At 41.2% G+C, this 121,896-nt stretch overlaps 2 protein-coding genes and 1 long non-coding RNA gene across 5 annotated transcripts; 1 reads left to right on the forward strand and 2 right to left on the reverse strand.

Moving 5' to 3' along the window:
- Window positions 1-7,069: 7,069 nt before the first annotated feature.
- LOC143172971 (uncharacterized) lies at window positions 7,070-15,469 on the reverse strand. Its single transcript, XR_012997442.1, has 4 exons — window positions 15,378-15,469; window positions 13,836-13,917; window positions 7,661-7,775; window positions 7,070-7,082 (listed from the first exon to the last, which is right to left on the reverse strand). It is a non-coding gene; the product is annotated as an uncharacterized LOC143172971 (long non-coding RNA).
- Window positions 15,470-43,009: 27,540 nt separating this feature from the next.
- Window positions 43,010-50,322, forward strand: S1PR3 (sphingosine-1-phosphate receptor 3). The gene is made up of 2 exons (XM_076363325.1): window positions 43,010-43,053; window positions 48,426-50,322. The coding sequence occupies exon 2, from the start codon at window positions 48,604-48,606 to the stop codon at window positions 49,747-49,749; it is 1,146 nt and encodes a 381-aa protein (XP_076219440.1). The 5' UTR covers window positions 43,010-43,053; window positions 48,426-48,603; the 3' UTR covers window positions 49,750-50,322.
- Window positions 50,323-53,014: 2,692 nt separating this feature from the next.
- On the reverse strand, window positions 53,015-119,752 carry SHC3 (SHC adaptor protein 3). 3 transcript variants are annotated; one of them, XM_076363321.1, is made up of 13 exons: window positions 119,710-119,752; window positions 118,257-119,125; window positions 97,243-97,313; window positions 84,680-84,743; window positions 81,892-82,011; window positions 78,708-78,761; window positions 74,364-74,415; window positions 70,091-70,217; window positions 68,792-68,945; window positions 67,729-67,825; window positions 66,346-66,540; window positions 63,828-64,123; window positions 53,015-60,704 (listed from the first exon to the last, which is right to left on the reverse strand). In XM_076363321.1, exons 2-13 carry the CDS (start codon window positions 118,794-118,796, stop codon window positions 60,576-60,578), a joined length of 1,899 nt encoding a protein of 632 aa, XP_076219436.1. In that variant the 5' UTR covers window positions 118,797-119,125; window positions 119,710-119,752; the 3' UTR covers window positions 53,015-60,575. The 3 variants fall into 3 exon arrangements, with proteins under 3 accessions (XP_076219436.1, XP_076219438.1, XP_076219437.1); XM_076363323.1 differs by lacking the exon at window positions 119,710-119,752 and having other exon boundaries at window positions 118,257-118,421; window positions 118,556-118,593; XM_076363322.1 differs by lacking the exon at window positions 78,708-78,761.
- Window positions 119,753-121,896: the final 2,144 nt, after the last annotated feature.

Here is a 121,896-nt window from a genome sequence, read left to right on the forward strand (position 1 = left end):
TATAGTGTAAGACTAACGGGAGATAACTGAAGTAGAGGCTGAGGTGTGAACAATAAGAGATATTGTTTAGCCTGAGTTATTAAAACAGTATAGAATATATTAAATGTTGAAGGCAAGCTGGAGAACGTCTGGAGAAAACAGTGGGAGTAATAAGAAATTAAGAAACATGTCCTGTGAGGAAAGATTGGGGGGAAAAAAATGTTTATTTCGTCTAGAAGACACAGGGACATGATAAGAGTTGTCTGATACTTAAAGGTTTGCTGTTGAGAGTCTGGTGACCTAATGTTCTCTTGTGACCATGGGGGAAGGCAAGAAGTAAATTTGAATTGTTACAGTAGAGATTTATAATAGATGTTATAATTTTTTTCTGGTGTCAAGATGGTAGAACATGGGAATGAGCTAAGTAGTTCAGCAGAGAAACCTGGGCATATTTGGGGCACAATTAATGTAATCTGGTTTTAGACAGCTACTTTAGAATAAGATTAATCATGCCCTGGAAATACCCTTTTCTCCCCGTGGGCTCTGAAGAAAGCCTGGAGTGACTAACTCCGATGTAGTCACCCTCATTCCGTCAGATGAATCCCCATCCCAGATGTCCAGCTTGGCTTGATAGTCCCAGAGCACAGGGGCCGCCTTGGCACTCTGACAAAATATAAGGATGTTATTTTTTTCCTGAAGTTTTGTCAGGACACTAGATTTTCCCTGTCTCTTCCTGTCAAGCTGCAGCCCTGAGAACAAAATCATTCCCAGCACCATAGCAAGGGGGATGTCAGGACCTCTCATGTCCCAGTTCTTGACCCAGCCACACAGCCTGCTGCAGGATGGGGGCGTTTCCACCTACCTTACACCCCTTTAAAAAAACACCATTAAGTATTTTTAAGAGGTGATCAGAGAAGCATTACTTGTGGTCCATCTAGGTATGATTCATCCTGCTTCTGTGCTGGGACTCCAACTTAGCTCATCAACCGAGATCCCATTTTTTCTGCAGTCATAGGGTTACTAAGAGGAATTTGATGGAAAAGACAGCAGAATACTGAGTTGCTAAAAACCAGAAAGGTTACTAATAGTGAGATCTGTTAGACTGGGGTAGAAAATTATCTCAAGGGTAGGGGAAGAACGTCAATGAAACACTTAAAAATGGATTGGGAGCATGTTGGAATATAGGCTGTGGGTAATGCTCCCAAGAGGACCTTGTAATCTAACAGGTCTTTTTGATCATTGGCATCTACAAGTTTCAGACTACACTGACACAAAGTATATTTCTCTCACAGATCAGAAAAAGAAAAAAGACCCCCTTTAAAACAATGATATTCTGCTGAGTAAAATTCCTGGAGGTAGCTATCCATTTCTGTTCACAAGAGAGTGTTACCATCTATTCAGTAATTAATATGACAAAGTCTCATTGTCTGGGTTACTGTGATATTACAGGTTGAATACTCTGAGGCACCTGCAGAAAAAGTCCTCCCCTCTACAAGCTTTTCATTTAAAGCAGCTTCTCTCTACATATCAAAAGCTGTTTTCCAAACCTAGTTTCAAGACACACTTTTGTTTTTTTCAGTTTTTCTGAGCTCCTGGTGGAGACTGAATTGTTATTGTCCTACAGCCTTCCAGAATATGGCCAAGTACTTGAAGACCTGCCTTCTAAATCAGTGCAAGTCATGGCAGGCTCTGACCTGAGTGCAGGAAACCCAGGTTAAAAAGTCACCTCCTCTCCTTCTTCCCCCTCATTCACTGCCCATTCTCCAGAGACTACTCATTACATGGCTAAGAGTAGGTGCAGTTTCTTCCCAAACTGATTTTGACAAATGATCCTCGTCAATATAGGTCCTCTAAGAGGAAGATAGAGCCATGAGTGTTTACGGGGGGGGGGGGGGAGGGAAAGGGGATGGTAGCCTTTTAATGCTGCTCAGTCAAAGGCAGAAAAACACAGTTAATCCAGTATAACCAAGTGCACATGTATAGACTGAGCACGGAGGAAATGGGACTGAGCAGAAACATGAGAAGTATTTCAGCGTCCTTTTTCTCCTTACAGGAATGCACGTGCTACACCTGCATGCTGCCAGGAGCTGCCTCCTGAGCCTCCCAGTCACTCTGGGGAAAGCTGTCTCCAGATGTAGGGAAGCTTTGCTTGAACAAGGGTGTTGGGATCAGGTCTGCCAGAGATGGTGCTGCCAGTTAGTGCAGCCTTTTCTCAGAGACAGTGCCCAACACAGCTGGCCCAAAGAGTGATGGTGAGCCTTTCTGGAAGCTGTGGATTTGCGTGTAGGGGGTATTTCTGACCATTCACACTGACACCAACAACTTTCACTCAGTAATGAACATTTAATTCCTCTCAATTCCTAACTCTTTGATGTGCTGGGCAGCTCTGGAGCAGCTGCCCAAACTCCTTCCAGCTTCAGGAGATACTGAGATACGTTCTTTGGTACGGAACAGTTGGAGTAACAAGATGTAATATTACTTCTAATTGTTTTTCCAGAAATGCTCCCGTGTTCTCCTCATGAGAGTTTCTGGACTGGTGGCTCAAAAGAGCAGTGCTCCTTTGTTATTCAGAGATCTCAGTGGAGAGATTCACGTGTCCCGAGATGAGTATGAGCTTAAGTGGTTTGGTGGATGAAAGCCAGTTTGCTCAGCAGCGTCCCTGTTGGATAAGGCACCTACAAAGTAGACTGAGAAGGTACATGAAAAATCCATCAATCATACATAGCACATTTCACCTATCCAGGATCCTGCTCAGAAGCATTAAGGATATATTTTAATTTCTCAGATGCAAAGTCATTCTGCTTTTAGCCATTTCAAAATTACGAAGGACCATATGCTTTCAGAGAAACTCTTAGTGAGCGTATGATGCTATCGGTGCACATAAAGGTATACAATCAGGCAGAGTTATGGAAATATTAAGCATATTGGGTCTGAATCAGAACCCACAAAAGGGTTTTACAAAGGCATAAAGCTTCGGTCCTGACTCATACAAATGAATGCCAGATGAGAACTGCAATGTTTGTATTTGGAGTACAAACACTTCAGTAAAGTGGCAGCTAATGCAGTCATGACAACAACTAGAAAAGGTCACAAAGGAAACAGTAGCAGCACTTTGCACTAAGATGCACTCCTACTCGTCACTGAAGTCCTGGGTTAAACTTTGCATTTGCTTTCCTTTCTGTTGACCTTGGATTTTTAACCACTTTCCTGTGGCCTTTCTCAGATGTCCTGATTAATGTTACATTCACATATGGGGTTTTTTTGCAAAGTAGCACTCATTATCAGGATTTTCATAGCAATTCTGTGCAACAGGAAAAGCGTAGGTCTTATTAAAAAATTATTCCATCAGAGTTCTGTTTCCATCGTCTCACTCTTATTTCAATTGCCCTAAATAGTCACTTGAGCAACTTTATTAAGAAGTTAAACTTTCAAAATGGGATGCTTCTACCTTTGACATCCAAAGAGTTTTGGAGATATTTCACAAATGTTCATGAATTCATGTGAGTTACAATTAGATAAACATTACTATAATGCTTTTGCAACAGGACAAATGGAAGTAGAAATAGGTACAGCAACACAGAAACAGAGCAATTTTTGAGTAAATTGAATTTTACTCAATTTTTGAGTAAATTGAATAATGCACTAGTATTGCACCAAGGTGAATTTCTTTCATTCCAAGCACAACTGAACTGAAAACCTGAGAAACTCCATCCCTTTCTTTACCCACTAAATAAAACTCTCCACATCACCTTTAAATGGGATATATTTATAGAAGCTATAGAAGACTTTGCATGGAAATGGGAGATGCTAATCCCAAAAAATTTGTCACACTCAGACTGGAGGCACAGGCCTGAAAATGTAGTAGTAAACATTTAAAACCTAGAAAACAAGCAGAAATTAATTAGATTTCTAATTGCAGCTGAATGTTGGGCAATGAGGAAGATAAAGTGGACAGGGAGCTAGTTGAGATCTACCATTCCCCATGCACATAACGGTGGAACCTGATAAAAAGGCAGAGCAGGGAGCGAAGTGACTTCATTCGGTATGTGGGTAACTTTGATGTTAATTTTGTAAGGCTAAAGCCAGGTGATGTCCCCAGTTCAGAACAGACTTCTGTGGTGCTCCTTCCTAACCTACAGATCTAACAGGAGTAATTTGTTGAGACATTGGGTGTCAGAGTGTGCAGCAATGGCAGTATATTATTCCCTTACCCTATTTCCTATTTCTCACACATTGCCTTGAGCTGGAGGAGGTGCTGGGATGGGTAAGTGACTGAGAAAAAAGGCATAAAATAGAGTGCTTCCACAGAGGGGTAGGAATCTTCAGGTTTTTCACTCCTTTTCATCAGAGGGATATTAAACTCCTAGTCATACTTTCTTTTCCTTTATAAATGAGGCAACATATCCTGAATCCATGAAAACTGTGTCCCAGACTCTCCCAGCAGCTGTGTGTAACAAGCCAACTGCACAGTCAGAAACTAGGCAAAAAAAGCAGCCCTAGGATGAGGACTGCATAGCTATAACAGTTTACAGCTCCTTACACTCAGTGATCATCCCTGATGTCAGTTAAGGAATGGATTTTCTTTAAGCAATCTGAACTGTAGCAGTTCTAGATTCCTACAAATCTTTTCTGAAATCTCCTAGGACTGCCAAATATGAACTATAAACTGGCATCAGGTAAAACCCCTCAAGCTGGACCCAGATCATGTGGGGTTGTTTTTCTACTATGCATATCAAATTTGAGGGAAAGGATGGGCTTGGGACATATGTTCGCATAGGGAGTTTTGTCCCAGCTTTCCAAAGAAAAAGAATTGAAACCCATTCTCCTTACTGCTTCTGGAGCAATATGAACAGTGCTGGGGGCTGTTATAAATCAAAGATCAAGCTTCACTACATGCATATTTTACAGCCCACTAAGTACAGCCTTATTAAGAAATTAATGCTGCTATACATCTCTTCTCCCTTTTCTGCTTTGCAGCAACAAAGTGACGCAAATGGGAAACATAAATTGACAGCAACTACAAACAGCGATGTGTCTGCACGCTGAAATGCTAACTTTTATAGGCTGTAAAAACAGTTACTACACTTTTATGGAATGATAAGATTTGGGACCCCTTGAGTCCAAGAAAGAATAGCCTCATAAAGCTAAATAATGAAAATAGCACAGAGAAAGCATAAGTCTTCTCATTAATGGTCAGAGATTTTTTATAAGGTATAAGAAGACAAAAGCCCTTGCAAAAGCAGCTGCCACCAATTACAGATAAACCACTCAGGACGTGGGGTGACTCTGGCCACGCAATACCCAGGGCAGGGAATTATTGTATTGTGGGCAGGAAATACCCCTTTCCAGCTGCACCTGCATCTGATGGGATGCAAACCTCAGCCCCATGGTTAGTCTTTGCAAAGTGGGAAGCCACAAAGCAAAGCACATTTGGACCAGCCACTTATTTTGCATCATGTTATGGTTTCAAAGCAAGTAGAGTGCTAGTATTTGGTGTGGGACAGAAAATAAAGAGATGCTGGTGGTGCTGGGGAAAGAAACTCAGACTGCGCCAGGTGATAAGGACGTGGGGTCAATTTTATTTGGAAGGCAATGGTAGAACACAAGTATACAAAATGAAGAATACTATCAACATCCACCCAAAAAGGGGCCGCAAGAATACCTTTGTGGATAAGACCAGTGCAAAGCAAATCTTGCCAACAGCCAAAGTTGTGTTGTATTTATTGACTGAGACAAAGGCAGGGTATATTCAGCTACTATAGATCTGTGTCAAGACATTGTGTGCACAGCTCCAGCTGTTTCCAAAGGTACCAGATCAGGAGAAGCAGAGAACCGCATCCCCACTACTTAGAATAAGAGGAGTAACACAGAGGAAACAAAGCAGAAGTGGAATTAGCTGTCTTTCTTCATGCTTTAAGCAAGAATGATAGAAATGCTTTTAGCTGCTTAGAAAAGGTGCCAGTTACAAGTATGCCAGTCCCACAGAAGGAGTTAGATGCCTTTGAGTAAATAATATCTTTGAAAAAAAGGATAGTAGGTAAACAGGATAGTAGGGAAATGGGAATCGGCCAAAACTGCATTTGGAGGAAAATCCTCTAATAAGGCTAAATTTCATGAGATATTGAGAGAGTCATCATCACTCATTAGCCACAAAGAGAGCTACAAATATTAAACTGACTATACAGCACATTTCACACATCTCAAAATAATGTTCCCACTCCATATGTTTTCCAGCCTGTGGATGTTTGCATTGCCAGTGCTAGCTAATTATTTGACAAAATATTGAAGAATGCCCTTCCACTTTTAATTTTGATGAGTTTGTTTAGGTTTACCACTTGAGCAGTTAATTTTGCACAGAATTTACTTATGGGTTTTATAGAAATTTTCCAAGGAATAGCTGGTAATAAAAGTTGCAATCAGTTTAGATCAAGTACTTCTCAACAGTGTTTGCTTCTTTAAATGGTAAATTGAAGATTTATTATTGTGGACTAGCTGCAATTTCCTCCTTTAAATGTTTGATATTTCCAAAAGATTACATCACTGTTGTTTGTGTCTGAACCTTTGAGTCTTGGGTAAAATTGACTTGTCCCATTTTGTATTATAAGTTCATTCCATATATCCTTGCCAGTGTTAAAAACATGGGTGTTACTCATGTTCAGTGAGTAAATGTAAGTCAAAGCACAGCTTCTCCACTGAGCACCTTTTCTGCTTCAGATCATTGTGTCTATAAAGCAAAGGAAAAGGCTGAAGCTCAGAGAACTTCCTTGTGAAGACTGTCTCTGCCTCTTTGACTGAGGAAAGATGTTTATTTATCCTTCAGGAGATTTCACAATCGGGTGATACTTTTGGATGCAAAAATTCTCTTAGATATTCATGTAGCAACAAAGATCAGGATGAGTGTTTTTTAATCTATGTCAGACTGGGAGACCGTGACCGTTTCACACGACCCATGTCTCAGTTTGAGATTGGATTACTGCTCTGCACCCAGAATTAGCCTAGCCATTAAATCAGCTAGGAAACTGTAGTTTGTATACAATGGAAAGACTCTTTTTTTCATGGAATGCATTGATCTGTTGCGGGTTGGCTCTCTGGACTCTTTCACCCTATAAGAGCAAAAAAAACACTTACAGATTTGGCTTGATGTTTATTTGAAGAGCAGCAAATCCATTCTGGACACTTTGGAAATCCCCAAATGTGTATCACAGTTTGGATCTGAAATTTGTTGCAGATTCAATGCAATTGAGGCCCTTTAGCTGTGACGTTAAAACATTGATTTACATTATGGACTGCAGTTGCTTCAGAAACTACACTCCCTGAGGCCGATTAGAGCAACTGATCAAAACATTAGCAATAAAACAGACCTTTATTTTTTGGAAAAATTTCACCCAGTTTTCTCTTTTTCTTGTTCCTCTACCTGCTTCTAAAAAGTACTCTTATATTGAGCATCACAGTTCTCTGCATTTTCCACAGAGCAGTCTGCTTATAGGTTGAAGTTTCCTGCAAGGAGACGCTCTCAGTCCTTGGTTTAAGAACAATCATGTTCCCAAACCCTGGAAAAGTTTCTTGGGCCACCAGTAATTTGTCAGAGATGAGATATAGCTAGCTGAAGTTTTTGCTAAAATCCCACCAAACACTCCTGATCAAACAGCTGCAATGTGGCAGGAACACAAAGAGACAAAACCTGTGATGTGGCAGCTACAGCTCTTCATCCTGGAGCATGTCCAAGGCACCAGCGTCGGGGCAGTTCTGGGACAGCCACACTCTTCTCTTCTTCATGCAACATTCATTAACAAGGTCTGAAAAAGAGGGAGAGAGAAAAAAAATCATTCTGTAGCCTAGTGTATAGGATGTTTTCCCTGAGTAAAGAGGTCCTGGCTATTCGTGAATGACCACGATTACTTTACTAAAATAGTTTGGTTTTAAACACATTCGGGTCTTCTGCCTTCATGACAGAAATGTTACTTGCTAGGGCTGACAATATCCAGGTGTTAAAGCAGCTCCTGAAAGCATAAACTCCTGGCTTAGGGGAGAGAAATGCAAAGACAGGTTTCAGTGTCAAGGAAAAACCCCGGTTTCTAAGCCTCTTGGCCACCCCTTTCCACCACTATGATGCCATACAGCTGTATGTCACACAGCTGACAGGCTTTGTGACTAAGGCTGGTTTAATCTTGCAACTACCTGGTAAGGTTGGCAGCAACTATATTACAAGTAGATGCTATTAGAAGTATGTGAGCCACTAGCAGCAACACCCGTGGGGGTGCGTAGACACATATACAGGCATCCGAAAGCAAACTGGGGAAAAAAAAAACAACCCAACCAACAACAACAAGGTTCTTTTTCACATTCTTCCTCTCTCTTTGCATGAACAGTAGACAACAGCATTTTCCACAATGTTTAGCAGTGGCTTTCCACTCCGAGAATCACACATAGGGCTGTTCTCAGATAGCAGAGAAGCTGCAATAGCAATAATAGAGAGTCCTGTTTAATTGCACTGACACAGAGCATATTGCAACTGATTCCCACCTCCCTTCCGCCCTGAGACAAGGCAGGGGTGCAGTTAGCACCTACATGGTGGCACAATGGCATGATGAAGACTGCCTTCTACCAGGTCAAGCCCAGTAAAGACAGATTGCAAGTACCTAACAGAGGCATGAATTTATGCCTTGGAGTACGTTTTGTGAAGCTCCGACCTACTGAACTGGGTCTTAACTAGAAGTGGCATTTTATTTACATGCCAGGAACCCAGCTCAAGGCTTCTTTTGACATTACATTGTTTACCATTAATCCATCACTTTTATTTGCCAGGCTGGCTTCTGAGCAGGAGAATAAACACCTCAAAAACTCTAAACCAGAACATCAGAGCAAAGCAGGCACTCAACATATGGGAATCCAAGGCAGGGCTCTATTTTATGGAGTATCGATGTTGAAATAAAACTCTTTGATCCCTTACTTCCACAGCACGTGAGCTGCCATGGACTCAGCAGACAGCAGATGCACTTACTAATTACTACTAATTGCTGCTGTCTAGACACCATGTGAAGACTAAACTACCAGCCTTGTTTACAAACCAGCAAATACCTGCATACTCTTTTGGTATTATTCTGGATCACTGTGTGCTAAGTCACCAGTGCTGAGTTTGCACACAATAATGCCAGCAAGAATAACAGTTTGCATCATTTTTGCAGTAATCTGGACAACTGCATAAAGTGAAAAGGACTGGAGAGTCAAGCCCTCTGTTGCTAACAACATTAAATTTCCTTCATCAAATCCTTACTGTGTTTTTATTAGTTTGTTTATTATTAGGAACAAGTAGTTTCTGCATTAAACTCTCAGTCAAATGTCTACGAATGAGAAATGCTCACAAAGAAGGCTACCAGCATGTGAAAACCTCACAAAGACTTTGTAGCACAGAACATTTTATTCAACCTCTTTAAAAAGTGGATCATTCAGTTTTGTTTGGTTTCTTTTAAACGGATACCAGTTTAAGTAGAAAATGTTAGTACCTGTCACCGTGTTGTAAAAAATCTTGTGATTGCTTTCAAGAAGAAAAAAAATACAACATGGACTTTCACAAAGCTGAAATTTTTTGCCATGCCTTTCTGGAAATAGTTCATGATTATTTCAAAGTTGTGAGATTGTAGCCATTCAGCTTCTACTCATCTTTCCTACAAAGACTAATATATGGATGCAAGCATTAAGAAGCAGCAATATCAAACAGTTTAGATATGGTGTACATATAGTTTCTACCATCTTACCTCCACTGTGAGTTAGTGCATCTGCCATTGTTCTGCCTCATGGTGTTTTCTCCCTTTTTAGCTGTCATGAAAACTAAATGCAATATTTCATGCATCAGATGGGCAACATTTAAAAACGTCTATTAATGGCACCTGCACAGGAATTTCCTACCTGCATCACACTGGTCTTACAAAACAAAACCTTCCAAATGAGGCTGCACAACAGAGAAAGGTTAAACTGAGTAATGGGAGTAGCAAATGAAAACAGAATAACGTGGTAGTATGTGGAAACGAAAGAAGTAGAGAATAGTTTATGTAACAGTAAAAAAGTTTGTCAGGAGGGGCCAAGTTAATGTACTGTTCTTTACATGGAAGTAGAGATTTTTTACATCATTTTTCTAAATGGGAGAAAAGCTGTCATCAAGAAGTGGTACCAGAAGCCAAAATGAGCCTGAATTTAAATTGGAGTTATTGAAACCAAGGTCTTAAAGTGCTAGACTGTTGATATTTCCATTTCTGTAGACTACGCACAAGCCTTAGATAAGGGCTAACAGGGAGATACTAAGGTCTGGAGAACAGTACATAATATCACTGTTTTAACACAGTTGTGAACTGAATTGGCTGACCCAAGGCTGAAATGATCTGAGTCAACATGGATTGAGGCAAACCATATCCAGGAACCAGCCAGGCAAGCACAGATAAACCCTGCTTTGGGAAATGGTGCAAGCTGAGCTCTAAGGTTTCAGTAGCTTCTTTTCAAATCACCCAAGAGAACCAGGAGAAGTAGCAAACTGGTATAACCAGTGGCAGCCTCCTCTGTCAGTACCCCTCAGCCAAAATATCCTCACTGCATGGCATGTCTAAGTTAGTCTTGCCTTGTCACAGCACAGCTGGCAGCCCTTGGCTCGGGCCATGGCTGGAGGCAGGATCTGTGCCCCAGGCTGGCACATGGCACCTGCATACACTATGTGGAGAGGGGGAGAGAAGGTGTCCAAGGCATCAGTTCCCTATACATGCTTTCCCTCCCTGCTGTCATCCATCCAATACTTTTTTTCCCCCTCTTAGCTGCAGTCCAATTATTGTGAAACATTAATGTTACTTCTTTTGACTTCCCTGACTATCTCAGCATTTGGAGGTTTGGAACTTATTTTAGTTAGAAAGAAAAATTGGTGAAAGGACATGGCATTTTTGGACACAAAAAAACCCCTCTATTTACAAGAATAAACAAATTCATACTTTCCAGGGCACACAGGGGACCCAACATCCAGGAACAGCTTTCCAACTGATGGCTTCCTGCCTCCTTAAGAGAAATCTGACCCAAATGTCCTTTGCCAAGCCTTTATTTAGTGCCAAACATGTTTTTCCAGAAGTTTTGAAAATTTTTTCTCTACCTTTGAAACTTTGCGCCTTTCTCACTTCCATCCTTCTCCCTTCTTCATAATGCCTTGTTAAATCTCTTCTGCCCAGACCATCTGAATTTGTGAACATCTTCCTATTCACCATTTCTTTTGGCTGGAATTACATATTTTATTCTCCCCTACATCTCTCTGAAATGCAGTACATAAAAAGAAACCTAGCATTCCCAAATAAATTCAACCTACTCTGTCATTCTCAAAACCCTTCTACTTCAGACCAAAGTGCATTTTCTCTTGTATTTCCAAACCTTAGCCCACATTCCCTTAAAAACAACAACAACAAAAAAAAAAAGAGCATGGTTTGATGTTCAAGTTCACACAGTCCCTCTGTCCACAGCTGGCCTCTCTCCAGCTCTCACAAGTCCCAAGACACATCTTAGTTACTCTTGTTCTTAACGCTTTCACTGATGGTAGGTGGCTGTTCTCTTCTCCTATGTGTCTCCTTGAGAGAACTGGGCTTTCCAATACACAATTGTGTCCCTCCAAAGCAAAAACATTCCTCAGAAGGAATAATAAGGAACAATAAATCAGAGAAAAAAACAGGTCACAAGCTGTACTCAGGGTCTGAAAGGGTGGAGAATAACTCTTTATGAAGGACAGAAAAATGGCATTGGACCAACTGTGTTTGGTCAGTTATATAATACTTGGTCATTTTCTTATGAATAAAGGTTTTACTGTGTTTCAGTAAAACTCAATATTTCATCATGTATTTCGTCAAGGCCATTAATTGCTCTATAAATCTTGAGGTATCCTGATATCCTGGAGGCTGAAGAACCCCTGAGTGTTTGCTAACATAAACATAGGAGGCAGATGAGGTTACAGGGTGTTTGAGAGCATGAAATAAAATATACTGGAAGACTATGAAGACACTTCCTAAAGTATGCAAGGCTAGTAGACCAGAAGTTATATGGATTTTCTGCCTCTGTGTTAGCACTATGAAAAAACTTCCCTTGACCGCAGGTATTGTCCCTTGCTTGCTGTAGAAGTGAGGGTGCATTGAGCTTTCAGAAGGGCTTTATATGGGAGAATTATTAGCAGACCCAAATTAGCTCTGCAGGAGAAGAGAGCAGAGAGCAGTGCTGATGGGAAGTCCTAAAGACTGGCAAGTGAGCACTTGTCTTGAACTTGGAGTCAACCACAGGAAGACTTGCTGAAGCTGAATTTCCAGCCAAGCTTGCGTAGATGTTTTCTTGTGACCTTCTTGGCTGAAACTGTTCCCAGTCACAACTCAGTGCTGAAGGATCCACAAACCTGAGGACAGAGGGTGGTTGTGTCTGCCACTGCACCCCCTTGCTGCACCCCGCTATGCCCAAACTACTGCCATAATTCACAAGTGTATCAGGGCAGAGATGATTTCCATTACAAATGTAATGTTTGGAGTTCAGTTTTGTAAGCAGTTCAAGTAGCACCAGCGGTGACACAGGATAATCGGCTCAGATCAGATTCTTTCAGTGAGAAGTTCCCCAACACATTTTCTCAAATCCCATGGAGAATAAGATCCATTATGCTAGCCCTTTGATTTCTAATTTTCTGCAAAAAAGAATGCCAATATCCTTGTAGGAGGTAACTGAAACATATCTTGTTTCAGACTGATTCAGCCAATAACCTGCTCAAAGCAGAAAATACTGGGTGCTGAAGAGGTTGGGGCTCTGCCACCAACTTTTTTGTTGGACATACCCAGGGCCTGCTGCTGCAGGTACCAGAGGACCCACTCCTCACCCAGACTACATCCCGAGGGGATATCAGCTCTTCATATCTCCTTTTGGTCTCAACACTTAGTAGGGGTCTGCAGAGGTCTCTGCCTCTCCCCACTGCCTGTCTTGTGAAATTACACTCTTACCTTAGGAAACCCCCCCAAGGACACCCCCCCCCCCAAGCATACGACTATCTGTTAAGGTACTTAATCATCAAGAGAAACTTTTTGGTCTAACTAATTAGCGAGAGCTGAACCTAGCCTTTCAATACTTTATTGACACATCTATATTATAGCTTGGTTCCTGCTGGAAAAATGCATTTTGCAGTCCTACAGCATTTTATTCTACAGTCCCAAAAACGAACAGACATTCTGCCCTGCTGCAGCTTCTAAGCATGATTCTGGTGTCACCCAAAGGACACAAGGTCAACTAGCTGTCCTGATTATTACATTGATATACAGCCCCAGGCCATACCCACAGCACGTGCTCACAGCTGGTACGAGCAGCAGCAAGGGAGGCTGCTGTGTGAAGCGTGGGACACAGCATGAAGCTTTATTTTTGGCTCACTTAATCTCGGGTGATCAAACATCAAGCATTTCAATGCAAGACCCCGTCCCCGGGGCAGCGGGGGGCAGCGGGGCATGCTCCTCGCACCCAGGTGCTGCGGGATGCTCGCCCCTCTCCTCTGGGGACTGCTGGCAGTATCTGCTCTAAGGATGGACCTGACTCCTGGGACCAGCAGATGTTAGTGTTTATGGAGGAAATTTTTTTTGGCAGAAGCATCTTCCAAGGGACTGTAGCTAATGTTTAAGCAGCGACTTTTTACCCAGGGAAAACTGAAGTGCTTTACACTCTAAATAAGAGAAAAGCAGGCTAGCACCACAACAATGTGTAGGCAGGATGCAATTAGTGCCTGATTCCTGTCTCCAGCCACCGTCCTGGTGCAGCTCTCCCGGGAGGAGGGACTGCATTTTTACAGAAACGTGGGCTGCCCAGAGGTGGACCAAGCTTACCTGCCACTGGAGCTAGTGTGGAGGGGAGGAGGGAGCCACCAAACAGACAGGCACAGCTCTTGCCCCGGGGAAGCCGTTGACCCTGGGTCGGCACAGACCAGGAAGGAATACTGTCAGGTGAGGAAATGAGGGTCTCCCTGCCACCACGGAGGTTTTGAACAAATGGCTCCCGAGTTGTACAGATACAACCAGAGATGTACAAATCCACTCTATCCCAGATGCTCACTGCAAGAGGGTGCATTAGTGGGAAATATCCTTCTTTCTTATTTTTATTTTGGCCCCTGTGAGCTGCTCTGGACACCCACGCAAAATGCAGAGCTTATACAGTCCAGGGAGCACAGTGAGGACCACAGCACATGCCCACAAAATGATATAGTCATGGGTGCTGTTCCCAGCTGGCCTAGATGTAGCCTAGTGTAGGTACACAGATTCAGAGACAGCAGTAAATCAGGATGTGCTATAGCTAACCCCAGACATACAGAAATCATGAGTCATGCCCAGAATAACCCAGAGATTAGCTTTAAAATTTGTGGGTTTTGAAAAGCATAATGAATGTTGTGCTGCTTTAATTTTCCTGCCATTCTTTAATATTTCACATGCACTTTGATTGAATACCGAGTAACTATATGGGTTAAAACTATGATTTTTTAAAAGCTAGATCTGGAAAGACCCTATAGTAAGCTGACTGATCTGGAAAGACCCTATAGTAAGCTGACTGACAGAGCTAAGACTTTCACCAAAAAATCACCATTAATAGTGGGAACTTCAGTACAATTGCAAAGGTTGGTAACATCGAAATGCCCCCAAACTCACCCTTAATGGAGACTATGACAGGAACAGCCTCCCTGACTTGGTGTCAGGGGAAATATCCATGGAGAAGTCACTACATTACAGTTATCTCCCTGCAGCACAGCAACTTCTAATACGTCAACAACTTGAAAACAACCTTTCTCCTCCAGACAGCCTTTACCCCTTTATCTTAAAATAGGGCTGGGTGTTCCTGTGTTCCTGGCTTTTTAGGAAACACCAGCCTGGACTTTTTAACCTCCCTGTCCCAAGTCTCCTGATAGTTTAAGTGACATAAATAAACCACATGCTTTTAAGTCATGGCTCCAACTGCTTGGTTTTTGTCAAGCTAAGCCATGGCTGAGAAAGCTGAGACTTAAATAAATATCCATATATTTACTAAGCTGCTGCTCCACAGATGAAATCTGAATACGAGGAAAACTTGGACAACCTTTGAACTGTTGTGGCACCACTACAGTGAAATGAGATACAGCAGCTGATTTGCCTGGGGCAGCCATAAAATAACTGGCATCCCGGCCATTTGTGGTTCAGCATAATGGGGCTTCAGGTTTAGCCACTCCAGCCAAACCAGTCCCTTTCTAAATTTCCCATGTTTTTGTATTTAAACAAAGTCCAACTCTCCCAGGCCCTGTGAGGAGCAGCAAACCCGGTGGTCCTCATTTTCTGTTTTCTTTTAAAAGCTGGGACACATTGCTGTATTTCCCCCCCTACCACCTATGCTTTCCCTGTACTTACTTTGCAGTCCCAGCTACCTCAGCTGTTGATCCCAGGGAAACTTCCTCTGCTAATACTCTCAGGAACAGAAGACGTTTGTAGCCAAACTGGTAGTAATGCTGTGGTTGCACGCATGCTTGTAAAGTTTGTTTTGTATAGATTTAATCTGAGGCAAAGCAACTGGATGGAAGTTTCTGCTACTTCGGGCCACGCACAGATGCTTTGCCTGAGGTCTCCTTATCTTTGCCTGCGAATCCTGGCTCACGTGACTTTCCGGTCTGAATCAACGTGATATTTACAAGTTGAATATTCAAAAGAAGAAGAAATGTTTAATTATTTTTCAAACTTTTTAACATTTCAGACTCTGTAAAACTTCAGCAAAAAAAAAAAAAGCTTATGTAGGTCTAAAAGAGAGAAGAGCTCGTTCTCTCACTCTCTCCTCCTCTGCCCACCAGCTTGCCTCGGAGGAGTTGACCTCTCCGTCCACATCTGGCAGAGAGAGACAGACATGGCTGAAAGGAACCAACAGCCAGACCCAAAGCATGTTTATTTTACAGAAGCTGCTGACCTGAGGTTGGGAGGCACTTCTAGCAAAGAAAAAGCAGGGAGGTGCATCACAGAGTGGTGGGAAGTTTACAGCAGACACGGTCAGAAACCTGGGCCACCAGCAAATGTGCGGGTGTGCCCCATGTTAGCGGTTCCCCTCTCCAGGGAAGAGCTCCTTGCCTTGAGGCTCACAGGCTAAAACCTAAAAGAAAAAACAAACAAACAAAAAGAAAATCCATTTAGGAGTCTTCAGAGGGCTGAAAAGAGAAAAAGACTCACTGCTATGGGGAGTTTTCTGGAAGAGCTGAAATAGTTGGACAAAGAAAGATTCTGCTAAGGCACCTGAGCGGGACAGCTGAGCAGGGAGACCGGTGGCATGTGGGTCACTGTGTGGGGCAGCGTGTGAAGCAGGGCCTCCTGTCCTGGCCACTGGCATTGTGTGGGGTTCAGGGGCTGCTTCTCTGGACGCAGCCAGGCCGATGCCTCGGCAAGAACCAGAGGGGAGAGCAGGACTAGGAACAGCTACAGCTGTACTTTGGGTGAGGAATAATCCAGTGTTGCTGTATTCATTCCTTTACCTTCCTGCTGCTTTGGCCTCAAAATTTTTAGTAAAATACTGTTTGGCAAGGCAATTGAATCTTCTTTGTAAATGGGGAAAATTAATTAGCTAGGCAGCAAGTAGTTTAATTTTCCTAAACGTCTGGGTGAGAGCTTGAACTAGTCTTTTATTAGTGACCCCTCAAATTTGATCCTGGCCCTTGGAAACCCGGCAGTCAAGTCGGGGCACGGGGTTATTATATCTGTGAAGATGCAGCTAGCATCCGTGTGTGAGGGACGAGGCCCAAGTGACTGTGCTGTGAGCCCGGACAATGCCCCAAGAGAAGGCTCCAGAAGCCAGCCACGGGGAGGGGCCTGGTGTCACTTCCCTTGACTGGCTGGTGTCTCAACCACTCCGGGAACTGGGGTGAGAGCAGGTTCCGGAAGTCTTGGACTGGGGCCAATAAATAGGGGCACGTACGAACCTCCTGGGGTGCTCTCCACACCAACACCCGGCGTTGGCAGGTCTGACGCTGGATCCAGGACTGGTGATCTCCCTATCTCTCTCTGCCCCCTCTCTATCTCTCTCTCCCCCCTTCTCTAGCACTCTCTCTCTCTCTCTCCCCTTTTAAAGCTGCTACGTAACACAAGGCCTACCTCAACTTCTCATAAAGCCTAAGCGCCTAGCTTAGGTGGATATAATTGTGAGAGAGTCAATGTTTACAGAACGTTTGCTCCATTAAAGTTGATGTTTATGTATGGACCTTAAGTGTTATCTCACCTTAATCCACACCGAGGGGATTTGCAAATCTTAGTCACCCTCCCCTTCTCAGAGGTGGGACGTGACATGGTGAAGGGCGAACAAACAGAGTTTCCAGCTGAGCACTGCTTGGTTAGTATGTTGTCCTCCATTTGTATACTTTGTGATACATGGTGATGCAGCACTCTGTTACTTCAAGAAATTTTCTCCACAGCAGATAACACATTAGCTTTCCCCCCACCCCACCCCATATCTTTTTCTTGCTGATTTAAGTAAAGCTTCCAGTTCTGTAAGTCTTCCACTGCCAGCATATAATATCTATTTAAGGGAGTTCTGCTGCTTTCCGATGTGCTGTGACCAAAAGGAAGCTAGCAACTTCTCGTTTTGGTCAGGGTCCACTCATAGGACAATTTCCTCTCATCTTTAATTTGATGCATTACGATGGTGCTTTCCATTGCTGCAGTTGCAAGGCTGTTTTAACCTCTCATGCAGCAGCACTGCTTTTGTGTAAATGTCCATCTGTATGTTCCCCCAAGAAATGAGAAAATTTAGATGGCATGGCATGTCACCCATTAAAAAGAGAGTAAGATCATGGTAAATTTCAGACGTGTAACCCATCCAACTTTGTTCCTCTTTCTTATGTAATATTCCCTGTATTTCCATAGATTTCTCCTTTTGCCTGTGAACCACATCCTGCTCTTTTGCAACAGCGTAATTCCTTTGACCTCAGCCTTATTGTAAAATGGAGTCCAATTTCGTGTTGTATAGTTTTCACTGGAAAAAAAAGCCAACAGCATGCATTTAAATACCTCTCGGTTTATCTCTCCTCCTAGGTATGTGCTCGTTACATACTCATTACAATATCTGGGCATTTGTATTAGCTGTAGATCTATAGGAAATTCTAGTTATACGTGTATTTTAGGTCTTTCTGGACTATGCCACAGCTGAGGAGCAATGCATACTGTAGTTCATTGTAACTGACAGGCCTCTGCTTACAAGCTGTCCAGACTGCTTGCATTTATCAGCAACACTGAAGCTGAGCTCTCAAAGACCTATTTTTCTGTGAGATGGAAGAAAGCAAACAAAAACTGGTTCACCAGCCTTTCAGGCCAAAGGCTGGGCCCCTTTTTTTCCTAGCGCAATGGCATCCTCAGTTTGCTTGGAGTCTTTGGGCATTACTGCAACATAAAGTAATGATAAGAATACAATAGGAGAATAAAAAACCAACCACATATAACAAGTTCTTCCCTCCGCAACAAAGGCAGTTAATATCCTTGAAATGCTGTGAGAAAGACATTTTCCCACTGAAAGATTCCACAGGAAATAAGAAAAATCATCAACATTTTGACATGATTGTCTAATTGAACTGTTCCTCTTTGTATGGGAATTTAATGAGTATTAAAAGCATTTCATTTTGTTAGTGTGCAACAGATGAAACCAAAGACCTTGGTGACCAGCCCTCAGAGCAAATATTTGCAAATGTTAAGGCAGCAAATGAGGTGTTACTTAAATGAAAGCACTCTAAAAAGTCTCCCTAAACCACCCAACTTTCCAAACCCACGGACTGAGGATAAGCTTGAATTACTTATAAACTTCCTCCCTTATTTTTCTTTTCTTCCTTGTGATGGATTTCTGGGAAGACTAAGGGGTCTCACATCCATTCCCACTAACTCCAGACCTTGCTTGCCCCTATGTACATTGGCAATCAGACACAATATTGCAAATTTGCTCTCGGTCCATGAGAGCTCAGGAGAGTAGACGGGGAGAGCAGGGTCTAATTTGCAGACCTGTGGGAGCCCTTGGGCTTTGGCCACTCTTCCCAGTGTCCTGCTGTAGGTCAGGGTGCTCCTGGCTAGCATTAGTCACCCAAAGACACTTGTAGCACCTCTGCATTCTGAGATCTCGGCATTGCCAACTCCCATGCAGCTCAGTGGAGGAATGCTGTGTTTTCTTTTATGCTTAAAAACCATATACGAGCACTGGGAAGCAGGCAGATGGCTCCAGACTCCAGTTTTAAAACATGGGGATGGATCAATAATGGTATTTATCGCTTAGAAACCAGCATTAACAGAAACCTCAGACACCGTAAAAAGTAATAAATATACTTACACAATCAAAATACAGACAACACTTACAAAAGCTTTAAAGGTCAGTAAAAAGATATAAAAACATAATTCTATCTATCTATACTTCAGATCAGCTCCAGGAGACTTCAACCCTCTGCTTCTCAAGGCATTTACCTGAACCTAGCGCTTTTTTTATGCACGCTCTTGTTCTCTGTGCCTGTAAAGAGATGAATCAGATACAGGGAATATTTAACTGTTATGCAAACTTCCCTGACATTGCATTCCTCTTTAAATCTGTCCTTCCTGCCCCTAAATGATCTGTACAAACATAATTCAGTCAAGGTGTTAATTTTAACCTTTTGCTTCTGGCTAAACACCCCTCACCCCTCTCTATCCATGAGGCTTATTCAATTACTTCAGGCACAGCTGGCCAAAGCCATCTCCTGCCCAAACGATGGCCTTCTGATTCACGGGGAAACTGATCCAAAGCACAATTCAGCTCTCAAGGCACTGTCTCAGGAAAATGATTGTATTAAAAATAACTCCTTTTTTTGCCACTTTCTTTTTTATCTAAATGATTTCCACAGTGGGGTTAACCCCCCCCACCCAGCCAAACAGGTGCACTGGTGTGGCTGGTGGGCCATGCTGTAGAGGGAGGGAGCAGGCAAGGACTAGCAAGGAGGGGGCAGCAAGCAGGAGCTGCTCGATCCAGACCCACAGCCTGGAGAAAAGTCCACGGACGTGTGGCCTCTGGATGCAAGTGCTTGAAATGTCATTGCTCCCACAGGCCCCCACATGCTCCACGAGCATAGCAAAAGGAGCAAGATTTGCAAATCACTGTTAGCTCTCTGCTGAGAGCCCACAGCAGTGCTCTGACACTCAGAGCTAGTCCCTGTGTGTCCTCTGCTCTGCACTACGAGGGCACTGGGACCACACTGGGCACTTTTCCACAGCGGATACACCAACACTGTGCATGTTGGTGTCCTCAGTCCTGCAGTGAAACCTCTCTGTGGCCTCTCCACTGACATAGTATGATGTGTTAGCATTTATTCATCAAAAATATTGACACTCAAGGCAAGACGTTGCTGGAAATAGTCTTGGTTAAAGGTAGGGGCTATCTTTAGCCAAGTCATTTATCAATTTAGAGTCCCACAGTTTCAGCAAAAGTTTTTATTAACAGAACAAACCTGCAGCCATTACCGAAGACAAAAAACAGCTCCCATCCAAGCACCAGAGCCAAATATGTCAACAGCAGTACAGTTACAAGCTCCTATGTATGTATCATAATGTATATTGATGGCTATTTGCAAAATACATAGCAGAAAAACTGTGACAATGAAAGCAAAGAGACGGATGGATGCAAGGATGGATGCAAGCCTGGGGCCCACAGAGTTAGGTGGGCTGTTCCCTTTCCCTTCTCGTGCAGCAGGGTGCTCACACTTACACAAATGTTATGAGAAGTATTGCCTTGGCTTGGATGTATGTGGATTTTCATGGCTGACTTACTTCACTGTCACCCAGTTAAAATTTCAGTAAAGTAATGAAGCCAAAGAACTGCATTTTGAAAATAAGCATAAGCAGTGTCACAAACTAAAACCTCAGAAAACATATCCAGAAAGGATGTGGTAAACATCTGTCCGTCTGCATCCTTTTAAAAAAATACCCAGGGGAAGTACATTTCATTACTGACTATGCATATTTACCGCAGGCTTAACCTTTTCATTGAATAATTGAGTATCCTTCATATTCTGAAACAGATGAATGGTTTGGGAGAGTTGTTAGGGAGATTAGACTGCTTGTAAATAATCCTGGCATCCATCCATTCTGTTCTCCTCTCTAGAAATTTTTTTTCAATGAAGGAAGATCATTCCAGAGGGACCAGTTTCAGAGTAGTGGTTTATGTAGTCACAGTTGTTCAGGAGCTGTTGAATCACTCAAGGAAAAAACTAGTTGCTAATGACTGAGAGATATGCCCTATATTTATTTCAGAAGATTTTGGAGCAACCTAGCAGTCTTTTCTCACTTCCAATGTGACTCACACTGCATGTAAAAAAGGAAAAGCCATTAAAATCAGTAATTAAGCATTCTTGCATGAACGTTATTAAGCATACCTACAAAAAAGGATTAAGGTTGTTTGGATTTCTATTAAACTTAATATTTAGTTTAATATAGCTGAAAACTTCCTGTCTATACAAAGCATTATTGTTGGACAACTACAACATTTCCATAATATACTTCACCCGAAATTACGTGTGTATATACTCTCCAGCTTGACACCATTTTAACATCATTTATCTTTGAAAACCGAATGAGGCCATATGCCAAGAGGACAGAGGTATAGACCACTGGATGTTTGTAAATCTCAAGAGTGTAGTTGTGTCCCTCCAACCCTATTTGGTCTGCAACCAGCTTATTTTTAAAAATCTTCTGCTCTACTGCCAGATGAAGTGGGCATTAGTGAGGGGCAGGAGAGGAAGCCATTGCCCAGCACCTAAATTACACTTTGCATTTTGTATAATTTAGGTTAGGGTTTTCAATACCTTGGAGAAACACATTTTGCATTTTTTAGACCAAAGGAACAAAGAAGTGGCATTACAACTCAGCTAACTGTAATTACTGGACAGCTAACTGAGGTACCTAGGATAGATGCATCATCACCTGAGATTGTCCCACTATGGTTGATAGAGAGAGAAGCCCTACAGGGAACCTTGTTGACCAGCTTTTGGGAGACGTGTGTGTGCATGCACGTGCATGTGTGTCTGTGTCCCTCTAACTAAATGGCTGCCTTCTCAAACCAACTACCTCAGCTAAGCACTTACAGTGGTGGGGGACAAATTTGGCAGTGAGGTACCAGTGGCTTTCCAGCCACAACAGGGCTAAGAATTACATGTATAGAAGTATTGGCTTTATATTTATATACTTGGTAGCTGCTAAGAGTCTGCAGAAGGACGCAGACATGGTTTACGGCTCTGTGTTTATTCCTCTACAAGACTAAAAAGTTAGGACTTCTTTTTATACCAAATGAACCTTCACATCCCTGGTGTATGTTTGCAAATGGCATGAGGTCAATGAGTCTTGAGAGGACAATTTGCCCAAATGACTGTAGGTGTATTGTAAGTAACCAAAGCCTTTACTTCAGTTTTGGTCTTAGCAGACTGGAGCGTGGTGAAAGATGAGCCTTGTTTCTCCAGTCAGGCATTCTGGCTCAACCTGTTGGGTATTTCTGTGCAACCATGGCCAGAAGTACAGGATTTGATTCTTTCCAAACTCAGCAGTCAAAATCTGACCATTAGGATGCATCCATCCGTGTAATTTCCCATAAGCATGTAAAGAAGCTAACACAAGATTGCTCAAGGAGAATTGTAAGTGGCTGGATGCTGTGCCCAACCAGTTAGCCAAAATACTGCAGGTAGAAGTAGGAGCTAGACTAGATATGGTAGAAAGCTTCTAAAACTTTTTGCTTTTGCCCAATACTGCTAGCATGATCTAGATAACTCTGCTCCATCAAGGGATGTATTGCTTCCATGTCAAGTGATAGTGGGCAGTTGTTATGCAACAAGACAACTGCTATTTTATTACCTATCCATTATAGTTTCATAAAATACTTGTACTTTCTACGAAATAAGTGGGAGGATAGCAGATATCCCATGCAACGAATTTCATTCTTGTGTCTTCTTTTTTTTTTTTTTTTTCCCCAAGAGTAATATGTCTTAAACCTTTCAAAGCCTCAAAAGCAGCACCACCATGCAGGAGCAAGCTGTTTATTTATATTGCATAACAGAAATGTTTAAGCTCAGGCAGACCTGAAACTGGAAGCAATGTAACCACATCAGTGCTGCTGCTCAATGAGCCTGATTAGCTTAGCAAAACAGATGCAGTTTTTCAGAACAAGGTAGTATCCATCCAATGCAGATATTCCGACTTAGACTGATGTTAGAGCCAGTATTTGCATCACTCTCGTACGTAAGTATGTCCTAAAGCCCAGAGTCATCCCACCTAGCTTCAGGCACCTAACTGGGACATAGTTGTTAGGAGCATATTTGCCCTACCGTCACTGTATACCGGATGAAGAGAGACAGACACTTTCCATTACCATTCAGATATTTGGTGAATTCTAAGACACAAGCTCCTGTTTTACTTAAGTGCTTTGAAAATACTGTCCTTTCTTTCCAACTTCCCCAGTTTTGAACATAGACGCAAAATTAAAAGGTGGTTATAATTTCTTCCATCTACCATATTGCTCAATTTATAATATATTATGTTGTCGTGCTTTAACCCCAGCCGGCAACTAAGCACCACACAGCCACTTGCTCACTCCCCCCCAGTGGGATGGGGGAGAGAATCGGAAGAGTAAAAATGAGAAAACTCGTGGGTTGAGATAAAGACAGTTTAATAGGTAAAGCAAAAGCTGCGCACGTAAGCAAAGCAAAACAAGGAATTAATTCCCTACTTCCCATCGGCAGGCAGGTGTTCAGCCATCTCTAGGACAGCAGGGCTCCATCACATGTAATGGTTACTTGGGAAGACAAAGCACCATAACTGCAAATGTCCCCCCTTCCTTCTTCTTCCCCCAGCTTTATATGCTGAGCATGACATCACATGGTATGGAATATCCCTTTGGCCAGTTGGGGTCAGCTGTCCTGGCTGTGCCCCCTCCCAGCTTCTTGTGCACCCCCAGCCTTTTCGCTGGTGGGGTGGGGTAAGAAGCAGAAAAGGCCTTGACTCTGTGTAAGCACTGCTCAGCAGTAACCAAAACATCCCTGTATTATCAACAGTGTTTTCAGCAGAAATCTAAAACATAGCCCCATACAAGCTACTATGAAGAAAATTAACTCTACCCCAGCCAAAACCAGCACTTATGTACATTAATACAAAACACTTATGTACATTAATACAAAATAGCATGTGAAAGCTTTGGAGCATCTATGTATTCCACATGGTTTGGCACAGAAATTCAAGGGCAGTGCATTAAAAACAGAAAGTGTATTACATATGCATTTACTCCGTGGTGCTGCCCAGGACCCAGCTTCTATTTGAAACATTTTGTTTGACCATTTTCATTTCAGGAGCAACAAACAAAATGCCAGCTGCGGACAGTTTCAAATTTCTGAATCCCAAAGGCTGGTGGAAAAAACACATACTCAAGAGAGAGGAACAGCGTGTTGGACACGGATTGTACTGAATATTTTATGCTGAAGTAATTGATGTAGCTCATTTAGAGAGTGACTCCAGTGCTGCCCAGTGTTTGCATTCTGTTTTAGAGATGATAGAAGAGGCAGCAGCAGGGTTAATTTCAGAGGGCGTTGCTGCCGTGGGCTGCCTTGACTCTGAGCCCAACCCCAGCGTCCTTGTGCTCACAGGCATCTCCTCATGCTGCCACGAATTCAAAAGTCCACACAGCACTTCATCAAAACACAGATCTTAATCTGAAAAGAGAAAATAAAGGAAAAAATAAATTTTGAAAAAAAAGCTGCCGATGGGGACGTCTGCACAGGACTGGTTAGTTGAAGCCCAGTGCCACGCTAACAGATTTGTGTGGCCCTTGGCTGGCGTAGCACAAATATATGATGCAGGCATCCTGGCAGCGGGGTCTGGACACGTTAGATGAGATAGGATTGATTTGGGAACTGCATGGCCTCGCGCTACTGCCAACGTGTCCCAGAGCTAAGAGTGCCCAGACACCACATCTCCACTGCGCTCCCAGGGGTGGGAGGCTGCAGTCGCATGTGTAGCTGCTTTAGATCACATTAATTGCAATTTTTCCTAGTGGAAATCCCAAAAGAGAAGGCAGGAAGTCTCCTGGGGGCTTCACTTATGTGTGAGCCAGGTCAGCTTAAAAAAATAGGAAAGGAAATTCTTCTTGCCAGGACGCCATGGAAGGAGCCACTGGGGTTTCCTGTTAAATATTTGCTTGCTAGCAGTGAAGCACACTCCATCCAGTATTTATGTAACAACAGGGATATGTATGCCTTTTCCCTACTTCTTCCACAATCCTCTGTCACTTGAAGACATTTTGAGAGTTACTCCAACCTGCCTGTGTCCAGAGCTGGCTCTAGCACAAAGGGTGAGGCTGTAACATCTGTGGTTCATTCTGAAATCAAATTCCTTAAATATTTATTTCAGGCTCATTCCCAGGAAGCAAGAGACTCAGATGGAATTGCATTCTGCCTGGAATTTATTATCAGTTGGCACTTCACATTACCTTTTTAATGCCTGAGTCCAGAGCTCATTCAAATCATACTCCACACGCTCATTGCAAGACCAAAATTTATTTCTCAGAAAAATAACAAAGGTATTTCACAACATGAAAACTTGTATGTCAGAGAAACTTTAGCAAACCCATTGTACCTTCCCCTCACAGTCTCATGGCTGCTGATTGTTACCTCTTTTTATGCTTTAAGCTGTTTAAAAATTACAATCAAACAACTCCTGATAACAAAAAATTAATATTTATTCTTCTTCAGACAAGTCTTCTTCCTGTGCCAAGGATCACAGCAATGAGCAAAGCGGTATCATTGCATGCCCACACAAGCCTCCCCACTGCCTTTGGTGTGTGCTAGCTGTACGCAGAAGTAAAGAGAGGTTAGTCCAAAGAAGAGACCTTGAAAGCAAGCCTTAACACAGATTTGCTTGGCTGATTGCTTTTTGCCTATCACACCCTTTACACAGGGTTATACTGTCAGATTTGATACTTGTTGGACTGTGTCTGAAGACGCCTCTGGCTCTCCCTGCGTAAGGAGGCGTGGAGGGCTGGGCTGGCAGCCCCTTCGGAGCCAGCCCTGGGTATCTCCTCCCAGGGTGGCCAGGGAAGGTGCCCCGGCTATGCTGCCACTATGTTATTCCACCCCAGAAACCTCGGGGTTAGCCTTTAGCACTTCCCCTCCACAATCCCAGTGGGATACAACAGACCCAAGAAGTGAAAATCTTCCCTCTCCCGCGGCAGTGTGCAGCACTCCCTGCACGGGCACTGTGCCAAGCCAGCAATTGTGCTACGCTTAATCCTAGTTATTTTTACAGCACTTCTTGTAATTGTCAAAGACACGTTAGATGTTTACCCTTGATTGTGGTGGTTTGATGTTGTTTGTTCAAAAGCTGCGCTATGAGAGCTAAGGTAAATCAATTTTTTGCATCACATTGTAATGAAAACTTCTGTCATACCACCTCAGCCAACTTGCATGCAAATACATTGGTCATTTTTTAAAATAAAACTAAAAAGGCTCGGTGGAACTGCCTGTGCTTTTATTTCAGACACAATAGGGACCACAGGGTCATATAGGAAATCACAAAGAGAAAATAAAATATTCCACAGGTAGAAACACCTTGGCACCTTTCAACTGTTCAACACAATTTACAAAATACTTCGAGTGACTAAAATATCAGTTAGTAAAATATCCTCAGCCAGTTTTGCCCTCAGATTAACAATTAAACAGGAACCACCCCTGATTCACTGTAGACAAGCAGTAATTTAAAAAAACTTTAGAGTTAAGGCTTATTTACATTTTGTTGCCTGGTCAGTCTGAGGTGTTCTGCATAAAAATGTGTTGATATACAACTTTTTTTTTTTTTTTCCCGAATCAGCTGGTGTTTTAATGCATGTTATTAAACCACTTCAGAGCCAGATTTATGTGGAGGCACGTGGTAAAATGGTGTGGACACCTGCCTGGTCCTACCATGGGGATGTCTGCTTCATCCCTTTCCTGGCTCACTGGTTTATCCCGCCTGCCTTCCTCCCACCACCCCTCTCACTCTCCTCTCCAAACACCCACTCACTGCTTGAGCGCCAGCAGGCACTGAGACCCTTGCACACCAAAATGTCAGGGAGTTTGGGTACCCAAAGTGATGCCACAGTGGCAGCCCCGGTTTGGCCACCCTTTGCCTTTCTGAGCCTGGGGGACCCAGGCACTATGCACCTCTGAGGGGGGTCTGCAAGGCTGTCATGTTGGCCCTCCTTCTCAAACTACTCTTTTTAAGCCATTCCCCTCCCCATTCCTCAAAATGTCAGAGGTGTCAGAAACTGTAGGAAGTTGGTCTCCTCTTTCCACCTCCAAATACAACCACATGTAACTCACAGTGAAGGGTGCTACCGCACCCATCTCACCTTCTCCTCTCTTGATTAACCTGCCACAAGCTAAGATGGAAAGTCCTAACACGGAAAAGATTTGAAGGAAAGTGAAATCCAGAAAAGAGAAAGTGTCAAGATTGTATTCCTGGCTGACAGTTGCTGAGACTTTGGCTTTGATCCAGTGCTGGATACCATACACAGACATGAAAAAAGAGAACTTGCACCCAAAGTGTCCCAGAAACCATACAGCAGATTCATCTGCTCAACCTGTCTATGCAGCACAGGATTTGCTTTCACTTCTGCAGCTCTCTGCTGTACAAAACTATGGTGCATTTGCCTGCTATGCCACTTTTCCAACAAAATTTTCCCTGTCATTGGGCTATATTCTTCATGCCGCTATTATCCAAGCAAAGCATTTTTTCTCCTTTATTATTACTAATATTTAGTTTGATCTAGCCTTCATTGTTTCTTTCAAAAGCTTTGAAGCTATCTTTACATCTGTAGTTTTGCATCTTGAGCAATTCATTGTCTCCCACTTTGAACAGCATAAACTGTGAACATGCTTTACATAAAAAACCCACATTCAGTATACTGAAATCCCCACCAAAAAAAAGTTATGCTCTTACACAGGACATGATATTTGCAGTAATCACCACCAAAGCCTGTCGAGAAGCATATACGTTGTTCCCCTGTGTCCTCTTTATAGGTGGAAGGGCATAGAGCATCGAGGACTCAGTTTGCAGGAGCTGTTTTAGCATTTTCCAGGGCAGTTCAATGTGATTGATAGAATTGCTCAGCAGCCACCCCACTTATTCCTGCCACACAGTTTCCCCTGCTTTTGAAAAAGTTTTGCGAACTATAGCAAGCAGCACTCATAGTAGGCAGATATTTCTGAACAGCACAGAATCCTAGCAGGAATATCTGTCCATCCTCCAAAAGCGCACTTCTTTCTGCAGCTATTTAGGCGGCAATTACCAGCTCCTTTCTCCCACCCAAGTGCCCAGCAAAAAGATTTATAAGCTGCAGAAATAAAATATAAGTCCGCTGCCCCAGAATGAATGGAAGAATCTCAATGCCATAGGTGTTTCTGAGCACAAGTCTTCCACTTGCAATCACAAAAAGCAGTTCAGATCTTTTAAAGTTCCTGGTGTCATAGACTTTTTAGGATGTCCTAGATAAACATTAGGACATCTTCCATGGCAATCAAACTGACTTTAAAATAGGGAGGGGTAATAACCTTTTCTGTACATAAACAGATGTTTCTCAACAAAGAATAGTCATATGCTTTTTATCAATAGTCCCAGTATTACTCAGTAATTCCCACTGTGAAAATCTGTTAAGGCCCCGTGGTGAAAGGCTAGTCTTATTATATGGGACAACAGCAATGCATACACCCAGTCCCACAGAACCACAGTATTGACTACTCACACCAAACTAGTTAGCAACTAATTAATTATAACCAGAGATGCTAAATTTCCATATGATGATTGCACTTTCCTTCACACCAAGTAGGGCTCCTGTGAAGGTGTCCATTGGGGCAGTGCTGGGAGCAGCTCTGCACATCACTAATAAATGAAGTGGCCTTTGACATCCAGAAATCAACCTGCTCCTGCTCACTGTGCCAGGTCTTCGGTTTCATCCTGCCCCAAATGCCATTTCTTTTCAGCCAAGCACAGAAGCATTTCTTCAGAAAGTGCAGCCACTCCAGGAAAGACCTGGGAGAATTTTTCCTTTGGTTTCAAGCTCCTCTTCCATGTCACTTATATCACACTGGTCCTGAAGGATCCTGAAAGCATCCATTTGTCTTTGCACTGCTTTCTTAATGAAAGACATGAAAGACTAATGAATGACTGTGATGAAGAAGATACTCACTCCACAGACGGTGGAAAAGGTGAGCAAAACTTAAGGAAGAGCAGAACACAAGACTTAACAGTGTATGCTATAGAAAAAGGGAAAAATACCCAACACCCTTCAAGAGACCTTTCCTACCAACAAATCCTTCTAGCTTTGTCTCTAAGAGAGAGACAGTATGGTCATGAAAACTCCTGGTGCTTTGCCACACACACACTCACACACACATCTCCCTCCTGCAATTCTGCCACAGTTCATCCATTAAAGCAGCCACTCTCACCCGAGTCATCCACCCCCTGTATATTTATAGCACTTCTGTTATTATTTCACTCTTTTTGTGGGTGATCTCTTGAGATATTTTTCCCCCTGCATCCTGTGATTATTCATGAGAGCTATAAATACACAGCTGAGTGGGTTAGCACATCCCTTTGCCCTCTCTGAAACAGACCTAATCTACCCAGATACTCTGGTCCTTGTTTTCTGAGCCAGGACCTCTTCACTGCTACAAGAAGACACTTGCAGAGGATATTGCTGAGACTACAGTATCTGATGAAATAAAATTAGTGAGATGCATTTCTCCAGCTCTCCTGGGGAACAGGGAGAGAAGGAACAGAGGCTCGTACAAGAAGTACAGGCAGATGCTTTATCTTTGCAGCCTCACATGACCCATAGCACAGCATCCGTGGGGAAAGCTTCTCAACTCTGTTATCTCTAACCAGCAGCCACATGGTTATACCTGGAATCATGCCACGTTCAACAGCAACTTTTAAGACATTGTGTCATTTCTTCTCCTTCTGTGCTAGGGAATCATGCCTGATTCTCCACTCTTGTAACAAGAAGAATTCCTATCAAACAAACTATTTTAAGCCACACTATTTTAAGCTGGCCATACATTAGAGGATGTTAACTGATAGGACAAGAACCAAGGTTCAACCAAAAACTCACCAAACAAGCCTGTAAAAACATTGAGAATAAGAACACTTCATTTTCTGTTTCTAGAAAGTGAGTGAGGAAATTAAGTGAAAATTGCACATTGATTTAAATGTGCAAAACTGACAGGACTCATTTCTTAAACAAATCTCCAAAGCCTGCAAATAAAAAGGAATGTTGTAAATTATTTTCCACCATAGCCACTGTCATGTGTTATTCCTTTGTCTTCCAGAACAAGGACAACTATGTCTGCATGAGACAATGAACTATAAGAAAAGGAATGGATATAAACCAGCATTTACAGAGAAAGGGTGACTGCTATAGACACAGCTATATCTGTATACAAGGGTTAGCCACATGGCCACTGTCCCCTATACTCAGTGTGAGAGTACATGTGCACATACAGTTTCCATCAGAATTAATAGTGGCGAGGTGCTTTAACTGAGAACAGAATAGAATTACTGATTTTATTGCTCTTCCTCTTTATGTCTGGTACAGGTAGTCTGTGCCTTTGTAGCCCAAAAGACTGTGCCGTCGTCTGACAAAATATCACAACGCAGATCTCCTGATAGGCTATTAGCAGCACAACATTTTTGATATGTGCACAACCTCAATGCCATCTTCATGTGTTGACATCCACTCCTAGACACACTGGTCTTTGACTACTACCTTGTGCTGGTCCAGGTCCCACAGCTCTTGGGAGTACTATAACAACAAACCCCTCCATATTTTTGTAATGGCAGCTTATCTATTCCCCACTGAAAATAAATACTAAAATATAAAGATACACAGAAAAATGATATAGTAGTAAAAAAATTAATGCAGTAACTGATTCTTGCCAATGAAATAGAACAATAACAGATGCTTGTAAAAGTATGTCTGGACTTCCCAAAAAATACATACCACAAACATCAACCAGCTCTCAGACTGAGATGTAAACAGCTTACTACATCTTTATCATATCATATAAAATGTTGTCCTATATATAACTTAGGTGATTTTCTTTAGGAGGCTTTCCTTTGGAGGAAATGCCAGCATCAGCAGGATTCATCAGCCTTTACACAACTCCAGGAAAAGTTGAAAGAGTGTCAAAGAAAATACAAAGAAAGATGACAGATTTTAAACTGAATCTCATGCAGAGCTATGGATTCTGCTTTCTGGACTTCCCTGACAGCTAACCTGAGTTCCTGAGGCTTTCAGCTGCTTGGGGCTGAGGTGTAAATGTGAGAGACACCCTCAGCAAAGGGGTCCTTTGTCTTGGGGTTCATTGCCTTTCCTATGCTAGCAGGGTGGGTGGAGGGGATGTCTAAACTCAGTGCAGATCTGAAATTGTGTGGAGCAGGAATTCATGGACACTGAGACATATACTTGTATCTTTTACACTAATGTATTACAGCGACTTACAGTGCAATAGCAATGATGGTCCTGGTGCCCATGAGGATGTTTACCTCCCCTTTTCACAAGCCTCCCCAGTATATGCACAGTTATCCAGTAAAGACTGGAAGGATGCCACTGGTAACGATTCTGTGCCCACATGCTCTACATGACCATCAGCAGAGATGTAAATGAAGGATTTGCTGTTCCAGAACCACAGAGCTCTGTATTTAAGCTAAATAAGGCTTTGATTATGCCTTTTATTCCCAGACTTGCCAACGGGTGGGGCATAAATAACCCTATTCCAAAAGCATCCCAGAAAATAACGTGCCCTGGAGACATACATTCCTACTTTCCTCTGGAGGTGGGAGAAATTATGAGTAATGATTCTCCTCAGGTGACATGTATCCACCACCTCACACATGAGCTGACCCATGAGCTACATCTAGTTCTGCATCCATTTACCTTCAGTGCTACCAGATACCCAGGATATAAGGTCTGATAGACACCATCACAATCAGGCAAGTTGCTCCCGCTCCAGCAGACACCTGGGAGCTTATGAGCTGTAGCACTAATACTAAAAAATGCTAGCTTTTGGTAACACTAATGCTTTAAATATTGCTGTCCCAGTGATTCTTAGAAGACTTTTAAATGAGTAACAATGAACAGCTAAGAGAAATGAAAGGAGTAGGCAGAAGGTGTGGAGAGTTTGAATATGGACAAAAGAAGATCCGTGTCAGAGGTTTCAAGTCTAAGAGAAGAAAGTAGAGTTATAGGAATATGTAGGAATATGAGAATAATTAATATAGAACATTGAATAGGAAAAGAAGATTCAGTAGCTGTTTCTGAGAAAGGTAAGGCATATGAAAAGCTGAAGTGTAAGAGAGAACAGAAAGGCGAAGCTGTGGATAAAGAGGAGCCTTAAGAAATAGGAATGATCCAAGGACCATTAATATCAATAGTGATCTTTCTGTTGGCTAAAAAAAAGGTCAGTATTTCACCCTATTTGCATTAATTGGTAGGCGGTATATGAAAGAAAATGAGGTGGCCAACAGACCTAACCACAGGTTAGTGACAAAGATCTCTAACTAACAGAGCCCAGCCAGTGAATTTACTAACGTCCTCCTGGCAAAAAGGATGGAAAACTCTTACGGCATGTGGCGACTGCTAGTGTGGGTCAACTGATACAGCAGCCCCAGAAAATGGCTTCATGTAAAAAAAAAAACCCACAAAACTTAAGTGTATAGCATGCAGTAAGGACATGACCCTGAGTTATGACCCTGAGAATGTGACAGACAGGACAATAGGAAAAGGTGGTAGGATGTCACTAAGAATACGCGTTGCTTAACAGAGCTAGTCACCTAGGAGTGTCCCACACCAGAGCAGCAATAAGGCTGCCGGTATCTGACCAAGCCAGTGTGGGTGTTGCCACACAGCACTGCCTCACACTGCACAGACAGACCCAAGAGGAACAGTGAAAAACACATTCAAAACTTTAAAACAACTTACCACTGCCTTATATGCAGGTATGAAATCATGTGGATATGTGTGAAGGCATTGGGCAGCCTCACTCATCATCAGGTCTTCTTCCACCAGCAGTCCCACTCCATCCAGTGACACTATCTGGGACAAGCGATCTTCAGTCTGGCCTGCAGGCCATACTGTAAGCTGGGTACTATTTACACAGACCCTTACTGTGACACTTCAACAGTCATGTTCCATGAAACAGCAACAAACATGCCATCCATTAGCTCCTAAGAAGCTCTTAAAGTCTGATTCACAGAAGGGGCACATAGTGCTTCTGGGCAACTTCTTGTCTCAGCGAGTAATAACAGTTCTTAAGAATGCTATGTGGTATGGGAGGAATTTTTCTCCTGTATAAAGGGAAACAGATGTCGAAGGGAGCAGGACATGAGATCATTAAGGGGCTGCTGTGAGGGGTCAAGGGTTCTTTTCTGAACAGTGCTTGTTTTATACTTTTCTAAATCATAATGTTGAATCATTATTATAAAGTCAATACATATGCCTGATTTTTAACATTTCTGAGCACTCTCAACCCGTTAGCTCTGGTAAGAGTCAGAATTTCTCAATGGCTTTGAAAACCAGGTTAATTATCTCTTTTAAAAGATGTTATTTCTTCTCCTCCCCTCTTCCACTTCTCTTTTCCTTCCTTATAATCATTCTCAGCATATAAATTACTCATGGCAGAGACAGCTAGCATTTCAGTGCCCAGACTGACCTTATACCCAGCCTATTTAGACGTAAGCCCAGGCACAGATTTTAGCCTAGCATGCTACTAATACAAGTAGTGGCATCTGTTTGAAGTGCTTTCCCCCTGCGGCCATATCCTATGGCCACTGTGGAATAGGCAAACTGGCTTATGAGGGAACGTGTGTTTCCTAGGAGGTTCTGATCTTCCCAAGAAGATCTTAGGGGGGTGTCCTGGTTTTGGCTGGGATAGAGTTAATTTTCTTCCTGGTACCTGGTACAGTGCTGTGTTTTGGATTTAGGAGGAGAACAATGTTGATAACACACCGATGTTTTAGTTGTTGCTAGGTAGTGCTTACACTAGTCAAGGACTTTTCAGCTTCCCGTGCTCTACCGACTGAGAAGGCTGGGGGTGCACAAGAAGCTGGGAGGGGGCACAGCCAGGACAGCTGACCCAAACTGGCCAGAGGGATATTCCATACCATGTGACGTCATGCTCAGTATGTAAACTGGAGAAAGCTGGCCGGGGGGGGCGCTGCTTGGGGACTGGCTGGGCATCAGTTGGCAGGTGGTGAGCAATTGCATTGTGCATCACTTGCTTTGTATATTCTTTTATTATTATTACTTGTCAATTATTAAAGTGTTCTTATCTCAACCCATGAGTTTTCTCACTTTTACTCTTCCGATTCTCTCCCCCATCCCACCAGCTGCGGGGGGGAGAGTGAGCAAGCAGCTGCGTGGTGCTCAGTTGCTGGCTGAGGTTAAACCACAACACAGGCGTGTAGGTAGCCTTAATCCAGGCTGCCCACACTTGCAGGTATGCTACAATGCTCTGCACACATGGAGAACCTTAACAGCCTCTTTCTTTCCAACCCACTGTTACCTGGACAGCTTAGGTCTAGCCAAGGTGTCTATTTATTTGTGCTGTTAAGGGAATAGGTGTTAGGTTTCCACAGCTGAGTTCCAGATGTCCTGCTACGAATTTCCTTCTTAGCTACTGACATGCCTCGTCAGCAGTGACTTGTCCCAGCTGGTGGTAGCCGAGATGTAACTGGCCATACAGTCCCTGCACACTGCTGGCGAGCCTCAAAACACAACTTGGATTGCATTTTCCAGAATAAGCTTTGAGAGAATTTGGAGACAATTAGAGGGAACTGAATTAGCAAGAAGGTCACTTGTTAACTGAATAAACTTGACATAGGACACAACCACGTTGTTTTAAAGCATGGCATACCACAGAGCTCTGACTCACGACCCCTCATGGGCTCAGCAGAGGTGATTCAATGTCAAGGACCTGGGGGCACTAATCGTTGCAGAGGCTCATCTCCAGCCCCATCACCTGTTGTCCCCTGGCCATGCCCAGGGTGGCCGTGGCCCCGTGACCAGCCCCTGCTCTATCCCCTGCTCAGACCCGTGGGTGAGGGCCCGACTGCATGGGGTAGCACCCGCCAAGGCAGCCCCTCTCCAGGCTCCCAGACATTAAAGATGATAACATTAAAGATGTTATCATCACACCTTGACCATACCTGCTTGATCAGCTCTTGCAGCCCCTTGCAAAGGAGACAGCAAGGTTGATGCTAAGCCCACCCTAACCCATGGTGCTCCGCAGCCCAGGGTACAACATGGTCACTGATGGTTTAAAGCAACAGACCAAGCTGTAGACTGTCTTTACGGAGGAGGTAACCACTTCCAGGAAAATGATTGATAAGGCAACTGTGGGCAGCAATAGCTTCAGCTTAATTCAGCAGGGCTAGAAAGTCAGTGCCCCCAATATTATGACAGTTAAATACTGCACATCAAGCATCACAGTGAAACAAAGTCCATTCTTCCAGCATTGCAAAAATATTATTAACATCATATCAGTACGAAGTCAGGGGAAAACTAGCTTCTTGCTTTGTCCTTCTTTCCTGTCCCAAAAGAGGTCCATTTTCAGCAAGACATCCCAAGAACCCAACCGTTGCCGAATTCAATTTTTTCTGGTTTTTTTGCTTTCCGCCAGGCCTTCAAGACTCCTAACCTAAACAGCTGCATCCTTCCCTGATGCAAAGTAGCGATGCTTCAGTGAATAAAGCCTGCCATAGTACATGATGGCAGATGGCAGCCAGGGAACTAGCTCTGTGTTTTGCTTCAGTGGAAGGAAACTTTCTTGAACTGTGCTTCAAATGCACTTAATCACGGGGGGGTCCAATTGTCTCTGAAATTAAAACAGCCCCACTTACTTTGAAGACTTTTTACCACCGGTATCAGGGTCTTGGCAGACACTCTGTTAGCATTTTTTGAAAGCTTTCAATCTGAAATCCAGAGATTCAAGTTTGCTGCTTTGGCTCAGTTCTTGACCAGATCTCAGATGGAAAGAACTTCTTTTCCACTGGCTAAAATTCTTGCAAAAATAATAAGCAAAATGCATCTCCTGCTGCTTCAAAATGGCACTTTGTTACTCTGCTGTTCTGAATACTGAAGTTATTCAAAAAGTTTGAATGTGTTAATGCTGTATTTTGTGGACATGCCATTTTCATTTGCAAATGTGACTGCTACTTGAACCAAGACCCTTGCCCAGCAATGAAACTGGATATCCATCTTCATTGGATAACATCTGCTTAGCCTCTGCTTGCTTACATTCCCTATTAATTAAAATCTGTTTTTTACTGCACAATCCATTCAAAAAACTCAAATTTATTTTAATTTTTAATCATACAATAGTCCTTGGCTAGTTTAGAAGGAGTTCAATCAGATCACCTACAGTTTTAGTTATTTTTCTCTTCAAACAAAATAATCCCTACTTTTTGCCACCTTTGCTGAGAGTTGAGTTTTTCCATTCTTTTAGCCGTTTCTCTTGGTTTCCACAGAAAAAATATGTCCCTCTGTAACCATACACACATACTAAAAGACAGACAAAATGAGGCAGTCTGCTCCCATCACGTAATGCAGCGCAGGGGAGGAGGCATAGCACTCCTCCAGGGATGGTGTGCATGGTGCTATGCCCACGGATTTGGCGGCGGGCACCATGCCTCAGCCATGCTCTGCCCACTTTTTGGGGGGGGGCAGAGATGTCTGTGGCTGGGACGGTGTCCCATGGAGGCGGTCTGGGGAGCAGGCACTCTGCAGGAGCAGTGGGTGATGGGTGACGCTGCAGTGGTGGCATTCATGCGAGCTGCCCAGGTCACCCCGGGGGTCACCCCCAGGGGCCCTGAGGCTCAGTGCACAGGAGGGCACCACAGCTACCAGGCAAGGGTGGGAGCAATATGCAGAAAAGAAAGGAGGGACAAGCCTTCAGACAGCGATGTAGGCATACGGTCTTCATGTGTAGAGTGTTGAGCTGCAGGATGCAGATGGGGAAACCCAAGGAGCTGTTTCACTGAACTCATTTCCCCTTCTCCTTTCTCTGCATTTCACTTTTTACATCATGTCTGGCTGGAAGTGCTGTGATAACAACTATCTTTCTTTTAACATGTGCGATCTGCACAGCGCTGTACATTAAGCTGAGTCTGTCTTAACATAATGCTAGCAATAAATATCTGGCCATGCTCTGAGCATCTGCCCCGTTATCCCTGTCCTGTCAGTTGCAGAAGCAGACAGTGTTCAGCTTAGCTAAGCACGTGATCCCAGTAGTTAATATACAAAATGCAGCTGAAATATGTCCTATGGGCATATAGTGTATTTATACATAATATGTACAAGACTGTAACTCTCAAAAATGCCATTACAGTTATAGAAAAGAAGATGAAGAAAAAAGGACGTCCAAAGCTACAGCCTTCATACGAGCTTGTATTCAGCTTGTAAAAAGTCAAATTCTTTCCATTTTTATCATCCCAAATAATGATCTGAGGGAGCAGAAAGTAGATGTGAATGTAAGAGGTGTATGTGTTTGGTTACTGTGGTTACTGATAATTTCTAAGACAAACTCCAAAATGGTGTATTAAAGCAATGTCAATATTTTAAGGTGCTTTGAATCAGAATATTATTTTCCAGAGATACCAAATTTAAATATATTAATTCAATTACATTATGAGATGCTGTGATTCAAACAACATTGATAAAATGCTAGAAATGTTGAGGTAACAGGATTTGCAAGAGCTTGGCCTCAGTCATTCCTGTGGTGGATTTATAGAGTTAGTGTGACAGCTTTACTGCTGCTAAAGAAAGGAGAACACATATCTTTAAAACAAATAGAGAAAGTCAAAAGAATTCAGCAAATACATAGCCATGACATACAAGTGCATGAAGATGTGAAAAAAGTCATAATTTTTGACATTTCCAAAATCTTCTCTGCTTATACTTAACAGTGATTGACAGATGACTTCTTTGATGTAGTAATCAAATTTATTTTGATCACTGCAGATTATGGTTCAGCATTCCAAAGAAATGTCCTCTTTCTTTTTGTTTTTATTTTATTTTATATTAAATCAAAATATTAATTAAATTTATTTTTTTCTTTTTCAATAATTTCTAAATGAAACAATATTGCACTCAATATTGGCTTAAAACTGAGTTGGAGGCACAGAAATAAGCACAGAAATGGTGTTACAAACAAAAATATGTTGCAGCACTTCATCACCTAGATATAACAACGCATAATACATCTTGTTAATATAAAAAAGATAGCTCAGCAGCAGTAGAAAAGTAGAGAGCTAAAATATGTTATCACATAATCAGATAAACATCATACTGTTTTGAATTGTAATTTTAAAATTGCCCTGCTGCCGTTTTGTTTACATAACAAGACAGTCAAAAATAAATGACCAATTTTCCAAATGATGGAGCATTCCTTCAGGAACTCCAGGAAAGTAAATCAGTGACAGACCTGTAAAGCATTGAATGTCATTATGAGGAAATTATAACTAAGGCATTAATAAAACATTGCATGGATGATTTTTTAATCTTGATAGACAGAAATCACCAAAATGTTATCATGCCCTAAACAGTTAACAGAAAGAGGAGATTCTTCAGGGACTTAATTGTAACTACTACATGAGAAGGATAATATTAATCTTGAAACACGATCTGTTTTGTCTGTACAGAAACCACAACATTTTTCATCTGAGGGTAACTTCAGCTTTTATTGCATATTTATATATTTTATCTATCTGTAAATAGAAATAACTTTAACCACTTTTTTGACCCATTTATATCAATGGCATCCATCTTTCACTGCATTCATTGGATCAAATGCCACATATGGAAGTAAAAAAACTTTTTTTAATCAGTTATTCTCCGTGTAATATATACCACAGAAAATCAAAGCCATGGGCTGTCGCAGTGTGCTGTGAGGCCAGGACCATTCCAACAACTTCACTAGGTCATTTCCTGACTCCATTGCTTTAGCTGAGCCACTTCTCTCTGAGTCACTCTGCTGACTCTTCCTCTGCCATATCCAGCATAAACCCCCTACAGAAACCTCTCCTTTCTTCAATACCTGCAGAAGTGGGCAATAGTCATATTGTTACCTGTGCCACGGCTTGTCCTCTTAGCCAAGACCGTGCTTTCCTGCGATGCAGGAGAAAAGACCTTGGACAGGATTCAGCCCGTGCTAACTTTGGACCTGGAAGTGTGCAGGGCACCTACCGCCCCTGCTTGGGTCCCCCAGCCTTTGCAATGTGCCCTGCCTTACTGTATTTAACAGCCGTTGATGGGCCTTTACCCCATGTGGTTTGTTTAACCACTTTTTCCCTTTCTCTCCTGCAGCAACGTGTTCCACAATTCAACGGTACACTGATGGAAATTTGTTTCCTTTTGTTTTAAATTATTCTGTCATGGTACATTGTGGGGTTTGCCTTTCCTCAGACCATTGATTAGACGTAAACAACTTGCGTTTTCCCTTGCAGGGACAACTTTTATAACCATTCTGTTGCCTTTTGTGCCTTTTTGTGTTTTATTGCATTCATGAGCAGATGAAGCAACTAGAGGCACCCGTGGTACTCAAGGTGCAGTGCCTACAGAAGAGCTTAACCATGTTTTCCATTTTGTTCTTCATTCCTTTTGTAATCATTCCTAGCGTTCAGTTTCCCTTTGACAGTTAAAGAATGTGCGATGTTTTTGAAGAACTATCCACAAAGACATCTCTTCTGAGTGATAACACTCTGCGTACATTTGTGCATGTATCATTAGAATTGTTTTTTCTGTTTCACTTAGCAGCATGGAAATGAACACACCATTTTATCAGCAGGTCACTCAGGACCTTCAGGTCTCAGCAACTTCTTATCCCCAGTTTTAGTTTCACTGTCAATTACCCCCAATAACATCAGCAAATGCTGTCCTCCTGTTACTCATCCTGTTTGCCCACTCACTCATGAATTTCCAGGGCAGAACAGACTCCTCATCCCCAGGAAGTTCATCTGTTAACCTCCTGTTGCTATGAAAATTGATCATTGTTCCTGTGCTTTACTTTCTATCTCTTACTTTGTTATTAATCTGCTTACCCCACAAAGATATCATTTCTTTTAAGAGTAATACAAGGTCGAGAGCTTCATGGAAAGCTGAGTGCACTATATGTGTCTCACAGGCTGTTGCGTGATGTTCAGAAATGAACCGGTGGGTTGTATCAGCTACTGCCGAACAGGCTGAGCTCCCCGAAGGTTATTGCCAACAGTTGCTTTGGCCTGAGATGCCACCCCAGGAAAATCCCTGGCAGCCTCTGTGGAGGAACTCTCTACCACACTTTGCTCCTGGGTGGCTTCTCCAGCTTGCACTGCAGTGTCCTGCCCCCTGCCTTCTCTGATGGCAGCAGCAGCCACTGGAAACACAGGGGCCAAGAGGCAGCTGCAAGAAACCACTACTTGCTGATGAGCCTGACACCCCTCTGGCACAGCCGTGGCTGAGGTCTGTTTCCCGTGATGGAGAGGAGAGCTGGGGCGTGATATCCCCGCACTCACTGGTGGGACTGCATTGCTCAAGGTGCTTTGCAGCAGAAGAAGGGCTTTCAGACACCACCATGTCAGACACCACCATCAAAGGTCTCAGTCAGAGATAACATCTGGTCTGCACCATCAACACACCACTTCTCATGCATACTCCTCTGCAGAGGAATTTCCTTGTACTATAGTGGGGCCTTGCTGTGGGCTGATCCTACTGAGTGGTGGCAAGCCCAACTGAGGAAGGCAAATCAAATCCATCACAGGCAGCAGGGCACAGTTTGCCACCTCCTGGCACCACTGCCAAAAAACTCTTTCTGGTGGTAGTATCTTGTCCCCTCACCTACTATAGTCTGATCAGAATGACTATTTCTTCTGGCTTCCCTCTCCAAGTAACCAAAAGGTAGTAAAGAAAAAACAAGTATATAGGGAAAAGAACAAGGAGTAATAGCAAGCCACAGAGCAAGGCCAGAGGCTGCTTACTGAAACATCTGCTCTGCAAGAATTGGGCCTTGACGACAAGTGGCAAGCAGCTGCCAGGAGGACTACAGAGCTTCCTGGGGTGGTTTGCAGGGAAACTGTTGGACAAGGCTTTCCTGTGCAATGGGAGAGCACCGATTCACAGACCCGGGCTCCCCTTTGCCGAAAAGCGGTGTGTGCTTTTATGTGGCATGGAAGTTTTCCACTCCTCTTCTGTTCCACTGAAGCTTTCACACAGCACACATGATGGGAGGACAAGGAGATAAGGCCAGGACCACATGTTGCAGTATAGCCCTGTCCATAGCTAAGTGGGGCTGCATCCATTGGGTCCATCAGCTTCAAAGTGATTTTACCAGCATTTTGCCCTGTGTAGTCCTTATTTCCTATCAAGGTCCTAAACCAGAAGACTTTTATTACTCATCTTCAGCGGGTAAAAAGCAATCACAGAAACACACTGTTTGTTCTGCTACATCAGCTTAAACTTCTGGCTATAAAAAGCCTAGTTCTGCTTTCTTTCAGGACTTTTCTTCCCTACCAAGTAGCAGTGCAGGCAACCCAACAGCCGAGCCCGTGGCATGAGTCCCAGTGTGACGATGCTCAGCTCCAGACAGGAGGCTCCCAAGAAAAACACTGATTGCAGCGAGACGACTAGGCAACCCTACACGCCTGCCTGCACTTAGCAAGGCTGTTGTAGTGTTCCTGTTTGCCAGCTCATTATATGCGTTTCTGACAGAAAGCTTTGCTGTACCCACAGACATCTTAACAAGTACGTTTAAATTAGATGGTTGTAGGATCCAGGTTTCAACTTCTTTTCCAAAGTGCTGCTCCCATCACTGAGGCAATCTGCGTGCCTATCGCTATCCTTGAGTTGCTATTATTCAGTCAATAACTCTATCAAGTGGTATCTTACTAAGAACATGTTGTAATTGGCAGCTTAGGGTCAAACCAGCCATATTTTTGCTGAGTTTCTGAATGCTTCACCCTGTGTCACCCCTCTCAGGCTCTCTGAAGATGACATTATTAGACACAGTAAACCAGAGGGGCAGATGCAGGAGAGGTAAACCTCACTCAAGCATGCTAATAGCTCGAGCTGAGTAAGGACTACCCAGAATTTCCTCCCTCCCCCTCGCATTTTTATGGACGTTACAAATACTCGGCGGCGGGCTCTGCCGTCTCACATTTCACCCCTGGCTGCCTATAATCCTGGTGCTTTACCCGCGGCCGTGCCCTGACGGCAGCAGCCGGCCCCGCAGGGGGACCCCCGCGGGCAAGGCGCACGAGTGGGTGGCGAGGGGCGAAGGGGCGGGGGTGAAGCGGGGCGGGCCGGGGGCAGGCAAGGACCGCCGGAGTGGGGAGCGAAGCCTGACCGGGGACGACGGCGGCGCGGGAGCAGCGTGCCGGAGGCAGGAGCCGGGGGGACGGACGCGGGGCGGGGGTGGGGGCAGAGAAAAGGCCGGAGGGGAGGTCGGGCAGGGGTACCCGTGCGGGGCGGCTCCGGGCAGCGGCGGCGGGGAGCGCGGAGCCGCGGGGAGCGGCGGCGGGGCAGGGCCGGGGCGGTCGTAACCCCGCCCGGCCCGGCCCGACCCGGCCCGGCCCGGCCCAGCGCAGCGCAGCCCCGGGGGCCGAGCGGCGCCGTGCAGCCGGGGAGGTCGGATGCGGCGGCGGCAGAGCGCCCGGGGGACGCGGCGGGGACGCAGCAGGTACTTGGCCTCTCCTCCGGGACAGCCCGGCCCGCACCCTGCCTGCCCCCTTGCCCTCTCTCCCCGCTGACTGGGCGGCGGGCTGCGCCCTACCGGTGCCTGCCCGCCCCGCAGCCCGCCCGTCGGGGCCGTCGGCGCGGCCGCGCTATCCCCCTTCGGCGAGCGATGGGCCGGGTGTCCCCGGCCCGCTGGGCTGGGAGAGCGGCGCCGCTCCGCCTGCCTTGCCGGTTGTCGTGGGAGCGAGAAAGCCACCGTGCAGGCGGGTCCTTCAGGATGTCACGTACAGGCGTAGTGGCAGGCACGGAGCGGCGGCGGGTTGAGTAGAGCCCGAGACTGTGAGTAATGTGTCCCGTGCGGGACGGTCACGCCGCGGACACGTCGGGGATATTTTTGGGTAGCTTAGACAAGATGTTTGTCACCCCAAAAAGTTCAGGTCTCTGCAGTAATGCAAATTTGCGAACGGAGTGGAGTTGGGGGGGGGGGGGGGGGGGGAGTAGGTCGGGAGCGCTGGGAGCCGGTGAAGGGGAAGAAGTAAATGTGCCTTCCTTTAACGTGCAAGAATTAAACCAGCCGGGAGCTCCTGTGTGAGATATGCATGTGTGCTACTCGGAATTACAAAATACAAACTGATGTCTAAAATCCAGAGGCCAAGAAAAATAACCATTTATTAAAGGCTTTTCTGAGGCTGTAAACTGCCAGCACATTCACTTCAAAAAAAAAAAAATCTTTTTAAAGTTTATTTGAGTTGTCCAAGACATTGTTCTGCAGCAGATGTTTGTTGTCTAAACTTCGTTTGCAACTAGCACAGCTTAATTTGAGAGTGGAAATGTGTATTGAAATGTGCTGCTGTTCTCAAAAGCCTTTTCTGTTCTTAAATTTAACACTAGCCAGGGTGTGCCTGATAAATTACACGTTTACTTTTCATCTGGAAAGGCTTTAAAAATAAATAAAATATACAAAAGTTTGGCTTCAGATACACATTCTTGACTTCCCTTTGCCTTTCTTAAAATTGTCATTAGTGGCAAAAGCATATGGCTGTGTGTGGAAGAGAAGGAAGAGCTGCAATGTGTGTGGTGGTGGTGGTGAAGTGGGGTCCGGTCTCTTTGGTCAAGTCTGTTCGTGGATATTTGGAAGGCAAGAAAATACAATTCCAGCTGAATTACAATGAGCGTACTGAACGCATAGCATCGTATATTCTTCTGTAGGCAAAAGTAGGTAGCGGAAAGTTAAGTCCTGTTCTCACTTGTGCTTTGTCCTCACTTGTTGCTTTGACTTCAGGATATCATGAAAATTGAGAGCAGTTTGGCTCACTATTTTGAAAACAGAAGTTTCTTATTCTTCCAGCTGTAAAGTACACAGTGACTCATGAGATGGTAAGAGCCCTCAGCTCCCCATGGGACTCTTACCAGAGCGCCCGCTGGGAGCAGAGAATGGAGATGTACTGGGCATGGTTGCTGAAGGGCTTTGGCATCCCCATTATCACCAGTTCCCTGTTGCATCCTGGTACTGGGAATTACACATTCCCAGAGGAAAATTGCAGGTTGACTCCAACTGCCTTACCCAGGGCGTTATCTGTGGGGAGCTAGTGAGAGGGACAACCCTGAGTCTCTGCCTGTACCACTGTGTGGTGGGGCTGGAGAGGGCAGTGGAGGTGTGTCTGGCTTTAGGGCAGATTGAGGGGTCGTGGCCTACCATACAGCACTGCCCTTTTCATGGCACATGTGTCACAGGGACCATACAGACCCTGGTAGACCCTAGCAACATGAGCCATGGTGGAGAGCCCCTGCTCCAACCTGGAAGGGTGCTCGACCCTACTAGGATCCTTGACCTCTGCAGGAGAGCACACTAACTGCTGTGGAAACCCCAAAGCACGGTGGTGGGCAGGGAGATTTCCCAGGAGGGGCAAATGATGGTGCTCGCTGCTGACCCCAGCTGCTCCCTCTGTCCTTGGAGCAGGGAGGACAAAGGTCAGCCAAATAGCTGAAGGAGACGGCTGAATTGTCCTCCACATGACTGTGGTTCTTGACATTGTACCACTGCCATTATTTTAGTAATTTAGCAAACACTGTTTTGGCCATCACATCCGTGAGAAAGTATAGCCAGATTGCCCCTGCACTGCCAATAGGTTTATCTTTCTAGTGGTACCTGGTGGTGCAGCGATAGGGATCCTCTGGTTTGCTTTAGAGGGAATAAAACTGATTTCCAGGGGTATCAAGAGCTCAGGGTATTGAGGTACCTAACCAAGGCAATGCTCAACATGCAACATGCCACAGACAGGCTCTTCAGGTCCTTTTTATTATTAATATTAATTTCAAGCTGAGGTCCGTACTTTGCAGCTAGTGGCTAGTCCTCTTTATGTGACTGGGACAAAGATGTTTTGAGGAGTAAGTTGTAGAGCTGTCAGGAAGCAGTGTCACAGATATCCTAGACCTGGCTGCTGCTGTCTTGTTATTATAATATACAACCAACTTTAATTTTTCTAACAGTTAAAAAATGAATGTGCTTTCTGAGTTACTGGCTACAAAGCAGGAGGAAAACAAAAAAGTAGTATGGCTGAACGATATTACCTGGAAATGTTGCTGCCAGAAGAGAATAAATTTTAATTTATTACATTATTATTTATATTAACTTTCAAGTGGCTTGTGAGTGATATTCATTCCCTGAGAGTCCTGGCAAATAATAATGTTACAGCCTCCATTGCCTTGCCACTAGCCTGTGAGAGGCAAAGATTTATTTTTGTGGTACTAAGTTTGCTGTAATAATTTTAAAAGAAGTAATTACAAACAATGGAAGAGACCCTGTATGATTTCTGCTGATTGAGTGCATCGTCCATGCCTTCAGCCAGGGGAACTGGTATAGCACCATTGCCTTTAGTAGAGTCATGACAGTTTACAGCTGCTGAGTTGTGGCTGATAAAGTCCTAAGTCTGGCATATAATTTTCTTCACAGAAAGAAATATATTTGTCCTTTGTTAGACCAGTATGATAACTCTGTTTGGAAAAGACTTCCAGAAAGATTTATTTTGTTGGATGTGGTGCTGATAAATGATATGAATATGATTCTCTCAGGCAGCCATCAGCCAGTCTGGTGAGTATTGCTAGTTGAGCTATCATTAACAAATACTTTTCTAGTCAAATGTAATTGTTTATTTTACAGTGGAAAGCACTTGCAATTCATATGGACACAGTGGCATTTTGTTATAAGCCAATACAATGAAAGATTGTGATAGTTTATGTGATTACAGTGTGCATATTGTAACTGAATTACAATTAGATTGAACCTTAGCTGAGGTGAAGTTGTTCTGTTCACTGTTACCACGCTTCAGAAAAGAGGTCAACAACTCAAAGGCCCAATTCTGCTCTTGGGAAATGAATGAGGTGGTTGCTGTCATCTTCAAAGTAAAAAAGACCAAGGACACCAAGCAATAACTGTGTTTCTTGGATAATATGTCTCTCCCAGAGGGTCTCTTCACCAAAGTAGTTTGGACCTAAGAACTAGAATGGGGAAATAATAATAATAACAACGGGGTAAATAGTAAATTATTTTCTCAGAAAATAATTTAAAAACATCCTGAATGTACTAAGAATTCAAGTCAATTCACTGTACGCTTTTGTCAGATTACTTCTTTTCTGAAGGAGGGAACCAGGGAAAAGGGAGGGTGGGAAAATAGGGTGTGGGTCATCCTTTAAATCCCTTTACATTAATCTGGGATGTGGTTTGCTTCTCTCCTCTTCCAGAAGGCACTTAAAAACACATCTCCCATTTTTCAAGTGCCCAAAACAGAGTGCTGGAACAGCAGTGGCTTACATGTTTTTGTGATCTTAAGTAACTTGTGTATAGAATCATAGAATGGTTTGGGTTGGAAGGGACCTTAAAGATCATCTAGTTCCAAGCCCCCTGCCATGGTCAGGGACACCTTGCACTAGACCAGGTTGCTCAAAGCCCCATCCAGCCTGGCCTTGAACTCTTCCAGGGAGGGGGCATCCACAACTTCTCTGGGCAACCTGTTCCAGTGCCTCACCGCCCTCACAGTAAAGAGTTTCTTCCTAATATCTAATCTAAATCTACCCTCTTTCAGTTTAAAACCGTTACCCCTCATCCTATTACTACACTCCCTGATAAAGAGCCCCTCCCCATCTTTCCTGTAGGCCCCCTTTAAGTACTGGAAGATGCTATTTTCCAATGAAAGTACAGAAACTTCTATATAAAACCTAAGCCTATTGACGGTAAACCTACTCTATTACCCAGAGTAAATCAGATATTCCTTGGGATGTACAGGCTGCAGGTTGAAAACTGTTAGTGTGCTGGTCTCTAGCAGAGGTTGAGATCTCAATGTCTTCCCTTGATACCCATTCTTTGAAAGTGTATTTCATGTGTTTGGGAAATGCTCGTGACCCTTGTGTAAATAAATGGTAAGGTCAGGAGCTCTAGCTCTTAAAGAGTTCCCTAAACTAAGCTATTTCATTTTGGGCCAATGGAAAGTGTCCTCCCATCCAGCACAGCTTTTTATTTTCTTACCTTTCCCAGAAAAAAAGTAAATCTTTGCAAATTTGGTTCAGATGGAACCAGTTCTCTCCTCATCCCCATCCTGGTTTGGTTACCAAGCTGAAAAATTGGCTATCTGTTCACCCTCAATACCTACGTTCGGGGCATGAGCACTGATTCTCATTGGAGTATGCAGCAACTAAACTAACATTTCTGGTAAAACAGTAAGTGTTTCTGACATCTTCCGATATTTTTACAAAGCTGTGCAGATGTCTTTCAATATTTATATATGGCAATGGAAAAAAAGACAGCTAGGAGGAACTGCTGCAAAAATGCAACCTATCAAAGTCCATGGAAAAATGTTGCAGATAATCCAAGTCATAACTTAAAGAAAAACAGAAGTAAATTGAGAAGGACAACTGAAGTTGGTATAACTATTTTTTGTTTTAAAAAAACCCGACAACATTAAATGTATGTCTTGTATACACATGCAAAGGAAAAAAAAATAAAGTAAACTATAAAGAAAAGCAATATTTACAAAGATGTGACTTGCTACGTTTATTTTAAAAAGGGTAGCAGAAATCCAACTAATTTGAATGGGAAGTAGGATTGGTTTTATGATGACTGGCTTTCAGAGCATGTCCTTAATGGTAAATAGCATAATTGTGTACCCTTAAGGGTGGGAAGTTATTTTAGGCATTGGCAACACACATGCTGGCATCAAGACTTGACACCAGCTTTCTCAGGCTCTTTGCTATCTTAGGTCTGCATGGGGAACAGGGGCAAGCTTAGAAAGCAGCAATTTTGCCCTGCTGCTGCTCAGGCAGCGACGGTTGGGTGGTGTTTTGGTAGCGCCACATACACTTTTTGAGAAGGAGTGAGCCAGCTGCTGTGCACACTGGGGCTTGCTGGGACCGTTTGCTAATCCTTCTCACTGCTCCTCTGCATTTTTTTCAGCATGAAAATTTTGTAGGGGGAAACACCTATGAGCAGTTCCCCACATCGCCCTCGTATTTCCGCAACACAGCTGCATCTGTGCAGAGCATGACTGACGGCTTGCCCACAGCTACCTTGATAAGCATGCAGCAATGCTAGACCCTGGTGCCCCCTCATAGTCAGCGTCCCTCTCAGGGTGTATGGTGCAGCTTGAGCACCTGCATGGGCCGTGGGTGACATGGGAAGACAGTGAGATTTATGTTGCATTTGTTGTTTTTATTTTCAGAGCCTGGTTTGTGAGCCATTCTCCCGAATTAATATGCGAGGCTTGCTGGAGCTGGGGATACCCACCACCTGCCCAGAGGAGTGCTTGGAGGAACATAGCTTGATCTCCCTCTTGTGGAAAATTATCGGAACTAAATTCTCGTGATACTAAAGAAGAAAAGTCCAGCATCGGCGAACAAATGATGGCAGCAGTTACCGTGCCACCTGATGCTCCTGTCGGCCCTCAAGGAAATGAAGAGATGGACTCTCTGATCGTACTGCATTATAATTACACAGGAAAGCTTATTTTAAGGGAAAAGGCAACTGATAACATAGACCTGCCCGCTATTGCATTTCTGATCCTATGTAGTTTCATAGTCCTGGAAAACTTGATGGTGTTGATTGCCATATGGAAAAACAATAAATTTCACAACCGCATGTACTTTTTTATTGGCAATCTAGCTCTCTGTGATCTTTTAGCTGGGATTGTTTACAAAGTAAACATTCTTATGTCTGGGAAGAAAACTCTAAGCTTGTCCTCCACAATCTGGTTCATTAGGGAAGGCAGTATGTTTGTTGCCCTGGGAGCCTCCACTTTCAGCTTACTAGCAATAGCTATTGAGCGGCATTTGACCATGATTAAAATGAGGCCTTACGATGCAAATAAAAAATACAGAGTGTTCCTTCTCATTGGTACGTGCTGGCTTATTTCGATTTCCTTGGGTGCCTTACCCATCCTCGGCTGGAACTGTATAAACAACTTACCAGATTGCTCAACAATTTTGCCTCTATACTCCAAGAAGTATGTTGTGTTCTGCATTAGTATCTTCATAGCCATTTTGGTTGCCATTGTCATCCTTTATGCCCGTATCTACATCCTGGTAAAGTCCAGCAGTCGTAATGTCACTAACCACAATAACTCGGAGCGGTCCATGGCACTTCTTAGGACTGTTGTGATCGTTGTTAGTGTCTTCATTGCCTGTTGGTCTCCGCTGTTCATCTTGTTCCTCATTGACGTGGCCTGCAGAGTCAAGGAGTGCTCTATCTTGTACAAAGCCAACTGGTTTATTGCTCTGGCGGTCATCAATTCTGCAATGAACCCCATCATCTACACTCTGGCCAGTAAGGAAATGCGTCGGGCTTTCTTTCGCCTTGTTTGTGGCTGCCTGGTGAAATCCAAGGTGGCCAGATCTTTGCCTATTCAGCCCACACCAGATCACAGTCGAAGTAAATCCAGCAGCAGCAATACCCAGAAGCCAAAGGAAGATTTCCCCCCGATGAATGTTCCCTCGTGTATCGCTGAGAAAAATGAATCTTCCTTTCACAACGGAAACTTCTGTAAGTAAAGGACTTCTCAAGACAAGTACCTTTCTGTGGCTTTTAGATTTAAACTACAAGTGTGGTTTAAGCATTCATGCACTTAAGTCACAGGGGAAAACACTAACCACTTATTTAACTTTGAGGACTTACTTATCAACAATCATTTGCTTTGGGCGTTCATTCAGTAGCACACCTGATTCAGAAAAAAACCTTTCATGCTACCCAACAGCCAGGACAGAGTCCATGCACATCTAATGACACTGTGCACCATGATGGCATTGCATGATGAGGCTGCATTTGGCACTGCCTGATTTTGCAAGACATCAAGAAAACCTGTTAGAAACTTCAGCGTTCACTAAACACTGCTGACGATTGGAAAACGAGCCCGATTATTGCCGACTGGGAGAAAAGCTCGTTACGTATGTTGGTGATTATAGTTCTCTATATGTATCTTGCTGTTATGTTAATGGCCTTATATGTATGTGGTATAAATAGCTGTATATTTGTACAATTCCTTATTAAAAAGTTGTTGTTTGGTAAAAGTTTACAATATGCTAAACATTGTATTGCAGTATACAGTGTAAGGTGACAAATTATACAAGTAGATAGATGTCTTTCAATGGGGATATTTGAAAATATATGAAGTAGTAGCTTTTAACTGACAGAAACTTTAACATGTCATATCAATGCAGTATTTTTATTTTTTCCACTGTTATTCAAACTTTTCATGTTTAGTGAAAGACAACATGACAGTTGTCACTGTGACATTTCACAACTTATTTTAAACAAGCAGTAGTAAACAAACATTGAGAAGGGTCTATATATGTTTAATTACTATTTAAAGTAGTTAAAATATGACCCAACAATACACGTGTATCAAGTGTATGTACTGTTTCAATGCATATATTTTTACTTACTATTTCCAATGTATTTAAAAATGTATGTCAAACCTATGTAAACCTGTGTACATTGTGAATGCACTACCTAAGCTGAGATTCTTCAGTTCTGAAAGAGACATACAATTTCAGAAAGCAATGAACCACAAATGGGTCCCTATGGAGTTCCTTCTTTTCTCTCCAGGCACTTAACCACAGCATAGGATTGTGTTAGAAATTCTCCCTGGGAAGAAGTCCAGCCAGTGGGACAAGATCCCATTTTCTGGCAATGGGACCCTACACTCCTACTGTCTCCAGGCACTTTTGCAGATACAAGAAGGAAGATGCGGTACAACAGGATCATGCTGAAGGGCATATCTCCATTTATACCTGACCCTGCCTTGGATTTGGAATGAAGGCCTGTTTAGTTTGGAAGACCTTCCAACTTTCCTGGAGCCCCAGACTTACTCCTTTGAGAGGCTGTTCCAGAGAAACCTGTATGAAAACAACTTTATGGTTCATCGCTGCCTTACCAGCCTCAGTACAGGATGGTGTTCAGCATCAGAGGGATCCCCTGAGACCTAGAGCAGTTAAGACTTCATAAACATCTGGTTTCAAGTCCCCATGGAAGTGGCCCATGGTACTTCCATCAATAGTACTTTATGGCTGGAGGCTTCAGTGGAGGTTGATGGGAAATTCTGAGATTAGTTCCCGTTGTCTTTCAGTAGGAATGTAAACATCTAACTTTATTGGGCTCTTTCAAAGATTTGTGTTTAATGTCTCAAACCATGCCTTGCCTTATGCACAATCAGAACTATTTGAGGCTTTTTTAATACACAGCCGGAAAGAGCTCATCCTTAACCTTACTCTGGTCTTGAACATTTAAAGCAGCAGCATTAGACTCTTCCCAAGTATGTACAGTGTATAAGTTGTGTAATGTGTGTAGCAAAAGCCTTTAAAATGTAGAGGTTTGCATTGTGATTATCTTTTACAAGTTAACAGTCTGCCTGTAAATGTTCTACGCTGTTAGAAAAGTGTAAGAACAAAGAAAAACTGTATTTGAATAACTGTGAAAGAGAGTAGTAAATAAGAAATAATTTCTACCAAAAATGTTGAAAAGCAGTGCACTTAGAGAAGAAGAGAAAGCTAAACTAAGCTCAGCATGATATAACTGTATGAACTGCAAATACAGGCTGGGTCAGCAGCTCTGTAGCTTTGTGAGAAATAGAGCTGGTGACATCGCATTGCCATGGCTCACTTAGGTTTTTAGACCTTATAGTGCTATTTGGCTGTATTTCCAGTGTGGAAGTTCTCCCCTGAAGTTGTGTCTTTGAAAACTGCCAGCTAAAATATTTGTATTCTTCTAAATGTTAGTTTATGAGGTGGTGGCATGTGGCAGCATTCCTTGCTATTGTAGAGCAGAAAGGCCTTAGCAACACAACGGTTTGCAAAAACATTGTGGCTGACCCCACGTGAAGTCTCTTGTCAAGGATGTTACATGATTCTCACTATTTAGGTGAAAAAAAATGGATATTTTTAATAGCCGAAGTCCAAGAACATGCACATAAAAGTGAGTTTTAACATCTGGATTCTAGCCTTAGCTATTGTCAGAGTTGTTGCAAGGTACAAGTAATGCAAGCAACTCCACTGTTGGAGGCCATGTGATTGTGTGTCAGTACAAAAACCTTTCACTCTGCTTTGATTTCCTTCTCTTATTTTGGAGCTGTGGGGATATTTTGTTAGTTCGCTACCCTGCTGTACTTGAAGCAGGCTCCTGAGATTCATAGGTTCACGTGTAACACTGATAATATAATTTACAAAGTACTTAGGGCTGAAGCGGACAGGTTGGACGGGGCTCTGAGCAACCTGATCTAGTTGAAGATGTCCCCGCCCATGGCAGGGTGGTTGGACTAGATGACCTTTAAAGGTCCGTTCCAACCCAAACTATTCTATGATTCTATGATTCTATGAAGAGCAAAAAACTATTGTGGATACAGTCTTCAGTGGGTACATCTCACTGGGACGTATTAGGTAAAGCACAGATTCTGGAAGATTTCAGAGCAAAATTTTAAAGTAGGACAAGTCAAGGGCTTAGCAGTGGACCATAAACAACCAAGAAGATGTCCTATTCTTGAAGCTGGAAAAAGATGGAGAATAGCTTCTTTCACCCTAAAATATTAGAAAATCCCTTAAAATACATCCCAGAATCCAAGCTTTTTATCATCTAGGCTGATTTGAGCATACCAGAAACTGAATCAGGTCTCCCTTTCCCGGTTGGTTTTACATGGAGCAAAAGCTACAAAGGAGACTAACATTTCATTCATATTATTTAACGAATTGGAATATTTATTTTGGTTCTGGATTACAAAAGAAATGCAAATCAAACCACCTAAGGAGAAAAAAAGCTTTCACAAGATGCTTTCCAAGAGTCTTTTATTGCCAACTGTCTTACAGAGTGTTGTCAACTCATTAGGTACCACAAACGTATTGAAAACTTTTAATTAAATCTCAAACCTTTGAACTGAAGCTGTGTAGCAGTCATTTTTCAAAGAATTGTAAAAAAGGTTCTGGCCTTCTGTGGAAAACATGCATTTAAATTCTGGGTGTCGTGCCTGAAAGCAGTACCTGTGGGAACGCTGTGCAGCCAAAGGTGGTAGGATCTGCCTCCACCACTCCCGGAGGTGGAGGAAGGCTTTCCTCCTGCTTTCCAAGACTCGGTCCAAGACCCAAGACTCAGTCCCTTGGCTCTCCTGCTCAGAGGGCTGGCTGCTCCGGCAGCACTGCACATGGCTGCTGACTTGGAAAGGCACATTTTACAAGGAGCAACTGTAATAGGGGTGTCGCGCTGCCTACAAAGTTTGCCATTTCCAACTGCTCTAGTAAGGAAATGGAAAACACACCCGTGTGGAAAGTGCCAGGTGCCAAACAGCTGGGATCCTGAGAGCAGCCGGTCCACCCCTGCTGAGCAGAGCTGTGCTGGCGTCCACCCTGGGTACTGCCATTTAATCCACTAACACAACCAAGGGCACAGCTCGGCCCCTTGCCTTTTCTGGGAGCTGTGGACCCCACGGCAGCCCCAGGCCTGGGGACGCTCCCTTCTCATGGCAAAAATCATGGGAGGCAGGCACGGCAGCAGTGATCAGGGGTTTCTGCATGGCCACCATTGAGCCATGAGGCTTGCTGCAGCCCTGAGGCCTCATGGCACCTGAAGTGGTCTGGAGGCACCGTGCAGAGACATGCAGAGGCGTGCTGGTGCCCATGCTGCCTTCAGAGCTGCATTTCTTCTCCCCAAGAACAACATAACTTCCCAGGGCATCTCTGGGCTCAGCTTTTCTCCATAGTGGGTAAGAGGGAAGGGCCTTTGCAAGGAGACACGGGCAGTGGAGGAAGAGAATTTGGGAAACATCAGCCCAGCTAAGCTTCCTTCTGACATGGAGCCTTTCTCCTCTCCACAGTACACTAAATAGCTGCTCTTGCATGGACCTTGTCCTTGCAGTCACTCTCCATGGAACGACCATGAAGTTGGCTACCCTTGGCTACCCTCACCTATTCAGTGTGCCAAGCAGGAAAGTTACCTTTTCAGGAGAGGGCATCATCTGGCCCAGAAAGAGGGCCTGTATGAGCAATTACTTGCATTGTAAAAACGGTATTTGTCAAAAATGAACTCGTGGAAATCAATGTTGCCTCTGTCAAAGTACACGGAGCTCCTCTGGTATAAAGTCAGTGTGTCTGAGGTCAAACTCCTCACGTGCCATTTGGTCCTCTGACATTTTTCATCCCTGTTTCTACTGAGATGAGTAGTTCCTTGACTTATTCAATATCCAAGTAAACCCTGTAAAATTTCATTTATTCTGCTACAAGGAATGCCCATTTTATTCCTTCAGGTAAATTAAAAAAAAAAAACAAACAACAAATTAGGCCATTAGGAAACCTGGGCATAGGAGAACAGACTCAAGCCCACTTTACATGCATTTCGATTTGATAGTAGTGCTCATTATTTTATTACTTTGGTTAATCATATACAAACTGAATAATCAGAAAACAGTTGCATGACACTTATATTCCAAATTCTGTTGCTCAAGGACTTCCTCAGAGACAAAATTTGCCTCTATAACCAGAATACCACAATCAGCGGACAGGCAAAAACTTGAGATTCACAAAAGTCGTTGGGAATATAAATGATCACAATATTTCCACATACATTATTTTTCCTGCAATTCTCAGATAAAAATGTTTCTAAAAGTAATAAATATTAATAAATAACAAATGTACAGTCAAACTCCCTTTTACAGCAAAATATTCACTTTTTTGTTTTGTTGTTGCTGCCCACATAATGCAAAGAAAAACATTTACCTCAGAAGAAGAAACCTGGCTTCTTTTGAAGTTTAACTCTGCAGGACTTTACTGAGAAGCAGTTATCACACCAATCCAGCCACAAAGGACACAAATATATACCGATCATAATCTTTACATTCTTCATTTAACAAAAAATTTCACTTATTTTGAATGAATATTTGCCTGGGTGTGTTTGGTGGTTTTTGCCTCACAGAACAAAAAGGAGGACTGCTGGAAAAAGCTGTCATTTGACCTGTATGTTATTTGTCCTTCATGATAGCTACATAAAGTGTAGATCTGCGTCTTAATCTCAAAATCTGAGGCTACCTTGCTTTTCTGAGTAATCCGTGCTGTCTCTTACAAAGTGGGGTAGCAGAATGAGTCACCCAGCTTTAACTTCTTTCTTCCTTTGGTTTCCACAGCCTGTTCTGTTGTCAAACAAGGTTTAAACACTCTTTATTTAGCTTTTCCCCTATATGATGCTTTTGCTAGAAATGTGTAGCTCTGAAATCTTCTCCCCCTTACTGAGACAAAAAAAAAAAAAAAAAAAGCCCTGCTTTTTCTCAGTGGAAGCCATACAAGGTGCTTATGATGAAGGATGCAGAGGAACAGATCAGAGCTTATGAACATAAATGTCTCAAAAAGAGATGAGATGTAGGCATTGCCTAAGTATTTTGCAGTTCCCCTCCCCAGAGGTTCTGCTTTAACCCTATCAACCAGTTAGCATGTTTATAATTTGGTGACTCTCTGTTCTCATTCGTGGCTTATATGCCTTTTGGCTTGTGTTACCAGGCTTCACATTTCTTATCCCTGGGGTTTTCTCTCCCAAGACAGCTTTTCACTCCCTATCCACGCCTCTGGTTAACTGCAGGCAAATTGTATTGCCATGTTATCTTTTCCACAGGCCTGCCCTCATTCCAGCTGCATCGAATGCAGATGTGAGCAAGGTCCACAGACACTGTGTGCGAGTGAGTAGAGTAAGTACAGCTGAGCACAGAGCTTTTAGTGGGAATTTGCCCATGTCCTGACAGCTTTGAGCAAGCATAGGTTTGTGGAGAGTGCAACCCTAGGTTTGGGCAAAAAGACCATGCAAATCAACCTATTTTTGACACTACGGTAAATGTGAATTTGGATTTTATGCAGACATATTTTGAAAATGTCTGGAAGATAAAAAGGGAAGTGTGTCTGTTACTTCGGTTTAGACTTTGTTTATGCAAATATGGTTTACTTAATATAAATTCTTGCTTCCGCCACTTACTTCAGATAGACGTTGGATGCTAAGAACAAAGGCTTGAAAGCAGGATTTGTAACCTGTTGTCAGAACATTCACAAGTTCCAAATTTCCCCTTTAGAGCTGTAAATTTCCTGGAAGCTGCAAAACTCTGCTAGTTTTCAAATGAAGCATTTGCTACTTGCAAATATCTAAATATGCATCAATTCTATTATGAATACATTGTAGCTGGCATCTGGCACTTGATGTGCCAGCAGCAATTGCACTGTGGTATAAATTTTATAAATTCTCCTCATCTAACTGCACAGCTTTATGCCTGGGAACCATGATGATAAGAAATGTGAGCATATTATTCCACAGAGGAGAAAAAGAATGGACCCAAGATACAGAAAATTTAGTGCTGGCAGGTGACATTTACCAGATTGTTAGTAAACGTTTTCTTCCGGTGACAGTGCACATTTTGCACTGAAATCCTTGTCCCAGGACTATGTCCCTTGTTCAAGCTTGTATTGAACATGTGTGGCAGAGGGGTTTCTGGCAGAACCAGTGTTACCTCCCATTGTGAACCCTGTAGGATGTGAAGTGGAGGGAAGCTGCTGTATAACCTTGTATCCTCACCGTGTGTGCAAAGCCGTGGGCAGGGAGGCAGGCAGTAAGCCATGGAAATTGCACCTTCTCCTATGGTCTCCACGCAGGCATGGCCAATTTGAACATCCTCTTCTTGCATTAGGGAAGGGAACGTGGGAATCCTCACACTGAGTAAACTCCCATTGAAGTCAGAAGGTAATTCAGTTTTCAAATCACTTTTTCTATCTTTGAGGTTTCATTGCATCTGAAGCATCTGAAATAACTGAAAGTTTGGGAACATGACTATACCTCAATGTCCAATCTGTCACTGCCAGCCTCACTGGAAAATTTTATTATCCTAATAATGACTCTAGATCTGCAATAAAATGAATCAGAACCATTTGGTTCACTTTTGAAAGTTGTTTAAAGGAATCAAATGCATTTTCATTGCACATAATTCACATAGTAACAACACAACTGGAATCAAAACTGGTAAGAAGATAGAACTCAAAATCAATGTAGACAGTCTTGCAGGATATTTAGAGTTTCAGTTCTGACTTCTTAGCTATCCCCTAGGAAAATATCAAAGGATACCATAATATTGTCTAATCTCAGTGATTTCTATTGAGTCTAGTAAATTTGTTCTTTCAGTAAAACCCCAGTTCTTGAAGTTATGGTCCTGAATTACCACCAGCAAGTGTCTAGCCCTTGCGATTGCATCAAGGAGAATAAAAACAAATGGTGGGGGGACTCAAAACCGAAGGCAAACATTAAAAGGCTCAAATTATTGTGCTGTCAGCTGCCTGGTTTTCAGCCAATCACACAGCATTTGAGCCCATCTCATAACTTCTACATCTCTTAAATTGCTGGCAGTGTTGGCTCCTCACAGAAATGAGCCCTGCCTCTCTAAGCAGGTTCAATTCGCTCTTGTTGAGCTCAGTGTAAAATGGTCTTTGACTCTAACAACAACAAGAGGTTTGGAACTGCTATCCAAATGGCTATACGGTTTTTACATAATTTTCATATAGAGGAAAGCCAAATCTACCGGAGTGACAGTGACAAAAAGCAATGGCAGGATCCACAATAGAAGCATTGATTGGCCCAAGTGCCCTTCCTTCTGGACAGCTTTGAGATCATTTGGTTCCCAGTGACTTAGAAAAGCCTCTGGATCATCACACCTGGCCAGACAGGATCTCCTGGCCCATTGCGGCAGCAGGACACTGTCGCAGCCCAAAGGCGCTACCACTACCTAGGGCCAAACTGCATCTGATCAACCTTTGCATCACCAATGGGCATGCTGAGCTGGGCAAATTGGCTGTGCTGACAGAGCAGCTTAAAATAGCCACATTTTCCTGGAGGCAGAGTTTGTGAAATGTAGTCTGGGGAATTTAATATTTCTGTCAAGATGTTTCATTTTGTGTCTCCTTGCCACCTGCTTTAATTTCCAAAACATGCAGCTAAGCGGCTGCTAAGTTATTAAAGCTACAGCTAGGACAATGGTAAAAAATTTTAGATGCTTATTTCAGGGTATGTTTAGTGCCTTCATTCATACACCCATATCTTGCCACATTTTTCCAGGCATACACCGACAGATTATTGAGGAATCTAAAACAAACATAGGCAGCAGGTGGGATTTTTGAAGGCACCTAAGGGAGTTAGGCACCTGGCTCTTACTGAAGTGATATACAACATTTGAAGGACAAAAGAGGCCTTCCTTTGTAATTAGTGATATCACACTAAAAACTTTCCAGGACATGGCTGTAGGGAGGTGGGAGCACGGAATGACAAGTGTTATATATGACAAAAAAGGTGGCAACTGAGATACTTCAAACTGGAACATGGTGAGACATGGATGCTCTTAAATAAAGTCATTTTGATGGATACTGCTTTGGGGTATAAAAAGTCCTCACCTTCCCTTGCAATTTCCAACCTGGTAAAAGGACAACCCAAATTTTAAGAATTCCACTAACCTCAGTGCCATACTAATTTGGGTTGCAATGCAGCATTTAATTTCTTTTCTTTGCTCTGAGCTCCCACCCAGACCTAAAAATATCAATTAACAACTATCTGCAATAAAATTAACCAGAAGCATTTGGTTCACTAATATCTTAGTTTGGCTTCTGAATGTCTTGATTACAGAATCAAGTGTATTTTTATTGCACAGATCACATGATTAGTCTTAGGTGCCTCAATCATTTCCATTCTTGAGATCAACCAAAACCAAACTTCCCAAGTAGCAACTTCACCATATTTCAAAGCAGAAGGTACAAGAAAATTATTTCAGAATTTTAATATAATAATCCTACCTGAATGGATTCTAAGTGAATCCTTCAGTCAGTTTGGTTGTAATTTGACAACTTTTTAAACTTAGCAAATTCTTAAAACCAAGTCTAATTTTAAGTAGATTTAAGTATTGACTACTTCAGGGTAGGCAGGTGCTTAACCTAGACTTACCCTGCTGAGTCGTGGCCTGTATGAATCAAGTCTAAAGATTTGCTTTGAGATACTGGTGCTAGAGAAGACCTTGGAACGCTGAAGGCTAAATCCTGACTCTGGCACAAACTTTGTCTTTACAGGAACTGTGTCTATTGAATTTGGCTCTTGATAAGCTTCATAAAACAGGAAAATAAGTTCATATAGTGCTTGCATTTGAATAGTACAAACCTTCCTTAAAACATTTCCCAGTATCAAAAGCCAAGGACATTTCTGCCAGAAATGCATCTTCAGTGTATGTGTATTTTTCAACTTGATATTGAGAAAAAAGCAGTATATTTGCAATACCTATCACTGGCTGAAGGCCAAAGTCAAGTTCCTTTGGTAGGTAAATGCAAATTATATCATTTGCAAAACTGACCACTGAGTCATGATAGTTTTCACTGTTTATAAGAAGAAAAGATTTTCCAGAGATGTCTTTGACCAGCCGTGTACATTTTGCATTAAACCTATTAAACACAAGTTATTTGAACTTGCCTAATTGGTATGTATCATCTCATTGAAGGCTGGTAATCAAGGACACCTAGATCTTCACTATAAGCAGAGAACTACTTATAAATAACCTTAGCACTCAAATTAATAAATTAAAGTTACAGAATATTGTTATATTATTGTTAGAAAAATCAAATACACACACCTTGTACACAGAGAGATCACACCAAATCATTGTTAAAGCAAGATACAAATGTTTTGAGTAGCTTCATATAAGAATTCAAACTTGACATCAGAAAGATAAAATGCTTTTGATATCAGTGACACTAAATAACACTTTTAAAAATCATTTTATGCTAAATTTCCGAGTTGGAATACTAGTTGCTGAATTCAGACACCTTCCATGGTTAACCAGCATAATCCACCTGTAATCCCCATAGTTGTGCTTCTTAGGTAAAATCAGAAATAAGATTCCCAATATTCATTTTCTCAAGAAATTGAGACTGCTGAATTCTATTTTTATCTGAACAATCACAATTGGCATTTTTCTTCTGGTAAAAACACATGGCACAGAAGATGGTTCTATACCATCAACAGACTGACTTGAAAAATATAAATATATACTGTATTTATATATATAATGTGTATATATACACTATCAATATTCACATTAGAGAATCTGAACAATTTTATTGAAATTACTTTTTAAGAAAGCCTTCTGCTGTGACTTCATGTCTACCTAAAGCATTGAGAATTTTCAAGTGTACTGTGTGAAATAGGGCTTCTTAAACCTAAAGAAAACATACTGGTGAAATATATGTGATTATGCATTTTTTTTTTAATCTACATGGTTTTTCAGATCTGCAATTTCCACCAGTTATAGCTTGCAAATTACAAAAACTAAAATAGTTATCTGGAGTCAGTGTTTCCTCTCAGCAGGCTGCTGCAGGCAGAGTTCACTCCCAGAAGAAACTATTGGCAGATTATTCTCGAGATGATGATTGATGAGATGACTTATGCTGTCAAAGACACGATCTTTTGTACGAACCTTCAGAAAAATGATGCAAAAAGATAGATTAAAGAGCAAAATACTTTTCCCCTTAACTTCGCACTAAAATTCTCTAAGAATAAAATGACACAATTAATCATGTTTTAAAGACTCATCCATCTCCCATCAAAATCAGTGGAAATCTGGCATTTCTGGAGTTTTGCTTCTGTTTTGTCTCTTACTCCCTCTATTCTCTCCAAACAGATATTTTGCATGCTACCTATGGGCCAGTCTACTACTATTACTCTTTCTGAATAGGTCTGCTTGAAAACTTTCTATACAACATTTTGTTTCACTGTAAGTCAGATTTTTAGATCAAATTTTCTTCTTCTAGAGACCACCTGCTTCTTTTAAGTGCTTTCACCTTTTTCATTAGAAAGATCTGTCCCTCCAGAGATGCCAGAACACAACTCTTCTCCATGCGCCTCAGCATCTTTGTGCTTCCCTTAGCAAAGACCTTCTTCAGGGCCTGGAAAATTCCCTTCCCCGAAAGCGATCCAGCCACCACGTGTGCTTGGCTTGGGTTTGCCCCACGCTGCACGGTACACACCTGTGCCTTTGAAACCGAAACACTTCAGGGCAGGGAACGTAATTTTTCTAACCCATTTACCAGCCCCCTGCACCGGCATCCTGCTAAGTAAATTATTACACCCATGGCAGGAGGAAACTGATATTGCAAGGTGAAACAGTCAAAAATCAGGACAGGCCAAAAACTAATCTATATTACAAAACAATCTCCAATTAACCACATCTTCACAAAACATTTCCTTCCTATGTTTAAAATGAGTTAGGCATACAGCTTCCATAGGCAGAGCTGAGGTCCTCTCATGGTGCAGTAAAGCTTTGTATTGGGATGGCTCTGCACTGCCTCAAACAAAAGCCTGTGAACACTGCTCTGAAGTGAGGCATGTCATCTATTTTCCGTGAACTTTTCTCAGAAACAGAGCACAACTTTTGTTAAAACTTTCCAAAGCCAGCTTATGCTGTGGTGGGCACCTCCCTTGAAATATTTCAGTCTTCATCATTAAGTTCTGGCAAAACTGCTAGAAACTTAGCACAGAATGTCACGGAGTAAAAAACCAAACAAACAATGTTGATGGCAAATGGTGCTGTCTGCTCGGTCCACATGTAGCTGCGTCACTGAAGAAAACCAACAGGCTCTCCCGATTTCTGAAACATACTGCTTTGAAACATCACTTTCTGTAATTATTCAAAGCTATATTTTCAAAATGGAAAGATACATTTAAAACAGCAGTAACTTTCCTTATCTGTATTCAGATTAACACATTTTCAGTCCATTCAACCTAGCTGAGAGTTTTCTCACCATAAGCAATACGCTCTGCCATCACAAGAGTTCAAGCCCTAATTCTACATCCAGCAAAAATCCTGGAGTCCTCCATTTTAAACATCCCTTACCTGAACTAGAGATTTTTTTTTTTTTTCTTGTCAGCTGGATGAGAGCAGAAGCAACTGGACAGTTAACTCTGCTCTGAAAACACACCCTTAAGAGCTATAATATGTCACTGAGTAATTTGTGTGTGAAATGAATTTTCAAGCAGCCTTCGTGTGAATCGATTTTTACAAATAATGACGCTGAGGCCACGCGGAAGAAATGCAAGCTGCTGGCATGCTGCTGCGGCTGGCCACACACTGGCATTTTACTGACGATTCGCCACCCTGACAAGTTGCAAATACACCTGCTGAGGAGCTGTGTCAGGATCCCACAAATCATATAGACAGCACAGCTAACATAAATACAGCTGCAGAAAAGCTGTTGTTATCAAGCGGTCCCTCCTGAGCAAGGAGCTTCAGAGCCATTTGGGCCATGATGGCACATCACAAGTAGGCTGAGGGAGGGGATAGGTGTAGAGAACAAGCAGGTGCCTATGCAAGGAGGTCAGCAAATTAGTGCTGCTCTTAAAGGCAGTGCAGAAAAGATGGGGGGCCTCTGTCCTTTGCCTACAGGAGGAAAATTACCTGGGAGTCAGGTCTAAACACTCCATGCCAGTCAGCAGAGCAGCAGAGCTCCCGGTGGGACATAGCATCCTTGCGCTTGCCACATCACACAGCAGCGTTTTCCTTGCAGTAGCCTGTAAGAGCTATTTGTGGGTTTATGTTGAAGGGAGAACTAGGGGGCCTTGCTGCAGGAGTCACAAAACTGCTGGCAAAAGTTTAGCCAAGGAGGCCGCCCCCCAAGAGGCGTAGGGCCAGTTCCCCAGGCTGGTGTCCTGGTCAAGCCCAGGACTAGGCGGTTGGCACCTAAAAAGTGCAAAACCATTCTTCGACTGCCCTCATGTGGCCAATGTAATTACAACAAGTACCATGGGCATTCCTCATTGCAACATTACAGACTGGATGTAATCCAGGCATAATTCGGCTGGCCTGCTGCAGGTTTCTCAGCTGAAAGAGATGCCAACAGGCCAACTCCTTGACAGGAGTTTCTCATTTACTTTGGGGCTTGTCATCTAACGTTGTACTTTACAGAGGAAGAGGAGTTGCCCACTTTCAGCTGTCAGGAGTCAAGAATAAAATGCATGGCAATGCTTTCATTCTCTCAGACGAGACTAAGCCTCCCCAGAAGCAGGACAGGATAGCTGCAGAAAACTGGAGCTCCCTTGCCCTCTCCATCCTGCTGCTAGGAGGGTCCCTTCGTCCGCTAAGGGATGCATCCTGTGCAGCAAAGAGATGGAGCAGGTTTACCCCAATTGTCTCCTGGGCTTACGTGCAGGAAAACATGGAGGGCCTAGTCCATATCCTGGCTGACAGAGAGGTCATGTGGAAATTGCCAGCACACAGGCTGGCTGAACTTGCATAGCCACCAGCAGCTTCTCAGCAGGAAGGCTAAAGAAGTGGCTTAGCTGCACTTTTGACTAAGACAGTACTGCAGTGGCCAAAGCTTGACCTTGCTGGGGAATCAGGTCCCTAAGGTTCCCTGCAACGTGCAGAAGTCATGCAGTGGGTCTTCTGCTAGGCATCAGGAAGAGAATTAGAGATATGATGGCATATTAGAGATATGAGGCTGCACTTATGATCAGTTGTGAATAAGCTGTAAACAAGATTAAACACAGTTAGAGAAAATGTGGAGTCAGAAACCTCCTGTACTACTGAGGAGTCAGCACTTACAGTTCCTTCTGGGTCCACCAAAAGAAGATGCTTGGCTTGTCCATTGTGCATGCCTGTTAGCACATAGGAGCCAGGATTCGTGGTACTCTTCCTCACAAGGAAGTCTCCACATTTCTTTAACAGCTGTTCTGCTTCTTTCCTGCTCATCTCTCCTTGATACCACGGCTCTATACTCAACTCTTCGGCTACAGTCCAGTCAGCTGCTCTGGATAAAAGAGGACTGGTGCATCCAGTGGAGGTGGATTTACTCAACGCAGCCTCAGCTGTTTGGTTCTTGAGGGCATCTTCAAATGGTTCTAGAAATAGAAACAAGGGCAAGTTCATTCAGAGGTAAATCATGTTACAAAATGGTGATATTCCAGTCATTTTTAATTGGATTTATTTTGTGTTATAGCCACTTCCGTTTATCTTTATGAAAAAACTGAGGGAAGATGTACTGCTAGGCCTACTGATTTATGGATTATATTAAGACCAAGGAGTGTAATATGTTAAAAATGTATGTTATACGCAGAAAGATGCTGATAAAAATCAGAGCGAACCTTGGCAGGAGCTTTCGAAAGGTAGTGATTTTATTTCAGTAATGGCTATTGTCAACAGTTGCATTTATATGCCCTGGTACCGAGCAAAGCTCTCCTTTTCTCTTGCCAGCTACATCAGACAGTTTCATTTCAAATAAAGTGCATAATATGGGTACCCAATGTCATTATACTCATATCTGGTCTCTCTTCAAGCAACATATTCATTTAAAAATTATCCATTACTGAGTCTCCATGCCAAGGGTATGTCTAGAAGGGATCAGTCACCATTATCACTCAGCCTACCCCTAGCCTCCAGCTAGGAAGAGGACTTTGCAACATAGACACAGGCTAACACCTTTACCATGATTTACCTAGCTGAAATCAGCCTCAGGGAAGCATCTTTTAAACCTCAGCTAAATCCTGAACTCTGTTACTTTCTGTAGAGTGGAATGGAAAGTTGTGTCATTACAGATCCCAACAGCCTTACAGAAATAGTAAATAGGTCAGTGCGTGCTTCATTATATGCTGTACTGACCTATTGGAAGCTCTCTTCCCTTGCAAGACCTTCATCGGGCCAACTAGTGCATATTAAAAAGAGATACTGTTCTGTGCCCACTAGACTTACTAAAGGACATCTGCAGAGCAGTACCGTGAAGCAATACACCAGCTCTAAACAGACTGCTCAGATGCGAGGAGTACATAGCTATGTTTGCATGGGGCCACAGAGGGGTTAGTTTAGCTCAGAGAAATAGGGTAAATACTGTGCTGTCACAGCTTGTTGATACCTCAGCTAATTCTTAAAACCAGCTTATATATGTCTTCGCTACATTGCAGTCTGCACAAAGCCCAACACGTTTAGCTTGACAAACCACTAACTTAGGGCTAGTTGACTTTTCCCCAATGATCCAATGGTTAATAAAGATTAATGAAGGCTGGAAGATGAGCAATCAGTTTTCCCTATTTTTAGGAAAAGAATGTGTATAAAATAGAGGTAAGCATGTGCATGTTTTAAGGTCACAGCATATTAGAAATCAAGGTTAACATCCCTGATTTCAGACAGCAGAATTTTCTCATTTCAGATATATATTCACAGATACATACTCCCTCAACTTTCTGCCCTCCCCCTTTCTTTCAGTCCCAAATCTCCCTAAGCTGTGGAAATAGAGCCATATCTCAGCAAAAACATGCCAGGAAGACAGTTTTATGTACACTGAGAAAACAGAAATGTAGATACGTTCTTTTACAAATAACATATAGGCACCAACTGCTTTGTCTCACTGCCTCTTAATTATGTGAATGGAATTAAGTAAATCATGGGTCAGCAATTGATTGGAGGTAGGAAGAGTAGAAAAACAAAGAAAATTTTCTGTTTACCAAACTGCTTTCCCCATATTTCCTGTTAAGTATCTCTTCAAGGCTGAAAACAGTGTGTATTGGTAGCACCATCATCAAATTATGACTGATGCTTAAGCCACTGTTTTACGGCTATGGCTATGATTGTGATTTTGGAAAAGCTGACTTCAAAGTTGGAACAGATAGCTAGATAGGATAGTAGGCCTATGCAGAGCAAGGGATATCTCAGCCTTTCAATTTCCCTCCCAGCTTCCTTGTTGCACAGGGTTTTTGTAGTATGCGTTGACTTCCTAGTAACATATTCGCAGGACAGGCTGGAGCTAATGCTCCGGCCATTCACTCATTCACTTTCCTGTATGACAAGCCTCCTGACTTACTTTACGCCTGACGTAGTTGCCTGTGATGCTAAGGATAACACAGGCTGCAAAACTCAGCTTAACTCAGATATACTACAAACTAGCTTCAATTCTTTGTCCACCCTTATTTTAACTTGGTCAGATATGAAACCACCGCCAACTCCAAAATTCACCATAACTCCACCAGGAATACTAAAATTTGGAGAATTTAAAAATTATTTTTATACAGACCTAATGCATAAACATATTGGGTCATTTGTTAGAAAGGGAGTGAATAGGAAGGGAACTCACTCATGTCAAACAGATCTTTTCCTGGGCTGCTCTCTTTGGTATCATCTGTTGTTCCACTGAAGGTACTTTCAGCATCTGCCTGAAGTGCCAATAGAGCTTCTGTATTTATATGCTGGGTGTTTACGTATGTTGGTATCTCTGCTGTTGGGGTTACTTGTGATTTCCCTTCCGGCATACTACAAATATCCAGAGATCCTAGAAAATGCAAGACTTTTTTTCTTCTTTTTTGTATTTGACAGAACAGTGTTGTTATAATGACCAAATAACATCACACCCCATCACCACAGGTTTAAAATTCCCTGGAATGGGATGTAAAGTCAATAACTGCAGGATCTAGTAGAAAAAAAATGTTGATGAATGGATTCAGAACTGTGTTTCGGTGAGGGTTTGGGGAGGGGAGTATTATTCAGGAGGAAAGGAAAATTTTATAAATAAAGACTGTCTGTTTCAAAACTGATATTCAGTTGCAGAGTCACAAGAGGAGGAAATGGAATAAAATCCTCAAATCTGTGCAGATTAACAACAGATAACATAGTCTGGCATTTGAAAAGAAAGTGTCCCCAGAAACGCAGTAAAGCTGTCACATAAAGGTGGAAGGGGTGAAATTTCACACATATGTTTTGATGTGATTTGCTTAAAATTCATGGACAACAACAACAAGAACAATATGCATTATTTGTTATTTGTGGAGCAGAGGTCATGTGCAAACACATGCATTGCTCCACATTTGAAAAAAAACTTCTGACTTTAGGCTCTTCCTTTGGAAACTCCATCTTGCATACCCTAGCGGGTCAGAGTTTCAGAACAGACCAGGCAGCCTGCCTTTAAATACCATGGCAAGCTAGATAGCTGAAGGTTTGGGGCAACTCTGTTTATGAACTGCTCTGCAAAAGATAAGATTTTATGAAGGTGTGCATTTGATAATTTATCCAGAGGTAGTTACCAAATGCTTTTCACTGATACCAACACTAAAATTCAGACAAATATATCAACAAAGTGCAGTTCATCAGGTCTTGCTTCCCAGAAATCAATCAATACCAAAAGCTCTGTATGAAGACTGCATAAAAAAGCCAATTGCAAGTGCCTTTTATTGCTACTATTTTTTTCACACAGCATCCTAGGAAGAAACTAGCTTTTCCCACTAGATTTGCTACAGCTTCATTACCTTTAAAGATGAAACTTCTTACCTCTGCTACTCCAATACAGCCTCACAGCCCAGCAAAATCATACTGCAGGTAGGAAAACTTCACCATACAAAGATGGGCACGCTACAGGAATATGTTATTCTCAAAGAAGCCTTAAGACTTTGAGGCATCAGACTTTCACATGCTTTGCCCACCCAAGACCTCCTGCAGTATTACAGCTAAAACTAGCAAAACTCACCTTGCTTAACAGGCCCATGATGCCAGTCTTCACTGAATTTGTCTCCTAAGTGACGACTCTGGTAATAGGTTTGCTCTCCTCCCACTCCTGCTGCAGACTGGAATGGACACATGTGCAAAGAAATTTTCAATTACCTTTAAAATGCTCAGATATATTATGAGTGGCTCTGACAATTTCCTTGGCGGTATTCTGTGTACTCCCACTCTTCATTTCCGATTCATCATGGTGTCAGAATATATATCTCACAAATGCATTTGTGTAGGAGTAAGATATTACTGGTGACCTTCATGTAAACTTCCCTGCTTCCTGCTTTTATTAACCCCTGCAATCCCAAATGATACATCATATCCACATAGCAAGCCCTGACAAACTATGTCAGAAAAGCATTCCGCAGAAACACACCAGGGACCAGAAGACACCCCCAGCACCCTCCAAAGCATGAGCTGAAAAACTCACATTGGTACCAGGGGACGCACTCAGGTACTGAAGGGAGGATGTTGTCTACAGATAAGGCCTCTCTGGATTTAAGCAGAGCTGTGCTAGATCTGAAAACTCCTCTTAGGTGGCTACGTTGATACTGCAGTCAAACTTCTAACAGCAATGCTGGTAGAAATATCCGAGCTGACCTCAGTTCAACGTGAGGTGAAAAACCTACCTAGGAACCTGGCTGAATACTGATCGCTGCTGAGCTATTAACATAATGAACTGTTAGTAATGACTGCACTAGATTGTTATAACAGCTCTGCACCAAATCCTTCCCAGTAGTGTGCACTATTTGATGCTCTCCGAAGCAGACATGGTTTCTACAAATGCAGTAACCCTCAGTGGATTTCTCTTCCTTGAACCTGTGTAATCTTTTAACACCATGAGGAGCTCAACTGCTGTTTGTTCTGAACCTGCCTAATTTGTTGCCCCCTAGATCTTCAATGCCCATTCAAAAGGAAACTGGCCACACATGAAGGGCTGTAAGCTATAATTGGTCCCAATGCATCCACCTTAAAATACACATTTTCTAAAAATTTTTGATCCATCAGCAGGAGGGCAGAGATGCAATTGCACTGACCTGAGCTGTATCTGCAGCAGTGGGAAGTCTTGCTTTGAGCCTGGCATCAATGAAGCCGCCAGGGGGGGGCATTTTATTTGGGATGTTGTTGTAATAGGGATGTTCTGTTGCCTCGTTATCTTCTTCCATCCATGGCTCATCAAAACTCTGCATCCTGTAAGAAAGTGTGTACTTTATTTTGCCCCTCGCTTGCAAAGCACTTACAGATACTTGCAGCATGTTAAGACTGCCTGTCAGGGGATCACCATTGCATATTATTTTGACAATTCAGCTACTATTATAAGTCAGAAAGCAATGATGGATCATGCAGCAGACCCACTCTGTTTAGATAAACTTGATCTAAACCTCCTTTGCAATGGACTAAATTCTTCATGCTGAGTAAAGGATGTTTTTACTTAGCTTTAAAAAACACTATAAACTGCATTAACAAACAATTTTATTTAACCTTACAGTAGCATTTATAATATTATTACTTGATTGATTGACTAAGCCTTAAAACTTTGTCTTTAATTATGGCTGCTCTATCACCAATATAGATCTGGAAGAACTTCACAAAATCAAGAGATCGTATCTGTGGTTTCAGTCTACATTTAACAGTTGTTTACACAAGTCTAAAGTGAGTACAGAATGCTTCCAGATTAGGATAGTAGCATTTTATAGTCACCATACACTCATTTTACTCTGATATAAGAGATTAGACAGGGTACCAGCTCACTGGGATTTATACTAATGTTAGCAAGCATATAGCAACCCATGACACAGCTCACTAAAGAAAACAGAATGCTATATCCCAGCCTTTTAAACCTACACAAGCAGACAGATTTTGTATTCTCCAGAGAACAATGCAGTCAAAGCCTCTGTATAATACATCACATTCCTAAAAATTTCACCCTGGCTAATATCAGAAATAGTGAACCATCACTAGTCATTTTGGAAGCCCAGCAACTCTAGCTCACTTCATCTAAATTGACAGATTTACCGCTATAACAGTAAAAACTATGAGGAAATGCCACAAATAACATCCATTCTTGGCCATCCAACACTGCCTACTAACTACAACAGAAAAAGCATGATCATTTCAGGAAGTCCACTGTGAAATCCATATTTATCCCATTCTTTTAAAATGACTGTGCTCCTTTCATATTCATTAGACAAACCCTGCTTTGCTAATTCAGCAGAAATCTCTTTTCAAAGTATTTAAATCCTGTTCGTCTCCAGCAACTTTGTCCACAGCACATTTTATTAAGTAAATACAAAGCTAAAGAATATCCTTTAGCAGTCTTCTGCAACTGTACTTACCTATCATGGAAGGTAGGTATCTTAGAGGGGCACTGCAAGTATTGCTTAAATCGAAGCTCAAACGCTTGCCCTATGGTGCTGATGACATCCTGGGCCAGGCCATCACAGCATTCCAGTATATGACAAGCTAAATGAAAAAGATTTGACACATGCACATGCAAATCATTGTTTATGTTATGGTGGGATGCACTGACCTATGACAAAACACCTACATGTCAGGCATAGTTGCCCTATTCATGGTGTGCACATTTCAATAAAACCCAATTCTGGCACAGTGAATTTCAGCCAATGGGGTCTTTTTAAAGGTTAAATAAAATTGCTGTGGTGTGTAACTGCAAGAGGCAAGACCACAAATCAGTTCCACAATTTTAACAAGTCCATACAGACAGGAAATCTCATAAAATTTCACTTGTTATTACCTGAATGCAAGAGATTATTGAGAATTCTGAGCTTTAAGTTGAGATTATAAAAATACTAACAGATGGTAACAACAAAAAAAGCTTTCTTTGCTTTCCTCAATTTTATCTCCGCTAATCACCCCAAGTTTGCAAGCTGTTCACTTCCTTTGAATTTCCAGAATTTCCCAAATTACAGGCTGAGGGAGGAGCAGTGACTAGGATACTTCCTAGATCCTGGGCCCTGATCCAATTCCAGTAATACAGAGGGCTGGTACCTTTTCCCACTTGTCTGTATGAAGACACTCCCAGCAAACTGGGGGATCACTGGGGAGCACAGAGCCAGGACCCCAGTTAACTCCAGCACTCCCCCATGCGCCACCTCTCTGAACCCACTGTGACAGAGGCAGTAAGGAGGGAGGCTGGCAACACAAGCTCTCTTCCTATGGGAGACCGAGAAACCTTTATCAGCTGTCTGAGCAGCCAAATCCGTCCCAGTTTTAAATCAGAGAGTGGCTTGGAGGTATCATCTTATGCGACAACATAAACAGGCGAACTCGTGAAGATTTCACCTAACACTGCAGGAACGTAGATGGGTGTTAAGAGCTGGAAGCTAAAGGTCTGAACGAACAACACCTCGATGATATTCAGAAAAGCCCAGGCAAGTTCATTTTCCGTATTAAGTGCTGGACAAACACATGGTCTACTGGCTAGAGCCTGGATTGGATGTGAAACTCTGGTTCTTTTCCAAGCCCTGCCACACTACAGTGGGACCTTGTTCAAGGTTACTGACTGCTTTAATAACCTCAATGTAAATTCTTCAGCTGAAAAACTGCATTTTAGTATATACCCAGGTAGTGTCCAGCTCAGTGGAATCAAGTGCTTTGGATGCCAATGTCCTACAAATAAGGGTTGGTCGTGACATTTGTGTGACATAATTTTAGTTAAAGCAATATAGGAAGACTAAGGAGGTTTAGCAATGACTTCTCAGAGGCTGATCTGCCGGACAGACTTCTGAAGAGGCCAGAATAAAGGGCCAAGAAACCTGCAGTTATGCAGGTACAGAATGACCAGGGCACCAAGCTGTCTCTCCCTCAGCAGCAGCAGCACCTCACGCAGCATGAGATGGCACCAGTCACAGTGCTCCCCTGCTAAACAGATCCAGTGATGCTCTCTTCTCGCCTTATAGCATCTGCTGTGCCAACAAGCATGCTGAGGCAATGCCTGATTCAGGGGAAATGTCCTTAGCTGCATGTTGAAAGTGGATTCAGCAGCCAAAAACAGGACCTCCATGTGTTCAAAGACAGAGGTAGACATCCCTGGCTAGCAGCAGGATATTTGCTGTTTACCCCTTCTGCGCCACTGCTGGCGGCAGTGAACAATCAGCCCCCAGATAAGGTGCAGACTTATCTCCGTGAACGTGGACCAAAAGTAGTTAGGCCAAACAAAGCTATAATTTTCGCACTCTATAACTAGAGCGGGGATTTAAAGAGGCTACATTGCTCACTGCTAAACCTGTCTGGAGCTGAAATGAAGCATGAGTCATTAAGTAGTTTCGGTAGGTGACATAATGAGTAACCTGTTTCCTTGGATACGTGAATGGACTTTCAGCAGGTAGGAGATGTGCTTCTTGTAAAAGGTTGGGAAGGTTTGGCTCACACAGAGATGATTTCTTGTGAATGTTACAGCAGAAGACAGACAGCCTTTAGCTTGCTAGATCCAGAATATAAAGCATGAAGAGAGCTTTTCCATCCTTGGGAAGAAATTAGTCTAATATGCAAGTGAAAGCTATACTACAGCATCAGTGCTAGTGTCAGTAACAGCAGCAGTAACATTTTCACTAGATACAGAAGTAAATTCAGACTCACTTCTAAAGTAATTTGCAGATAACACAAAGACTGACAGAGTAGCCAGAGATGGTGAAAGAAGGCAATCCAGATCCCTTGGTAAACTAGACCTTTTTCAAAAATGTGTTTTAATACTGGTCACATACAGTCTCTGATCTGCAAACCACTGATATACACACACAACTGGGGAAAGCTCCCATGGAAAGCTGTAACGCAGAAGGCTTAAAGATCACAGCATGAAAGAATTTCACATGAGATAACAGTGCTTCACTGCAGCAAAAAGGGCCTATGAGAAACCAGCTAATGACAAGGACAAAAGCAAGTAAGAATAGGAAGGTGCGTCCTCTGTAGGACTGACTGCTGACATTAATACTGGATTACTCCAAACAATAACAGGCATCATCTACCTTTTAAAAAAATGCAGAAAAATGAAAGGAGGAGGAACAGAAATTATCTGAAGGATGGAGGATGTGCACTGCAGCTGGAGACCTACAGGGTTCACTCTGTCAAACCTTTCCTAAAGAAAACTGAGAAATTACTTGGACTAAATACACCACAGGAAGACAATACCAGGTGCTTAGATGACTCCTCAATCTAGGATAGATTAGCTCAACAAAGAACGGTGACAGGAAGCTGCGGCTAAACACATTCAACTTAGATATAAGGAGCATAGTCCATGAAACAGTTTTTATATAGAATCCACTCACACAGGAACAGAAGACAGAGCACAGGGCTCCTCCAAATCCTACAGTGCAAACGTCTGGTCTGCGATGCTGGTTCACTACATTGCCACTGAGATCTCTCAATACAACTAAATCAGTCTCTGGTTTAGCAGAAGAGTACTGCTAAAGCAGGAGGGGTGGAGAGCAGCTCTGCACCACACAGCCTACAGTCTGATGCCAGAGCCTTTCTAATGGGGGACACATGATGTTGGAACATAGCAAGCATGGCAAAGAACTGGACTATCTCCTTACCTCCCACTCCCCATAAATTTTCTAGGTGTTTCACTAAGATTCAGCATATTACTATGTTTAGTGCAGGTATTATTTACGAGCTAATGCTCTCAAGTCTGGACATCTCTGCACATGGACACAACAGATTCTTGAGGTACCTAAGATCATTAAAGGTGACAAAATACGGAAGCTATTGAATTAGTTGTGCCCACGGTAAGGTGGCAGCTCAGGGTTTGTAGGGTCGGCATTTTGGAGTTAAAGTGTCTGAATTCTGCAGAAATCCTGTTGGAAGTACTTGAGTCTTTTTTTGGAGCTAGTCTTTTTTTTTTCTGTGAATCTATGAATAATAAATAGATTCTCAGGTACATCATACAATACTTTGTATCTAGCATTAAGACCTAATGATGCTTTCTGCATTACAAACAGGAATGTTTTCTACACCTATTATTTCAGACTGTAATTTACACTTTTTATAATTCACTTTTATTTTTGAGAATCTGAACTGGTTCTTAGTCTTTGAAGACAATCAGCAAGAGGTTCCCTGTTCCTGACTGATCGCTCATAAAGCAATACAACCTTGAATAAAACTTCACTGAGAAAGAGGATTACAGCCTCCAGCAAGCTGGCTCGATAGCTCAGTATTTGATAAAGGATCTGCTTATGCCAGGAAGAATTAGGCATGTACTGAGAAGACCTAACAGATTCAGCCACCTCATCGGAGGACTTAATCAGAGGACTGCTTAGTTCTTGCATAGTGATTGGGTGTAGGTAAGAGTTAGCTGTTGCCTAGAAGCTCACGCAGCCAAGTAAGGCAAGTGTTTGATTTAAGAGATGAAGAAAATCCAAGTGATATTTGGAGATGAACTACAGGCAAGACCTGTTCCAAGTTTGAGAACCAATTTGCACATGGCTGTTCCTTATTGCTACACAATCTTTCCATGACTCTGTCAAAAGCAATCTTTTTATTGGGCTGCATTTTTTTTTTTGGGGGGGGGGGATCAGGATCGACTGAATTATACCATGAATAATTCATGTTTCTCAAAGAAAAAAAGGTGCCAAATAGATATTTCTAACTTACCTCTCCGATTAACAGGATCCTTAGCTACATATGCAACATAGTCAGTTGTATCCTGTCAAAAAATTAAGATATCTACAATGAATGCAAAAAATCTTTGCACTTATCATAGCAAAAGATCACAGTCCAGAGTGTGCGTATTGCTGTGGGTAGAGCCTCAAATGACATGTTTTGCTCTACAGTTATACACTACTTAAACCCCATAAAAACATTTATGGTTTTTGGTACTGATCCCACCACTTTGCTTTCTCCAGAGTGATCTATCCCAGCAGAACTTAAAAGTGTCTTCCAAGGCCTTTGAAAATCAATTAAACAAATTTAGTAGGATTTGGATCAGGCCTCATTTAGAAGGGAGTAGAATTACAAGTCCTTATCATCAAACTACCCAGAGATTTTGGTTCAGAACATGAATAATCAACTGGTTCTGTGGCAGAAAGAGTAGGAGTAACAGCCCTGCTCCCCAGAAATACTGAGCAGTGGCATTTATTCATGTGTGACAAGCAGGTGTGTTTACTTTACTGACTACAATGCCATATGGCACAGAGGTGCTCAGCTACTGCTTGGCTGTGACAAGCAGTCTCCCAGGATGCTCTCCCCCAGCCCATGGGCTGCTCCCAGCCATCCCCATTGCCACATGCCAGGTGGGTTTTCTGGCAAGAGCAGGCTGACTTCTTTGGAGATCTTTTGCTTGCTTTCCTGCCACCCTCACGTTCCTGTGCACAAGCGGCACAGACTTTTATCATTGTACAGACGAAACAGAAAGGCCAGTGCTTCCAGGAAACGTGAGGCCTGCTGGCACATCTGGAAAATGCCATATATCCTTGACGCGATCACGAAGTCCTGGTTAGATCCGATGTTTCCTGATGTGCCTGGCTAGTCAGGTATAGCTAAACCTAACTGAGGTATATATAGGATATGCTACAGCTGGCTACAGCATAAATCTACCCAAAGCCTTTTCGGGGGACTGATCCAAGACCATTGACAATTATGTCAAGATCTAATGTCATAACAAACACCAATCTTCAGTTAAAAGACAGACTTCTTTAGCTTAGCTTTCTCTAGTGCAAGTGCACACCACCACCACCCACCCAAAACAAATCACTGTGCTGCATGTATACACAATCTCCTTCCTAAGGAGAGGGCAATGGAAATGATGAAGCACATTCATGGTTCTGGTGACAGATGTGTAGCCACATCACTTAATGCACTATTGGGAGGCACTCAGACACAGGAGTAATGAGGTTGGTCTGTAAAAAAAGCAGAGCAGAGAAGAATAGCCCTAGCATTTTGTCCAGTAATTTCTTAAGCACCCAGTGACATAGTGTCTGGGCAATGACTTGCGTGGAAGTAATGATGCATATCAACAAGTAAGCAGACGAGAAAAGTGGTGATGTCTATAGTAGCAAATAAAACAGAGGCAAAGGTAAAGGCCTGAGAGTTGTCCCACAGTTGTCCATCCTGTTTAATTGTTGCTACTCTCCCTTGCCTGGCTGTGCTTGTTTCCCACGCCATGCTCTGAAACTCTCCGAGGGACCAGCACATGCTGGGCATTGATCCCAAAAGACCACTGGGAGGGAAGAGAATGAATGTGTGGATGTAAATTGCACTGTGCTGTTTAGTTTTGGGGCCAGAAAACAGGCCACAGATCATTTTATTTACTAGTACAGACATAGCTAATGAATACATTTATGCCTGAGTAAATCATAGATCTACCTTATAGCTAGCGTGGGTGTGAGAGACTGGAACCACCTACTCTTTATTTCATCTAAAGCTCCCAGATTCAAGTTGACTATGATAAACAATGAAGGACCTAAGGTGGGCACATTTCACAGTGGCTAAATTAGAAGACTCCCATCAAAAGGTGATACAGGGCTGGGCTGTTGCAGCAAAGTGGTCCCTGACATTCAAGGACTGAAGACAGGTATGAATGAGCTATAATTTTCTCCTCAAAGAAATTGCATTGTGGTGTTAAAATTTGGAGGCAGGGCTGAAACTGAAAAACTACTGCCTTCAGGGACTTCTGAGAGACCTGCCTTATTAGACCTTATGAGATCTGCCTCTCTGAAATTTCAGCAGGCATCTCCAAAAACAGATGTCTTGTCTAGCAGCCTGGAAACAGCCACCTGAAATGACTATGGATGAAAAATGTTTAGTGTATCATAAGGAGGGACTGAAGAGAGCTAAAGCAGATCCAGAACACAGTCTTGGAAGTGAACTAAAAATGATTCTGAAATGGTGTGTAAAAGGATTGGTGGAGAGATTTTTAAGCTCCCATGTACTGACACAGCCAGAAACTGTCTGACTCATTGCAAAGGGGAATATTGCAGAAATATATATGGTACTCAAGCTGTTCTCCAAGACTGTGGAACACTTCTCCAGTGGATATATTTTGAATGATTAAGGTAATTAACGCTTAGGGAGTGGGAAAAAAGTTGCAAAGCTAATTGCTGGCGTGAATGTGTGGCAGATGTCCAGAGCAGAAAAGTGGATGGGGTGAGAAGTGGGGGCAGTCTCGCTTCTAAATAAACCAAACTTCAAAATTCAAAATAAGGGAACTATTTCCTGAAGAAACAGGGGCACGGATCTGAGTTCCTAGTTCAGTACGGCCTTTCTCCATCCATTTTAAATCTCATATGAGGAAATGAGCTTACGGGCTGGAGCCCAACTGTGTTTGGGGGATACCGTTTGGTGGTGGCAGTCCTCCACCAAGTGGAAATCATTAAGGGCTGATGAAAGTTATGTCTGGATGACCCTCAGATGGCTTAATAAAGCTGTGACTTAAATCACATCCTTGCATCTTGTCTTCTTCCATGTGCATGCAGGACAAAGGAACCACCTGCTTTATGAACAAGCTTTTGATTTAAAGTTGTGCCAGATACTAGCCCACTGTGACGGGCCTGTAGAGCGTCATTAGATACTCATACCTACCCTCTCCACCCCCAGAATGAGATCACCATGCAGTGGTCTTATCTGGAACGCAACTTTACAATTTCACTGTCTCTTGTAGGCTCCCTTACACCATGCAGTTTGGTTTCTCTGGTTGCTCACTGACTCAGTAGCATGATTTTTATCTCTCTAAAACATTTGGACAAGCTTGTTTACTCCAAATCCAATCTCTACTGCTGGTCCTCTCCTCTTTCCTGGTAAATCCCTCTATCAGTGGGCAGTGTGCAATGGTGTTTCCAGGACTTAGCATTTGGGATGGCAGATGGGGAACGAAGAATCTTCTTACGGAGGCAGGGAACTGTGCTAATCCCTCCTCTGCCCACTTCAGGAATTGTTCATTTACAGCATCCATTGCAATCTGTTGTATTTCAAAGCTGCTGTTGATCCAGTTTTTGTTCCCCAAGTTATTATGATATGGTGTCCTTTTCCCTTCTGGAACTGAACTGAGCTCGGCAGAGCTATACTAAGACTGAATTTTGCCCTTACGTTTTCTGAGGATAGTGAAACGAACAGAGAAAGTGCCAAGGATCTTCAACTTAACAGAGTTGAACTGAGAGAATTGACTCACAAAGCAGGCTAGAAATTGGCTTACCTGTAGTACATGACTGATAAATGACAGATAATCGTATGATGGAGGAAAAGGCAGACTCATTCAATTAATCTAGGTTTAAAAGCTTTCAAACGTCTAAGGTAAGAGGTGAGCAATGTCCCTGTTTTATAATTCTCCCATTGCTTCCTGGGTGGCCAATACTTTTTAAGTACATTTCATATGCCTTTGGATGGACTGCTTATAAAAACAGGGAAAAGCGCAACAAGCAGGAGTCTGCCCTTTGATCTAAATGAACCAAATGTGTAGGTGTATCTGAAAGCTTTGCAAAACTAGAAGGAAAGATCTGGGCTTTTCCTGAAAGCCTGTCTTCAAGCTGCATGAGTGTAGTGAATATACCTGAAGGCAGTATTTAGCACAGTCTTCTGAATGTACACTTAAAGACGAGAAGAAAAAAAAATAAATGCATACTTTGCTATAAATATAACTGCAACATAGTCTATTACTGTAAAAAGTACAAAATAAAAAACAGTCAGGACAAAAATTCACACGATACCCATATGACTATACTACATTACTCTGAAAAACAGAGCCCTGCTTATCAGATATTATATGAATGCTCACAGCCCTTTGATACTTTTCATTTCAGTCATTCAAAGAGAAGGATTTATAACTGCTTGTCAGTCGTTTCCCTCAAAAAGAGTTTGATAGCAACAATCGAGAAGAATTTATGAAACAAGAAACAGGAGCTATTGTGGTTGTATTTTTCTTTCAGTAAGCTATGCAATAAATTTTGTCACACAGTTCTCATAAAGCAATATCTACGTGGGGGAAAGCTTTAAAGAAATGCTTACCGGATCACCTCCAGATGCAAAGGAAATAGATTGCATATGGTGATTTGCTATGATCTGTATGGATCAGAAAGAATAAGTGTGAGTCAGTAGGTTTTCTTACAGTTTACCCTTTTGATTTCTTCTTTGGTTTGTATGGGGATGAAAATCCAAAACCAAGATCAAAATGACCTCTGCATTTCACCTACAAGGAATGCAAAGGGTAGCATGATAACATAAACAAACTTGAGGATGAATGTATCTGTTTTGGTGTTCTTTAAAACCTAGCAGGACACAGCAAAATTGCTAAATGTGCTCAGAACCCCAGTAAATCATATAGTTCTGTCATTCGGTATCTTTGGAGAAATTTTAACCTGCTAAAGCTCACTTTCTTTATTACAGATAGTGATGAATGGAGCAAAGGTCCTATTCATCAAAACACTTTTCTGCTGATGCCACTCTGGTGAAATCAATGAAATCATGCCAATCTGCACACCAGCTAAGGATCCTAACATTGCTTCCAATACCTACTGTGTCATTGGATGTTTCAAACACCAACATGTTTGCAATATGCAAACAGAATTTTGAATCTAGCTGCAACGTAGCATTGTGGACAAAATCTCAGGCATACTCCAGGGCATTTGAAATTCAATTTGCTTATGTACAATTTGAACTAATACGATATGTCTCTGGGAAGAGACAAGTTGTTATGAACCTCTAATACAAGCAGAACAGCTCTGCTCCATTGCTATTCTGAGATTTAACTTATGAAATCTTTTAATAATGAAACCGTGTAACGACCAAGAAAGAAAAGGTCATTTGAAAGAAAATTTCACTTGATCATTTGAGTCACAGAAACCATGCCAAGGAATTCATCTGGTATAGGACAGGCTCCTTATTTAGTGCCTCAGAGCATGTGATAATAGTCATTTGGATCTTAATTGGTAACTTTGGAGAGGGTACCACATACTTTAGAAAAACATTTTGGAAAAAAATGATGCTAAAAAGATATTCTCTGGGCTGTTTTCCCATCCTGCATCTTAAAGACCTGAACTAGCAACTATCTTCCTTGGAAAGAAAAAAGCCTGACATATGTTTCTCTGGATCTTGCTGCTTCACCAAGTCAGAGAGGGTTGACAACTATTTTTAGTGTTTCTTTCATGTAAAGCGTGCTTCATTTTCAATACTCCTACTTGTCCCACAGCAGCCTTTGAAGATGTGGTTAATTTTTAAGTGTTCGGTGGTGAACCATCATTCCCTTACTTGTCAGTGATGATTTCCTTCTCTTTTTCCCATAAAGAAGAAGTGATCCAAACAATAGAGATGACCTAGTAAAGATTTGTTACACATTTAATATTGTCACTATCTTGAATTGTGCAAATAACCCGATCTTTTAGTTCAGTGTCATAAAAAATAAAAATTATTTCAGATTGCCTCAAAACTTATTTTTCCAAATTTTAAGAATACTGAAAAGTACTTGAAACCATCAGTTCAGGTCAGATGCTTTTTTGTTGTTGTTGTTAATTCCACACCTAAACAGTTCAGTTTAGTTTGAGGCAGGGGTATTTCCCCCCACCCACCCAATACCAAAATATTGAAACAAGGCAAGGCAAATTACCAATGCCTTGCATTGCTTAAAATGAAATGATTCACTAATGTTGGCACATAGTTTAGAAACATTTCAGTCTACCCAAATCTGCATTTTAAACAAATAGACAAAACAAAACAAATCAACTTCCACTCATCCCTGCTTAACATGTTCACAAAACTGTTGTGCAGGGGTACAGGCAATTGCTTTCCTGCTACCCCAAGGGCCAACAACACTGTCTTGTCTCTTCTTTCCTTCCAGCTCCTCTGGGAAAAAGAGGCTATTACAGAAGTTCACAGCCATCTTCCTGGGTGGGGCCTCAAAGGGCAAAGCTGCTGAGCCATGCTTATTTTCAGATGAAATGCTTAGCACAAACAAGAAACAAGGGAGACTACAGCCAGACTGGGGATCTCTGAGAAACCAGACGTTTCCCAGGCCTGCAGCACCCAGACCAAGTCTATCTCAAAAAGAATGATGTGAGAGAAAGATAAACAGTTTGTCAACTCAAAGAAAAGGCAAAACATCTGGGGGAGGATTCTTCCCAGTTTAACTCCATTTCTACTCTGACATCAGCTGAAGACAAGGCAACTTTCAGGGTTTGGCACTCTTTTAGTAGATCTAATTAACATCAAGTTCCTATGCTTCTGACTGGGGGCAACTGTCCTTATGAAAAGCTCTGCTGTGTATATCCCATAATAAGGCTCCAAACTACTGCAACCAGCCATAACGCGGCTCCCACAGTCTCAGTGCTCACTGCAGAAGATGATGATGTTTTCTAAATAAGGATAAGAATGAAGATACATCAATGAAAACATAATCATAAACGGCAAGCTTTTTAATAGACAATGTATGTATTCTCTCTTATTCTTTAATCCTGAGGCTCCTAAGGACAGCAGGATTTTATTTTTTTTTCTCTCTAGCTGTATCTGGGCAGAAAGTTGCGTGCCCTAACGCAGTATGTGGCTCACAGCAAATAGCACAGCAGTGACTACGCATGTCTGTCTGCTTCCTCTTTATATATACCCTGAGCAAGGATTTTTCTCATCTCATACATCATTCACAATCCAATGCAGTGATTCCCCAAAGTCTGTCTGTACCCTCAGCACAATGAAGAAGAAGAAATGGGCTGTTTGAAAAAGGCTGCCTTGTCTCTCTAAAAGACTGACGTTTCACTGCAAAATCCCCGAGGCTGTATTTTTAGCAGCGTCTCAGGAATAGATCGCCCTTTAAGGCTCTAAATGGGAAGAACAACAAAATTGGGGATGCGCATTCAGTCCTTTAGTCACTTACTCCAAATGCATCCCTTTTAACACTCTGAAAGTTTGTAATTGTACCCAACAAGAACTCCCACGACCAGAAAATACCATTTCATGTTGTAGGTCTTTTAAGAGCAAAACCGAGCTACCTGAAACGTGGCAAGAAAATAATTCATCAAAGCTGTGTTGAATACTGGAATAAACTATGACTCCTACTATGCTTTATATTCTGTTTTCTTTCATTTTATAGACATATTTGAAGAATAATAACTTTGAGCAACTGAGTATTTTGGCAGACACCAAATAATTGTGCAGTAGGCTGTTCATCAAAAGCCTCACAAATTAATATGGCAGTTAGACTCACCTGTTTTGTATCAGGAGTCATTAGGTTTAAGCTGGTGGTGGAGATATTCAGCATTATGCTCATTCCTGCAAACTGAAGATTGCTCTTTCCCAAGATGCTAGAAAGAACTTTGCTTGGTGGCTGTGAGGGGGGAGAAAGAAAAGCACGTTTTTGTTCTCTGTTTATGTGGGATGACCTTCATTGTATGCAGGGTTAGCTGAAATCTTAAAGGTTTCTAAAAAGTTGCTGACTTTTCAAAGATCATTTTATTGCAACAGCTGTTTTCCTCTGGAGATAATTTCTCATTTATCCTCCTCCTCCTCCTCCTCCTCCTCCTCCTCCTCATAATAATAATAATAATAATAATAATAATAATAATAATAGCAGCTAGCAGGTATTCATTTACTCTTGACCTAACAAAATAGGGGGGTTGTGAGATAGCAAAGTCTCTTCTTCACCAAGGGACCAAGTGAGCAGACTAAGATGAATGCCTTAAGTCAGTATCTTAAAATGGCATGTTCTTATTCTGTAAAAACAGCTTCAGCTCCTGAAAAGAAATCTGTTGTTTGCTCTGCATCTAGTGACTACTCTACCCCCTTCCCACATGGAAAGTGGGACTCCAGTGATACTGATGGGATGCTCAGAAAAAGGGATACACAGTGTCGTTATGCTTGTAGACTTTTTAGCAGTAGGTAAAAGCCCAGCCATAGGCTAAAACCTCCATATGCTGCGGTACAACATGCAGCTAAAGATTACTCCTAACTCAGAGAATAAGTACAAAGTGTGGGAATGTAATAAAGGGGATGTAATAATATTGATAACTTTTGTGAGCCTTTCACTAGATCTTAGGAGGTTTTGTAGCAATACAAGTTATGCTGCCAAAGCAAAATTTACAAACTTCTCACTTTTGACAGCTACAGGGAAGCACACAGCTGCATGAGAGCAGCCTCATTCAGGTAACTACAGCCTGTACAAAATCAGGCTGCCCAGCAATGACAGACCAAGTCCTTCCACTTGCTGTACTTGCACTGGTGAATATTTATGCTGATCATTAGGATGTAAAAACAAAGCTGTGACTGGAGGCAGTGTTCTTCTGCCATTGTATTTGCTTTTGTCCTGAGCTGCCTGCAAGCTTGGAAAGTTTTCTCCCTAGCAGGATGGACAGACTTGTGCTTCTTTACTCCTTAAAGCTTACTTATATTCAGTTTTAGCTTCTTTTCCTTCTGTTTAACTGATTAAAAATACACTACGTACTTACTGTTCGTATGTAACATTTGCGCCGCACTATTTTAACTTCATCATGTTACAGAACTAGTATTTCATTAACTTCTCTTTAAAACAAGCCTTTTTGAATATTCTTGTTTCTCTTCTTTCCTTAAACCCTCATGATTCCCAGCTCATGCCTAAGGATCACCTGCCCACAGTGTAGGTAAAGTGTGAAAACTTGGCCTCAAGAAGCACATGTCACCTTAACCAAATTCATAAGCCACTAGTGGCAACAACATGGTGAAAATACAGCCTGGCAAAAGATATCTGTCTTTAACATGTATCTGAAATTTCGTTGCTGGGCAAATTTTCTTTTCAGCCAGTAAACTTACTTTAAAAACCCTATTTCCTTTCAATAACTGATAAGCAACATTGCTTCTAAAACCAGTAATACAGCAAGGTGTCTCACTAGGCACTTGGGACTCTGTTTAACCTACTTTTCCGATGATATTTTGCGTCACTTTGCTTTCCAAGGAAAAAGATATTTTCCTCTTTTCTTTCAGGTTTGAAAACAAAAGCCAGAGAATCTAGAAATGCCAATGAGATAAATTTGGTGGGGGGGAACCACAACCTTAATTTCTGAGGCAATTTCCAATTATGCTGTGACATACGTTGTCACATATGCCTTATTTTACCAGGGGGAAGATTCTCCATTGCAAACAAGTGGCATTTCATCCCATCCCTTTCTGCTGGGATTCTGCCTAGGTGGTGGAGCAGCTGGGGAAGCAGGCAGACCTTTTCCTTCACCTGCCTGTTCTCCTCCTGTGCCCAACAACACACACGAGGGCTATAATTAATTGCTTTCTATGCTACTTCCCTTAGAGTTAGCATTAAATCCCAGCTTTTGCCAGCAGGCCCCTGGAAGAGCAGGTAGTGCAGGAGCCGAGCCGAGGCTTCCTCCACTCCTTCCTCCTAACTCCTACCACACAAATAAGAATAAAAGCATGGTAATAACCATACCAGGTCAATGCCCACTGGACCCGCTGTCAGCGCTGGCCACTGAGCATCAGCCACAGGTGTTTATGGAAAGAGCATAGGGAACAGAGGATCACCTGGTATGTTCTGTCCATTTCCAGAAATTAGTGATTCCAAACTCTTTAATCGTCACCAGTAAAGCTATGCTCCAAGAACAGATCTAATCCCTTTCAAAACTATGTATATTTTTGACCTCTGCAATAGCTTCCAGCACCTATTTCCACAATTTACTCGTCCATTTTATGAAAAGGCATTCCTTTTTGTTTAAGCCTTCCACCCGCAATCTACAAAAGAGAAAAGAAAAAGGAGGGGCTTTCTACAGTAGGAACAAAAAGACAAGCCACAATCTTTTCCCTAGATGTACTCATACTTCTAGATGCCTATAAAAGCAGATCCTGACCAAAAGGGCAAGAGGCAACATACAGTGGGTGAAAACGGCCAATACTTTAAATGATTAATGATCTGCAATTCTCAAAGCTGCTTTAAAGTCACCTGCCTGCTGTGCCTCGTCCCCTCTGTGTTGAACTAAGAAAATACAGTCAACTGCACTACAAGAAAAGAAAAATACCTTTCGTTTCTTAAAGGCTCCTTTGGCACCAGGCACGGCTTCACAAACACGACTGATTGCTTCCCTGAAGAGACAGAAAAAAGCTTTATGGCAAATGAATGTGTGGGTTTCTTCATTATACTTGAAATGGACTGGGAGAGAACAGCTTCAGACCGTATTTCTGTTCACGAGTGAGGATAATTAGCCGGTCAGTTAGCGCTCTTCTCAAGGCTAAAACAGGTGCCATTCAAATTTAGATTACTTCAGTGTGAAGCAGAAGACAGTAAGCAGTCAATGCTAGTGTAGCAAAGAGTATCCTGAGAACTACAAAGGATAAAAATGTTTTCTCGTGCTATTAAAAAGACCTTTTCTCACCGTAAATTAGAATATTTGTCTTAATACCTCCTTCCAAGTCTCATTTTTGTATCTCATTAAGCCACGAGGAATCTGATCATAAGACATCTTTAATCAACATTGCTTTACACCTTTTTTTTAAACCCTTCTTGTAACGTAAAGGGGTAGTAAATATCATTTTTCTCACTTCTATACTATGCACTTTTACAGTCAGAGCAAAACAACCTGGCTTTAGATAATATTAGAACCCTAAAATATTCCTGGTAATGTGCATGTTGTATACAATACATACGATGTACAAAATTTTAATTTACATTTGTTCAGTATGATCTGAATAATTTATTTGTGGCCCTATTTTTACATTGTAAGCAAAATTAATGCCATTAACATTTTACTTCAGTTTTCTAATATTGCTTCATTCTTCCCATCACACTCAGGTTGAATGAAAGAAATGCATGTTGAAAATTAATTTGAATTCATACTCTCTCATAGGAGAGTAACTGTATACTACAAAAGCTCTTTAAATCATACTGCTACAAACAAATCTTATACATCCTTTCAGTATTCAGCAACTTATTATTGGAATAGTCAATCTGGTGAGTATTTAGAATTTGCTCCCATGCACACAGAAACCTTCCTGGGACCATTAGCCACAATGCTGTAGCAGACCTGTCCCATTGATGCCGTAAGACAGAATGGTTGCACAGGGACGAGTAAAGGTGACTCCAAACCTTGTTTATCTGTTTTAAATATGGATTGAGACTAACAGAACATTATATTTAGAGCTAAAACCATGCAAATAACATGTACTTTATGCAACAAAAAAACCCCAAACAGAATGGGAGACAATGAACTACAAGCTAAAGAACAGTCAAAATAATAAAAACCTTGAAACATCACCTTGATAAAAACATGTTATTTTAATTTTATGCCGTGTGCAGGATGATACTTCAACTATGCATTAGGTGAATGCTCAGGATCAACAAGCGAGTCAGGAGAGAAATGTCATATACCTATCAGCATTCAACATAAAATGGCTCAGCAAATGTCACAGATTTATCTGGCTGCAATCAGTAATCACTATATAGTTATGCCTTGAGTGTTTTTACCTAGGGCCCAATCCAAAGTTTGAATCACCTGAAAGAATCGCATGAATTTATTATTTTTTGCAGGTGGGTGGTTGTGGGGGTGGAACAGGCCTTGCAGCAGGTTTAAAGTCCTGTCACTCTGAAGAAGTGTGAGATTTATACCTTTCAGGCACACAATCCTTTCTTCAGGTCTAGAGGGGACCTTGTTTGTTCCACAGCTTGTCTTTTTCTTTTTTTTTTCCCAACTACATCTGCTCATCTAATAAAATTGCCTCTCACTACAAACCCTGCCTTGCATATGCCCTCAGACCATCACAGCTACAACCACACTCCATTCCACAGCTCAGCACTTGTATTTAGTTCCCACATCTAACACAATGCTTCTTTGACTCCAAACAAGTGTTTTAGTTAAAGTAGCTACTAGGTTTTTTTACAGAGCAAGTAAAAATTGGTTGGTTTAAAAGAGCAGCCCTGATGCATCCTAGAAATACAGTGCAGCATCACACACACTGATCATCATGATACTGAGACATAGGTTACTCCTGAAAATGTAATCAGGAAAAACAAATATTCTCCTTCTCCACCAAAAATGCTTTTCTTTGAATCAGGAAAAGCAAAGAGACATTGTGTTATACAGAGCCATCCCGTCAGCCTTGCTACTGAGCTAAAACTTGTGGTTTCCCATCTCTTTCTTGCGTCAAACCAAATCCTTTGGAGGCAATGAGGTAGGAAGTCCAGGCCTGTGGCAGTCCCTAGCCCACCGCTGTCTTTCAGATCCATGCCTTTTTCTTCCCCAGGTATGTCTGACCTTCCCAGGTATTTTGGCTGCAAATTGCTGACACAGAGGCATCACCAGCACTTCATCCTCTTTGTCTCCTCCAGTGGTCTGATTAGCGCATTGAGATCCCTCATAGGTTTTGCATCTCACAAAAAGGATTTGTGTTTCAGAGATACGAACTGTGCTTGAGGAATAAATTCACCTGTAACTTCCTTTCTCTTCCTATTTGCCTCCACCATCTTCTCTCTCTAGCAGCAACATGGAGCAGGTGGGAAGAAAAGGGATTTTTCACGCCACCACACCTGACAAAAAACGTTTACAAGCTTGTTATTTTTCTGGTGCAGGGCTGGGATTTGTAGTGGTTTTACTACTACCTCTTCTGCCTGCCAGTTCCAGATAATCAGACATAAAGCGTGTTACTGAATAGACCCATCTGACTCAAGGACCTTGTTGATCAAAACTGCCACTTGAGCGTAGGAGAGGAAATGCACCAGCTGAAGAGGCTGAAGCCCAGGGCTGAGGGTTGGCAAGGCAGCCTTGGTTACTGTTTGTACGCCCCTGCCTCAGCAGAGCAGGGAAAGCACTAAGCAGCTGAAAAGCTAGGACATACATCCTCTCACTCACTAACAAAGCGCTATAGATTTTCCAACTACCTGTCTTCCTTTTAGTAAAATATCTCAGTTTTACTGAACTCAGTGTTCCCAAAGTCTGCAGGAAGACTGGAAGTGGGGGGAAGGACCTGAGAAAGGTGACAGCTTGTTGAGATACACATCAGATGAGGCAGGACGTCAGAACTTGAATTTAACAATTCTTTAAACTTCGGTTTTGAAACTCTGTGAATACTAAATGTACTCAAGCAACTGCAGGGTTTAAGTTAACCATGCTTTTGGTGAAAATGCTGGGAACTTCAGAAAAGATATTCAATTCTGCCTAGGAAAGGTCAGAGCGGCCTGGCAGCAACTCGTTGTGTACCTGCAACAAAAGGCACAGTACTTTTCCCACCTGGGAGTTAAGGAGTCTTAAAGAAGTATCTGATGAAAACAGGACGAAAAAGGATGGCTGAATATCTGCCACCGCACTGATATGCACGTTTTCCAGGGGAAGATTCCTGGATCTCTCTGTTCAGAATATTCTAGATCCTTTTTGGGAGGGTCTTTACACAGATAGCCTGGTAATGTGGAAAAGACATGCTCAAGACTTCTTTCTAGCTTGCATTGCCAGGCAGCGTAGGGCAGACGTAAGCTTTTTTTGCAGCAAATCAAATTTGCAAATGCCTCTGCAGTACGAACACCTGAGCCACAAATCAAACCCAGAAATAGATATTGCTGCTAGGTTGAGAGTGCCGTACCTGACTTGTGCATGCAAATGCTTGTCTAAGGAAGGCAAAAGCAGTAGTTCTGGACATATCTGCATGGCTAAACAGTTGCACAGAGTCTGGAAAAGTTGCCTGTGACTACATTTGCTTCCTTTCCAATAAGAAAGTTATTCGACATAGACACATATTACACCTTTCTAAGGCACATGCTGTTTCATTAGCTAGGCTCAGATAAATACCAGTGTAGAGTTATCTTGATCTCTTGTAAAATTAGCTACTGCACTGTCTGCAGTAGGGACCACATGCTGAGTTCCAAATCTGTCCAAGAGTATTTTCTGCTTTGCAGATGGTCATACTGTGGAGTCATTTTCTTGGCACAAAATATGTTGTGTATTTGGAATATAATTTCAGCATGCAAATGTATCCAGTGAAAAATTACCAATATGCATTTTCCGAGGCTGACCTATTCTGCTTTAAAGTGACACGACATCTCTCTGAGACAGAAAAAAAGACATTTTACATTGCCATTTTGTTCCATTAAAAAGGCTAATGCCCTGATATTTTTCATAGCTTTAGTCATATTTTACTCTGACTGTTATATAAAGTAGCCCACTCAGGAAGCTCAAATCTGTTCCTCTATGAAACACCATCACATGAAAATACCCTCCCTTCTTGTTTCAATGATATTCTTGGCTGTGATGCTAGGTTTTGTTATTGCTGTTTTTAATTAATACAATTTAATTGATTAAAAAACAGAATTCTGGAACTCAACATTTCAGGGAAATGACAGGCACATACAAATTGCACAGATTTTCTCAACATCTTTGGAAAAAGTATAGCCATCTCAAATATTGAGACGAGAAACTGTGACTAGTTTTTAGTGTGAAATGTGTTGTATGACAAGACTCAAAAACTACCAATATTCTCTTGTTAATATCTTCTAGTCTTCTATAGTTCCCAAGTTTATCTTTGCCACCTCCAAAGCGTAGGGCTTCACAGGTTAAAAAAAGAGACATCAAAAGATGGACTTTTTAAATGAAAGCATGACATGTCTAGCAGAATTGTACAGAAGGCTCCCAGTTATTTCTTAACTGTATTATATTCCTGACAATTTTAAAAATAATTATAAATCATTACCAAGTGTTGTACCAGTGTTTGCCGAGGAGAAACAAGGTCTATACCAAATATAAAAATAACTTGCTGCTGAAAAAGAAAAAAACGGAGACCAAAAATACATTTTTAGAAATCCATTTAATAATTGAAATATTATTTGTTCATTTGCAAAACAGACAAAATGAGCATGTGCTGTCTGAAGTAGCACAAAGGACATTCACAGGCTCTGAAGACTAAACCAGTATACTACTGTTTACAGAACTTTAAATGCCAACTGCAAATTGACCATCTCTGGAAGATGTAAGGCTGGAGAAGTAGCTAAGGAAAACAGAGCAGAGAATATGGATAGGAAGAGGAGGCTAACTGCGTGGTGTGGATGGGCCTGCTGCCTCGAATTCAGAGTACCATGTGGGGAGTACCCCGGCAGGGGAGCCCCCCCAGAAAGTGGCGCAGAGACCAAGCGATGCCTTTTGTCACACCAGCCTGACCAAAATGAAGCCTGTCCTGACCACACAAGTGACAGAAAGCCTGGAAGGAAAGGTTTGTGGAATAAGGTGACATCAGTAGACGTGGCATGCAAGCTGTTGTCACTCGTAGAGCAAGGAGACGACGACTCCTCCTTTTCTTCCCCTCAGCTCCTCATTTTGTTTCTTGAAACGGAGTTTTTTCACATGTAGAAAATCTACAAGCAGAAAATGAAAGGAAGCTGGCCGACTTCATTTTTTGGTTTATTGAATCAACTTTACACAGTAAAAGGATTGGCTTTGGCAACTGTTAGACACAGAGTACCACATACTATTAGGTAAGTAGCATGCTGTCTATCCAATGGTTGTTATTCTTACGCTCCTGCATCTTCAGTGTGAGACTTAACATCAACCTGCTAACAGAAGTCAATGCACTTGAAAGCACTCTTTGCTTTTACTGCCGAAGAAACTTTTTATCTATTGGTATGCTCAATGACAGCTCTGTTCTCAGTATTTATAGATGATCTAACCTTAAGGAATATTTGAGGCAATTTCAGTACAATCTGTACCTTCTTTTATAACATGTAAGTAAGTTTCAGAAACTGTTTCATTCATCAGTAACAAAGAAGTCTACCTAATCTTGATGACTTCTCCTAATACAGTAGTTCTGAACAATGGTCTTATTTTTAGAAATGTAGAGTGAAACTGTTTATCCAGTAGCACACGTTATTTAGATATACCTCTTCACTCTGCATGCATACACAGTCAGATTTGTGCTTAGCAAAACTGGAGCAAACATATCCATTTTTTCCTTACAGCTATGGCAAATGTATGCCACCAACAGGCAATGCCAAAGAGGCATACAGCTGCTCCTCCGCTGCTGCGAACACAGTCATATATATCCGCAATTAACCATTATTTAGACTCTGACAATCTTGGTCCAAAATTTGGGGTACCTTTCAAAGAGGAAACCTCTTAAAATATTGGTTGCAGCTTTTATGAACATAAAGTGGGGGTATACAAGACTTTGACATTGAATGCACACCTACAAAAGCCTTCCTTCTGCACAACCCTCCATCTGTCAAGAACGAGGTCAATGATACCAAAAAACTAAAGAAAAATATGCTTGGACGTTTAGATCTGTTAGGTAGCTCCAATCCTTTAACTTCTTCTGTGACCTTCAGGCTTTTTTCCAATCAGCCCAGTCTATAGCTGTTTATTCTAGTAGTGGTCAGGGAGATGGAGAGAGAGAAATTAAAACGGTCTTCTGTTGCTAAATCAGGATCATAGTAGATAACCCAGATCATCCAAACTGGGTCCAGCCTCAGGTCATTTACTACAGTATATTCTCTCTCAAAAAGTAGCCCATAGCAGGTATATCAAAGGAAGGCATAGGAAACCTTACAAAAGTAAAATGAAAAAATTTAGTCTAATGAATATTTTTCTCTAACCCCGAACTGGCTTGATGTCCAAAGCAGGACTTTGGAGATAGATATCTTCCAAAACCACTTTTTTATTAGAGGATTAAAGCTCTAACACTGCCCTTCTGAATAACCCCATAATTTATATGACGTTTTATAAATGTACAAGCTGTATTTGACAAAAAATATACAAGCTGTATTTGCCAACTGGACTTCGCCACCATCCAGTGGTGAAGAACTGTCTGGTGTGACTAAGTCACTGTCACTGGAGTGACTAAAGACACTCAAATTCCTTATGTCTTTGTTTCTCTGTGTGATCAAGTTGCTAGGTGCTATTAGCAGAAGAACTTGAGAGTGTTTCTGTTTCCAAGGTGCTAGGCAGTTGTTAACTTTGCATTGCAATTTGCATTTAAAATATGTTAAGACCACTCTGCCTCAGTCCTTCTGCTTCTGCAGAACCACGTGGAGTTACCAGCTTTCTGAAAACCCAGTGTACAGCTATACCCATAACTGCTTCCCTGACCATTTGGCTTTCAACTCTCCACCTTCCCCATCCCCTGAGAGGCTCTTTGCTTTCTCACAAAGGTAAGTGGAATGGGGGAGCTCAATTAATTACTCTCACTCAGGCTTTGTGTTACCATATATTAGTCAAATTAATCCAAATTCTAGCTAACATTTTCCCCACTAATACTACATGGAAAATGAAAGACTTCAATGTTAAGCATACAATACCCTATTTATTCTAACCCATTTCTGTGCTAATGACAGCTAAACTAGCAAATGTAAATTATTCTCTGACAGTATCAGGCACTGTAGCTGTCATTGTCCCACTTAGACGTGTGCTGTATGAATTATAAGGATGTCCCCATCCACTTTTGGAAATCCTGCTTCCTGGTGAACTGAGCAGTAGTCAGCGCCCCGTGCTTCCCAGAGATTTGGCCCTGAAGTGACTGTGAACAAGGAAAGAGGATTCTCATTCACACCCCCTCCTGCATACAGCTCTGTATCCAGATGCGGTGTGCATATGTGTGTTCTGCCACCCCCTGAGCACCATCCCCTAAGCACTACCCCACATCCAGAGTCCACGTAGCAGAAAGCAGGGGTGAACCACACTCACCTTCCAAGCAAGAGAGCATGTTAAGGAGGAGACTGAATACAGAATTCACTGCAGATAACACGTTACCTATCCGCCTTCAAAAATCACAGAGGAAACATTCTTCCTTTTCCATGTCTTCCATCCCTTTTTCAGTGATGCTTGCTGACAGTGAATTTCTGCAAAGAATACAGATACGGCTAAAAGAAACACTACATCAACTGAACTCCATTCATATTGTTTGGCACTGGACTCGAACCCAGCTCTAAAGTCTGAATTTCCATCATCTCCCCTCCAGAAGCTTGAGATATTGGCATAAATGGGTTTGGTTTTCACAACTAATAAAGTTCAGGCCCCACATTTGGAGAGGAGTCTCTTTCAAATTGTTCAGCCCAAAAGAGTTCATGGAGAGGATTGGGATCAGAGTTTGGATTCGGGTCCACTGCTGATACGAAGTATTTCAGTCCTCTGATCGACTTGCTATTAATACAACATGCAATATAATGTTTTACGCAACACGGGGAGGTGTGACTTTCTGAGGCTGCATGCAGTAAACTGATTGCATTCAATTAGATACCAATGAACATGCAGCCTTGTAGTCCAGACACTGCTGTATGACAAACAGTGCATGCAACATTATTCTAATTCAATCCAGTGCATAACTACACTCATGCATACAAGACAGTAGTGAAGACGCATTACACTGTAACAGATTTAACAATAAGCATACAAACATATTATATGAACTGCAAACACTGCACATGTTGCAAAAGAATTTTACCTGATTTTTAATTTTTTTTTAATAAACAGCCTGAGGGCACAAAGGGCCTGGCCACACAAGCTTAAAAGTGGCCCCTTTCTGTGACGATGATGGTAGGTTTCAGATGAACTTAGGACTACTTGCCACCTGTGGTTCGCTCAGTAGTCTTGCCTGCTAGTCCTCAAGTTCCTCCGCTATGTTGAAAATGAAATGCTTCTGTTCGTCCTGCTGCCTAAGAAAGTCATCTTGACTTCACAAGTGTTACAAGAATTATCACTGGATAATGAATGATGCAACATGGGGATTCAGCTGGCTTTTATTTATCATTATGCATAACTGCTGACCCTTGGCTTGCACATCCATTTATTTGCTCAAGAATTCACATGACATTACATTCATTACACAAAAGACTAAATACAATACAACCGATTAATACTACTCTAGTTCTCCTATTTCTCCTGTGGTGAAAGAATCTTGAGACTTCAAATGTGTAACGATACAGGGAAAAATCTGTTATAAGTTGTACATAGCTGTTCATTTTTCCTCAAATCAGATCCAAAATTAGGATAAAAATACCTTTTGTCAGGCACCAGCAAGGTTGTTAAGATCGGATGAAGAGTATGACAAGTGAAAGCACTTGCTCACTGCTTTCACACAAAGATAAATGTATTGCTGCAAGTTTTAACATTTTAATTTACAAAAAGTGAAAAAGCAAAATAAAAACAAGTCACAGGCCAAGTACAACAGCGTTACATGGCACAGGTTGATTTTTCACATGACTGTGACAAGGAAGGAAAGACCGCTGACCAAACTGTTTACACTGGGACTTCAATCCAGTTCCTGGATTTGAAGTCACAGTTCTTCATTTGTCAGACCAGTCCATGCATACACACTGACTTATATGCTTTCCTAATGTATTAATTATAACGGCTGGGATTTTCAAAGCCATTCAAAATATCTGGACAACCTTTTTCCTTTAACTTCTTATTTAAAATGGGTGTCTAATTCACAAGGTCACTGGAAATCTTAGCCCAATTTTTAAGTAATTTCTAAATGTTCACCCGATTATTTCAGTGCCCTTTACAAGCACTAATTCATTTAATGACACAGTTGTATGTGACTGGGGCTAATGGTTTCTCAAAAATAACGCCCAATGTTTCCAGCAGAGCCAGAGACTACACATCTCACCCTCCCATGACTGAGCCACGGAAGTTATTTTCTTCTAGGAATTGGTGCTGCTCATCCTCCTCAAGGCTAGCGGAGAGATAAAGTGACATATGCAATAACCGGAAGACAGAAAAAAGGCAAATGTAGGATTCCTAGTGGCTGACTTCCTATGTTTGAGCTCTGCAACAGGGAGGAAAAGCAAGGGTAAGAAAGCAGGTAGGGACAGGGATGTGATGCAGTGCTAGAAAGGGAGAAAGTGCTTCGTATGTGTCAAGCACGATGTGTGCTTATTAGGAAGAGATGCATCCGGACTTCCACACTGAATCAGGTAACTTGGCTCATCTCTTCTAACTGTTTTTTAATTGTATGTAGTAAATGCTGCATAATACCAGAAGTCATACTGGCCCAAGAGGGATCACTTTCTTCTATGACTGGTTTTGCAAGGTCTTGGAAAAAATAACAGATTAAACAGGTGTGACACATGCAATAGGATCAATTTATAAAGTTACGGGTCAGAAAGGGATCAGAGCTGCCTTGACATCTGTTTCTCCAGTTATGGGAAACAGCACAGAGAAGTTTACACAGCTCCATACACAGAAAAGCTTTTACTGCAGCTACGGATCTAGGTTCCTCAGCTGGAGCAGTCACAGCTAACATTACTAGATCTACAGACCCAACCCTCAGTCACACTCCGTCACAAGCCATCAGGTTACAAGCACAGTTTTCTTACTGGTGCCAGGCTGCAGAGGAATCAGCAATGGACATACCTAAATATAAATGTATGACATAGTAGACATAAATGTAACTTTCAGGTACTTTTATTTGTAATCAAAGGGCTGCATAGACCATTTGGTGCCAGGTGGCTTCTTAAGAAGGAATTGGTGCCTGTAATATCAGAACATCAGCCTTATTAATCCAGTACATACCTTGAGGCCTATGTTATGTTTCTTAAGGCACATGAGCAAGTTAATCAGCAAATGTGAATTGTAATAATTCCTTAATAATACTTTCTTAATAAAGAATAGGCTTGTATGTGAAATGCTACATGATAAAGCATGGCACTGACTGCTTCCTGTGAGTACTTAAAACTTAAGACATGGCATGGGGATTTCTAGAGCCAGATGAATTAATGAAATGTAGATCAAGATGCCAGATCCTGATTCAAAAGTCACCTAAAAACTTCTACTTTCAGAAAAGTTCTAGATCAGGAACTACATGATCAGAATCATGAGCTAATGAGTCTTCATTGTTTTATGATAAACAGAAAATTGCAAATGCAAAATAACAAGCAAAACAGGCTTCCTGCTTGAAAAAATATCCTGTGCTCTAGATGTGGTCAGAGGAAGATGAGCCAAGAAAATGCCCACCATGTAGTCAAATATGCTATAACTTCCACAGAAAAAAATATAATTCCAAGTCTGTTTCACAGTAAAAGCCAAGAATCATTTTTGTATTGAAAGAACTATAAGACAAAGATACTTTGTGTAGACCACATTGGTTTAGATTAGCAAATATGCTTAAGTATCAATGGCAGAGTTGTGCCTTTAAGCTAGACAATAAGAAAAGTGCAACACTATTCCAGTGAAGACATATAGTGAAAGAGACTGTGCAGAAAAATAAAGCTGAATTCAGTTCACCTTCAGGTATAGAATACACACCCAATAACTATCACAACTGTTTCATAAGCCAGTATCATTTAACTTCCAAGTGGTAAACACAAATGTGCCACCTGCATTGGAACTACAAGTCTGCTTAGACATGAAATCATTTTAAAAGGTCAGTGCTGCAAATACCACAGAAATATACACAATGAGTTTAAAAAAGTACAGTAGTAAAATTCTCAGATGCCTCCATAGCCTACATTGCCTAAAAACCAGAATTCTGTCATTCACCTGTCCTTGCGCTTTTACACCCCTTTTCAACACAGTACCTTGACAAATTAATGATTAACATTTTGTGAGGACTCACAGGGTCCAATTCAGAGCTGCTGTATGCAAGTGTAACTCAAAGACAATGCACATACACCGTACGATTGGCATCCAAGCCTAAAAATAAGTAATTTTTCCCATTTAATAAAAGAAATACTTAGCTGCCTACAGTATGACAAATGGTTTATGATAGATGATCAGCAACTGTAAGACGCCTCAAAGAGGTGAAATTCAAGCACTGTATCCAGTCATATCACTTTATATGTGTTCCTTTGGAAAGGATTACTTCATTATTTCGGCGCCAGAATTTGAAAACATGGTCTCCAGTTGCTAGAAGACGTCAGTGCTACAGTCCTCTGAAATCAATGAGCTCAGCTTTTCAAGTGAAAATGCCTGCAAAACACTATTTCCTATAGTTCTCAGAAAACAGTCTCCTAGAAAAAAAATGATTCATGGACACTTCTTAAGACAGTGCTGTACTTTGTACCACTTTTACAAAAACACCGCAACAGGTTTAAAAGAATTGTAATAAGAACCTACTACAAGCTTATTGTTTCTTACACACAGTCTGAAAAAGACAATATTCTTTCATTTGTCTCTGGTACCATTGTGGTGATATATTTTCATTTATATCCTTTGTACATCCAGTTTGTAATCTGACATCTTTTCACAAGAAATTAATATAAAAACCAATAAACATGTGGATCCAAACCAGCTCCCTAGACTAATTTTGACAAATACGTTGTAGATTTTAATTCTATGTAGATTTAGATTTCAATGTAGATTTAATATTCTAATTCTCACTGGCTTAAATGTCACAAAATTGGTACCCAGGTAAGTGCCTTATTTGGCATAACAAACAGGCAAAAATTTTCTAAAGCAATTCCTGGCACATCAAAAGACCATGAAGAAAATATCCTTTAAGGCCCGTTGGAGCTATATTGATACCAGGTGAGAGATTTACCTGTAAAAGCAAAATTAAAAAGTGGACTTACAGTATCCAAAAATTATTTACTACATGTAAAGGCCATCTTCCTGGCCTTTCCACTCTGGGGACACAATTCAGAAGTTACTTTAAAAAACATACTTGTACAAAGTCTTACCTTGCAATCTGTGTTCTAGTATTGAAGTCAAGAGATCTCATTGAGCGTAAGACTTCTATACACCCCAAGTACTGTAAGGAAAAAGAAACAGTTGGAAAACGTATTATAATTATTCTTGAGTTCTGGGAGAAAATGCAGCTAATCATTGAAAGGCATTGTACAATTCTTATTTTTACATTTGGTTTATCCTATGTGTCAGGTAGGTTTTTATGATTATGCTCTTGTATGTCACAGATTTGTTCCATAGACATTTTATTTCATTTAAGTCTCAAGTTTGGTTCAGCATATCTTTTTATGTTTAATCTAATCACTGTAATACACCTAGTTCATAATGTGTTGATGTGCTTTTTAATTTTCCTCTATCTTAATTGTTCCATTTTAGGTATGAAGCCAATCAAAGTAAAAATAATATTAATGAAAAAGGCAGTGTGGTAAAGCAAATTCACCTAGCACTGGTTAGTAGGAAAATCTTATTTAAGAGGGAGAGAACTAAGCCTCATTAGTATAAAAAAGGTAAAATATAGCAGGGAAAGCTGAAAAGAGCACCAGCAATCCAAAGACGATTCCTTAATAATCACCTCAGGGATAGATGGGATTTAATGTTTTCATTAATGACACTAGTATAAAGATATAGGAAAATGCTAACAAAATATACTAATAACCCGTGCTGAGAGATGGCTTCAACACGGTCATTCAAGAGAAGAATGACATGAAGGTTAGCTAATGTTAGGAAAAGACCAGACTTATTGACCCAGATTTCTGCCCTGCATCTCTATGAAAAAGAGGGACTACCATTAGAAAATATGTTAAAATATGAGTATCTATCACAGGGGTGAGAAAAACTCAGGTGAATCTTCTAGACTTGCTTCCAAAAGTGGGCATAATTTGCATGTGCTAAAGTCTACATGCAGCTACAGCTCGTCAGATATTCGGATAGCGGCTTTGTACAAACCATCTCATGACTGGCATATCCCATGGCAGTATCTTTGCATGTAGGTTAAGTACTCAACCACACACCTGACTTTTGAAAGTCAAGGGAAACAGGGATCAGTCTTTGCATAATGAGCCTGATAACGCTATTCTATACTATGTTTTTATATCAGCTTTTATATCAGTTTTATAACAGTTTTTATATCTATTTGCAGCGTAATGCAATCTATTTGGGTATGAAACTGGTGCAAAAAATCAGGTGAGGCCACCATTTTGTGTCTGTTTGGGAATTTTATTTACACTGAAAAAATGATCTTTTGATTAGACAATTACTACATCAGTAACTATATTATCTAGAATTTCAGCAATGCTTTTTCTATAGAAACATGTATGTCACAAACTGTTTACAAGCCGAGGGAGTATCTGGTTTGTTTTCACATGTCCATTATTATTTAATTTATTGCTATCAAATGTTTGAAGTCATTACAACACTGAATAAAATAAACTAGAATATCAAGTGACTCCTATTCATTAAATTGCTTAAACTTGGATTATAATAGCCCACAGTTTCTGGGAAGGGTTATTTCAAGAGCCATTTCCTAGAATTTTTTAGAAATCTCCTGCAATCTTATGTTTTTTGAAAAGCTTGTAAAATCCTCATGGAAAATATCTTGTCTGTGGCGATCCTGGCACATGGAGCTTTCAAGCCAAGGGTCATACTCTCAAGCTCTTTAGATTATCATCACTCCCCTATCAGTGTAAAATTAGGTAAGCCTTGTATCTTATTACAAGTAGATTCCTTTTTTACATATACTTCTGCCTGAGTACTTAAAGCATCCAGAACAACATTTTCGTGCTCTGATGCAGGAAGTTAAGCCATTAACTCTATCTTTAAGTATCTCAGAGGGTGATTTGGTTTGCTTGGAGATGAAGTTCATTAAACATCAGTTGAGATAATCAGCTGAAGCCAGTTAACTTATGCCAATATACAGCAATGAAAGATGTTTTCCTGTACTCTTTTTGTGTCATTTTGCTTTAGTTCTAGGATACTTTTTACAGATAAATTTTCCCAAATATGTATTTCATATGAGATACTTTTGCAATTAAATATGCTGTAAATGGTATAACTATTCAAAGGTATCACGGTGATTTTTTGTTACTGAAATACTTGGTTTTCATTATTTCATCAACCTGTTTGTTTAGACCACTCAATACTAAAACACTTTTGGATTGCACTTGTTCCTTCACTTATCTATATTTGCCACAAGTCTTTTAAAGCAAAGTAATTGTACAATTTTGAGAACCAAGTCCAACATTTTATAAGCAAACTCTGGAAGGCAGTTTGACAAGTACATGCAGGCGTGCAAATAAGTACACAAACACATGTGCACACAAGTCACTGCCAAAATAAACACACAGATAGTTAGACAAATACCCATAAACATACTTAGGAGGCGTGCATTTAGACTCCTTTGAGTCATACTACCTGATCTGCATTAACAAAAGTAGAGACAAAACCAGACTGAAGGAAGGTCAGATGGAAAAATTACCCTGTGCTGGTTTTATGTGTAGCACGGAGACAGCTGAACACAACATAGTAAGGCTTGCAGTATTCCTGACTGATAAAGGGAAAGATGGCAACTGATTTTCTGGGATAAAAGATGTGAACACTTAATCACCACGGCATATTTTCAAGTAACGAAATTACTATAATAACTGACATTCAAAAGGTCCAAAGGCCAACTACAGGGACATATAACTCACCTACTGCTATGCTTCAATTATTCCCCAAGACCAACATTGCTCTCTAAAAATATCCATTTGAAGTACATCCTGACAAGGATCCACAGAAAGGAGACATACAACCAAGATAGCAAGTAAATAAATTATTCATTTATTTCAACAAATAAATATCCTGATTAAAAAGAAATGCTATCTTTTGCTTTAGGCATTCCACAAAACATTTAAAATATCGTTATAAAACAGTCTACTTCTAAAAAAGCTCCTCTTCACCCAGCACTTAATGTATATTCTAACCAATCAGCTACTGTGCACTGTGATATTTATGAGCTCCCACTAGCATCCTCCCTCTCATTGCTCAGGAAACAAATATACCGAGATGCAGCCCACCTTGAAGGAGGAAGATTTGGGACTCCCAGGTCCAAGCTCTCGCAGACAACGTTCTGCCTTCTGTCTACTTTCTGATATTTGAATGAGTTTCCACCTTCATTGAATGTTACTATGCCCCGAGAAGAGAGTCTTTCATCTGAATTAATACCTTCCCATTCAGAGTTTTTAGATTCATAAGTAGTACTTTGCATGCTAAACAGCACCTTGCAGAAGCTGATGTAAATCTAAAAGCAGAGTGCCACATACTCCTGGGACCATACCTCTCTCATTGCATGAGGTTCCAACTTCCTTACTAGTTACAATTTTTCCAGGTCAGTGTAAGAGAAGGCCATATATCCCAGGTTTCTGGTTTGTCCCATGGGTGAAGATTTTTTCCATATTCCCTAAAGTACCTTTGCCTTCTCTACGACGCAGTCAGAAAATTCTTGTTTAACAACCAAAATTTTTTACTGTACCCTGTGTAAGATAGGGTATTGAGTTCTCTCAACATGTATCAGAAACAGACAGTTCAACACAGGAGCGCTGAATGCATTCATGTGCTTGGAGTGAAGAGAAAAGGCAAACGAGGGTAATCACTGTCAGAGATGCCTTTTGCCCCATGAACATGAACAACCTTGTTCAGTGTTTCCTAACAAGCTCATTCAAAACACCAAGTTACTGGAAGAAATCTTCCATTGTTTGACCCAGAAGATAATAGTAACAACAGCAACAAATATTTTATAAAAACGTAGCAAGATGTAGCCCCATACAGCACTGCAGTAGTCCAACCTAGGAGTGACAAATGCTTGAATGCTTGAACGCTTGAATGGCATATGCAGATCTAGTAGCAGATGACTGTCTGCCCAGAACATGGGTAACACGAACATCTGCCCATCACCTACTCTCTAACAAAATAAGGACTCCTAATCTCTGAGTCTGAACTACTGGAGTATCATTAGCTCAACAAAACTGCATGGGTATTCTTAGTAATTACGATAGACTGGTTTTAATCTGCGTAACCAGATGACCATCATCAAATCTGAGTGGTTCACAACATTGTAGATTGTACCTGCAACACACAAAGCCTCGTGCAAGTTATGTAAGAGATAACATGTTTACATCAGCAAACAGATATGTACTTGCATTGTTAGCCAAAAATTAGCCAGTGCCTTCAAATATTGATGTATCTGAAATCTGCACTAACGTTGCACAGCTGCTGCTAATAGCCTGGGGGCTCAAAAAATAGATTCAGGTTCCCAGGGTTCTGGCTGGTGTATGGAGATCTAATTTTTGAAAATAGAAATATCTGAAACATATTATAAGATACCCTGTAATAAGCCGGTCAATTCACCGCAAGTTTCTCACCCACAGGCTTAGGCTGAGCTTGTACATGGCAAGTATGCAAAAGTGAGCATCTTTTCACTTGCTACATCTGTTCCTCACGTGTATCTCAAGTCATATGCCTACATTTTCATGATTCCTTTGGGGCGGGGGGTTGTTTATGTGTTCATTTGGTTTTGTGGGGTTTTTTGTTTTGCATTTGATTCTTGTTAGCCAAAGAGCTAGTCCAGAATTAAAGTATGCCATGAAAGTAAATAAGTAGTTAGTATCAATTGATCAGTGCTAGTTCACTCCTGTTGAGGACTCCCTTATTTAAAAAGAAGAGATTTTATTTCAAATTCAGATTATGTTGCTTCTATTGCAACATGCATTTATTTATGCATCAAAATGACAGTTCCTTCTAATTTCAGATATCATCATTAACCACCAAAGGGGCTTGCGAAATGAGCACTAAGAGTTCCACAATGTTCCACAATACTTAGAAGTTACTTTCAAGTTTGCAGTCTACCCTAAATCATATGAAGATTCAAGCCTAGACATACACTAACAAGCAGGGCATAATACAAAAATAGTAACAGCCCAGGACTTGATTTCAAGATAAGTTTGTCCACATGTAACTGGGGACCCGGTCAGGATTTTTAATATCCCTATTGATGCATAAAACGGGGAAGAAAAAAACACAAAAGCAACCCAAGTCATAGCCAGAGACTACAGGATTGATAATTAGAAGTATCTTACAAAATGAGTTCTTCTCTTCAGCAAATTAATAAGAAACAGTAAACCTGAATCATTTTGCTATCATATTAGATTAATTTCCCAGCTTAACTGAATTTACAATACCCACTCTCTAAACCACTGAAGTGAAAAAAAGAAAAAAAAATGAACAAGGAACTGTAATCAGAAGGTGTTCCCTTTAATAAAATAAACTAAGTAAAAGAAAACTAATAATAATTGCCACAATACTTCCTAATTTTTTTAATTGTGCTTTAACTGAACATTTATTACCTTGAATACCTTACTAATTTGACTGAGACATGCACCACAAATTACTTAACTCAGCTAATCAGCAGGAAAAGATCACAAAAAGATAGCTTATCACAACGTACATTCGCTTCTTTACTTCATAAGGAGATCATAGTGTAGTTATATGTATTTGATTAAACTACATAGTATCCTGTAGCAGTAAATTTATTAATTTTGTGAGGACAGTGGAATCTTAGAAGCATTATAAATTCATGAAAACACTAAACTTTTATGTTGAGAGAAAAAGTGAGAAAAAAAACATTTTTCTGAAATACTTCAGGCATATCTGGCAATACAAAATCCTTGCCAATCCATAAAATAACCCTCTGATTGGTGGTTGCCAGTCTGCCAGGTAGTTCATAGTATCCATCCACTCACAGAGGCAGTAAGAAGTCATTGACAAAAATCTGTCTGAAGAAATACAGTAACAATACAGTCCTTGCTATTTTTCAAGATAAACTGGGTACAGAGTTATACCTAGAATTTGAAATACATAATTATCCTTTCAGTTACCCATACCAAAATGCCTTACCCTATGGTAAAGCACTTCCACAGAAGGCTGTAAAGATACTGGCACATGGCACGAGGACCTTTTCTTTCCACATCTTCAGGAGGAAAGGTAACTGCTTGGCATTTTTGCAGACAAATCTTCTATCCTTGTTCACGCAGCCTATACAAGGAGGACATAAAGCCTCCACACCAATAGTTTTGCACCCTTTGAATTTGACATAGTGTGCGCACCCCTGTACCAGGCTAGCTCGTTGGATTTGTGTGGGAGGCAGAGAAGGTCTGGAGGTATGGCTCTGCATCCAGGTAGATGTGGGAATCCTCTTTTTAATGTGAAACAGTGGCTCCTCATCCTGATCACAAAAAATGGCCCAGTCATAGAAAACTGGCCTTCCTGAGTTCTTCACCTAGATTCTCCCAGTAGCAAAGCAAAATGAAAAGGAAAGAAGGAAAGGAAAGAAGGAAAGGAAAGAAGGAGAGTGTGCTAAATAACAGTGGGGATACATTGCATGTTACCCGCAAACCTAGCAAGCTTCTTCAGGGGCTATCCTCTTAAGCACAGTTACCTTTAACTGCAATCATTTGCTAATAACGCTTAGTCTTTAACAACAGCAAATACTGCCCAGTATTTACAGCACTCACATAAGTTTGTATAAAATTTTGTTTCCAATAGTAGTGATTCAAAATATGATGTGCTTATACAGCAGCTTGACAAGCCTAAATCCTCTTGCCAGTTACCAGAAAGACTTTCAAACCTTTTCAAATCAGGTAAATGGTTCATTTAGTCAGGCTAAATATGGAGGCAGCCTATGTTTTTAATTCACATTGAATAAAAGAATTGCTTTAGAAGGAGGGGTACTCTGAAGACATCTCTACACAGCAAAGACTGAAGCTGTCGTGCATATTCCATCAGTACAGCAGACGAGAGGTAGGATATGAGCTGATGCCATGAGCAGTTATGAGGACTGAAGACTGTGGGAAGCTCCTAAGGCTGAATTTACACTTGAAATCTTTTAAATATAGAGTTACTGCATTCATACGGAAAAAGAGTATAAAGGGACTTTATATATATGGTGTTAGTCATTGACCTAAGGATGTGGCTCAGCTACCCGACTGGGACATAGAACTTGGTGGGAGCTTGGTAAACCTTTCTGGACTCAATGTTCAGCTAGCCCACTGGAGTGCAGGAGCTACTTCTGAAGCCAAACTAGAACAAAAGGTAGCAATATAGGGAGGTACTTCTCTGTATCACCAAAAAGTCAGCATTTTGTGAAGACCTGCACTCTAAAGTGCAATAAACTTTTTTCTTTGTTTTTTTTTAACCTTAACAGCTGCTCAGTGTTAAGAGGTTATTTGCCAAGCCTCAGGCAAACCTTTTCCTGGTAGGTGCAGAACCGCCCCTGTACGTCGTCCTGCCATCGCCGTAGCAGACATCCCATCCAAACTCTGGCACCACAGAAGTCTGCAGGACACCCTTTCACTGCAGGTGTTGCTGATAATGAAAAGCACTCATTGGGCAGACGAGGCAGCCTTTGGCAAATACTGGCTACCATTGACTGAGCAGATAGCAGCGCGGTGGGAAGAAGGTCTCACATGCACACAACCATTCAGTTTTATGTCAGTGTACCTAGATATTTTAAGCAGAAGGATGGTATGGAAGATTAGCTCTGTGACATTTCTAATGTAGGGTGAGTTACAATATTAGAAAAAGCTGTGGGCAGAAGCAAGACTGGATATTCAGAGAGAAATAAATTTGTATGAGCAGTAGTCACAGAGCGTTAAGTCAGCTGCTAGAGATTTCAGTTTCTCTGGTAATTTGGGATATAAATATTTGCCTTTGAATGCTCTGCTTAGCTATCAAGTAACACAATACTGAGATCTTACCTAACATGAGTGTTATTCTCCCTGCCATGCCATAGTCTTCTGCCTTTCCCTCCCCCTGAGGCGTGTCCAGAGAAGGGCAACGAGGCTGGTGAGGGGTCTGGAGAACAAGTCTTATGAGGAGCGGCTGAGGGAACTGGGGTTGTTTAGCCCGGAGAAAAGGAGGCTGAGGGGAGACCTCATCGCTCTCTACAACTACCTGAAAGGAGGTTGTAGCCAGGTGGGTGTCGGTCTCTTCTCCCAAGTTACTAGCAATAGGATGAGAGGAAATGGCCTCAAGTTGCACCAGGGGAGGTTTAGATTGGACGTGAGGAAAAATGTCTTTACTGAAAGAGTGGTTAAACATTGGAACAGGCTGCCCAGGGAAGTGGTTGAGTCCCCATCCCTGGAGGTATTTAAAAGACGTGTAGATGAGGCGCTTAGAGACATGGTTTAGTGGGCATGGTGGTGTTGGGTTGACGGTTGGACTCGATGATCTTAGAGGTCTTCTCCAACCTTAATGATTCTATGATTCTATGATTCCATGAAGACACATCTTCAGGACTACTTGAAGATGCAGATCTCTGAGGGTACATGACTGGCTGTGCTCTACCAGCATATGCTGAGGGACTTGCTCTGTACCTCTGCCCTGTGCTTCCCCAGTATCTGCACAACAGCATACCTGCTTGCAGGAGCAGCAATCCTGCATGAAAGAAACACTGGCAGCCTTGTTCTGAATGAGGAAAAGGCCCTATATTTAAACATTGTCAGAATCTAACACCAAAAATGTGTCATAAACATATGCTGTCGTGAAAAACAGAAAGGAACTCTTCCGTGCTTTCATACTTCTGCAGTTGGTAATTTTTATACCAGTAAGTAATCATGTGTAGACCTTTACAGTGAATCAATATTTCCCCTAAAGGGTTTTTTCCTCATTAAAGAATGCATGTTCTAATCCAGCCAGAAAACTCTAAGTAAGGATTGATTGAATGGAAATGGAACAGAAAATCTAAAAACAAGTCTTCTTTGGGGTTCAACTACAAATAAGCCTTGACCCTTCGGCTGTAAATTTATCATCACAAATTGCTCCACAAGACAAGTAAACCAACAGAGCTTCTGAACTAGTACAAACGATGATGGATATGACTGTCAATAGGTTCGCATTTCTCTTAGAAATAGGTGGTTCGCTTCTTCAGTAACGGGTGAGAACAGAACACAGTTGTCCCAGGAATACCTCCAATTTTGGCCAACACCTAGCTCTTTCCTATTTCCTCTTGTACAATAACTGGCTTCTGTAATATAAAAATATTTTAAATGTCCCTGTATAAGCAGACTTTAACAATTCTTAACTGGTGAATGTTAGCCTACTCTTTCAATGAACTGCCTTATCTTGTTTGAACACCAGGCTCAGGTGTGCACAACTGTAATAATAAAGGGATTTAGGAGGGAAACACATGTATTTTGTACATGAGATCAGTACCTCCCAGAAATTACTTCAATGATTCATATACTTTTATTTGTTAATTAACACAGTATTTTTAGTATAATTCAATGGTATTTTGGCAACTTGTGGTGTTTACAATGTATTGCTTGTCTATTTTGTTCTTTGAACTGAATGCCTGGATTTTCAATAAGAGGAATGCTGCTAAAATTACACTATTAAACTATTTTGGTAAAAGAGGTAACCTTTATAAGCTCTTGATTTAATTACTATAGTAGAGTTATAAAGCATTTTCATAAGAGGCTACAGGGAAATAAGACTTTCTCTGTATGTCTGTGCCTTGATATATTTTGATTCACTGTACCAAACAGAAACAGTGTTTGTTTAGCATCTAGAGTATAAAATAATAAAAAGAAAGGTCACGTTTTAAAATTTTCACTGCATGACTGTGAGTCACTGTATATTTGCTAGACGTCGAGCTTTAATCATGTAAATCCTTTTACAGTGAATTTCCTGAAGATTTTCATAAAGGCTTTCAGTCATAAGTAAAGCAAGACTGACTTCCAGAGGGTTTCTGGGATCAGCTATAAAACAAAGTGCCTGGCATCAACTAATTAATACTGACAGGCTGTGAAACTTTTTCATCTAAATAAATTAATTCTAAGTCTAACCCACTGCCAGTAGAAAAATCAGCTTCTAAACAAAGGAAGGCAACTATACTGTTCTATTTCACAGGTCTTCCTTGCATTGAGTTGCTTAAATGATAAAAAAGAATCAATCCACCTTAACATGACAAAAAATAATTTTTATTTATATATACCTACTTCAATTGTATATATTTTATATATATGCATGTGTTTTTTATATATACACAGACCTTGAAATCCTATGTATTGACTTCAAGCATGCAAAAATATACAGTGCCACTGTTATTAAGAATGCTTATCAAGAACTCTTAAGTCTAAAAAAATGCTAATTTTTTATTATTTCTGAAATGCAGAATATCAATATTTATAACTATTTTAAAAGTTTTGGTGGGCAGCTGTATATATGGATTAATAAACTGACAAATATGATTGTATATAAAAAGATATCAAGATTTGCCAACACTCTGAAAAAGCTGGAAATAGGTTATTCCTTTTTCCCCCCCAGAGATCAAAAAAGCTATAAAGTCCTTCTTCAGTAGCTAGGGATTCATATAAACAAAGAGGCCTTGGAGAAATTATGAACACCTGTTGAATGCCTCCAAATCTTGTTGACGATGAGGCACAGAGAGAGCCCAGCATTTGCAAAAGAAAATATACTTATGTGCCACCGATAACAGGACAGAAGGACAGAAGGTAGAACAATACTAAGCAATACTTTCCGTGTCTGTTAACACATCTCTGAAGTATGATGAAGATTTTACGTGACTATTGCCAGTTGCTGAGGAAAGGAGGTATCCGAAGAAAAGCTGTACAACGTGCACTATTTTCACCATATTTCAGAGTACAGTTTCTCTCTGTTGATAGAATGTTTTTTCATTTGATTTCACTAGAATAAGCTGGATTTTTTCTACTTTTCCTGTATCAGAGTTGCAGACAGGAGTAGTCGTAGAAATCTCCACACAACATGAGAATATGGGGCATCTTAACAGTAAGAAAACAATTAAAAAGTCTATCCCATAAACCTCCAAAAGAAAAGAAGAATCCATTCTGTTTAGGATATATCTACAATTCTCACTAGATATTAATAGTGGTTTTACATTTGTCCCCTGTGAAAGCATTCCGGCAGCATCTCACAGTCAAATCATACGGTAATGATTCAGAACCCCTTTAAAGAAAAAAAAGGCGAAGGATTCAGCTAGGGGAAGAAGAATATATTTTACCTTATCTTGAAAAGCAATTTCTTAAGTCAACTCTAAGGTCTCATTTCTTGCTAGTAAGGGGAAAGATACCACTGGGAAGCAAATTTTGCTTCTGACAATTTTCTAATCTCCATCTCAAATGGGGTTGAAAACAACACATCTTCAAAGAAAATACATTTTTCTTATTTCTTACTTGTATGTGGACGAAATAAGATTGCCAACATCACGCTCAAAAATATTCACACAGTACAGATGCTGAATGGACGACAGACTGGGCTTTCACAAGATTCCACAAAAAACCTATATTGGTAGCTTTGCATGTACAATATTTCTTATGTTCTTATTTTACAGATGTATGTTTTTGCATGCAAAAACTCAGAAATACTAGAACCAGAAGTGCACACATCGGACAACGATTTATTCTATTATTTTAAATGTAAACACATTCTGCATTATGCCTCAATTTTTTGTATGTCCCAAAAGTTTTCTTTAAAAAAGGCTACATTTGGAAAAAACTTTAGTTCTATACTTTCCAGGTTTAATTTTAAAAATATATAATACAGGGTGAATGCAATTACTGCAGTGTGATATTAATCAGTGTGAACCACATTAGAGAATGCACTGCAGTATCACAGATGAATTGTTTCATTTTCATAATTGCATACTTTACTTCAGTGAACACTTTCCAGACTCTTTTGCTTGCTACCTTGAATATCCACTAAGATATATTTCCCTTTAAAGCACCATGCAGAGTAGTTCTAGCAGCTTATGTTCTGCATCAGGATTTCTTTAACACAAACATGCAAAAGCTTCTGCAGCCAAAACATTATGCTTCAATAGTTGAAAATCATAATTAGACATTTGAAAATGTAAATATGAACACTGTAAATATATCTAGTTATTAAAAAATTTGTACTACCTTAGTCATTAAGTAGAACTGCTTGATGAGGAGTATTATTAAAGCACAGACCCAGAAGATGGAAGATCTAACAGGTGCTTTTCCATTATGCTGAATATAAACCTACGCTAAGTATCTGAAATGCTATATGGCTATGCTTTTAAAATTGTACATTTGGAGGTGTGATTTAGGAAGGACCTGTCACTGTTAAAGCTGAAAATCCAAAACACAGAAGGAGTGAGGAGTCCTTTTTTAAATCAATGTTGCATGTACCTCTGGTCTTCATCACAAGAGTTCAGCAATTAAAACACATCTTTTTCTGAATCTTTATCAATCTTTAACTTTCTTATGCTTAAGCTATAGTTACTTGTGTTCACAGTAAGAGTGCCCAAAAGACGACCTCCAATGTGCAGAAGAGAGGAATAAGGCGAGAGATGTCCCGGGTTGGATTTCAAGCATGAAAAAATCTCTAAAAGGTCTTCTTGCAGCATAAAGGCGACAAAGAATCCCAGCAGAGCAGCTCTGGGGGGCTGGGAGCACCACCAGGCCCTAATGACCCCGACCAGCCTTGCTTGGGATGCCTCCCCAGCACCCCTGCCCAAAAGCCCCGAGGTCAGTGTCAGCTCAGGATGGACACCTGCAGCTCCCAGCTTGTGCCCCCTGCAGCGAGCAGCCCTGCTCTTCCAGCTCCTTGGCAGAAATAAATATATTGCAAGAGAGGGTTCATATAATGTTTCTATTTACTTAGTGCTCTCTGCTTATTTTATGACTGTAAAATTAATTTACAAAAGGTTCAAAATGACAGAATGTTACATCTTCAACAATCAGTATTTTAAGTTTTCTCTTCCAGAGTGGGCCTGCTTCATGTGCAGGCTATTCATCCAATGTAACTATTGCTGTAACAAATGCGTGGTTACAAAACAGTCTCAAATCCAGGGGTAATCTACGCTACATAAATAACAGTATTTTAAGTAGCCTCAATCTTGTTTCAGCTTGAAATGTCTGCTGCACCTAACTCTACAGGCTGCGCGTCAATTCTACTTCTTCAGATGTCTCTCATGTAACTTACTACTCTTTCTGCCTATCACTGAGCAACCTGAATTGCAATTCATAATGCTGATCTAAAAAATACATTCATAAATATTGCTCACTTCAAGCTCACAACATATACCAGACTTTCTAACAAGAACAAAACCTATCTTGTATCTCACTGTATCCAGGGTATTCTCCACAACGCTGATCCTACAAAACATCCACATAGCATATGAACTTTGAGCTTATAAACAATTTATTGGTTTTTTAAAAACATTTTTAGGTATGGACTTCAGAGGGAACCTTCTATTCTCCCTGTCTGCTGTGGCATGCACTGTGTGCTGGGTGACCTTCTTCGACAACTATTAAAAGTGCATCACAGAAGACCATGGTTCAAATGTAGCGTCTGCTGACCTGGGCAAAGCCATCTTTCTGTCCCTTCAAAATTTCTACTCTAATTTCTGTCATAAATGCGCTCAGTTTGCAAAATGAAAAGATATTTTCTGATTTGCCTATTCTGCCTACTCAGCTAGAGACCTTTTACAGCAGCAGACCTTCACTCTAGCAACTTTACAGAGCAGCTGGGTCTGGTGGAAGAGCACTGCACTTAGGTGTTGTGTAAGTCTCACCTCTGTCAATAATTTCCTGGACACCCTCAAGCAAATGACTTAAATCCTCCACATCTTTATTTCCTTTTCAGTAAAAACAAAAGCTTGATACTTTGCATTAAATAGTACTTTGTATTAAAGCTTGTAAACAAACGTCACTTTGTAGAGCACGAGGATCTATTAACAACAAGTGTTCCATAGGAGCTAGGTATTATTATCATTATTATTATTATTATTAATCCTACAGTAGAGTGAGCCAGACTTCATTGCCTTCTTAACGCTGCTGAAGTGCTGTAAGAGAAACAGGTTCAATGCATCTGCCAGCGCAGCTTGATTTCATACCAGGCCCTTGTAAAGCTCATTAATTCTGAAGGTTTTTATCATGCCTGAGTGTTGTTAAAGATAACAGTCACCTAGGAACAGGACCATACTGGGGACTGCCTTCATGGTTTCTGTCTCTGACCCAAGAAAAGTCTTTGGGTAGATTCAAAACACTTTGCTGATACGTTTTTTAACAGTTTATTGTGGTGTTTGCAGTGCAGCTTCACACTTAATTATTTCCTTTCAGAAGGAGACTCTGCACTGTTTATAGGCCTGGCCTTTTCTCTTCATTCCTGCTCGGACTTTAGAAAAAAGTAAGTACAAAGGAATGACACTGTAGCATCTGCTCTCAACATGTGGCGACAAAACCTGGCCCCTACATTCGGTTGCAAAGGTGGTGTTTCTGAAACATTGTAATTTCTCGGGAAGTTAAGGGTACTTTTAAAATGTCCTGTGGTTAATTAAAGCAGTTTGTATATAAGAAAAGAGACAATTCTGTTTCTGATAATTACTTCATCAGAGGTACGCAGTGTCAAATGTCAGTCAGGATGCTGGTGTCCAACAAGACATGCACTCCCTTGTATAATTCCTATGCTAATAAAAGCCAAAAATGGGAATAAAGGCATGTTAGTATAACATATCCAGAAGGATGGAAATGGTGCTGAGCAAGTTAAGATAATATCTTAAGATAAAATATATCTCTCTCAGTCTTGTCCTTATTATTTAAGGTATTTGGGTCAACTTATGTCTCTAATTTCAGGATTTGTTCTGACAAAAAAGACAAAAATCCCTGTATCAGCAAATATAATGTGATGATACTGTGGAAAAAAGGCCTAGACAGCTTTTTCTGTTTACCTCACATTATTTTCTTTGTGTGTCCCTATACCCTGTTTATTTTTACCTTTTATCTTTTTGCTTGCCATCCCTGTCTAATTTCAAAGGGCTTTTTTTAGTCTTGAAACTTTTAGCTGTGACTTGGATTGTCTGAGTCAACCTTTTGAGACTGAAATCGTTCCTGGCCCTATGAAAAACTTATTTGAAAAATCTAGGGGAATATCTATCACTTATTAAACAAACATTCTACATTACCCTTATTAAATTGCGCCCAATCCCCCTCTGAAAACAAGTGATGACTGGGAATGTGGTTGCACCGAGTCCCATCGTTATTCCCATCACAACACAAATGGACAGGCTCTGCCTCAGACCTGCCTGGGGCAGCCAAAGGTAGAGCTGCATCACATTTTATCATAAATATATAGAATCCAATGAAATATGAATAGTGCATGACTATGTAGAACTGCAGAGAAGCAATACTGGACGCCTTTTCCTCTACGACTATGGAATTTGTTTCATTGCTTAAAGGAGTAAATCACCCTGAGTGTCAGTAGCTGGGAAGGCTGGTTGTCTCTGGCACTATCGCAGGGCAGATCTGCATTTTTCCCATTGCAAACCACAAGAAAATTTAATATCGATACCTTGTGCATTCACTTCAACTTTCTACTATAAAATGAAGCCAGGCTGCAACACAAATACAGCTAGTGTGTTAACGGAGACAAGGTTCCCCAATGGGTTATGTGGCTAGGGGACAAAGGAGTGCCCTGTCACTGGCACAAAGGAGTGCCTTGTCCCCAGCAGCAAAGGCAGGCATGGGTTTTCCCTGAAGATCTTGGTTCATCTGTGTAGCAGCAGATATTTACATTGGGCACATGGTATTCTTACTGTAACCCTTGTTTGAAGATAAGTAAAGAAACCAACAATCCAATTCCCAAGGAAAAACAGAGAAGGAATTCTGACTGAATGCAGTTTTACCTCCTAAACCGACCAGCTAAATTCATCTGTGGATTTTAAAACTGTAAATAACTAGCAGGACTGTAAAATTTTTGCTTTAAAAAAATACAGTTCTGACTTTAACTACTCAAATCAACATTAACAGTGCCCAAATTGTGTCACTCATGAAATAACCCTAGGTGTGGAAATTATGCCAAAGCTTCCAAGGCATTTTGCAAACACTCCACATGTACTGCAGACCAGACATTCACGTTGAGAGTTGAATCCTTCAGCACCAAAATCATTACGTACTTTGCTTTCTATGAAAGGTGTGCAAATGTACAGTAATAGTACTTGATTCATGTAATTAGAATAATATTATAATTAAAGACTCTACTGTATGATTTTTGCTCGTAGGATCTGATTTAATTTCTGTGAGAAATGCTTCTTTCATATCAGTTGGCTGTACAACAGACCCACAGTGTTTCAGATCCATGGAGCTCAAAAGAGGTTTTCGACAGAGCAACAGGCATCAGTATTGTTCTTTCATAGCCCAAATAACAGTGAAAGAAAATGCTAAAGATACTAACTGATAGCAAGGAAATATGGCATACTAGGAGGGATCAATTGCAAAAACCAATGCTGTCTCTGTCACTTACTTCTCTTACTTTGTACACTTACTTAGGGGAGACTAACCTGCATGCATGCAGCTTTAAAATCCACAGTGATAAGCCAGTTTCGTAAGTCTTTGAGCTCTGGCTAATACTGTTTGGGTACCTGGGTTAAGGATAGCAGACTCTGAACTAAAGGATCAGTATTCAGTCCTAGTATAATCATATGGCTGAAACACACAACCCACTTCTTAAACATGTAAACCTCATTACAAGCAGGATGCTTTGGGACTGTGCTCTTTATTATTAGAATCACATGCACAAAATCCTACTGAGCATGTTTTTACTCAGGCCGTGTCAAACTATCAGTGATTAACCATTAACACTACTGCAACTTGACTGATAGAAGCAGAATTTAAATCTGATTAAAACAAACAAACAAACAAACAAACAAAAAAACCTTGCACAAATTTTTCTATAATGAAGATAAATTTAGCGTCAACCAAAAAAAGAAACTAAAAACTCTTGCTGTAATGTTAATATTCTTTTTTTTTAACAAGTAGATTGTAAATTTGACTTTGTGTCTATTTAAAGGAGTAAGAAGGAAGCAAGAAACCCTCTTCTTTTTTTCTTACAGGCTACACTGGATATCTTTCAAACAGGTGAGCAAAGAGTACAACGACAAAGCCATGAAGCATTGGTATCTTGCTCCTACTTCAAACCAGCAACAAATCAATTCTAGTTAGAGCAGAAAGGAAAAAAGAGAACATTCTTCCAAAGAGCCCTGAAGTCTTCTAGGGGAAGGCCACATATGTTGCAGTTTCCACCATGTTAGCTCCACTTAAGGCTGTGCTTCTCAGTCTGGGTTAGCCACTAGAGAGAAAAGTAATTTTGTAAATTCTGTGTCTACTTGCAGAGATCTGCTAAAATCACAGCTGCCCTGCATATACGCTGAAGGGAATACTATAGGTCAGAATAAAAGGATGCAATAAGAGCATGCAACACAGCAATTCAGTTCATACTTAAGCACATACTTAACTTTCAGCATATAGGAGTAGCCTCAATTATTTCAATAAGAATATTCCCATAAACAGTGTCATGCAGAAATGTTTGCAGAACTGAAGCTTTTACTTGGTGATGTATTTGAACAAATTCACAAAAGATGCCTATTTTCCTCACCAGATGTAAATCGCTGTTATACCCTCCCAAGACATGAAAGTGTTAAAATGTTAAAGAAATAATTGTAGTTAGGATTACACTCTTTAGATACTTTGCTATAATATTAATAATTTAATATGCTTTTCACTGAAATATTATTTGCCTGGCCTGTGGCGCTTCTTTTAGATGAAGTCCTTTTTCCTTCCTACCTCTCAGATACTATCTTTGCATCTGTTTTTTAACACTAGATTTACCCAGGTCTGTTCTGTATCACTGTCTTGGTTTTATGGTTCATTAGCTCTTTCGGATATATTGTATATAGGGTTACAAAATTATGCTATAGTATTTTGGGTTTATTTAGCTTTGAACTGCTGAGAAACAGCATTTTAAGCTCATCAACACTTGTTACAAAACCCAACCACGAGCTACCTAAAGACAGACATACATTTGCCTCTTGACTGTTGACTGTGCTTTTAATTAAATGTAACAAAACCCAAAGCGTCTATGCCATTACCCAATTAAACTCATCAGTAAACATTTATCATCAGAAACAAACAGATTTCACTGAAACATTTAACTACTGTTACATTACACAGTTTTACACTTTTTTATTATATGTATTTATTTTTCTGACAACATGAACATTTATAATCGCTCCCTATAGTAAGCAGTCCCTCTATGGGGAAAACACTGAGCTGTTCAATGACTTCCATCACAGCAAACTATTTCTTTTTTTTTCATTAATCCATAATTTGTTAAACTGTTCAGCAGTAGTATTAAGTAAAGTATCAGTACCTCACCACTTTATGTCCCCTAATACGGCTATGGTTGTTGTCTAATTTGTTACAAAAATGTATTTTTGGTTTTGTGAAAATTTTCCCATTAAAATAATACATAAAAATGCAACATGAAATCCATAGGGAGAAAAAAAGAGTACAGAAAGTGCCAGTATTTTTATGGCTGAAAATAATTCCATCGCAGCAGACCATGAAGATCAGAACACAGTTCCTGTTTACCATCATCCTGCACCCATTTTTAAGCATTAGAGTTACACTGCCCGTTTAAAAAATGGGTAATATGTGAAAAGGTGGGGACAGCAGTAAAGTTACAGATTTGTCACACATTGCACATAGGAATTACGCGTCTCTTACTTCAGAAGATTCCAATGTGAGTTATCAAACTGCCCAGTAGTTACAATTTACCCTGTCCCGTAGGTAATTTTCATGTTTTGAATGTGGGTTGATGAGAAAATAGTAACCCAGTGCACATTTACACACAAAATGATAAAAGCTTTGCTGGTTAACAACAAATCTAATTTTTGTCTCATTTAACTAATGGCATATGGAATTTTCTGTAAGGCATATGGTACTAATTAAACATGGTACAAGTCCCCCACATAGTCAATATAGCCATGAGGTATCCAAGGAACGTTTCCCTTCAGTGTACATTATCTATGTATTGATTTGATGGTCTGAATGCATAAAAGCCCTGGGAACTAACAATGTTTAATGATGTGGGAACTGCACTTCTATTCTTATCTACAGTTGCTGAGGAAAATTCTGAGATACTTAATGAACAGGCAAATTATGAACTAACCAGGACCGGTTTATTTTCATTCATTCATTAACCACGGATTTTTATATTTATTTTTAACCCTTGTTTTTACATTTAGAGCACTGTTCTGTGACTCCATATGCCAGAGAGCATGAAGTTAAAGATATCACCCTATTTTTTTAACAGAAACAATAATCTAGGTTCCATACATTTTAATGACATTAACAAACACCTAAAATGTAAGTTGTATGGTGCTAATGATTTATTTTGAAAATTCTAATACGCATAATGTGTATAAATACACTTTCATGTATTTGATACCAGCTGCGCTAATTAAAATATTTGTTCTAATATCAGTATTAGATATGGGTTAATTATTAACTTTAAATGTAAGTCCACTCGTATATAATTTTAATTCTCTTTTCAATTCAAGGATATCAGCTTCCTCTAGCATACAGAAGGTCAACCACTGAAAAAATTAAGAAAATAAATACTGTGTTTGTTCTGCTTCATAATGATCACTTCAGGTAAAACAAACAGCAGCAGTGAATTCTCACAGTCATTATCTGCCTACTTACAATATCCTAAGCAAAATAAAAAATAAAATAGCTGAGTTCTCTGAGCTAATGGGAAAATGGTAAATGACCTTCCGTTAACCAGAATATTTCTGTGCAAAAGAACAACGGGGTCTCAACACCACTATGTCCAGCATCAGTGGGTTATTTTTATTGAGACACTTCTCGAACAGTAACAAAGCAGCAGTTTGTGTTCTGAAAGGTAGCACTGACCCTTTTGTAGTTCCAGTAAATTTCAGAGTAGTAAAAAAGACAGTACAATTTCAATAATGCTCTGAACTGGCCAACTTAATCTACCATCACTTGCAAAATCTACCATCACCACTAACAGAAAGAAACGAAAACTGCTTCCTAGTGCTCCAACTGTTAAATATCCACTCTGCTTTTGATAATGAGACTTGAGAAAAAACAGTGAGAGTTAAGCAACAAGGCTGTCACTCAGTTTTAAAGCATCCTGATATAAAGTCACACTGTGACTTTATACCCAAAATAAGATGAGATTAAAAATAGACCTGTAACCTTATTAATAGTCTGCTACAAAACAGCTTAACACTTAAGATACAGAAGCCATTCGGCACATAAAACATGGTGACTGAAGAATGAATTCTGGACAAGAACGTTATTTTTACACTTTCTGCACACTGTGCTGGAAGGTGTAACCAGAATCTTACCTGACTACAAAAACACTGCACATACCCTTCTCTCAAAGGCTCTAATTTAACAGGTCATTTCAAAATACTTTCAAAGCTTATGGAAACATTACCCTGTAAACTTAGGATTCTCTGTTCTTGACATGCTGTATCAATGAACTGAAAAGAGCAATAACATTTAAGGTGGCTGAATTCTCATTATGTAAAACAAGCTGCATTTTCCTGCTCTACCCACAACAGTATTTCTATTTGTGGAACATGGTAAGAATTGCGCTCTGTGCCTTACTGCTCTGAGATTTCTAATATAATTTCACATTAAAAACACACATATCCTTAGAGGTATTTTCAAACTGAAATATCATGCAAGATTAACAGTTCTTCACACATCAAGGAGTCTCTTTCCTCCTGCATATTGTACCAGACATATTGAAAGCCTATGTATCCAAGATATATACAGTATGCTAGATAACACTGAAAACCTAAATTCAGAAGAAGGAAAAAAAAAACAAAACAAAAAGTAAGAAAATGAGCTTTTTAGCTTAGGAACAGTATTTTTACACAGCTGTAGAACATTATCTGACAAAGAACCTATTTGCAGATTTGCTCTAATTTAACAAATTAACACAGCTTCCCAACCCTGCCTTCCTGCATTTACATACCACGCATTATGCACAAAAAAAGGAATATACAAATAGAGATCCTTTCAGCCTGTCTAGCCTGTCATCAAAACCAGCAGAGAATTTTTCATTGATAAAAACAGAGAATGGAAGAAATCAGACCAACCTTCACAATGTATGTCACACCAGGTCCCAGGATCTTCTCACTCGAGTGCAGCCATCCTCGAGAGGGTTTATTGACAAAGCTGCTACTTTGATTCCAGTCTTCACCTCCGGGGTGCATTTCCTCTGACCGTGGTTTTTTCCCCATACTCATCTTGCTCACGTCCTGCTGAGAACACGAAGTGGCAGAGACAAGGTTACATGTGTTGTCTGAAGCCCCTGCTGCTGAGCTAGAAGCACTCGAGCTTCCCTGCAACTTGGAGACAGCAAGCTCCTTTACTGCAGAGGAGAGGTTTTTGATACCCAAAAGGCTGCCCGTGTGAGAGAGTTTCAGGTGGGACACTTTATGGATGAGGGTACATAGGGTGGTGGGTCCATCTTCTTGGTCCTTGCGGAGAACCTCTGGTGAGACCAGGTATGAAGGTGCTGTTGAAGTCGTGGCAACTGCTGAGACCTTGCTGTTCATGGACAAATTGTGAATAAGATCATCAACTGATGTCACCGAATCATTCCTGAAGCGGTTATACTTGGTACGTTGAAGCATGCCCTTCTATCTGGTTGCCTGCATATGTTCTGGCAAATCTGATGCCAACGCAGGAGACGCCTGTGCTAACATAGCAGGCGATTCATAACACGGAAGGATAACAAGATTTTGGGGTAAAAAAGAGAAGAGTATAAGGAAGAACAAAAAAATATGTATTTTTAAGAAATTTCTTATGGTTCCCCGTTAAGGTTGGGTGAAGTAACAGTTTTCTATGACAGAGATCCCAGTCCTGCTTAGAGCTGCCAACTCGCTCACAGCAAAAGCATGACTCACACAAATGAGAAGGACCCTTTTCAACAAAAGGCTCAGTGAACACTGCAAATCACTTCCTGTAGCAAAAAAAAAAAAAAAAGAAGAAGAAAAAACCCATCCACCCACTTACAGCACACTAGCACCAATCAATTCTCAAATTTCCTTTTCCTATCTTCTCAAACAGATATTTCCTTCCAACCTTTAATTCCTCCCCCCACCACCACCCTTTTGGTACCAAAGGCAATTACCTTTAAAACTGAATTAACAGCCTTTGTGGAACACCACACTTTATTATTCTGTTTAAATGTTCTTCCACCTCACATATTTGTGAATCTATAAAGAAGTCACAATTAGATAGCAAATATCTGGATAATATTTACACATATATACCCCCCCTCCCCTCACCCCCAGCAAAACACAGACACCTTAAAGGTTTTCAGAATACCTTTAAGCACACAAGTATTTTAAAAACAGACCACAGAACTAAAGAATATACACATTTTCTTCCACAAAAGCAGCCTAACAGACTTTACAAGTGCTTTTGTGTCAATGCTATCTCTCACAGAAACTTGTTACATCCAATTTTTGAAGGGAAAGAAATCCTTCTCCCCTGTTACTCCACAACAACCTTCTATTTTAATGCAGGAATTACATAAAGTACCTATGTGTGAAGAAAAGTATTTTTCTGATATCCGACAACAGGCTTAACAGATGTTTTTTCTTTCACCACTTGATATTCACTCTGAAGAAAAACATGAAGAGGATCTTCAATTCACTGGAATGTTTGGTTTAATTCTGAAAAACTGAAAAAACCTAAAAGAATATTCAAAAGTCCAGGTAGCAGCAAACTGACATCCTGCAGTGAAGAATAAAAAAAGGCACCAGGTCTTATTGAGTATAAATGTCAGCCACAAACACTTGATCTGAAAAGTAGCAAAACATGCAGAAAACAGGTATTTCATTTCTCCTGCATCTTTTTGAAAAATACAAAATGTGTACAGCATTGTGATACACAATGCCCATCACAAGCCATACGGTTCTTTTCTATAAATTGATCTTCTTTGCAAAACATCTTTTGGACGTAGGACAATACACTGCATTATAAACAAATTCAGACCAGAGAAGTTGCATAGTGCAAAGTTATTTTTCAAACAAATGACTAACTGCAGCACAATTTAAAGGAAAAATCCTACGGAATTCCTTCCCTCTCTCATGACTAAAGGCTGCAGTATACAAAGTGCAAATACAGTGAAACAGCCAGCTCAAATACAGGTATTTCATTAGTATATTCATGACACATTAAATTAAGTCAGCACCTCTTATCCCAGCGGTGATGAGTAATGGCAATGTCCTAGTCAGTGTAAAGGCAGGTTTCTAGTGATCTGCGGAATAGCCTTTCATCACCACACTGCGAACCTGCTACAGCATCCACACAGCATTCATTCCTCTCTTCATCCTCCTAGCATAGCAACAGCACATATACACACCATAGCCTATTTTTACGTGTCTCTACTGCCCAGAAAACCCTATTGCTCCCAAATGGCTCTCTTCATTAGAAGCGGCTAGCGAAACTGCAAAATGTGAATGAGGTTCTGTGCGTGTGAATGAAAGGGCTGGCTAGCATCCCCACATTTCTGTGAATGAAGCGAGGCCTCGCAGCCTCTGCCAGGCAATCCCTTGGGTGCTCACCAGCCCAGCCAATACCAGCCGGCTTTGATGACTCATTCAGCAAAGCCTTGCTAAATAGTGGAAGATCCCATTTCGAGCACAGGCGGCACCTTTTTTGCAGCAACACCAGAAAATGAAGCCGGCGTCTGAGCGGACGAGGGTGGGTTGCAAACTTCCTGTGGAAGAGAGGGTGTTGCCGGAGAAATGCATGGGGTGTCCGCAGGGGTGGCAGGTGAGGAAAACCGGGGAGTCAGGTCTGGGTTTCTCCCCGACGTGTTCATTCAGCCGGTTCATTTACATCCAGGATGGGAACATGAATGTGCGCATTTCGTCTGATGTTCGATTGCTCTCTGTGTGCACCAGCAGATTCACAGATTTTACAGGTTTGCCTTCAGAGACCCCTGATGCAAAAAAAACCCAAAAAAAACCTGCTTGAAAAAAAATGCATATACTTATTTACCCTATTAGCAGAGTAGATATTTAAAAACAGTATGATCATCAGTCCAGTGAAAGAGAGGCAGAGGGAAAGCTAGAGGATAAAAGCTTCCCAGAGCACCAGCAAAAGGACTAATTTCTGACGCTACTTCACTGGACACAGAAACGCTCCTGGAAATCTGACATTAGATGTTACAGAGGAGTAGTAGCCACTGAATTATCCAGTGCTTGAAATCTGGCGCTCATTTCAGTGCCTGACTGGGAACCGGTCTCCTTTACAAATCTGGCCCTAAATTGGGAGAACTGAACATTTTAAAACCTTGCATTTTATAGTTCTTGGGACTAGAAAAGGTATATAAATTTGCCCTACAGGCAGCAGGTTCAAATCCAACTCCAGGAAATAATGAATGAAATTAGGAGACCTTGTAATAGGCATAAACTGCAATTAAAATTAGGATCTAGTTAATTCTAGCTATTGCCAGAGCATTATAATGTCCTTGGCATTTCCAACAACATGCCTGTAGCTTGCACACTGACTATACCACGCTAGCCTTAAACGAGCTTGTTAATACTATTATCATAGCACTACTGACAGCAAGACATTCAAACTGCCATCTCTCTCTCATCTATCTGCAGCTATGCTAGGTCAGCTAGTAAAGTGGATCCGAGTTGAAAATGAGCCTTTTTCTTTTCTTTTTGCAGGGATATGAGCCAGACACTGCCACCGTGAGTAACAAATGGCTCT

Source organism: Aptenodytes patagonicus, chromosome Z, assembly GCF_965638725.1.
Source record: "Aptenodytes patagonicus chromosome Z, bAptPat1.pri.cur, whole genome shotgun sequence".
In the NCBI taxonomy this organism is placed as follows: Eukaryota; Metazoa; Chordata; class Aves; order Sphenisciformes; family Spheniscidae; genus Aptenodytes; species Aptenodytes patagonicus.

Coding starts and splice junctions, on each gene's coding strand:
- SHC3 (XM_076363321.1), bottom strand. CDS start 118,796: ATGCTTCAACGTACCAAGTATAACCGCTTCAGGAATGATTCGGTGACA. Junction 74,416..78,707: donor TTGCATCTGGAGGTGATCCG/GTAAGCATTTCT, acceptor ATTTTTTGACAG/GATACAACTGACTATGTTGC. Junction 68,946..70,090: donor ATACCTACCTTCCATGATAG/GTAAGTACAGTT, acceptor ACTTTCTTACAG/GATGCAGAGTTTTGATGAGC.
- S1PR3 (XM_076363325.1), top strand. CDS start 48,604: ATGATGGCAGCAGTTACCGTGCCACCTGATGCTCCTGTCGGCCCTCAA.